Here is a 144179-nt window from a genome sequence, read left to right as displayed (position 1 = left end):
CCTCAGGAAAGTACATTTATCTGTTTTATGATGGTATCATGGTTTGTGAATAGTTTTCCAACCTTTTTAGTTCAAACTAAGTTTTGGAGCTTTTCTGACTATTAAGGCGTTTTCAGGCCGAGAGAACGCTTAAAAACGCACAGAACACAAGAATGCATTGGTTAACAGTGTTTTTCTAAATCTAGCACCTCAGGAAGGTACATTCATCTTTTTCATGATGGTATCATGGTTTGTGAATAGTTTTCCAACCTTTTTTGTTCAAACTAAGTTTTGGTGCAATCTTGACTATTAAGGCGTTTGCAGGCCGAGAGAAAGCTGAAAACGCACAGAACACAAGAATGCATTGGTTAACAGTGTTTTTCTAAATCTAGCACCTCAGGAAGGTACATTCATCTTTTTCATGATGGTATCATGGTTTGTGAATAGTTTTCCAACCTTTTTAGTTGAAACTAAGTTTTGGTGCAATCTTGACTATTAAGGCGTTTTCAGGCCGAGAGAACGCTTAAAAACGCACAGAACACAAGAATGCATTGGTTAACAGTGTTTTCCTAAAACTAGCACCTCAGGAAAGTACATTTATCTGTTTTATGATGGTATCATGGTTTGTGAATAGTTTTCCAACCTTTTTAGTTCAAACTAAGTTTTGGAGCTTTTCTGACTATTAAGGCGTTTTCAGGCCGAGAGAACGCTGAAAACGCACAGAACACAAGAATGCATTGGTTAACAGTGTTTTTCTAAATCTAGCACCTCAGGAAGGTACATTCATCTTTTTCATGATGGTATCATGGTTTGTGAATAGTTTTCCAACCTTTTTTGTTCAAACTAAGTTTTGGTGCAATCTTGACTATTAAGGCGTTTGCAGGCCGAGAGAACGCTGAAAACGCACCGAACACAAGAATGCATTGGTTCACAGTGTTTTTCTAAATCTAGCACCTCAGGAAGGTACATTCATCTTTTTCATGATGGTATCATGGTTTGTGAATAGTTTTCCAACCTTTTTTGTTCAAACTAAGTTTTGGTGCAATCTTGACTATTAAGGCGTTTGCAGGCCGAGAGAAAGCTGAAAACGCACAGAACACAAGAATGCATTGGTTAACAGTGTTTTTCTAAATCTAGCACCTCAGGAAGGTACATTCATCTTTTTCATGATGGTATCATGGTTTGTGAATAGTTTTCCAACCTTTTTTGTTCAAACTAAGTTTTGGTGCAATCTTGACTATTAAGGCATTTGCAGGCCGAGAGAAAGCTGAAAACGCACAGAACACAAGAATGCATTGGTTAACAGTGTTTTCCTAAAACTAGCACCTCAGGAAAGTACATTTATCTGTTTTATGATGGTATCATGGTTTGTGAATAGTTTTCCAACCTTTTTAGTTCAAACTAAGTTTTGGAGCTTTTCTGACTATTAAGGCGTTTTCAGGCCGAGAGAACGCTTAAAAACGCACAGAACACAAGAATGCATTGGTTAACAGTGTTTTCCTAAAACTAGCACCTCAGGAAAGTACATTTATCTGTTTTATGATGGTATCATGGTTTGTGAATAGTTTTCCAACCTTTTTAGTTCAAACTAAGTTTTGGAGCTTTTCTGACTATTAAGGCGTTTTCAGGCCGAGAGAACGCTGAAAACGCACAGAACACAAGAATGCATTGGTTAACAGTGTTTTTCTAAATCTAGCACCTCAGGAAGGTACATTCATCTTTTTCATGATGGTATCATGGTTTGTGAATAGTTTTCCAACCTTTTTTGTTCAAACTAAGTTTTGGTGCAATCTTGACTATTAAGGCGTTTGCAGGCCGAGAGAACGCTGAAAACGCACAGAACACAAGAATGCATTGGTTCACAGTGTTTTTCTAAATCTAGCACCTCAGGAAGGTACATTCATCTTTTTCATGATGGTATCATGGTTTGTGAATAGTTTTCCAACCTTTTTTGTTCAAACTAAGTTTTGGTGCAATCTTGACTATTAAGGCGTTTGCAGGCCGAGAGAAAGCTGAAAACGCACAGAACACAAGAATGCATTGGTTAACAGTGTTTTCCTAAAACTAGCACCTCAGGAAAGTACATGTATCTGTTTTATGATGGTATCATGGTTTGTGAATAGTTTTCCAACCTTTTTAGTTCAAACTAAGTTTTGGAGCTTTTCTGACTATTAAGGCGTTTTCAGGCCGAGAGAACGCTTAAAAACGCACAGAACACAAGAATGCATTGGTTAACAGTGTTTTTCTAAATCTAGCACCTCAGGAAGGTACATTCATCTTTTTCATGATGGTATCATGGTTTGTGAATAGTTTTCCAACCTTTTTAGTTGAAACTAAGTTTTGGTGCAATCTTGACTATTAAGGCGTTTTCAGGCCGAGAGAACGCTTAAAAACGCACAGAACACAAGAATGCATTGGTTAACAGTGTTTTCCTAAAACTAGCACCTCAGGAAAGTACATTTATCTGTTTTATGATGGTATCATGGTTTGTGAATAGTTTTCCAACCTTTTTAGTTCAAACTAAGTTTTGGAGCTTTTCTGACTATTAAGGCGTTTTCAGGCCGAGAGAACGCTGAAAACGCACAGAACACAAGAATGCATTGGTTAACAGTGTTTTTCTAAATCTAGCACCTCAGGAAGGTACATTCATCTTTTTCATGATGGTATCATGGTTTGTGAATAGTTTTCCAACCTTTTTTGTTCAAACTAAGTTTTGGTGCAATCTTGACTATTAAGGCGTTTGCAGGCCGAGAGAACGCTGAAAACGCACCGAACACAAGAATGCATTGGTTCACAGTGTTTTTCTAAATCTAGCACCTCAGGAAGGTACATTCATCTTTTTCATGATGGTATCATGGTTTGTGAATAGTTTTCCAACCTTTTTTGTTCAAACTAAGTTTTGGTGCAATCTTGACTATTAAGGCGTTTGCAGGCCGAGAGAAAGCTGAAAACGCACAGAACACAAGAATGCATTGGTTAACAGTGTTTTTCTAAATCTAGCACCTCAGGAAGGTACATTCATCTTTTTCATGATGGTATCATGGTTTGTGAATAGTTTTCCAACCTTTTTTGTTCAAACTAAGTTTTGGTGCAATCTTGACTATTAAGGCATTTGCAGGCCGAGAGAAAGCTGAAAACGCACAGAACACAAGAATGCATTGGTTAACAGTGTTTTCCTAAAACTAGCACCTCAGGAAAGTACATTTATCTGTTTTATGATGGTATCATGGTTTGTGAATAGTTTTCCAACCTTTTTAGTTCAAACTAAGTTTTGGAGCTTTTCTGACTATTAAGGCGTTTTCAGGCCGAGAGAACGCTTAAAAACGCACAGAACACAAGAATGCATTGGTTAACAGTGTTTTCCTAAAACTAGCACCTCAGGAAAGTACATTTATCTGTTTTATGATGGTATCATGGTTTGTGAATAGTTTTCCAACCTTTTTAGTTCAAACTAAGTTTTGGAGCTTTTCTGACTATTAAGGCGTTTTCAGGCCGAGAGAACGCTGAAAACGCACAGAACACAAGAATGCATTGGTTAACAGTGTTTTTCTAAATCTAGCACCTCAGGAAGGTACATTCATCTTTTTCATGATGGTATCATGGTTTGTGAATAGTTTTCCAACCTTTTTTGTTCAAACTAAGTTTTGGTGCAATCTTGACTATTAAGGCGTTTGCAGGCCGAGAGAACGCTGAAAACGCACAGAACACAAGAATGCATTGGTTCACAGTGTTTTTCTAAATCTAGCACCTCAGGAAGGTACATTCATCTTTTTCATGATGGTATCATGGTTTGTGAATAGTTTTCCAACCTTTTTTGTTCAAACTAAGTTTTGGTGCAATCTTGACTATTAAGGCGTTTGCAGGCCGAGAGAAAGCTGAAAACGCACAGAACACAAGAATGCATTGGTTAACAGTGTTTTCCTAAAACTAGCACCTCAGGAAAGTACATGTATCTGTTTTATGATGGTATCATGGTTTGTGAATAGTTTTCCAACCTTTTTAGTTCAAACTAAGTTTTGGAGCTTTTCTGACTATTAAGGCGTTTTCAGGCCGAGAGAACGCTGAAAACGCACAGAACACAAGAATGCATTGGTTAACAGTGTTTTTCTAAATCTAGCACCTCAGGAAGGTACATTCATCTTTTTCATGATGGTATCATGGTTTGTGAATAGTTTTCCAACCTTTTTTGTTCAAACTAAGTTTTGGTGCAATCTTGACTATTAAGGCGTTTGCAGGCCGAGAGAAAGCTGAAAACGCACAGAACACAAGAATGCATTGGTTAACAGTGTTTTCCTAAAACTAGCACCTCAGGAAAGTACATTTATCTGTTTTATGATGGTATCATGGTTTGTGAATAGTTTTCCAACCTTTTTAGTTCAAACTAAGTTTTGGAGCTTTTCTGACTATTAAGGCGTTTTCAGGCCGAGAGAACGCTGAAAACGCACAGAACACAAGAATGCATTGGTTAACAGTGTTTTTCTAAATCTAGCACCTCAGGAAGGTACATTCATCTTTTTCATGATGGTATCATGGTTTGTGAATAGTTTTCCAACCTTTTTTGTTCAAACTAAGTTTTGGTGCAATTTTGACTATTAAGGCGTTTGCAGGCCGAGAGAACGCTGAAAACGCACAGAACACAAGAATGCATTGGTTAACAGTGTTTACCTAAGACTACAACCTCAGGAAAGTACATTTATCTTTTTTATGATGGTTTCATGGTTTGTGAATAGTTTTCCAACCTTTTTTGTTCAAACTAAGTTTTGGTGCAATCTTGACTATTAAGGCATTTGCAGGCCGAGAGAAAGCTGAAAACGCACAGAACACAAGAATGCATTGGTTAACAGTGTTTTCCTAAAACTAGCACCTCAGGAAAGTACATTTATCTGTTTTATGATGGTATCATGGTTTGTGAATAGTTTTCCAACCTTTTTAGTTCAAACTAAGTTTTGGAGCTTTTCTGACTATTAAGGCGTTTTCAGGCCGAGAGAACGCTTAAAAACGCACAGAACACAAGAATGCATTGGTTAACAGTGTTTTTCTAAATCTAGCACCTCAGGAAGGTACATTCATCTTTTTCATGATGGTATCATGGTTTGTGAATAGTTTTCCAACCTTTTTTGTTCAAACTAAGTTTTGGTGCAATCTTGACTATTAAGGCGTTTGCAGGCCGAGAGAAAGCTGAAAACGCACAGAACACAAGAATGCATTGGTTAACAGTGTTTTCCTAAAACTAGCACCTCAGGAAAGTACATGTATCTGTTTTATGATGGTATCATGGTTTGTGAATAGTTTTCCAACCTTTTTAGTTCAAACTAAGTTTTGGAGCTTTTCTGACTATTAAGGCGTTTTCAGGCCGAGAGAACGCTGAAAACGCACAGAACACAAGAATGCATTGGTTAACAGTGTTTTTCTAAATCTAGCACCTCAGGAAGGTACATTCATCTTTTTCATGATGGTATCATGGTTTGTGAATAGTTTTCCAACCTTTTTTGTTCAAACTAAGTTTTGGTGCAATCTTGACTATTAAGGCGTTTGCAGGCCGAGAGAAAGCTGAAAACGCACAGAACACAAGAATGCATTGGTTAACAGTGTTTTCCTAAAACTAGCACCTCAGGAAAGTACATTTATCTGTTTTATGATGGTATCATGGTTTGTGAATAGTTTTCCAACCTTTTTAGTTCAAACTAAGTTTTGGAGCTTTTCTGACTATTAAGGCGTTTTCAGGCCGAGAGAACGCTGAAAACGCACAGAACACAAGAATGCATTGGTTAACAGTGTTTTTCTAAATCTAGCACCTCAGGAAAGTACATTTATCTGTTTTATGATGGTATCATGGTTTGTGAATAGTTTTCCAACCTTTTTAGTTCAAACTAAGTTTTGGAGCTTTTCTGACTATTAAGGCGTTTTCAGGCCGAGAGAACGCTTAAAAACACACAGAACACAAGAATGCATTGGTTAACAGTGTTTTTCTAAATCTAGCACCTCAGGAAGGTACATTCATCTTTTTCATGATGGTATCATGGTTTGTGAATAGTTTTCCAACCTTTTTTGTTCAAACTAAGTTTTGGTGCAATCTTGACTATTAAGGCGTTTGCAGGCCGAGAGAACGCTGAAAACGCACAGAACACAAGAATGCATTGGTTCACAGTGTTTTCCTAAAACTAGCACCTCAGGAAAGTACATTTATCTGTTTTATGATGGTATCATGGTTTGTGAATAGTTTTCCAACCTTTTTAGTTCAAACTAAGTTTTGGAGCTTTTCTGACTATTAAGGCGTTTTCAGGCCGAGAGAACGCTTAAAAACGCACAGAACATAAGAATGCATTGGTTAACAGTGTTTTTCTAAATCTAGCACCTCAGGAAGGTACATTCATCTTTTTCATGATGGTATCATGGTTTGTGAATAGTTTTCCAACCTTTTTTGTTCAAACTAAGTTTTGGTGCAATCTTGACTATTAAGGTTTTTGCAGGCCGAGAGAAAGCTGAAAACGCACAGAACACAAGAATGCATTGGTTAACAGTCTTTTCCTAAAACTAGCACCTCAGGAAAGTACATTTATCTGTTTTATGATGGTATCATGGTTTGTGAATAGTTTTCCAACCTTTTTTGTTCAAACTAAGTTTTGGTGCAATCTTGACTATTAAGGCGTTTGCAGGCCGAGAGAACGCTTAAAAACGCACAGAACACAAGAATGCATTGGTTAACAGTGTTTTCCTAAAACTAGCACCTCAGGAAAGTACATTTATCTGTTTTATGATGGTATCATGGTTTGTGAATAGTTTTCCAACCTTTTTAGTTCAAACTAAGTTTTGGAGCTTTTCTGACTATTAAGGCGTTTTCAGGCCGAGAGAACGCTGAAAACGCACAGAACACAAGAATGCATTGGTTAACAGTGTTTTTCTAAATCTAGCACCTCAGGAAGGTACATTCATCTTTTTCATGATGGTATCATGGTTTGTGAATAGTTTTCCAACCTTTTTTGTTCAAACTAAGTTTTGGTGCAATCTTGACTATTAAGGCGTTTGCAGGCCGAGAGAACGCTGAAAACGCACAGAACACAAGAATGCATTGGTTCACAGTGTTTTTCTAAATCTAGCACCTCAGGAAGGTACATTCATCTTTTTCATGATGGTATCATGGTTTGTGAATAGTTTTCCAACCTTTTTTGTTCAAACTAAGTTTTGGTGCAATCTTGACTATTAAGGCGTTTGCAGGCCGAGAGAAAGCTGAAAACGCACAGAACACAAGAATGCATTGGTTAACAGTGTTTTCCTAAAACTAGCACCTCAGGAAAGTACATTTATCTGTTTTATGATGGTATCATGGTTTGTGAATAGTTTTCCAACCTTTTTAGTTCAAACTAAGTTTTGGAGCTTTTCTGACTATTAAGGCGTTTTCAGGCCGAGAGAACGCTTAAAAACACACAGAACACAAGAATGCATTGGTTAACAGTGTTTTTCTAAATCTAGCACCTCAGGAAGGTACATTCATCTTTTTCATGATGGTATCATGGTTTGTGAATAGTTTTCCAACCTTTTTTGTTCAAACTAAGTTTTGGTGCAATCTTGACTATTAAGGCGTTTGCAGGCCGAGAGAAAGCTGAAAACGCACAGAACACAAGAATGCATTGGTTAACAGTGTTTTCCTAAAACTAGCACCTCAGGAAAGTACATTTATCTGTTTTATGATGGTATCATGGTTTGTGAATAGTTTTCCAACCTTTTTTGTTCAAACTAAGTTTTGGTGCAATTTTGACTATTAAGGCGTTTGCAGGCCAAGAGAACGCTGAAAACGCACAGAACACAAGAATGCATTGGTTAACAGTGTTTTCCTAAAACTAGCACCTCAGGAAAGTACATTTATCTGTTTTATGATGGTATCATGGTTTGTGAATAGTTTTCCAACCTTTTTAGTTCAAACTAAGTTTTGGAGCTTTTCTGACTATTAAGGCGTTTTCAGGCCGAGAGAACGCTTAAAAACGCACAGAACACAAGAATGCATTGGTTAACAGTGTTTTTCTAAATCTAGCACCTCAGGAAAGTACATTTATCTGTTTTATGATGGTATCATGGTTTGTGAATAGTTTTCCAACCTTTTTAGTTCAAACTAAGTTTTGGAGCTTTTCTGACTATTAAGGCGTTTTCAGGCCGAGAGAACGCTTAAAAACACACAGAACACAAGAATGCATTGGTTAACAGTGTTTTTCTAAATCTAGCACCTCAGGAAGGTACATTCATCTTTTTCATGATGGTATCATGGTTTGTGAATAGTTTTCCAACCTTTTTTGTTCAAACTAAGTTTTGGTGCAATCTTGACTATTAAGGCGTTTGCAGGCCGAGAGAACGCTGAAAACGCACAGAACACAAGAATGCATTGGTTCACAGTGTTTTCCTAAAACTAGCACCTCAGGAAAGTACATTTATCTGTTTTATGATGGTATCATGGTTTGTGAATAGTTTTCCAACCTTTTTAGTTCAAACTAAGTTTTGGAGCTTTTCTGACTATTAAGGCGTTTTCAGGCCGAGAGAACGCTTAAAAACGCACAGAACATAAGAATGCATTGGTTAACAGTGTTGTGGTGACTGCAATCCGGTAGAGTCACGTGAGGCTAAGTACGGGAGATTGCTGTGGACTCGTTCCAAACAGACGCTGATTCCTCCTATGAAGTTCATTGTTTTTTATTAAGTTAAAAACACATCCAAGCGGGCGAAGCGATACACGATGTGCGCCGATGCAATAAAGTGCGCTGTAGGATACGGTCAACAAAAAGTATCGTCTCCCGACTCACCCCCATGTCCATACAACCATCCCTCTGCCAGGGTGCCTACACTCATTCATAAACCACTGCACCCCTGCCCACGTGATTCTGCTGCTAATTACATTTCAAAATAAAGTACCAACACTCACACACAGGAAGTGGCGTTCGGCCGCTACATCCCAGCCCCTAATTATAACACTGTAGTAATTACAAAAAAGACACCATAAAACATACATCAAACAATTGTCCATGATTAATATTCCAATAAGGGGGTGTAGTCATCTTCTTTCACGAACGAGTCTAGTCTAGGCCAGAGGTTCAAGCACTTAGCCTGTCAAGGTGATCTTTACCACCACCTTTGTCATGTGAGTAGTAAGTCAGTCAAAAGTAATTGTCTCTTCAGACGTCTGCTTCCAGTAGCAAACAGACTTTGGTTATTGGCCTATCTAAACAATTGGTCTTAGTCTTGATAAGTAGCCTTCGTACTAGTCCTTTTCTGTCTGGAAAGGTTTGAATTACTTTTCCCATGACCCAGGAATTACGAGGTGCTGTTTCGTCCACTATGAGCACTATATCTCCAATCACGAAGTTGCGTTTCACGCCAGTCCACTTCTGGCGTTCCTGGAGCTGCGTCAAGTACTCCTGGACCCATCGCTTCCAGAACAGATCGGACATGTACTGGACTTGCTTCCAGCGGCGGCGAGTGTAGAGGTCGTCCTTCTGAAACTCCCCTGGTGGTAGAGATGGGGATGTTTTCAGCAGCAACAAATGATTGGGGGTCAATGCCTCCAAATCATTAGGGTCGGGAGAAGAGTTGGTGAGCGGACGACCGTTAATGATGGACTCTACCTCACAGAGAACGGTATGAAATCCGTCCTCATCAAGATTCTGTACCTTAAAGGTAGAATTGAGAACTTTACGTATGGATCTTATCAATCTTTCCCAAACTCCCCCATGATGTGAACCTGTAGGAGGATTAAAGTTCCACTTGATGCCTTTCTGTAGAAGAATGTCATTAATCTGAGCATGGTTCCAGACTTCAATAGCCTCCCTCAGCTCACGCTCTGCTCCAACGAAGTTTGTTCCATTATCCGAGCGTATTTCCTGGACTTGGCCGCGCCTTGCTACGAAACGTCGCAGTGCATTGATAAAAGCACTGGTATCCAAACAAGATGCTACTTCAATATGGATTGCTCGTATGGTCAAACAGGTGAATAAGACTCCATATCTCTTCACCATGCTCCTGCGGCTCTTGACTGCGAAAGGGCCAAAGAAGTCCACTCCTACCCTGGTGAATGGGGCTTCTTCTGGGCAGACTCTGTCAACGGGCAGATCTGCCATCTGTTGGCACCCCGGAGCGGCTTGCAACCTACGACAGACGACACACTTGGTCAGGAGTCTTCTTATAGCTGTAGTAGCACCTGGAATCCAATACTTCTGACGTAGTCTTGACAACACATAATTGCGTCCGCCATGGCCCACCTCTTCATGAATATGTTTGAGAAGAATATTGGAGATGTGGGAATCTTTGGCTAAGATGATGGGATGCCTACTTTCTTCGGGCATAGCTGCCCTACTTAGTCTTCCACCAACTCTCAAAATGCCATCCTCCAACACTGGCGAAAGCTTGTAAATGGAGCTGTTCTTCCTAACACTTGTGTCAGTCTGCAGGCTGATACGCTCATCAGAAAACCGCCTTCTCTGGCAAAACTTGATAATTTCAAATTCTGCCTTCGCTAGTTCTTCCACTGTGAGCAAACTGCTACAGGCCAGGGCTTTGATCACCTCCGCTTTATGCTCTGAGGAAAGGTGCTGTTGCTTACTCAAGTTCAGCTGCCTCGTTTTCTGGCTGAGGGACACGAGCAGATTCTTAAACCTGAGGATCCAAGCCACGGCCCTTTTCAGATGGGTCCAAGAGGAGAAGTGATTCATTAAGCGAGTGGTGGCGTCCACCTCTGACCCTTGCATGGCATTCACTGTAACGCTAACCTTGACCTCTGGATCATCTGGTAGGAGTTCACTTGAACGATCTGGATTCGCAGGCCAGTCCTGTTCGGGGTGTAGCAGATACTCTGGTCCTGACGGCCAGGTCTTATTCTTGAGGAACGCATCTACCTTCAACCCTCTGGAAGCCACATCTGCAGGATTGCTCGTGGTACTTACGTACCTCCATTGAGATGCCTGAGACGCTTTAAGGATTTCTGATACTCTATTGGCCACAAAGGTACGGAACCTTGATGTTTCATTCCTTATGTACTTTAGCACCGACGTGCTATCTGTCCAAAACAGTGATGGCTGAAGCCTCATATGTAATTCCCTTTTCCAAAACGTGTCCATGCGGCTTGCCATGGTAGCAGCCGTAAGCTCCATACGAGGTATCGAAACTGACTTCAATGGCGCTACCCTGGATTTTCCCATGACGAAGGCGCTGTGCACCAGGGACTGTGCGTTTTGCGAGAGCAGATAGGTCACAACACCATAACCGTCTTCACTTGCATCTGTAAAGTGATGCAATTGTGCTGCGATGACTTCTCCAAAGTCTAATGGTTTTAGGCACCTAGGGATCTGGAAGTCTTCCAACTGACTGAGTTCCTCCAACCATTGTGTCCATCCCTGTGCAGCGGAGGGTGGTATAGGCTCGTCCCAACCAAGTTCTTTTCTACACAGCTGTTGCAGGATGATCTTGGCAGTAAGGACGACGGGACTCAAAATTCCCAAAGGATCATAAATTGAACTTATGACAGAGAGGATACCCCTTCTTGTCAGAGGTTTTTGTTGCACCGTGATCTTAAACTTAAAGGTATCTGACTGAAGGCAAAATTGTACCCCCAATACCCTTTCCACGGGAAGTGTGTCCTGTTCCAAGTCCAAGTCCTTCATATCTTTTGCCCTTTGATCTTCTGGTATTGCTGTAATCACGGCATGTCGATTACTCGTCCATTTAGTCAACTTAAAGCCGCCTTTGGAACAGATGGACACCAGATCGTGCTGGAGTGCCACAGCTTCTTTCTCGGTGGCTGTGGCTACGAGGCAATCATCCACATAGAAACAATGTAAAACCTTCTCGATAGCTTCCCGGCTGAACTGCCCTTCATTGTCCTCGGCACATTTTCTAAGTGCAAAATTAGCACAACTTGGTGATGAAGTTGCACCAAAGAGATGCACCTTCATTCTGAAGTCCGCCAGTTCTTGTACAAAGTCACCATCGGGCCACCAGAGAAACCTCAGCAAATCCATGTCTTCGGCTGGTACTCTCACTTGATGGAACATGGACTCTATGTCTGCCAAGATTATCACTGGTTCCTTTCTGAATCTGGTCACGACGCCTATCAATGAGCTGGTGAGATCTGGTCCCTGCAGGAGCTGATCATTGAGAGACGTCATCTGGAAAGGTGCTCCGCAGTCGAACACCACCCGCATCGTCCCTTTTCGAGGGTGGTAGACACCATGGTGGGGGATATACCACAATCTCCCATCCTCACGAGCCAGTTCCTCCGTAGGTACTCGCTCAGCATATCCTTTGGAGACAAGATTGTCCATAAAGTCTGCATACTGCTGTCGGAAAGACACATCTCTCTTGAACCTCCTTTGAAGGTTTAGAGTGCGCTGCTCTGCGACTTTTCTGTTGTTTGGCATGTTTAATTTGCATTCTCTCAGGGGCAATGCGATCTGGTAATGTCCATTCACAAGGCTCGCTGAATTTCTAACCAGCTTCATGAATTTTTGGTCTTCCCTTGACAAAGCAGGTTGCTCCTCGTGGCTGCATTCTGGGAAATCAGTTTTGAACTGTTGCTGCCAGAGCTTATCCAAGTTTGAAACTGAAACTCTATTGACTGTGACAATGTCAAATGCGTCGCTGCTGTCTCCTACCAATGGTCCATTAACAGTCCACCCTAGAATTGTTTTGATGGCATAAGGTCCATCGTTCACGCTACGGATCACTTCTAATGGTTCCAAGGCCTTTGGCACGTTTGTTCCTATTAGCAGCTCGATTTCTGCGTCAATCTCTGGCAGATGAACATGTCGCAAGTGAGGCCATCTCTGAAGATCCTGTCGACGTGGAATATTTCCCTTATTGACGGGCATACTCTCCTGAGTGAAAGTACTTGGCAATTCGCAAAATATCTCACCATCCAGACCAGCCACCTCGAGACCTGTGACTAATTGGGTGTTCATGACCTTCTCTTGACCCATAGTACGTAAAAGGATACGAGTTTTCTTTCCTGTGAGATTAAGCCTATTCATTAAGTTCTCAGTGCAGAAAACGGCAGTGCTTCCTTGATCTAGGAAAGCATAAGTGAGCACTGTCTTATTACCTTTTCTAGACTTAACCTGTACTGGGACTATGGGAAGTTTACATTCTTCCTCACCAGCCCCAGTGAGGCCGTTGGACATTAAGGCCCTGCCCACTGCCGTGCCTGGCTCTTGTTCAGTTTCAGATTTTGCTTGCTTCTCCTTAAACTGAATATGAAGCATTGTGGGGTGCTTCATACAACACGCTTGGCATGTCAACCGTTTTTGACAATCTTTGCTGATATGTCCTGTACATAAACAGGCAAAGCAAACACCATTTTCTTTTAAGAATGTGATCTTTTCGGTGCGAGTCTTCTCTTCCAGGTGAGGGCATGACTCTAGAGTGTGTTCACCTTCGCAAAACAGACAATCTTTGATGGGTAAGGCAGTGTAGCGTTTCCATTCCCGTGTTCCAATATTCCTATTTTCCACCGTGGTCGCAGTTGTAGCGAAAATACTTCCTTTGGGTTTAGAGATGGTTCGATTCGTACTTTTACTTAATGCTGGCGCTGGGTCTTGGATATTCCCGAACACTGGGTGTGTTAGAATTCTAACTTGCCTTTCAACGAAATTAACAACGTCGCTGAATGTGGCCCTTTGGTTACGGCTCTCTTGTATCTCGCAGGCTACCGTTCTCCAGCAATCCCGAAGCTTGTATGGCAGTTTCTTTACTATTGTGAGCATATTAGCGGGCATATCCAGTTCATACATATACTGTACGCCATTCATCACGTTGCTACAGCTTCGAAGAAACAAACCGTAATCCTGTAATGCATTAACATCTTCAGATCTTATTGGGGCCCATGACAGAACTTGGTTCATATAAGCAGTGGCAATTATTTGCTCATTACCGAAGTGTTCCTGTAGCAAAGCCTTAGCCTGAGCATAACCCCTTTCAGGGTCAACATGCTGACAACTTCGTACAAGTTCCCTTGGGCGACCTCTAGTGAACTGTTCAAGGAAATACAGGCGATCACTGCAATTGCTCGACTTGCTTTCGACACCGTTCTCAAAAGCTCTTATAAAAGTGTGAAACTGTAATGGGTTGCCATCGAAAGCCTGCAGATCTCTTTTGGGTAGCGATGCCATTTGTTGTTGCTGTACCAGCAAGGTGGTTATTTCATTTTGCCTTTTCATAATTTCAATAACGTTGTTTTGACCACTTTGGCCTAAAGGACCTTCGTTGCTAAAAGTGGTTCCATGCTCGTGCATATGGTGCTGAGAAGTACAAAGTTGAACATGTGAACTTTGGGTGGCCATTCTGACCTTAGCTCTTGTGGCTGGATCGCTGATGCTATTTGTGACTTGCTCGTCCCTCTTAGGTACTGCCAACGTCTGAGGAACAAATGTAGCAGCATCGGCTCTCTGCTGCATTGACTGTGTTTGTGCTTCACCAAAGTAAGGATTCATGTTGTCGTATTGTCTTGCGCTGCCTTTAGAACCGGTCATGCTTGCTGCCCTTAGCACGCTCACTTTAGCCATGTGTGCAGCAATTTCCTCGTCCATCTTGAGTCTCTCTTTTCCTTTTCGTATCCTTTCCTCTTCCTCCTCCAGCGCATGTCTGTCCTTCAGAAGTCCTTGTCGTGCCATTAGTGCTGCCAGGTCAGCTTCAGCATTTATGCGAGCAGAAGAAATGCTTGATATAGATGACCTTTGAGAGCTTCTGGCCGTGGCTCTGCTGCCCACGTTGGATATGCTGTCAGATGGATTCACACAATCCTGTGGATCTCCCTGCATGGAAACTGCCTTTGCTGGTGCTTGTGGGGCGTGCATATCAGAGTCAGGCACATCTTTGTTTGAGCCATCAAAGTCGTTTCCATCCAAGTTCACAGTAGTTTCACTCAGCCATTGGGTAACATTGTCCTTGAAAACGTTGGTGTAACTCTCGATGCTTAAGAACCATTCCTTTTGTAAAATTTGTTCGCTTTCGGGTAGCAAAGGGATTAATGACTTATGTAGCTCAATGGCCGTGTCGTGGAGCTGAGTAAGGGTTTGTATTTGTTGTTGCACCTGATGTACATTTTCCTTTCTTTTCATAAGCTCTTTTATAGCAGGAATTAGCGCTTTGATTTTATCTACGAGCACCTTTCGCTCCTTTTGAAGTTTTTCAATTTTTATTGCCAAAGCCTTTGCAGTTAGTTTGACTTCTCGTTTTTCCATTGTTTCGGAAACATTATTCACATCGCGATCATGTGTTTCGCTCATTGTGCCTTCAAGTTCGACAGTTCAAGTTTCACAGTGCACCAACGAGTCAATAGCGTTCAATTAAATTCACGTTTCCAAAACGGGATTCAACATCCGATTCCGCACTGCCAAGCCAAACAATTCGACAGTCGATGTAGGCGAACGTCACCCGGAAAGACGGCGATCCCCAATGGACACCCGCAAACCGTCAAACTTTCCAAACGCAGCATGAATGAGAGTGGGGATTTTGCGTGCCTACCGTGGCTGTTCGCGTTGGGATGAATCCGTGGCTCGGTAAGGATCTCTGTCGCGATGTAATCCAGCTTTCTTCTTCGGATCCATAACCCCGGAATCCGACGGGAATCCGTGATAAAGACTGCGCGTTTGTTGTATGCAACTGATCACTTATTTGTTTACTTTTTTGTTGACAAATGTGGTGACTGCAATCCGGTAGAGTCACGTGAGGCTAAGTACGGGAGATTGCTGTGGACTCGTTCCAAACAGACGCTGATTCCTCCTATGAAGTTCATTGTTTTTTATTAAGTTAAAAACACATCCAAGCGGGCGAAGCGATACACGATGTGCGCCGATGCAATAAAGTGCGCTGTAGGATACGGTCAACAAAAAGTATCGTCTCCCGACTCACCCCCATGTCCATACAACCATCCCTCTGCCAGGGTGCCTACACTCATTCATAAACCACTGCACCCCTGCCCACGTGATTCTGCTGCTAATTACATTTCAAAATAAAGTACCAACACTCACACACAGGAAGTGGCGTTCGGCCGCTACAAGTGTTTTTCTAAATCTAGCACCTCAGGAAGGTACATTCATCTTTTTCATGATGGTATCATGGTTTGTGAATAGTTTTCCAACCTTTTTTGTTCAAACTAAGTTTTGGTGCAATCTTGACTATTAAGGTTTTTGCAGGCCGAGAGAAAGCTGAAAACGCACAGAACACAAGAATGCATTGGTTAACAGTCTTTTCCTAAAACTAGCACCTCAGGAAAGTACATTTATCTGTTTTATGATGGTATCATGGTTTGTGAATAGTTTTCCAACCTTTTTTGTTCAAACTAAGTTTTGGTGCAATCTTGACTATTAAGGCGTTTGCAGGCCGAGAGAACGCTTAAAAACGCACAGAACACAAGAATGCATTGGTTAACAGTGTTTTCCTAAAACTAGCACATCAGGAAAGTACATTTATCTGTTTTATGATGGTATCATGGTTTGTGAATAGTTTTCCAACCTTTTTTGTTCAAACTAAGTTTTGGTGCAATTTTGACTATTAAGGCGTTTGCAGGCCGAGAGAACGCTAAAAACGCACAGAACACAAGAATGCATTGGTTAACAGTGTTTACCTAAGACTACAACCTCAGGAAAGTACATTTATCTTTTTTATGATGGTTTCATGGTTTGTGAATAGTTTTCCAACCTTTTTTGTTCAAACTAAGTTTTGGTGCAATCTTGACTATTAAGGCGTTTGCAGGCCGAGAGAACGCTGAAAACGCACAGAACACAACAATGCATTGGTTCACAGTGTTTTTCTAAATCTAGCACCTCAGGAAGGTACAATTATAATTTTCATGATGGTATCATGGTTTGTGAATAGTTTTCCAACCTTTTTTGTTCAAACTAAGTTTTGGTGCAATCTTGACTATTAAGGCGTTTGCAGGCCGAGAGAACGCTGAAAACGCACAGAACACAAGAATGCATTGGTTCACAGTGTTTTTCTAAATCTAGCACCTCAGGAAGGTACATTCATCTTTTTCATGATGGTATCATGGTTTGTGAATAGTTTTCCAACCTTTTTTGTTCAAACTAAGTTTTGGTGCAATCTTGACTATTAAGGCGTTTGCAGGCCGAGAGAACGCTGAAAACGCACAGAACACAAGAATGCATTGGTTCACAGTGTTTTTCTAAATCTAGCACCTCAGGAAGGTACATTCATCTTTTTCATGATGGTATCATGGTTTGTGAATAGTTTTCCAACCTTTTTAGTTCAAACTAAGTTTTGGAGCTTTTCTGACTATTAAGGCGTTTTCAGGCCGAGAGAACGCTGAAAACGCACAGAACACAAGAATGCATTGGTTAACAGTGTTTTTCTAAATCTAGCACCTCAGGAAGGTACATTCATCTTTTTCATGATGGTATCATGGTTTGTGAATAGTTTTCCAACCTTTTTTGTTCAAACTAAGTTTTGGTGCAATCTTGACTATTAAGGCGTTTGCAGGCCGAGAGAACGCTGAAAACGCACAGAACACAAGAATGCATTGGTTCACAGTGTTTTTCTAAATCTAGCACCTCAGGAAGGTACATTCATCTTTTTCATGATGGTATCATGGTTTGTGAATAGTTTTCCAACCTTTTTAGTTCAAACTAAGTTTTGGAGCTTTTCTGACTATTAAGGCGTTTTCAGGCCGAGAGAACGCTTAAAAACGCACAGAACACAAGAATGCATTGGTTAACAGTGTTTTCCTAAATCTAGCACCTCAGGAAGGTACATTCATCTTTTTCATGATGGTATCATGGTTTGTGAATAGTTTTCCAACCTTTTTTGTTCAAACTAAGTTTTGGTGCAATCTTGACTATTAAGGCGTTTGCAGGCCGAGAGAAAGCTGAAAACGCACAGAACACAAGAATGCATTGGTTAACAGTGTTTTCCTAAAACTAGCACCTCAGGAAAGTACATTTATCTGTTTTATGATGGTATCATGGTTTGTGAATAGTTTTCCAACCTTTTTTGTTCAAACTAAGTTTTGGTGCAATTTTGACTATTAAGGCGTTTGCAGGCCAAGAGAACGCTGAAAACGCACAGAACACAAGAATGCATTGGTTAACAGTGTTTTCCTAAAACTAGCACCTCAGGAAAGTACATTTATCTGTTTTATGATGGTATCATGGTTTGTGAATAGTTTTCCAACCTTTTTAGTTCAAACTAAGTTTTGGAGCTTTTCTGACTATTAAGGCGTTTTCAGGCCGAGAGAACGCTTAAAAACGCACAGAACACAAGAATGCATTGGTTAACAGTGTTTTTCTAAATCTAGCACCTCAGGAAAGTACATTTATCTGTTTTATGATGGTATCATGGTTTGTGAATAGTTTTCCAACCTTTTTAGTTCAAACTAAGTTTTGGAGCTTTTCTGACTATTAAGGCGTTTTCAGGCCGAGAGAACGCTTAAAAACACACAGAACACAAGAATGCATTGGTTAACAGTGTTTTTCTAAATCTAGCACCTCAGGAAGGTACATTCATCTTTTTCATGATGGTATCATGGTTTGTGAATAGTTTTCCAACCTTTTTTGTTCAAACTAAGTTTTGGTGCAATCTTGACTATTAAGGCGTTTGCAGGCCGAGAGAACGCTGAAAACGCACAGAACACAAGAATGCATTGGTTCACAGTGTTTTCCTAAAACTAGCACCTCAGGAAAGTACATTTATCTGTTTTATGATGGTATCATGGTTTGTGAATAGTTTTCCAACCTTTTTAGTTCAAACTAAGTTTTGGAGCTTTTCTGACTATTAAGGCGTTTTCAGGCCGAGAGAACGCTTAAAAACGCACAGAACATAAGAATGCATTGGTTAACAGTGTTTTTCTAAATCTAGCACCTCAGGAAGGTACATTCATCTTTTTCATGATGGTATCATGGTTTGTGAATAGTTTTCCAACCTTTTTTGTTCAAACTAAGTTTTGGTGCAATCTTGACTATTAAGGTTTTTGCAGGCCGAGAGAAAGCTGAAAACGCACAGAACACAAGAATGCATTGGTTAACAGTCTTTTCCTAAAACTAGCACCTCAGGAAAGTACATTTATCTGTTTTATGATGGTATCATGGTTTGTGAATAGTTTTCCAACCTTTTTTGTTCAAACTAAGTTTTGGTGCAATCTTGACTATTAAGGCGTTTGCAGGCCGAGAGAACGCTTAAAAACGCACAGAACACAAGAATGCATTGGTTAACAGTGTTTTCCTAAAACTAGCACATCAGGAAAGTACATTTATCTGTTTTATGATGGTATCATGGTTTGTGAATAGTTTTCCAACCTTTTTTGTTCAAACTAAGTTTTGGTGCAATTTTGACTATTAAGGCGTTTGCAGGCCGAGAGAACGCTGAAAACGCACAGAACACAAGAATGCATTGGTTAACAGTGTTTACCTAAGACTACAACCTCAGGAAAGTACATTTATCTTTTTTATGATGGTTTCATGGTTTGTGAATAGTTTTCCAACCTTTTTTGTTCAAACTAAGTTTTGGTGCAATCTTGACTATTAAGGCGTTTGCAGGCCGAGAGAACGCTGAAAACGCACAGAACACAAGAATGCATTGGTTCACAGTGTTTTTCTAAATCTAGCACCTCAGGAAGGTACAATTATAATTTTCATGATGGTATCATGGTTTGTGAATAGTTTTCCAACCTTTTTTGTTCAAACTAAGTTTTGGTGCAATCTTGACTATTAAGGCGTTTGCAGGCCGAGAGAAAGCTGAAAACGCACAGAACACAAGAATGCATTGGTTAACAGTGTTTTCCTAAAACTAGCACCTCAGGAAAGTACATTTATCTGTTTTATGATGGTATCATGGTTTGTGAATAGTTTTCCAACCTTTTTTGTTCAAACTAAGTTTTGGTGCAATTTTGACTATTAAGGCGTTTGCAGGCCAAGAGAACGCTGAAAACGCACAGAACACAAGAATGCATTGGTTAACAGTGTTTTCCTAAAACTAGCACCTCAGGAAAGTACATTTATCTGTTTTATGATGGTATCATGGTTTGTGAATAGTTTTCCAACCTTTTTTGTTCAAACTAAGTTTTGGTGCAATTTTGACTATTAAGGCGTTTGCAGGCCAAGAGAACGCTGAAAACGCACAGAACACAAGAATGCATTGGTTAACAGTGTTTTCCTAAAACTAGCACCTCAGGAAAGTACATTTATCTGTTTTATGATGGTATCATGGTTTGTGAATAGTTTTCCAACCTTTTTAGTTCAAACTAAGTTTTGGAGCTTTTCTGACTATTAAGGCGTTTTCAGGCCGAGAGAACGCTTAAAAACGCACAGAACACAAGAATGCATTGGTTAACAGTGTTTTTCTAAATCTAGCACCTCAGGAAAGTACATTTATCTGTTTTATGATGGTATCATGGTTTGTGAATAGTTTTCCAACCTTTTTAGTTCAAACTAAGTTTTGGAGCTTTTCTGACTATTAAGGCGTTTTCAGGCCGAGAGAACGCTTAAAAACACACAGAACACAAGAATGCATTGGTTAACAGTGTTTTTCTAAATCTAGCACCTCAGGAAGGTACATTCATCTTTTTCATGATGGTATCATGGTTTGTGAATAGTTTTCCAACCTTTTTTGTTCAAACTAAGTTTTGGTGCAATCTTGACTATTAAGGCGTTTGCAGGCCGAGAGAACGCTGAAAACGCACAGAACACAAGAATGCATTGGTTCACAGTGTTTTCCTAAAACTAGCACCTCAGGAAAGTACATTTATCTGTTTTATGATGGTATCATGGTTTGTGAATAGTTTTCCAACCTTTTTAGTTCAAACTAAGTTTTGGAGCTTTTCTGACTATTAAGGCGTTTTCAGGCCGAGAGAACGCTTAAAAACGCACAGAACATAAGAATGCATTGGTTAACAGTGTTTTTCTAAATCTAGCACCTCAGGAAGGTACATTCATCTTTTTCATGATGGTATCATGGTTTGTGAATAGTTTTCCAACCTTTTTTGTTCAAACTAAGTTTTGGTGCAATCTTGACTATTAAGGTTTTTGCAGGCCGAGAGAAAGCTGAAAACGCACAGAACACAAGAATGCATTGGTTAACAGTCTTTTCCTAAAACTAGCACCTCAGGAAAGTACATTTATCTGTTTTATGATGGTATCATGGTTTGTGAATAGTTTTCCAACCTTTTTTGTTCAAACTAAGTTTTGGTGCAATCTTGACTATTAAGGCGTTTGCAGGCCGAGAGAACGCTTAAAAACGCACAGAACACAAGAATGCATTGGTTAACAGTGTTTTCCTAAAACTAGCACATCAGGAAAGTACATTTATCTGTTTTATGATGGTATCATGGTTTGTGAATAGTTTTCCAACCTTTTTTGTTCAAACTAAGTTTTGGTGCAATTTTGACTATTAAGGCGTTTGCAGGCCGAGAGAACGCTGAAAACGCACAGAACACAAGAATGCATTGGTTAACAGTGTTTACCTAAGACTACAACCTCAGGAAAGTACATTTATCTTTTTTATGATGGTTTCATGGTTTGTGAATAGTTTTCCAACCTTTTTTGTTCAAACTAAGTTTTGGTGCAATCTTGACTATTAAGGCGTTTGCAGGCCGAGAGAACGCTGAAAACGCACAGAACACAAGAATGCATTGGTTCACAGTGTTTTTCTAAATCTAGCACCTCAGGAAGGTACAATTATAATTTTCATGATGGTATCATGGTTTGTGAATAGTTTTCCAACCTTTTTTGTTCAAACTAAGTTTTGGTGCAATCTTGACTATTAAGGCGTTTGCAGGCCGAGAGAAAGCTGAAAACGCACAGAACACAAGAATGCATTGGTTAACAGTGTTTTCCTAAAACTAGCACCTCAGGAAAGTACATTTATCTGTTTTATGATGGTATCATGGTTTGTGAATAGTTTTCCAACCTTTTTTGTTCAAACTAAGTTTTGGTGCAATTTTGACTATTAAGGCGTTTGCAGGCCAAGAGAACGCTGAAAACGCACAGAACACAAGAATGCATTGGTTAACAGTGTTTTCCTAAAACTAGCACCTCAGGAAAGTACATTTATCTGTTTTATGATGGTATCATGGTTTGTGAATAGTTTTCCAACCTTTTTAGTTCAAACTAAGTTTTGGAGCTTTTCTGACTATTAAGGCGTTTTCAGGCCGAGAGAACGTTTAAAAACGCACAGAACACAAGAATGCATTGGTTAACAGTGTTTTTCTAAATCTAGCACCTCAGGAAAGTACATTTATCTGTTTTATGATGGTATCATGGTTTGTGAATAGTTTTCCAACCTTTTTAGTTCAAACTAAGTTTTGGAGCTTTTCTGACTATTAAGGCGTTTTCAGGCCGAGAGAACGCTTAAAAACACACAGAACACAAGAATGCATTGGTTAACAGTGTTTTTCTAAATCTAGCACCTCAGGAAGGTACATTCATCTTTTTCATGATGGTATCATGGTTTGTGAATAGTTTTCCAACCTTTTTTGTTCAAACTAAGTTTTGGTGCAATCTTGACTATTAAGGCGTTTGCAGGCCGAGAGAACGCTGAAAACGCACAGAACACAAGAATGCATTGGTTCACAGTGTTTTCCTAAAACTAGCACCTCAGGAAAGTACATTTATCTGTTTTATGATGGTATCATGGTTTGTGAATAGTTTTCCAACCTTTTTAGTTCAAACTAAGTTTTGGAGCTTTTCTGACTATTAAGGCGTTTTCAGGCCGAGAGAACGCTTAAAAACGCACAGAACATAAGAATGCATTGGTTAACAGTGTTTTTCTAAATCTAGCACCTCAGGAAGGTACATTCATCTTTTTCATGATGGTATCATGGTTTGTGAATAGTTTTCCAACCTTTTTTGTTCAAACTAAGTTTTGGTGCAATCTTGACTATTAAGGCGTTTGCAGGCCGAGAGAAAGCTGAAAACGCACAGAACACAAGAATGCATTGGTTAACAGTCTTTTCCTAAAACTAGCACCTCAGGAAAGTACATTTATCTGTTTTATGATGGTATCATGGTTTGTGAATAGTTTTCCAACCTTTTTTGTTCAAACTAAGTTTTGGTGCAATCTTGACTATTAAGGCGTTTGCAGGCCGAGAGAACGCTTAAAAACGCACAGAACACAAGAATGCATTGGTTAACAGTGTTTTCCTAAAACTAGCACATCAGGAAAGTACATTTATCTGTTTTATGATGGTATCATGGTTTGTGAATAGTTTTCCAACCTTTTTTGTTCAAACTAAGTTTTGGTGCAATTTTGACTATTAAGGCGTTTGCAGGCCGAGAGAACGCTGAAAACGCACAGAACACAAGAATGCATTGGTTAACAGTGTTTACCTAAGACTACAACCTCAGGAAAGTACATTTATCTTTTTTATGATGGTTTCATGGTTTGTGAATAGTTTTCCAACCTTTTTTGTTCAAACTAAGTTTTGGTGCAATCTTGACTATTAAGGCGTTTGCAGGCCGAGAGAACGCTGAAAACGCACAGAACACAAGAATGCATTGGTTCACAGTGTTTTTCTAAATCTAGCACCTCAGGAAGGTACAATTATAATTTTCATGATGGTATCATGGTTTGTGAATAGTTTTCCAACCTTTTTTGTTCAAACTAAGTTTTGGTGCAATCTTGACTATTAAGGCGTTTGCAGGCCGAGAGAACGCTGAAAACGCACAGAACACAAGAATGCATTGGTTCACAGTGTTTTTCTAAATCTAGCACCTCAGGAAGGTACATTCATCTTTTTCATGATGGTATCATGGTTTGTGAATAGTTTTCCAACCTTTTTTGTTCAAACTAAGTTTTGGTGCAATCTTGACTATTAAGGCGTTTGCAGGCCGAGAGAAAGCTGAAAACGCACAGAACACAAGAATGCATTGGTTAACAGTGTTTTCCTAAAACTAGCACCTCAGGAAAGTACATTTATCTGTTTTATGATGGTATCATGGTTTGTGAATAGTTTTCCAACCTTTTTAGTTCAAACTAAGTTTTGGAGCTTTTCTGACTATTAAGGCGTTTTCAGGCCGAGAGAACGCTGAAAACGCACAGAACACAAGAATGCATTGGTTAACAGTGTTTTTCTAAATCTAGCACCTCAGGAAGGTACAATTATAATTTTCATGATGGTATCATGGTTTGTGAATAGTTTTCCAACCCTTTTTGTTCAAACTAAGTTTTGGTGCAATCTTGACTATTAAGGCGTTTGCAGGCCGAGAGAACGCTGAAAACGCACAGAACACAAGAATGCATTGGTTCACAGTGTTTTTCTAAATCTAGCACCTCAGGAAGGTACATTCATCTTTTTCATGATGGTATCATGGTTTGTGAATAGTTTTTCAACCTTTTTAGTTCAAACTAAGTTTTGGAGCTTTTCTGACTATTAAGGCGTTTTCAGGCCGAGAGAACGCTTAAAAACACACAGAACACAAGAATGCATTGGTTAACAGTGTTTTTCTAAATCTAGCACCTCAGGAAGGTACATTCATCTTTTTCATGATGGTATCATGGTTTGTGAATAGTTTTCCAACCTTTTTTGTTCAAACTAAGTTTTGGTGCAATCTTGACTATTAAGGCGTTTGCAGGCCGAGAGAAAGCTGAAAACGCACAGAACACAAGAATGCATTGGTTAACAGTGTTTACCTAAAACTACCACCTCAGGAAAGTACATTTATCTGTTTTATGATGGTATCATGGTTTGTGAATAGTTTTCCAACCTTTTTAATTCAAACTAAGTTTTGGAGCTTTTCTGACTATTAAGGCGTTTTCAGGCCGAGAGAACGCTTAAAAACGCACAGAACACAAGAATGCATTGGTTAACAGTGTTTTCCTAAAACTAGCACCTCAGGAAAGTACATTTATCTGTTTTATGATGGTATCATGGTTTGTGAATAGTTTTCCAACCTTTTTTGTTCAAACTAAGTTTTGGTGCAATTTTGACTATTAAGGCGTTTGCAGGCCAAGAGAACGCTGAAAACGCACAGAACACAAGAATGCATTGGTTAACAGTGTTTTCCTAAAACTAGCACCTCAGGAAAGTACATTTATCTGTTTTATGATGGTATCATGGTTTGTGAATAGTTTTCCAACCTTTTTAGTTCAAACTAAGTTTTGGAGCTTTTCTGACTATTAAGGCGTTTTCAGGCCGAGAGAACGCTTAAAAACGCACAGAACACAAGAATGCATTGGTTAACAGTGTTTTTCTAAATCTAGCACCTCAGGAAAGTACATTTATCTGTTTTATGATGGTATCATGGTTTGTGAATAGTTTTCCAACCTTTTTAGTTCAAACTAAGTTTTGGAGCTTTTCTGACTATTAAGGCGTTTTCAGGCCGAGAGAACGCTTAAAAACACACAGAACACAAGAATGCATTGGTTAACAGTGTTTTTCTAAATCTAGCACCTCAGGAAGGTACATTCATCTTTTTCATGATGGTATCATGGTTTGTGAATAGTTTTCCAACCTTTTTTGTTCAAACTAAGTTTTGGTGCAATCTTGACTATTAAGGCGTTTGCAGGCCGAGAGAACGCTGAAAACGCACAGAACACAAGAATGCATTGGTTCACAGTGTTTTCCTAAAACTAGCACCTCAGGAAAGTACATTTATCTGTTTTATGATGGTATCATGGTTTGTGAATAGTTTTCCAACCTTTTTAGTTCAAACTAAGTTTTGGAGCTTTTCTGACTATTAAGGCGTTTTCAGGCCGAGAGAACGCTTAAAAACGCACAGAACATAAGAATGCATTGGTTAACAGTGTTTTTCTAAATCTAGCACCTCAGGAAGGTACATTCATCTTTTTCATGATGGTATCATGGTTTGTGAATAGTTTTCCAACCTTTTTTGTTCAAACTAAGTTTTGGTGCAATCTTGACTATTAAGGTTTTTGCAGGCCGAGAGAAAGCTGAAAACGCACAGAACACAAGAATGCATTGGTTAACAGTCTTTTCCTAAAACTAGCACCTCAGGAAAGTACATTTATCTGTTTTATGATGGTATCATGGTTTGTGAATAGTTTTCCAACCTTTTTTGTTCAAACTAAGTTTTGGTGCAATCTTGACTATTAAGGCGTTTGCAGGCCGAGAGAACGCTTAAAAACGCACAGAACACAAGAATGCATTGGTTAACAGTGTTTTCCTAAAACTAGCACATCAGGAAAGTACATTTATCTGTTTTATGATGGTATCATGGTTTGTGAATAGTTTTCCAACCTTTTTTGTTCAAACTAAGTTTTGGTGCAATTTTGACTATTAAGGCGTTTGCAGGCCGAGAGAACGCTGAAAACGCACAGAACACAAGAATGCATTGGTTAACAGTGTTTACCTAAGACTACAACCTCAGGAAAGTACATTTATCTTTTTTATGATGGTTTCATGGTTTGTGAATAGTTTTCCAACCTTTTTTGTTCAAACTAAGTTTTGGTGCAATCTTGACTATTAAGGCGTTTGCAGGCCGAGAGAACGCTGAAAACGCACAGAACACAAGAATGCATTGGTTCACAGTGTTTTTCTAAATCTAGCACCTCAGGAAGGTACAATTATAATTTTCATGATGGTATCATGGTTTGTGAATAGTTTTCCAACCTTTTTTGTTCAAACTAAGTTTTGGTGCAATCTTGACTATTAAGGCGTTTGCAGGCCGAGAGAAAGCTGAAAACGCACAGAACACAAGAATGCATTGGTTAACAGTGTTTTCCTAAAACTAGCACCTCAGGAAAGTACATTTATCTGTTTTATGATGGTATCATGGTTTGTGAATAGTTTTCCAACCTTTTTTGTTCAAACTAAGTTTTGGTGCAATTTTGACTATTAAGGCGTTTGCAGGCCAAGAGAACGCTGAAAACGCACAGAACACAAGAATGCATTGGTTAACAGTGTTTTCCTAAAACTAGCACCTCAGGAAAGTACATTTATCTGTTTTATGATGGTATCATGGTTTGTGAATAGTTTTCCAACCTTTTTAGTTCAAACTAAGTTTTGGAGCTTTTCTGACTATTAAGGCGTTTTCAGGCCGAGAGAACGTTTAAAAACGCACAGAACACAAGAATGCATTGGTTAACAGTGTTTTTCTAAATCTAGCACCTCAGGAAAGTACATTTATCTGTTTTATGATGGTATCATGGTTTGTGAATAGTTTTCCAACCTTTTTAGTTCAAACTAAGTTTTGGAGCTTTTCTGACTATTAAGGCGTTTTCAGGCCGAGAGAACGCTTAAAAACACACAGAACACAAGAATGCATTGGTTAACAGTGTTTTTCTAAATCTAGCACCTCAGGAAGGTACATTCATCTTTTTCATGATGGTATCATGGTTTGTGAATAGTTTTCCAACCTTTTTTGTTCAAACTAAGTTTTGGTGCAATCTTGACTATTAAGGCGTTTGCAGGCCGAGAGAACGCTGAAAACGCACAGAACACAAGAATGCATTGGTTCACAGTGTTTTCCTAAAACTAGCACCTCAGGAAAGTACATTTATCTGTTTTATGATGGTATCATGGTTTGTGAATAGTTTTCCAACCTTTTTAGTTCAAACTAAGTTTTGGAGCTTTTCTGACTATTAAGGCGTTTTCAGGCCGAGAGAACGCTTAAAAACGCACAGAACATAAGAATGCATTGGTTAACAGTGTTTTTCTAAATCTAGCACCTCAGGAAGGTACATTCATCTTTTTCATGATGGTATCATGGTTTGTGAATAGTTTTCCAACCTTTTTTGTTCAAACTAAGTTTTGGTGCAATCTTGACTATTAAGGCGTTTGCAGGCCGAGAGAAAGCTGAAAACGCACAGAACACAAGAATGCATTGGTTAACAGTCTTTTCCTAAAACTAGCACCTCAGGAAAGTACATTTATCTGTTTTATGATGGTATCATGGTTTGTGAATAGTTTTCCAACCTTTTTTGTTCAAACTAAGTTTTGGTGCAATCTTGACTATTAAGGCGTTTGCAGGCCGAGAGAACGCTTAAAAACGCACAGAACACAAGAATGCATTGGTTAACAGTGTTTTCCTAAAACTAGCACATCAGGAAAGTACATTTATCTGTTTTATGATGGTATCATGGTTTGTGAATAGTTTTCCAACCTTTTTTGTTCAAACTAAGTTTTGGTGCAATTTTGACTATTAAGGCGTTTGCAGGCCGAGAGAACGCTGAAAACGCACAGAACACAAGAATGCATTGGTTAACAGTGTTTACCTAAGACTACAACCTCAGGAAAGTACATTTATCTTTTTTATGATGGTTTCATGGTTTGTGAATAGTTTTCCAACCTTTTTTGTTCAAACTAAGTTTTGGTGCAATCTTGACTATTAAGGCGTTTGCAGGCCGAGAGAACGCTGAAAACGCACAGAACACAAGAATGCATTGGTTCACAGTGTTTTTCTAAATCTAGCACCTCAGGAAGGTACAATTATAATTTTCATGATGGTATCATGGTTTGTGAATAGTTTTCCAACCTTTTTTGTTCAAACTAAGTTTTGGTGCAATCTTGACTATTAAGGCGTTTGCAGGCCGAGAGAACGCTGAAAACGCACAGAACACAAGAATGCATTGGTTCACAGTGTTTTTCTAAATCTAGCACCTCAGGAAGGTACATTCATCTTTTTCATGATGGTATCATGGTTTGTGAATAGTTTTCCAACCTTTTTTGTTCAAACTAAGTTTTGGTGCAATCTTGACTATTAAGGCGTTTGCAGGCCGAGAGAAAGCTGAAAACGCACAGAACACAAGAATGCATTGGTTAACAGTGTTTTCCTAAAACTAGCACCTCAGGAAAGTACATTTATCTGTTTTATGATGGTATCATGGTTTGTGAATAGTTTTCCAACCTTTTTAGTTCAAACTAAGTTTTGGAGCTTTTCTGACTATTAAGGCGTTTTCAGGCCGAGAGAACGCTGAAAACGCACAGAACACAAGAATGCATTGGTTAACAGTGTTTTTCTAAATCTAGCACCTCAGGAAGGTACAATTATAATTTTCATGATGGTATCATGGTTTGTGAATAGTTTTCCAACCCTTTTTGTTCAAACTAAGTTTTGGTGCAATCTTGACTATTAAGGCGTTTGCAGGCCGAGAGAACGCTGAAAACGCACAGAACACAAGAATGCATTGGTTCACAGTGTTTTTCTAAATCTAGCACCTCAGGAAGGTACATTCATCTTTTTCATGATGGTATCATGGTTTGTGAATAGTTTTTCAACCTTTTTAGTTCAAACTAAGTTTTGGAGCTTTTCTGACTATTAAGGCGTTTTCAGGCCGAGAGAACGCTTAAAAACACACAGAACACAAGAATGCATTGGTTAACAGTGTTTTTCTAAATCTAGCACCTCAGGAAGGTACATTCATCTTTTTCATGATGGTATCATGGTTTGTGAATAGTTTTCCAACCTTTTTTGTTCAAACTAAGTTTTGGTGCAATCTTGACTATTAAGGCGTTTGCAGGCCGAGAGAAAGCTGAAAACGCACAGAACACAAGAATGCATTGGTTAACAGTGTTTACCTAAAACTACCACCTCAGGAAAGTACATTTATCTGTTTTATGATGGTATCATGGTTTGTGAATAGTTTTCCAACCTTTTTAATTCAAACTAAGTTTTGGAGCTTTTCTGACTATTAAGGCGTTTTCAGGCCGAGAGAACGCTTAAAAACGCACAGAACACAAGAATGCATTGGTTAACAGTGTTTACCTAAAACTACCACCTCAGGAAAGTACATTTATCTGTTTTATGATGGTATCATGGTTTGTGAATAGTTTTCCAACCTTTTTAGTTCAAACTAAGTTTTGGAGCTTTTCTGACTATTAAGGCGTTTTCAGGCCGAGAGAACGCTTAAAAACGCACAGAACACAAGAATGCATTGGTTAATAGTGTTTTTCTAAATCTAGCACCTCAGGAAGGTACATTTATCTGTTTTATGATGGTATCATGGTTTGTGAATAGTTTTCCAACCCTTTTTGTTCAAACTAAGTTTTGGTGCAATCTTGACTATTAAGGCGTTTGCAGGCCGAGAGAAAGCTGAAAACGCACAGAACACAAGAATGCATTGGTTAACAATGTTTTCCTAAAACTAGCACCTCAGGAAAGTACATTTATCTGTTTTATGATGGTATCATGGTTTGTGAATATTTTTCCAACCTTTTTGTTCAAACTAAGTTTTGCTGCAATCTTGACTATTAAGGCGTTTGCAGGCCGAGAGAAAGCTGAAAACGCACAGAACACAAGAATGCATTGGTTAACAGTGTTCACCTAAAACTACCACCTCAGGAAAGTACATTTATCTGTTTTATGATGGTATCATGGTTTGTGAATAGTTTTCCAACCTTTTTAGTTCAAACTAAGTTTTGGAGCTTTTCTGACTATTAAGGCGTTTTCAGGCCGAGAGAACGCTTAAAAACGCACAGAACACAAGAATGCATTGGTTAACAGTGTTTACCTAAAACTACCACCTCAGGAAAGTACATTTATCCTTTTTATGATGGTATCATGGTTTGTGAATAGTTTTCCAACCTTTTTTGTTCAAACTAAGTTTTGGTGCTTTCTTGACTATTAAGACGTTTTCAGGCCGAGAGAAGGCTTAAAAAACGCACAGAACACAAGAATGCATCGGTTAACAGTGTTTTCCTAAATCTAGCACTTTAGGAAAATACACGTATCTGTTTTATGATGGTATCATTGTTTGTGAATAGTTTTCCAACCTTTTTTGATCAAACTAAGTTTTACTGCTTTCTTCACTATTCAGGCCGAGAGAAGGCTGAAAAACGTACAGAACACAAAAATGCATTGGGTAAAAGTGTTCTCCTAAAACTATCGCCGGTCCCGCCAGCTCAAAAGGCCTGACTGAACGCAGCTGAGGGCGGCTGCCAGACCAGATTGAGGAAGAGCGGTTGGAGCGCGAGAAAGCGGGCCTAGGATAAGAATACAAAATACTGATACCACCGGTTGCACTTAACATAATCTTGTTGTTTAGTCTCATTAGGTTCAGGGGTGCTGTGAGTATTGTCCCTTTTGGTTATTTGTTGATTAAGTTTATGAGGACTTTGGTTTAACGTTTTGTTTTCTTAGATTGACAAAGATAATCTTCCTTTTGAGGATCCCTTTTGGTTGTATTCTGTTTTTGTGTTCCACAGCACCCGTGGCCCCATTCTCTTTTTTGTAAGCTCTGTTCATTGCCCAATTACAATAAATATCCTTTTAAATACCAATTCCATCTGGTTTTATGTTCATGTCCACCTAACCCTAGCTACCGGACGTAACAATTGTTTAAAAGTGTTTTCATCAAGCTAGAACCTCAGGAAAGTACATTTATCTGTTTAAGTTTTTATGCTTTCTTCACTATTAAAGCTTTTGCAGGCTGAGAGAAGGTTTAAAAACGCACAACATACAAGAATGCATTGTTTAACAGTGTTTTCATCAAGCTAGAACCTCAGGAAAGTACATTCATCTTTTTTATGATGGTATCATGATTTCTGAATAGTTTTCCAACCTGGTTTGTTCAAACTAAGTTTTTATACTTTCTTCACTATTAAAGCTTTTGCAGGCTGAGAGAAGGCTCAAAAACGCACAAAACAACTATACTATATATCCTGATGCGGGGAATGGGCTTGGATGTATTGTCTGTGCCGTTGCATAAGCTGAAGCTTGATTGTGGTTTTGTTCAGGGCGAGGTGGCTATGGGGGTACGTCCTGCATTGCGAATTCGAGGGATAGACATTATTCTGGGAAATTACCTGGCTGGTAACAGAGTATGGGCCGACGGTCCACCACCTCCTATAATAATGTTTTCTCCTTCTGTTCTCAAGATACCTGATGAGAATGCGCGGTCATTCCCGGCTGTCTTTACAGCTTTCGCTGTTACGCGGGCTATGTGCCATGGAGAGGCCAAACCTGAGGTTGAGCAGGCTAAAACAGATGATGGTGGTTACGGTATTTACTTATGGTAATTTGTCTGAGCACAAGATCCGGCTGCCTATCCATTGCGCACCATTACTGCAAGATCAGTTGTTAAAGCACCGACTCAGTTCATGTTCATTTTTGGAATTCCAAAAGTCATTCAAAGCGATCAGAGTTTCAATTTCTCCTCCCATTTGTTTACCCAAGTCTTGAAGCAGCTCCAGGTAAAACATAACCAAGCGTCTGCATACCATGCTCAGACCCAAGGGGCATTGGAGAGGTTTCATCAAACTCTAAAGTCTTTGCTCCGGGGCTATTGCGCAGAGCTAGAGCAGGACTGCGAGGAGGGGCTTCCTTGGTTGCTGTTGGCTGCTAGAGAGGTTGTGCAGGAGAGCACTGGGTTCAGCCCGAATGAGCTTGTGTTTGGGCATACAGTGGCCACTAACTTTGCTGCATAACCCTAACCCTATGAACCCCCCAAAAATGTAATCAGCTACATTAATGGATTCCGACATCGGTTGTACGTGGCTGGGGAGAAGGCTAGGGAGGGGTTAGCTTCTGCACAGACGAAAATGAAGCGCCTTTATGACTGCAATGCTGAGCTCCACCATTTCAGTCCTGGTGATCAGGTTCTTGCTTTGTTGCCGCTAGACTACATGCTCAGAAATAATTTTGCAGTACCTTCTTCATCCAGCTGGGCATCGTCCTGTCTCCTTGTCGATAAAGCAGATAAAAGACCTCGGTTTTGTACAGATTATGGTAAGGTAAATGGACTGTAGTTTCTTCAGGCAGTAGCGGAGTGTAAAGGTTGAGTTGACGCGTGTTCCTATTTGTTTGGTCACATATCTCACACCGCTTCGCTCAGTTTGTGAAAGCCAACTTTCTTTATTTATGCAATGTTCCCGAAATACAGCTTCCTTTCATCCGTGAGTATAACCGTACCACTATGCAAACGAGGATGTCACAATATTATCATATACACGTTCAAAAAACTGTGCGGCTTTGCTCCGCCACTGTCATTTACCAACCACCGCAAAACCCGTCATCACGTACAACTGGGTGACGTCAGTCCACAACCCGCGTGCATTTTTATACACAAACAAATGACCGGTGAAATTAGACTTACACATACACATCTGATTAACTGAACATGCAACTGCAACACAATACACATTTTGTCTCCTACAACACCGGCCCCTAATTGTTTTAACAATAAACATTGGCAACAATTAACTAACTTAAATAAACAGGAAGCCAGGTTACAAGAGTTGGATGCAGATAGACTCCTCAGTGAAGCTCAGTCTTTAGTGCTGTTTGCCTTCCAAAAATAGACACAGCTTTGTAATGGGCCAGTGCAAAAAACTAGTCTTTGTCTTTATGCAGACCTGACGAACATGTCCTTTGTGGTCTGGAAGTGCCTTAATGACCTTCCCCATGACCCAAGGGTTTCTTGGAGCAGAGTCATCCACTAGAAGAACAATATCTCCCAGAGGGAAATTCCTCGATGGTCTTAACCATCTTTGCTGCTCCTGAAGCTGTGGCAAATATTCCCTTGTCCAATGTTTCCAAAATAAATTGGCCATGTATTGGACATGTTTCCATCTTCGTTGAGTGTAGAGATCATCACGGTCGAATAGTCCAGGTGGTAATGCAGGTTTTCCCTTCAAGCAGCAAGAGATGGTTTGGCGTCAGGGCTTCCAAACTGTTTAGATCGTTAGATGCTCTTGTGATTGGTCGACTGTTGAGTATTGCCTCGACTTCACAAAGTACAGTCTGAAGACTTTCCTCGTCCAGAACTTGTTCCTTAACTGTCGAATTTAAAACCTTTCTCACTGATCTAATGAGGCTTTCCCATGCTCCCCCATGGTGATAGCCTGTCGGAGTCCATTTCATTCCACGTTGATGAAGATAACCTTCAATCTTCGAGTGATTCATTTCTTCAATGGCTGTTCTCACGTTCCGCTCCAACAAAGTTTGTCCCGTTATCTGAGCGGATCTCCATAATTTGTCCTCTCCTGGCAATGAATCGACGAATGGCGTTGATACATGAGTTTGTATCCAAGGAAGAAGCAACTTCAATGTGCACTGCCCGAATAGATAGGCAGGTAAAGATTACTCCATATCTCTTAACTAAGCTTCTTCCTCGTTTTGCATCGAATGGTCCAAAATAATCAACGCCAACTCTCGAAAAAGGAGGATCATCAGGAAGCACTAGATCTTGAGGAAGGTCTGCCATTTGTTGCTGTCCTGTGGATCCTTGCAGTCGACAACAGGTGACTCATTTTGATACAGTTTTCCTAATTGCTGTGATGGCGCCAGGAATCAATACCTTTGTCGCAATTTAGAAAGCATGTGGTTCCTTCCGGAGTGCCCTGTGTCCTCATGAATCTTGCACAAGAGTAAATCGTTGACGTGGTGGTCTTTTGGTAAGATGGCAGGCTGTTTAAGATCTTCTGGTAAAGCCGTTCGGCAGAGTCTTCCGCCAACACGCAATATTCCATCCTGCAGCACAGGGTTTAGCTTAAGCAGGTGGCTGCTTCCTTTTATGCTTTGTCCTTTGCTGATAGCTGAAATCTCTTCAGAGAAATTTGTTGTTGACGATTTCCAGCTCAGACTGTGCAAGATCCTCAACTGAGCAGGACGATCCTTTTAACCCTGCCTTAAACTTTTTCATGGCTGTGTTCACTTGTTGAACCTGCTGACTCTTAGCCAAATCTGATTGACTAAAGGCTGCATACAGCTGTCTTGTCCGTTGTGAGAAAGTCAACAGCAGGACTTTGAGTGTCACGGTGTGGTTCACGTCCTGTCTTATTTTGTAGTTTTCTGCTTCTTGTCTCCCTGGGTAACTTCACTTCCAGCCTTGTCCTGTCATCCCCTGTAATTGTCTGATTGTTTCCACCTGTGTCCAATCACCTGCACCTCCCTAGTGTATTTAAGCAGTGTGTCTCTTGTGTCACATGTCACGTCATTGTCTATCGTCCTGGACGTTCGTTAGTTCTTGCCTGCCGGTTTGCCTTGCCTCGGTTGGTGATTTGAGGGCCGTCTCGGATCCGGCCCTTGAGGGGGGGTTATTGGGGGGGGCTGAGCCGGCGACTCCGGAGGTGTTCCGTGTCCCCCAGCCTGAGCCGGCGACTCCGGAGGTGTTCCGTGTCCCCGAGCCACAGCCGGCGACGCCGGAGGTGTTCCGTGTCCCCCAGCCTGAGCCGGCGACTCCGGAGGTGTTCCGTGTCCCCGAGCCACCGCCGACTACTCCGGAGGTGTTCCGTGTCCCCCAGCCCTCGACTCCGGAGGTGTTCCGTGTTCCCCAGCCGGCCATTCCGGAGACGTTCCGTGCCCTGCAGTCGGCGCTCCGGAGCCGGCCAAATGACCATCCGCCGGGCCGACCCCCGGAGGCTCCCCGGCCGTTTGCCTGTCCGCCGGGCCGACCCCCAGAGGCTCCCCGGTCGTCTGGCCGCCCGCCGGCCCACCCGCCAGCCCACCCGCTGGCCCACCCGCCGGCCCACTCGCCAGAGTTTTCCGGGCGGTCCGACCAACGTCTCTGGTTTCCCTACCTCCCGCCCCTTGTCTGCTCTCTGCTAGTTTAGGGCCGTCTGGGATTCGGCCCTTGAAGGGGGGGGGGGGTACTGTCACAGTGTGGTTCACGTCCTGTCTTATTTTGTAGTTTTCTGCTTCTTGTCTCCCTGGGTAACTTCACTTCCTGCCTTGTCCTGTCATCCCCTGTAATTGTCTGATTGTTTCCACCTGTGTCCAATCACCTGCACCTCCCTAGTGTATTTAAGCAGTGTGTCTCTTGTGTCACTTGTCGCGTCATTGTCTATCGTCCTGGATGTTCGTTAGTTCTTGCCTGCCGGTTTTCCTCCTGCTCGTGTGTGTTTTTGCCCGTTGGCCTTTTGCTTTTGCCTTTTTTGATTAAAGTCTTTTTGTTTAAGACGTCTGCGTTTGAGTCCTGCCTTCCACCCACCCTGACATTGAGCTTTAGTAACCACGCAAATGTGTATCTTAGCTTTGTCCATGAAGAGAAATGGTTCATCAGTCGGCTGACTGTATGTCTTTCTTCATCCACCTTCACAAAGTTTGCGTTTACACTGTAAAATGTAATAAGTTGACTTTACTTCAAAAAAGTCAGGAAACCGATTGCCTCAAAATTTCTAAGTAAAGTCGCTCAATAATTTTAAGTTGTTAATACTGAAAATAAAATGAGTTTAGGCAACTCATGTAACTGCAGTAAACATTAGTATAGTTAACTTAAAATGATTAACTATGTTGACAATAAATAAGTCTGTTCAGACAACTTAAAGATCTGAGTTATATTAAGTAAGCAGTACTAATAAGAAAAAGTTAACTTTACTAATCCCTAATCCTAACTATTCCCTTTACTATGAAATAATCAGGAAAACGATTGCCTTAAAACTTTCAAGTAAGCTGAACTAGAAACTGTAAGCTTCGGAAACAAAGACAGAGCAGTTATAATGGAAGACAAAGTTTATTTCTAAGGAAGTTCCTCACACATTTTCTTAATCTAAAACGTTATTAAAAGTTAAAACAATAAAAAATGACATGTTTTGAAATGTGGACATTTTGCTCAAACTTTTAAAAATATCTTGACTTTGCAATAAAATAAACTGATTGCCTCTCTTTTTAGTGCTAATGGCATTTGAAAGATGCCACCACACCCACAGATTTAAAGTCTGTCCTATCCAATTTAACTGCAAGACTAAAGGCAATAATCAAATATGAATCAATGTTCTGTTTGTTGTTTGTTGTATTCAAATAATATAATGAACTAAACTTTTGCAAAAAACATGCAATTACCCACAATATGAAAATAGCATGCCTTGCATCATGAAAAGTTAGGACTATGGTTTGTAACAAACAAATGGACAATGTCTGGACAACATGAACAAAACATTTTCCATAGTAAAGAGTAAGGGTGAAGGTCTTGGGTCTAACGCAGCATGTCACAGACCATAAACATCATGAAGACAACCCCTCACTGCATTAGTAGGTTTTTGAGTGATTGTAGTTTGGGTTTGAGGGATTTTGGTCCAAGTGAGAGAAGCACTCTTTGAACAAACCCAATGATGTTCCTCGGTGTCTGAGGGTAGCAGGCACATGGGATGTGGCAGATTTTGATGGGAAATTTATCACCAGCATTAAAACCACAATTGCATGTCAAATTGCATTTCTATGGTAGAACAAATAAGTTATATGTTTATGCCTCACAGAAAAACAATGCTCCCCAAATTTCACTAATCGGAGCATTGAAGAGACACAGCTACTGTGATTGATTTAGATATTATTAGATAATCAAGTAAGAGAAGACACTTATTCAAAGTGAGTAGGGAAAGACAGTAGATACTAAAGGGCCCTGTATGGAATGCCGTTTTAGTCTAAATTAAATAAATGAATAAATACGTAAATACATGAAATATGCATTTGAAATACATCATGAAATAAATAAATGAGGCAATAAATATTAAATACGTACTTTTATTTCATAATGCCACTTTTCATTTCCAGAGTCTTTTATTTCATAATGCCGTTTTTCATTTCCAGAGACTTATTTCATAATGCCGTTTAACATTTCACGTTCTTATATGCAAATCAGGGGGCGTGGCTACATCTAACATTCAGAACAGACAACAGACCCGTGAGCAAAAGAAGGCTGGCTAAGGGACGTGAGTGTTGATATAATGGAAGACAGAAGATTGGAAGATTGACATAACTTAAATTATCATTGAAGCTGCTAATAAGCATTACACCTAGCAAGTTTGCTAGGTAGAACGGTGCCAGTAAACGGTAACATTTGATCATGTAACGTTAGCTGAAACTTACCTTCTGGACCGACCAGCGCTTTCTTCCCGCTTCCAGCAGCCGCCTCAAAGGAAATCACGTCTTCGGTGGTCAAGTGCGCATGCGTATTACAGCCGAGCCGAGTATCTCCGGGTTTTGGGGAAAGTTCTTCGACTAGGGTGGCCATTTCCGTCACGTCAAAAAGGAGGACACTTTGCATACACGGGGACACGCAAGCAGATATGTGTTTGGTATGATCCGGTTTTAAATTTTACTATGTTTTTCCACCAGATTATATAAAGGTGCATACACATACCACGTAGCTAATAAAAAATATACAAGATACAACTCATGACAACATGCCCTTCCAATTCAGATTACATAGGTCTAATAATATTTTTTATGCTAATTAACATGAACAGGACTGAGTTGTATGACATTCTGACCTTGAGTTCAGGCAGCTGGTCACAGGCTGGTAGAGGCTGGTAGGAGGCTGGGTATAGGCTGATAGAGAATCTGATGGTAGAAGGGAGGTCTGGCCTCTTGGGACTGTCACACAGTCTATTTGCGATACTTCAGCCCTTTCCTGGCTGCTTCCAAGAGTTTCTTGTTCGCAGGGAATTTCTTGTATATCTCTGTGCACTGGTCTGTCGAATTGATGCAAATCTGCAGCTCTGCCTTGACACTGTCCACTTCCAGTCGATTTCTCTCGTTTCTCCAGGCTGTGGTCATCATTGAAAATACACGCTCTGTATGTGCGTGGTGGAAGCTACATGGGATGGAGAAGATGTAGGCACTGACTTTGTGGGACATCTGCTGTGGAAAATAGTTTCAGATACCGCTCCTCGCTGTGGCAACATTCCATTTCGGCAGAACTGAGTGCAGCTTCCACCACGCCATATTCCTCATTGAGTTCATCTAGATCAATGTCTTTCAGATTGCAGGCCTGGACAGCATCAGAGTATTCTTCAAAAGACACAGTACTGGTCAGGCTAAGCTTTGACACTTTACTACGAAAGCTGTTCTCAGAGAAGTCATATCTTTCACTCACATATTTCTTGGCTCTTTCATGGAATGCAAGGAAGTGTCCCTGATTTGGGGTTGGGAGAGTTGGAAACCCTACTGTGGTACCAACTGCGCACGAGCACGTGTTACGGCGCATCAACACATGGCTCATTTGGATATTAAAATTAGCCATGTGTTGATAAGTCACTACACGAAAATGTAACCAATGAAATTACTAATTTTGACACACATTTTTAGCCAATACGTATTAAACTAACGAGGTAATGTGTCAAAAGGCGGACCTTTTTTGGGTGAGGCGGTTCATGGGGCTGGCGGGGTATTACAGGCGGTTCATCCCCGGCTTTGCGGACCTCACCAGCCCCTTGACCGACCTGGCCCGGAAAGGTGCGTCAGATCCGGTCCAGTGGTCAGAGCAGTGCCAGCAGGCGTTTGAGAAGGTAAAGCAGGCTCTCTGTGGGGAACCACTCCTTCATACTCCTAACTTCTCTCTCCCCTTTATTCTGCAGACCGACGCGTCGAACAGGGGGCTGGGGGCCGTTTTGTCCCAGGAGGTGGGGGGGGTGGACCGCCCCATGGTGTACATCGGCAGGAAGCTGTCCGAGAGGGAGGCCAGGTACAGCACAGTGGAAAAGGAGTGCCTGGCCATCCGGTGGACGGTCGACTCCCTACGCTACTACCTCCTGGGACGCTCATTCACCCTCTGTGAATGCCCCGCTCCAATGGCTCCACCGCGTGAAAGATGCCAACGCCCGGATCACTCGGTGGTATCTGGCTCTACAGCCTTTTAACTTCAAGGTGGTCCATAGGCCGGGGGCGCAGATGGCTGTGGCCGATTTCCTCTCCCGCTTCTGAATGAGGGGGGAGGGAGTAGGTTCGGCTGGATGACTCCCCGGCCTAAGTCGGGCGGTGGGGGTATGTGGTGGCGGGCGTGGTTTGGCTCGGCTGCAGAGGGGACTGAGAAGGGAGTGGTTCGGGGAACGGTGCCGGGGGAGGCATAATCAGCCTCAGCTGATATTAATCAGTGTGTGTTTGTTCTGCCTCTTAAGAAGGAGAGATCCGGCTAAAGCGGCAGTGCAGAGTCTGGCGGAGAAGCTGGAGCCGGACGAGTGTCAAATAAGAGTGTACAATAAAATCTGTCAAACGCTACCTCTATCCTCGTCCTTCCACGTTCCCCCAAAGGACCGCACGTTACAGAAGCATATGCCGAAAAGAACACCCTGCCTACAGTGAAGCATGGCGGTGGCTCAGTGATGCTCTGGGGCTGCTTTGCTGCCTCTGGCACTGGAAACCTGCAGCGTGTGGAGGGCACGATGGATTCAGTCAAATATCAGGAAATCTTAGTAAAAAACGGCATGCCGTCTGGGATGAAGCTGAAACTTGGGCGTCATTGGACCTTCCAACAGGACAATGATCCCAAGCATACCTCAAAGTCCACCAAGGCTTGGTTCAGAAGAAGAAATGGAAGACTCTAGATTGGCCATCACAGTCGCCTGACCTGAATCCCATTGAAAATCTCTGGTGGGATTTGAAGAAGGCGGTTGCAAAATGCACACCAAAGAATATTACTGAACTGGTGGCCATTGCCCATGAGGAATGGGATAAGATTCCTCAGGAACGCTGTCAGAAGCTGGTGTCTGGCTATGCATCACATTTGCAGTAGGTCATAACAGCAAAAGGGTGCTCTACTAAGTACTGAAGATGCTTGTCATGAAGGGGTTGAATAATTTTGAGACTGCAGTAAATTCATTAAAGTCATTAAAAGTAGCATTTTGTGTTGAATTTGGACAAAACCTTTGTAATATTAGTTTCATTAAACTACTTAAACAATTCTTGTGTAATTTGTTTATTGCAAACAGCTGAGAAATTGTATATTTTGCCAATAAACCTAATGTGCAATGGGTGGTTGAATAATTTTGATTGCAACTGTAGGTGAAGAAGTAGCGCCAAATATGTGCACCACCATTCTGTGTCCCACCAAGCCCTGTGTGAGGTCTCCCGCAGGCCACCACAGGAATCTGAAAAGGTCATACCAAAATAAGATATGAACCAAGGCCATGGACAGAATTCACTTTGATGACGCGTCTATGAGATTGACCACCGTCCCTTCTCAGGACACAGCTGCCAATTAAAAATGTTGTACCATCTTGCTCTTTGCACGTCAGGGTCAAATACAGACACTTGAGACACGGGTTTAGCACAAGACAATGTTATAACATAATTTTACGGTTACATATGCATCTCACTCTACCTGTATTTATTTTTTACCATTTGAATTGTTTTAGAAATTATCCTTATGTCTAAATGACCATTGTATTATTTGCTGTGGTTTATCATCCGTCATTTCAGCAGCAAGCACTGCTAAATTGTATACACAAAGGATACTGTGTGCACTTTTGGTTTGGTGTTCATATATTTCTGGTGTTCACTCAGTCCCTGCTGTAGTGTTCCCCACAGGTCTCATACATGATGCATGACGATGTACATCCTTTAAGTCTTCCTCCAGGGATGATACTTTCTTCCTTGTGTACCAGCTGAGATCTTGAGTTGTTTAATGGTTTGCAGTTAGTGCTGACGTCCTGTAAAATACAGTCAGTGTGTCAATTTTATAAGACAAGCAGCCAGTCACTAGCTGAGAAGAGAAAGCTCAACGGTGAGAACAGATAGGGGACTTCAGTATGCTACTATAGGTTATGATGGACTGGGTTTCCATATTTGGTTCATATCAAACATACATATTGTACTTTTAGTTGAGATTTTCTTCCACACAAGGTCTGGTATCAATTTCCAAGGTGACTGGAATGTTCATGTTTCCATTTCAAGCTCCTCTTTAAAACACAGCAGTGGTTAATAAGGAATAAATATGGCAATACGTCACTGCACTACACTCGTTCTGTAGGCTTTTATTTTGATTTAAATGGAACGGAAGTGTGTTAGTTATTCCTATGTGCTTGATGTTAAATCCCTTCCTGATCTCTTTTTCTGTGAAGCGAGGCGGGCAAGCACCAGAAGGCTCATCATGGCACCACTTGGACTAAAAGCCATTGTTGGAGAAAGTGAGTTTTTTTTATGCATCATAATGTTTGTATTGTGTATGTACGTGTTGACAAATAATCTACTGTGACTAAATGAGCATTGTTCAAAAATCATGTGAAGTATTTTAAGTCATATAGGGCTATCCCCATTACCAAACTCGAGATATAAGGGCTTCTTGCTTTGTGTGATGTTTCTAATTATTGACTAATGTAGGACAAAGCATATTTTTGACATCCTTTTTTAAATAACCTTCATGTTAGCAAGTTCAATGCATAAAACAGGCACTGATTCATCCAAGACATGCATTTTGCCAGTGGTTGTTTCTCCAGATTGTATTGTTAGAGACATAAATTAAAGGTATGAATATGTTCAAGGGTGTTTTTGTTGACTCAAAAATATGCTATTGTTCATTGACGTATATAGTATATGTACACAGAGTCTGTTGGTTTAAATCCTGTCTCCCTAATCTGTGTCTGAACGGATTAAGTGCTTTGACATCATTCTCAGAGGATTTTCAAAATAAAATATACAACCCCAAAAACAAAACATTGGAAGTCAGTTTTACATTTTAGTTTGAGTGTTTAATTAAATAGTCAGTCTTTTATTCATTCAGACACCCAAGTTAGTTAAATAATTGCCTCCTTATCCCTTACATTTTCATAAAGTGCAAAGAAAAGCAGACAAGAACAGGGAAGGAAAATAACAGAAAGATGGCAGTTGAATGTAAAATGGAAGCAAACCGAGGTCTCATACATGATGCATGACGAAGTCTTCCTGAAGAAGAATCAGATCTTATTATTATTAATATCGACAATATTACAATACACCATCTTACTGTTATCTTGTGGCCAAAATGTCCTGATTATGTGTTATATATTTTGGACAAGCTTTTTCAAATGAAATGTCATTGTGGCTCTCTGTTGAGCTGGGTCATGTTGACTTATTCTTTTAGGAAGTGTGCAATGTAATCATCTGTGTGTGCGTGTGTGTGTGTGTGTGTGTGTGTGTGAGAAGCAGGGACTCTCCTTTCCTGTGACATCACATCACTGAGACGGCACAGAAATAGCTGTGGGGAGCTGTTGAACAGATAAGAGGATTTAGAGGATTGGCAGATTAGTGGCAGTGATTGCAGTGGGCTTTTCCCTCCCAGCAGCAATCCCAGGACAGATGCTTTAACCCCCAGTGACAGAAACTGGGTTGATCCTTGTCAGGGCTGTGTTCGATTTGGTTTACACCTCAGGAACTGACATACCCAGATAATACTCCATACTCCAGATAATATTTGGTTTCTGGTTCAACCCAATGTTTATTATATGTCCGTGCGTATGGTATCGTTTAGTTGATTTGGGATCATGCTATTCTTGTTTCCCTTCTGTACGATTACACTCCAGCTGAGTAGATGTTCCCTGTCCTCGCTGGAAACGGATTTGCACAATCAGGCTGGCATGAGTTGTGTATGTTAACTGTTATTGTAAACTCATGAGGAGTTCTGTAATCAACTGTTTACGGCCTTGTTCTCCACATTTTATTTGAATGTCTTAATTGAACACAAATAAAAGTGTCCTTCTCTACAGAGATAATGAATAATGTCATCAAGAAGGCAAGAGAAAAGGGAAAATGGAAGGTAAGGCTCCTGTTATTCTGATAGATTCTTGAAAAAGGATACGAATACACCCACTTATCAAAATCAAATCCTCAAGCACCCTATTGTGTGTATTTATGTTATAGGTGCTGGTGGTGGACAAACTGAGTATGAAGATGATTTCCTCATGCTGCAAGATGACAGATATTATGTCAGAGGGAATCACCAGTAAGTACCATGCAGGTCCCATAAAATTGTTATGTCGACAAGATTTTCAGTTGAAACATTTCTCGATATACATATTTTGTTGAAGAATGGGCATTTATATATATATATATATAATGTAAAAAAAAAAAAGCATGACTATATTCATATGTCACATTTTCAAACATTTAAAGAGAAATGTAAATTCATGCAATAACTTCTCCAAGGATAATGTTTGGCAGTAACACAAAGTTGCTAAATAATATAATTGTTTCATCTAAATGTAAATGTTAAATATAAATGTCAATGTTAAAGGTAAAAATAAATGTTAAATATAAATGTAGATTCAGTCTACAAATGTTGTATTGAACATTACAGCCGCAACAAGACGAGTTTGCAAGTCTGAATGAATTCGCTCTCGTTATAGAGCAGGGGTGTCAAACTCCATCCGAGGAAAAAGATAAGCGATGCTGGTGACGTCATAGTTATAAAGTTTCAAACTGTTTTTTAAGTTATCCTTGAATTGAGTTAACCTTTTAAAATCCACTTGTCAGTTTAGGGGTGACTGAATCACATAGTTCCTATAACTGGCACAAGTTAAGACAAATGGTGAAGAATCTTTTTCAAATGACGTTTAACAAAGACATAATATTTCAAAACAATGTGTTAAATCAAGCAACCTTTACCGTTTCAGTGTTTTAAATATTTGCTAAAAATCAAGGACAGTCCCAGTCAGTCATGCAGAGAGGTTCCAATTTGCTACAAGTTGGAAAGTCTAGTCTAAGTCTAATTAAGCAGCCTTTGCTTAATTAGACTTAGACTAGACTTTCTTACCTAAACTAGAGTTATGATTATTGTTTTCCTTTGCTCTCCAGTTGTTGAAGACATAACCAAGCGCCGTGAGCCTCTGCCCAGCATGGAGGCCATCTACCTGATCACACCTTCAGATGAGGTAAATTATTATATGGAACAGTACATCCGGCCTCTCATTGATTCTCTTTATCCTACAGAATTAAAAAATGCATTCATAAGGATAATATTGTTCTTTGCTGTCTCAGTCTGTTGAGGGTCTGATTGATGACTTCAGAGACCCGCAGTCCCAGAGGTACAGAGGAGCTCATGTCTTCTTTACTGACAGTGAGTGAATCCATTCTGCCATGAAGAGTACATGTTTTCTGATTTGTTTTAGATGATGTTGACATGTCTTATTTAGCTGCTTTCTCACTAACCCCCATGTTATTCTGTGATATGCACCAGCGATCCCAGACACCTTGTTTAGACTGTTGACCAAATCCCGCGCCTCCAAAGCCATGAAGGCCTTGACTGAGATCCACATCGCATTTCTGCCCTATGAGTCTCAGGTAAAAAATTAGCTGATCGTAATGTCAATCATAGATTTGATGTGGTTTGGAAGGATTTCAATCAGTGTGTATGCTTGCAGAGAACCTTGCCTCTCTTTTGAATGGAGTTTGTTTTCATGGTAAGATGTAGTCTAGGATATTGCTATTGCACCATTTTAACCCTGTACTTGATAAGGGCATTTTGGAAGAGGATAGATACATTAAAACCATAATATCTCAATATTTTTAATCAATCAATCAAGGACAGGAGAGCTCAAAACAAAAAGTGACTTGCAATGCGTGTAGCAAATTCAATGTTATGACATTTCAAAGTTGCTGATGATTACATATTGCCGTGTGGGTTAATCTAAAAAGAAAAGGTCTAGAAGGCTAGATAAATGTAAGGGTGGAGAAACAGCATGGGCCATTTTCTCTCAAGCCCCTCAGCCAAATGATGTTGACATAGTTCCTAAAATATATGGGGAAATAGTGCATATCAGACCAGCAGTGGTTTGAATTAGAGGTTTCAGCCTTAAACAATTAATTTTATAAGGTGATGTAGTCAGTAACAGATTATGTATTTGTTTGTTTTCGAGTAAGTGTATGGACAAGAGTCGTGCTCCTGGCGGACTCATTCTTCATATATATTAAATATGTATATTGTATATGACTGTCGGTGAGTGTAGACTGCGGTCGTCCTCCAATCAGAAGATTGGTAGTTTGATCCCAGGCCCTGCTAAACCGCATGTTGGTGTGTCCTTGGGCAAGGCTATTAATTCCAACATTGTCTCTGTAGCTGTGACTACATTGTCTGAATACAAGTGGAAAGTTGGTACTGTGTAGGTAGCTCCTGTCAATAGGTTATGAATGGGTGGATGACAACTTAAAATTGACCAAAACTTACCAAAACTCTTCATCAAAGTATATTAATGCATACCTGTATCACAACCTACTCTTGGTTTTGTCAATTCAGGTTACGGTCTTCCCAGAGACACACCATAGATAAACAGTGTAACACCAATAATTTTAATGTTGGGTCCAGATTGAAGTTGAGATTGGATCTCATGTTGTCTTCTGTGTTCAGGTTTTCTCCCTGGACAAAGTGGATGCATTTCAGGACTTCTATAGCCCATTCAAGGCTGACGTGAAGGCCAACATGCTGGAGCGTTGTGCTGAGCAGATCGCCACCCTCTGTGCAACACTCAAAGAGTATCCTGGCGTCCGGTACAGAGGGTGAGACCAGCAAGCAGCCCTTTTCTGTTGTCCATTTTGTTTAACTGTGATGCCTTCATATGTTGCATTTGTGTAATCAAGTGTACAATTTAGTTTCTAAACAAAACATCTTCTATACTTACCTAATGTCCATAATACATTCATATATTTACTATAATATAATATAATACTATAATACTAATACCATCAGTATGAATCCAGATACAGTACATGCTCACTCAACAATTTCTATATTTTCAATTTCTAATTTCTGATTCAAAATGTAGTTCATTCAATACTGATTTCCAGTTGACTCTACCAACATTAAGCCTAAAAAACTGTGTGGGTGTTAAATTGATTTATTTCCCAGCAATTAGAATAATAATCACTATAGTTTCCTGACAGACATTTAATCTAAAAGTATCATGATAATAACAATCAGGGCGGGGCTTGCAATAACACAGGGGGAGGACAGACGAGGAGGGAGGAGTAGGTGTCTGAAACAAGGGACAAAACAGTGAGTGGTAAAAAGAAGATAAAAGAACAACAGACAGTTTTAACAAAACTACGAGGCCCTTAACGTGATAAATGAATACAATCACAATCATGATAAAAATAAAAAATAAGCTACTGGGAGAGAGTTTGAGATTTGTACAAATTTGTACAAACTAGAAAATGCATTTCCTGCAAAAAAGATGAAATTAATTTTTGATTTTTTGAAAATGCAGAAATGAGAAAAGCTGAAATGAATTGCAAAAATTGCAAAACAAATACAGAAGTTAATATTAAAACATAAAAGCTGAAATATTTTCTGAAAATACAGAAGTTGCAGGAGCTGAAATGAATTTTAAAAAGCTGCGGAAAATACAGAAAAGGTAGAAACTGAAATGAATTTGGAAATACAGAAATAACAAATGCTGAGAAGAATTTAAAAAAAATGTATTTTTTGTAGTAATATCAGTAGTAGTATTTAGTATTATGTGGTACTAGTACTTGTGGTACTGGTATTATCAGCTAATAACACTAATACTATTTGTCATAGTAGTATTTGGGGTAGCATTAGTTGTAGTATTAACAGAAGTATAATTACTAGTAGTACTTTTCTTATAGTAGTAAGAGTAGTAATGTCAGTCACGACTAGAATTAGTTGTTTTCAGTAGTACTACTAGTTGTAGTAATTTTAATAGCAGTAGAAATAGCCAGTGGTATCAGTAGTAGTCATAGTAGTATCATTTGTAGTAGTAATATCAGTAGTTATTGAAGTATTAATATCAGTATAAATACTAGTAGTACGTTTTATAATAGTAAGAGTAATACTCAGTAGTAATCAGTTGCAGTGTCACTATTAATGGTAGTAATAGTATTGCTTGTACTAATAGTAGTAGTATTAGTAGCAGTAGTAGTACGTCTTTTTAGTATTTAATACCATTTGAAATACTAGTAAGAGTAGTGTTAGTAATGGTAGTAGAAGTATCAGTTGTAGAAGTACTACTAGACGCTTTAGTAATATTACTAGTAGTTTTAGTAGAAGTAAGAGTCATTATTATTTATTATTATTATTAATACCAGTTGAATTACTAGTAGTACTAATAATATTAGTAGTGGATTAGTATTTAAAAGAGCAATAGGTATTCAATGAAACAGGCGTGGGGGTTGGGAGACAATGTTTTTCCTTAGTTATTAATTGATAGGCCTCGTCAGAAACATTACAGTAAGAATTCCCTCCATGGGGGGTTTTATTTTGAAATTATGGGATTGGGGGTTGGGGGGGACTAGAGAGATGGAGGGAGGATGAGAGAGAAAAGGAGATGAAGGAAAAGAAAGAAAGAGAAATTCTGAGAAAGGGAGAGGTAGGGGGAGAAAGTGAGAAAGATTTTTTTTTTTTTAAACACTTTATTTACACGTATTTATATCTTTTACACTAAGCAAATCAGCTAATCAGCTAAGCTAATCAAAGTGGTATTTTTTTCTTTTGTTTTTTCCTTTCCAAAAAAAATAAAACTATGTAATCACCTGATAAAAACTTGTGTAAATGCCAGCTCGCCAGTGTACGGTGGCCCTGAAGTGCAAAACACAACAGCAAATAGGAAAACACAATGACATTAACTTCTTATGGAAAGGGTAGGGCCTTGTAGCAGGAAGCAGGGGATGGACCCTTCTGATTGGACAGATTGAAGACTGTCTGTCTTTTAACTCCCGCCACACATACAATTCCTCACGCCAAGGAATCGGACTCTGGTCCCCGAGCCGTGTCGGCCATAGCGTCCCACGGCAACGAAATTATCGCTCCAATAGACCCCTTCAATGTTTGTAAACATTCGGTAGAACGGGTAGGTGCGCGCGCAGCCTGGGGTTAGAAAACATTGCGTGGTTAATGTTAATAGACTAGGGTTTGCGACAACTGGAATTGAGGAATGAACGGGAACAGTAGCGGTAACATCAAATTCAAACCATAAAAATATGGATCAACCGGACACTTTCTCAACGTATTTTAATGGTAAACAGTAGGAGATCGCTTGTCTTACATTAATAAGCTAACGCTCAGCAACGGAGTGAGGTTTCCTGACCCGTACTCACTGTCAGGGCAATGGGTGAAAGATCCAGCTAAATGGCCAAAGCTGCAGTGGCCTGACATCTATTTATACCTGATAGAAAAACCCAGTGTCTACACTAAAGAAAAAATAAAGGCGTACAAGTCTCTTGACGCATACCACTTTGTACTTTGCGGTCATGTCCAGGATATCGAATATCAAGAATTGTCTCATGACTTTTGTGTATTACGGACTGAGGTTTTGCCTAGCCAGTGGCAAGGACACAAAATTCAACTGTACAAAACCTGGGCTATCATTAACAAATCCAACAACTACATACTGACTGTGAACTGCAATTGTATGGCTGGGTACCTATTACCTCCATTTCATTGTTTAATATGTATGTTGTAAAAATGTAATTGACTAGAAACTACTGCTGCTGCTTACGTTACCTGGATGTAGTAGCAGCTAGCTATAATAGTTAGGCTATAGGGTTACATATTATTTCATGCTGTGTGTAGGCTATTCAAATTTCCCCTCTATGAATTGCATATGTGAATACGAACAAATAAGCATTATTAATTAAAGTTTTAAGGTGTTATCTATATCTATTGATTACATTAAATTCATTCACACATACAACCACAATGCGATTTACTGTTGTGCAGTGAAAGCGCTAATGTAACTTAAAGCTAGTCTACGAAGTCTGTAACGTTAGCATGACACACCCAGGTCACAATAATGCCAGGTATCAAATTTCACCCAACTATTAAATCAGTCTACAGAAAACAGTTGTTTACTTACTATGGCTAGAGTTAAGTCATGTTAAGTAACAGCTAAACAAATGTTGTCACAAAGTTGGCGCTATAGCCTGCGGCTAACTGCTAACAGCTGGCTGTGTCTGTAGTTAACATGACACAGGTCCATGACATAAAAAAAACCTATCAACAAGCATATCTTGATGTTATAGCCTAGTGTACAGAAAATTGTTCACACAATCCTGGCTTTCGAGTTTAATCTAACAGAAAGGGGTGACAAAGGATGACTTTACCTGATATGTGAACATAAGTGAACACTGCAAACGCGAGCTTCTTTGATTGTAGCATTGTCCCAGTCTGCCCGTTTAATGGCTTGCAGCCACAGACGTCGTCTATTTTTTTGAAAAGGATGAGATCCTGCAGGAATCCTAAAAATCCTGAGACCACAACTGGTGCGATTTGCACAGTCCACGACGCAACAAGTCGGCATTTTGAAGAGAAAATGTTTCGTTTACACACGATTGATGGAAGTTCACGGAACTTTCTGACCCCGACATGCGCACTACGCACTTCGAATTTTCCTGTGACGTCATCCGTGAAGGGGTCTATACTTAAAGGCCCTAAAGAAGGGCTTGTTGTAATTGTTAAAACACTCGAGCCTTAAGTGTGCCACGTTCACCTTAAATTGTTTAAACTCCACTGTGGGCCAGGTCCATTTTTTCTTTGTCTGTTGGACCACATAGTGGGGAGCCTGTTGCACAGTCCAGTTCTGTTTGTGACCTTCACACAGTTAAAATACCATGTCTTTTTGCCCACTTCATGCAAAGTCTGGGCGTGTTGTGGCTAGAAGGGGGACGGTGAGGTCCCCTAACCCCGGGCTCAGGTAGATTTCTGGAAAAGTCTTTGCAGGGTCCGGTTTCATCTTCTTCTGGCTATATTCCATGAGGAGGCTCCTCTCTTCCCCCGTCAGCCTCTGGCTCCACAGCTCCAGGAGACCCAAGACTTAAAAACACCCTGATAAAACGGAGGCAGCCCTTTTACATTTAAAATATTGGTATCCATCAAAAAACAGAGCAGTATCCAGCCCCAGGTTGTCTGTACGTCTGAGGATGCAACTGGCCACATCTCGCCACATTAAACCCTAAACATGTGAGGTATTTTTTCAAAAACTTTAACCTAAAAGTGGCCGTCCGGCTGGCCAAGTGGACGAGGCCCTGTCCTCCTTGCTCTCTGTCTAAACAACAGCACCCCTTGTGGCACCCAGTCTAGAACCTCCCAAAAGAAATCCACCATCTTTCTCTGTATGTGGGCTAGAAACCCAGAGGGACGGTCTAGACAGGTTAAGCAGTGCCACAATTGGGATGCTACTAAAACCAGGTAAAACCAAGCCCTCCAGGCTAGAGCGTATTCTGACGAGAAGGGGTTCCAGGGAGAGTGCATAGAGCATCCCGCACAGAGCACAACCCTGCCGGACCCCTCTAAAGGAGTATACAGACTACCGTTTGTCTTCAGCACACTCTCAACCTCACTGTACAACACTTTGATCTTAGCTATGAAACCAGCGCTGAACCCAAACTTTCCCATGACCTTCCACCTTTTATGTTTTGATATTTTTGATTACACACCAACACAGGAGCTTCTGTTTATTCATTAAACAGAAGTTGCATTAACTAAGAGAAACAACTACGAATTCAGTAAGAAATCTAAAACAAGGAATACATGGACAATAAAAAAGCATTTACAAAACAGCAGTTCAATGTTCTTTTAAGCAAATTTTGAAATATTTGACAGAGGAACAATTTTCCTAAAAAATGAACCTCTGCTTGTCATAAATTGTATGAATCTGTTGTTTCCGAAAAAAGGAGTAGACGAGATTTCCGACTTTTAGAGTAGTGGAACTTCAGTCTTCAACTGTAAATGTGTTTTCCAAGTTTAGTTTAGATTTACTTAAGAGTAGCATATTTATTCCCTCAAAAGCACCTCCGTTTTGACTGTGAACAACGGGTTGCTCATACAGATTCTTATGGAAATTATGATAAATTCAATGTCTTGAATGTCTTCAATGTCTGTTATTTCAGGGAATACAAAGACTGCGCAGTTCTCGCCCAGATGTTACAGGAGAAATTGGATGGCTACAAGGCTGATGACCCCACCATGGGAGAGGTATGGAAGACGATTTATTTATGGGAAGCACAATCTGGCATAACAAGCAAATTACATTGATATGTTCCCAGAAAGGTTCTACTCGTGTTATTATAAGTTCCTTTATTGTAGTCTGTAGTTAGCAAAATTACCAGACTTCAGTTGACTATGAAGCCTAATCCTAATTTAGCTATATTGAATGAGCTGCGTGTACAAAGTTCATACATCTATCTTTAAGAAATGTGTTTAGTTTCTGTTCTGCTGCATCTAGGGTCCAGACAAGTCTCGTACTCAGCTGCTCATTCTGGATCGTGGCTTTGATCCTGTGTCGCCTCTCCTGCATGAGCTCACGTTGCAGGCCATGTCCTACGACCTGCTGGGCATTGAGAATGACGTTTATAGGTAAAGATGTTACAAAAGAAGGCCTGTCAGCTGCTGGGAGTTGCCCAGCCAATTGGGATAATAATATTGTGATTGTAACTTGGTTTGAGGCATATATTTTAGTGATGTCCTTCCCCAACATCTCGTTCAACCTGAAAAATGATCCATTAATACTAATAACATGCGTTTAAAAAAAAAAAGAGCAATATGGTAAAATAGTACCTTACAAAGCAGACACAAACATTTAAATGGATCCACTGCACAACATAAGGATGATACAATTGTTCAGAGTTGATCTGCATATTTCTGTATTTACAAATAGAATAATCTTTCTCTCTTAAATACACTTGTTCAGACTTTTGCTTCTCTCTTGTCCTCTCACTCAGGTTCGAGACCAGTGGGATGGGAGAGACGAGAATGAAGGAAGTAGTTCTAGATGAGGATGATGACCTTTGGCTGACTCTGAGACACAAACACATTGCAGAAGTGTCAACGTGGGTGGCTTTGGCTTTCAAACATACAGACTACTGTCATGGACAAACAACATATGTTCTGTAACAGAAATTACACTGAGCATTTCCCATTTAATATCAATGTTGTCATTGTGACAATTTATGTTGTGTTTCTATCTCTGTCTCATTTGTCAGGGCGGTTACTCGATCACTGAAAGACTTCTCTGCTAGCAAAAAGATGAACACTGGGGAAAAGGTAGAGTAGTCACCGTTAGGACTGAGACTTTTATCTAAAGCAACTTACAATATGTGCATTCAATCAAGAGGTAACAGAACAAGAACAACAAGAATCAGGAAAGCATGGACACAAGGACAGGACAGCAAACACTCACTCCACACATGCATTCCTTATGGCTTAAAGTTCCAGATTGATTGACGGATGGAAATCAACTTTAACCTACTATATCATGCATGATATAGTAGGTTAAAGTTAGTTGATACTAGAACATATTTCCTATTTGGTTTGCCATGAAAACACAGATGACTAGATTTTAATTTAACTTTCTTTTTTATGTTTTGCATATGTTGTACAAATATGTCTACACATAGGCCTGGACTCTTCTGTCTTCATTTAACAAATATTTATTCTGGAGCTTTTCACTTCACTTACAATATCGTACTGTTCTTCATCAAACTCCTGTCCTCGTACTCACACTGCCGATGCTTGTCTTCTGATTTGCTCTTCTTCAGCTCAGACTGTATGCTTACACAGATTTCCAAAACTCCAGCTTCAGCCCTCCTCATCCCATTCAGGCTAATTTAGTGTGCTCATGAAACACTTGCTCTTAGTTATCACCTCTGCTTTTGGATGTTTTTGTAAGACAACCCTAGTCTTAGTTTGCCATTGACTGTTATGTTGTGAAAGCAACAACATTTTAGCAGAAGCAGAACAAAAACTCTGGGGAGAGAATTACAAAACTTTTTATCTGGCGTTTTATCCGAAGCAAAAATTGTAGTCAACCAAGGAAGAAGCTGACCCAGACTAACATGAATCATTAAGAAGAAGACGCCATTTTTATTGCCAAGTATTATTTTACACATGAAGGAATTTGTTTGTTGTAAGTAGACTGCTTGAAAAAAGCTAAAAATTATACTAAATCACAATCTTATTACAGTGTGTGGACAGTCTCCATGGATACACAGATTTATATATATGTACAATTGTGATGTACAACGACCTCTGGTGGCGTGTGTCTGAAAAACAGCCGAGTAGGAACTGCACTATGCGCCGCTGCTTGCTGAGGAAGACTACAAACCACCCATGTTCTTAAATGTAAAAATGCACATTGTGCTGATGACAATTGTCCCTATATTACAATGCATATTTTCGGTCCTCCTGGGCAAGGCCTTAAACAGGTAACGTTCACAGATTGTATTGGCTGCCTCACACACTGAATATATTCTCTGCGTCTTTCAGACCACAATGAAGGAACTGGCTCAGATGTTGAAGAAGATGCCTCAGTATCAGAAAGAGCTCAGTAAGGTAAGACCTGAAGGGTCACTGTGCATCTAAACAGTTACAGCATTTCATGTAACTATATATTTTCTATCTATATATTTCTTCATCTAAAACACAGAGACGTTTGGATGGAAATTAAACTGGCCAACCATGCAGTTAGTGTATCACTCATCGTGTTAGAAAGGCTGTGCCACCATGAACATCGTACATTTCTACACATATTTATGTGCATGTAGCTATAGTCACCAGTTAATCCAACAATAACAATAACAATAATACAATATATAAGCAAGTAAAGGACACTATATGCAAATCAAATGAAATAATCAGACTATAAAACGTGTTGTAGAAAGTGGAACTGTCAACTTTATGTTGTAGATTTCCCAGCTCCGGGGAAATGATCCCAGAAAAAAACCAGTTTATTTTCTATTGTTCGTATCTAATTGAGTTCAAAGTTCACCACAATTCACCAACCCCATCTCTCCTCTGTGACTTTTTCAGTTTTCTACACATCTGCACCTGGCTGAAGACTGTATGAATCGCTACCAGGGTACCGTTGACAAACTGTGCCGTGTAGAGCAGGTAAGTCACACAGATGACTTGGTTATAGAACTTAGACGTAGAGTTAGAGTTGGAGTTATAGTGTGGAAAGTGAAGGAAATCAATGTGATACTCCATCATAAACAACTGAAGGCAGTATTTATTATGGAGCTGATGGAAATCTGCTAATTTTTCTTTCTACAAGACCAAGCTTTTAGTAAGGACATGATTAGCCTGATGATTAGGCACAGTGTCATAATGACAACTTTGTACTTTGTAACTTTGCATTGCTAATAGTTGAGAACCATTAATTAGCTATGCTCTGAACCCACAGGTTCCAAAACGGAACTGCTATGAGCTAATAGAAATTGTTTTTAAAGATGCTAACCACACAAAATGTAGACATAAACTTTCTGAATCAGAATCACAATCAGGAGCCATTTATTGCCACATATGTTACACATAGAGGAATTTGACTTGGTGCATTGGTGCAATATAACAATAAAGATAAGATAGATAGATAAAGTAAAATTAGATAAAAATATACAAGCAAGAAACCACTGTGCAAATATTCTGGGGATGAAGTATCTGGGTCAATGAGAGACACAGACTTGGTTCAAGAGACCAACTGCTGACAGGAAAAAAATGTTTCTGTGGCGGGAGGTCTTGGTACTAATGGGCCGCAAACTTCTGCTAGAGGGAAGGGGTTCAGAGGGGTTGGAGGCAAATAATGGAGGGGCGGCAGATTGCGGCTCCTCCAGGACTGCAGCCTGGCCTTGTCCCCACTTGACTCTGTCACGGTGTGGTTTATTTCCTGTCTTATTTTGTAGTTTCTGCTTCTTGTCTCCCTGGGTACCTTCACTTCCTGCCTTGTCCTGTCATCCCCTGTGATTGTCTGATTGTTTCTACCTGTGTCCAATCACCTGCACCTCCCTAGTGTATTTAAGCCGTGTCTCTTGTCACTTGTCGCGTCATTGTCGAATGTCCTGGATGTGCCGGAGCTCTCCGGCAAGACGAATTGTGGAGGAATCTGCTTTCAACTATCATCATCAACTGTAAACCCTTTTACTCCCCCGTGAGTTCGCTTCATTCATCCTGGTCGGTGTTTACATTCCGCCGCCGGGCAATGTGCACGAGGCACAGCAGACACTCACCAACTAGATACGGCGTGTGGAGCAGACCAACCCAGACTCCTTTAGTTATTGTCCTCGGAGACTTTAACAAACGAAATCTCACCCTTGAACTTCCTATGTACAAACCGTTTATTAAATGCCCAACCCCGTCTCTCCCGCACCCTGAAGCATTGTGCTGACCAATTGTCTTCGGTGTTCACTGTCATCTTCCACACCTCCTTGGAGACATGCCACGTACCAGCCTGCTTCAAGGCATCCACCATCATCCCTGTTCCAAAGAAGCCCAGGATCACAGGACTCCCCAGGAACCTACGCCAAGATCCTGTTAGTTGACTTCAACTCTGCTTTCAACACAATCATCCTGTCTCTGCTGCAGGACAAACTCTCCCAGCTGTACGTGCCCAACCCCACCTGCAAGTGGATCACCGCCTGCGTTCTTTCCCCTCTGTTCTTCTCCCTGTACACAAATAGCTGCACTTCCAGTCACCAGGCCGTCAAGCTCCTGAAGTTTGCGGATGACACCACCCTCATTGGACTGATCTCTGGTGGGGATGAGTCCGCCTACAGGTGGGAGTCTGACCATCTGGTGTCGTGGTGCAGCCAGAACAACCTGGAGCTCAACGCTCTAAAGACAGTGGAGATGGTTGTGGATTTCAGGAAGAACAGAGTCCCCCCCCCCATCATCCTAGGTGATCCCCCGCCACCACTGTGGATTCCTTCCGTTTCCTGCTCCATCACCAAGAAGGCTCAGCAGAGGCTGTTTATCCTGAGGCAGCTGAAGAAATTCAACCTGCCAAAGATGATGATGGTGCACTTTTACATGGCCGACCATTCTTACCCTGGACAAAAACTGTTTGTGCCCCTTCCATCTGGCAGGAGGCTGAGGTCCATTGGGACTAACACCTCCCGCCACACGAACAGTTTCTTCCCGCCGGCAGTCTGGCTCATTAACTGAGCCAGTTCCCCTACTGACTGACATTCTACTGGTCACTTTCTGTACACTGGTACATTTTTAATTTTTAAATATTTTAAACTTTTATTCCATTATTTTGAAACTAACCCATAGCCTTATATTACTATGCCATAGCATTATGTTTTATTTTATTCCTCTTGCACTGTTGTCTCGTCGTACTGTCTGCTGTTATGCACCAACCGCCAAGTCAAATTCTTTGTATGGCTGACATATTATGGCAATAAATGTTTCCTGATTCCAGATAGCTTCCTGCTGATGCCCTTTTACTCAGAAAACCCCCAACCTGGATATCGTTCATATAGAATGTATGTGAAACTCATGTTCAGCTTTTCTCTCCTTTGCTCTGCATTGTTTTTAAGGATCTTGCAATGGGCTTAGATGCAGAGGGAGAGAAGATCAAGGACCCCATGAGGCTTATTGTACCCATTCTACTGGATGCCAATGTCAGTGTATCTGACAAGATACGCATTATCCTGCTCTACATCTTCCTTAAGAATGGTCAGATATCCACTGTCCAACATTATTGTATGACAAAACCAGAAAAGCACATATAAATATAAGCATTTATCCTTTGTCCTTTGTTTCTTTAATTCTGATCCATTCTCAGTTTTCCTTGTAACTGCATTATCATACTTGTAAGTGTGCATGCTCTCATACATATGTGTAAAGACTGGAAATGTGTTTTTGTGTCTGTATGTATGTGTCAGGTGTGACTGAGGAGAACCTGTGTAAGCTCCTTCAGCATGCAAACATCCCACCTGAGGACAGTGACATCATTTCCAACATGGCCCACATGGGCCTTCCCATTGTTTCTGAGGTGAGCTCTCCTGCCCCAGGACCTCAATATCTCATCCTGAACCACATTAAGACGATAAACTCCTTAACCTTTCCTTTCCTTTCGTTGGTTTTGTTGCGTGGAAATTGAAAAGCACATAAAGAATTTGTATATTTTAGAAAGATATCTTATGAACTGTTGAAATGGATTGATTTTTCATAGTTTTTATACGCTCAAAGGAAGAAGCTATATCAGACTTTGATAAAAGCATATTCAAAAAAACTAGTTTTGACTTGCAGTTCGCAAAACGAAAGATTCTTACTCAAGACTTTTGTTTACAACTTACTCATGGTTCCATATAACTATCTAACTAACTAACTAATGTTAGATAACTATCTGTTTTGTTGGTCGAATAAGTGGTAACACATCCAAGGTATTTCACTACTCTCAATGTAAATAGACATTTTCCAAAAACCGACCACAAAGCTCACCAAAGTAAATATACACTTTCACCACTATGTACAGAATGTTGCTTGATGTACATAAGTATATTCAGTTTGTAAAGCAATACTTATATGTTCACTGTGAAAGCTAATGAGTGATGAGCATTGTTTTATCACAGGGCACAACGAAAAAAGCTAAGAAGGCAGATCGCAAGGAGCGAATCAGTGAGCAGACCTACCAGCTCTCCAGGTGGACCCCTCTGATGAAGGATCTTATTGAGGTACCTTTTGGGCTATTAGGCTACCAAGTTTTATGCAGTAAGATTAAAATTAAGGATACGGTCAAATGTGAGTTTTGTTATTTGTAGAATTAATGATCTCCTTAGATGATTAGATTAGATTCAACTTCATTGTCATTGCACAGGGTACAAGTACTGAGGCAACGAAATGCAGTTTAACATCCAACCAGAAGTGCAAAATAGCAAAAAGTGCAGAGTATGTGCATATGTAAAGTGTAATAAGTGAATAAATAGATATGTACAGTAAGAAATAGTTATGCAATATGAACAGTAAGAAATGGATATGCAATAACAGTGCAAATGTTCAGTGGCTGGAGGAGGGTGTGTGGCAGTCAAGCCAAGGTGGAGGGGAGAAGTACAGTCACTGAGGGAGATGTGTGCCCCCACACACATTTGTGTGGAGGGCAGAGTTCAGTAGAGTGACAGCCGCAGGGATGAAGCTGTTCCTGAACCTGCTGGTCCGGGAACGGAGCACCCTGTAGCGCCTCCCAGAGGGGAGGAGGGCAAACAGTCTGTGGCTGGGGTGAGAGCTGTCCTTTTCGATGCTGCGTGCCCTCCGCAGACATCTCTTGCTCTGGACAGCCTCAATGGTGGGGAGTGAGGAACCGGTGATGTGTTGGGCAGTTTTCACCACCCTCTGCAGTGATTTACGGTCCGCGACAGAGCAGCTGCCATACCATACTGGGATGCATGGTATGGTACAACGGTAGAAATTCTCTAGAATCTGAGGAGACAGATGGGCCTTCTTCAGTCTCCTCAGGAAGAAGAGACGCTGGTGTGCTTTCTTTACCAGGGATGAGGTGTTGAGGGTCCAAGAGAGGTCCTCAGAGATGTGGACACCCAGGAACTTGAAGCTGGCGACACGCTCAACCTCCATCCCATTGATATGGATGGGGATGTGTGTGCCAGTTTTCTTCCTGAAGTCCACAATTAGCTCTTTGGTCTTCTTGGTGTTGAGAGCCAGGTTGTTGTCGGTGCACCATACCGCCAGGTGCTGGACCTTCTCTCTGTAGGCCGACTCATCGTTATCACTGATGAGGCCAATCACCGTTGTGTCATCTGCAAACTTCACAATGGTATTAGAACCGTGTACAGGTGTGCAGTCGTAGGTGAAGAGGGAGTAGAGGAGAGGACGTAGCACACAGCCCTGTGGCACGCCGGTGTTCAGGATGAGGGTTGAGGAGGTGTGGTTCTCTACCCTAACAGACTGGGGTCTGTTGGATAGGAAGTCCAGTATCCAGTTACAGAGGGAAGTGTTGATACCCAGGTGACTGAGTTTCGTGATTAGTTTGGAGGGGATGATAGTGTTGAAAGCTGAACTGAAGTCTATGAACAGCATCCTCACATAGCTGTTGTTATTGTCCAGGTGAGAAAGGGCGGAGTGTAATGCCGTGGAGATAGCATCCTCGGTACTCCTGTTCTTGCGGTAGGCGAATTGGAAGGGGTCCAGAGTGGGTGGTAAGCAGGTTTTGAGGTGAGCCAGGACCAGCCTCTCAAAGCACTTGATGATGGTTGGAGTAACCCTAATTCAAAAGGTTTATGATCGAAATGAAACCTCACCGTCCTCTCTGTTCCTCAGCATTCCAGCATTGTAATTCATTCAATGAATATAGCTTCATTGTGTGAACATAAAATAGCGTGCATAATATTGATATCACCTAATAGCTAATACACATTAATAATCACGTAAACACATCTTAACTGATCAGAGTTCATCACATTTGAACCGTTATGTCTAAATCAGTTTATATGATCCAAAATTAAAATATTTGCCTCGCGGGGCAGTCCTTATATCCTTTTGCTCATAACCTTTCCCTCAGCTTTAACGTTACATTGTGGCAGGGTGTACAGTATTTAAATGACTAAATTGTGTTTAATTCATACTGCAGTTATTAATCTAACATACTAATGTAATAACTAATAATAACAAATTGTATCATACAAACTACAATTCTAACACTAATCATTATCACACATAATTTCCTTTACAAATAGGCTGTTTAAACAGGTTTAATTTTTTTAATGACCTCTTATTATATAAATCTGGTCTTAAGCCTTGTTTTGTATAATAGACTGTTGGCAGAAATGGTAAAGAGATTGGGTGAGGAAGACCATATTGTCAGCTTTTGGCACTGGTAGTGGATTCTTACCTTGAAATGCCCATGAAGACCACATCCTGTAGTTTATTGATAATTAAAATGTAGCCAAGAACAATGACTTGAACACAAGTAATTAAGTCATGAGTGAATATTTTATTACAGACCTCCAACACTGTTGTTAATCCTGTAGTAGTATATTGGTGATAGCTGTATAAAATGAGTCAGTTTGTTTTTGGTGCAGAATAATACATCTTGTATGTTCCCGTGTAGGATGCCATTGAGGACAAACTTGATCCGAAGCAATACCCGTACATTTCGCAGCGACAAACATCTGCCAAAGCCACCGCTCCATCAAGGTCTGTTTTGTTTTAATTGTATTATGCACTACACACTAACATATTACTTCCATACGTGGCTTAAATAACTAAAATATAGATTGTGTTCATTTGAGCCATTTGTTTTCAGTCGTTTAGTATTTACTTTAAGGGGACTAAATGAGCTGCATTGAAAAAAAAAGGCAATTACTTTTTTTCAAAATATAAATTTTGCAGTAAATACTTATCTATACCCTTGTTTTTAATATTCCAGTGCTCGCTATGGTAACTGGCACAAGAATAGGGGCCCCACAGAGATGAAGACAGGGCCAAGGATCATACTTTTTATTATTGGAGGGATGACGTACAGCGAGATGCGCTGCGTCTATGAGGTCACCCAGGCCAATGGCAAGTGGGAGGCCCTGATTGGTGAGTTTTAGGGGCAGAATGTCCCCCAACTTTACTTAAGAGCAGTACATTTGCAGATAATCCTTAACATTTTATCATTTTCAGTTAAGTAACACATATAGTACAGAGTTGTTGTAGAATGTTATTCTTTCAAGATTTTAATTTCTTTCTAAATTACCGCTTCATTCGGATAAATTCTGAAGTGGGTTTCAGCTAGTCAAATGTTGACTTCAATTTTTTTTTCAGGCTATTCTCTGACTGAACCCTGATTCATCATAAAATATTTCCCAAAATATTTTACTGTGATGTAGCGGTCACAGGGGCATCATGAACAGGAGACAGAAGGACTAAAGCGCTGATTCAAACAAGACTTTAATAACGTCAGGCTATAAAATAACTAGCGGAAAATGGGGACCGAGATTACCAGGCAAACCAAACAGACTATCCGAAAAGACCCCAACATTGACTAACGAGACAAGGGACACTGACTGGATTTGAATTGTCCAAAAAAATGATACCTTACGTCTGTTCCTAACCACTATTCCTTGACTTCTGTGGAAAATGTCATGGGGAATTCAGGAAAAGAATGTTTAGGATCCGACAATCTGCAGCGGCGAAACTACAATTTTTTCAAAGATGGACTACAAAGAATCATGTTAGATCCCTTCAAGTGGTGGGAAAGTGCTGAGTCATGCAAACAATAAACAACCAATTTTAAAAAGATGAAGGAGTTATTCTAATGGATACTTATATGATTTGCGTTTCTTGGTCATTATCAACATTTCTTGTGAACGGCCAAATGATACGTCACTATTTAGATTTTGCCGCCGCAAGGAACAGTGGAACGGAATTATCTCCTTTCCTTATGTAAAGGATGGTCCTTGGTTCCCATGATAACGGAGCTAAATAAGGAAGCATTGAAGCTTAGTATCTGAAGCATTGAAGCTTAGTATCTAGAGAATTCAAACAGCTCTTATCATGGCTACCACTTCTGACTTCCGGGTCATTTCTCTCAGTTAAGAACCTTCCCAAGCTAATTCAACAATTCAAATCCAGTCATAGTCTAAATACACTGAGGAGGTGCAAGTGATTGGACACAGGAGGAAAAAGTCAAGAACAGAGGGGGGGGGGGGGACCATACCAGTTCAGGGCGTGAAGTTGACTCAGGAACATGAGAGGGAGGAAAATACTAAATACAGCCAGCTATAAAGCCATACCGTGATAGTATCAGTCATAGCAGTCATTTTATTCTTTTTAGAAGGATATTTGATCCAGTCTCTGGGTTTAATCTGAATGTTTCAATCTTGCTTATGTATCTTTTTGAGATTGTTTCATGTGCAGCTCATTCAGCACAGTTTGACGCTCTCATATGTTGTGAATGACTGCAGGCACAGGAAGCAGGTGACATACATAAGGAAGACATTGCAAAATCATCTGCAGCGAATATTTCATTAGGTTTTTAGTCATCATACGTCATAGTCATATTTAGCTGTATTTTGTAAAACTTCTGCTGAGTAATTTATGTCTCTAATGATTCAGGATTCAGACCTTGCTAAGGCTTTTCTCCCTTTAGGTTCCACCCATATTCTCACCACACCCAAATACCTGAAGGAACTTCAACACCCAGACTTCCTGGACCCCAACACCCCTCCAGAGGGCATACTGGGCCCAAATGAGCCACCTGCCGAATGAAAAGACATTTGAAAATGCAAGTCATGATGTGATTTATGAATCTCTGCGTTCCCTCAATACATTCTCCGGTGTACATAGTACCTTTGAACCACCTGCGGTAAATGGTATTTTGGTATAATGGTAAGGAAAAAGTCAGCACTCTCCTAATCAAGGGTTTAACCATGGTTGAGATATTGGGGGGGACGCTACGGTCGACGGGGGGACTTTTCATAGGGACTTTTCGTGTGGCTTATCTGCCGCCTGTCAGCTTGGTGCCCGCCGCGCTGCCCCACTGAGAGACACTCAAACTGTTCATAAAACGGAAACATATTTTCTGCTGTATATTGGGGGGGACACGACCCCCCCAAAGAATGCATGGTTACGTCCTTGCTCCTAATGGTGAACTTATGTAATAGTAGCACAGAGAAAAATGACAACCTGTAACGTGTGTGGGTGGGTAAAGGTAAATAATCTGAAATAGTTATATAGTTTTATATTATCCAAATCTCACATAATATTAACTATACTTTTGATTATCAGACGTGTAGTTCTTTTATCCAATACTTCACAGCAAACTGCTGTTAACACCAACGCTGTTGTTAGATACCCATTTATGGCTACAACATGTACTGTAATTAAACTCAATATTCATCTACATTTGTAGGAAACTAATCAGATGTTTTATTGATTTGGCAGGAGATTAGTAGTAGCTGTCGATTGTGTACATACTATAAAGAAGTGTATGGTGCCAGTAGTCGCAAAGAAAACTTACTTTCAAAACTGGGAAAATGTGATGACTGGTAATTCCAGGTTGAAACAATTTGGGTTTTTATTGTCATTATTTTGTCAATCTAATCATTTGTGACAACATTGCAATTACCAATAATAATTACATTGTATTGAATTAGGGACACAGTGTAGCAATTGTTCTGATGTTTTGATGTACAGACTCTGTACAGTACAGAGGGAAACCAATGTAGTACAATGAACAGTGTCAGCAAAAAACCTATCCAGGCCACATAAAATGAAGGTTTCCCAAAATCATCATTTTAATTGAATTGTGTGGATTTAGACTATTGTCTGAAGACGAACAGAAAGATCTGAAACTGAGTTTGTTTTTGTCAGAGTTTTGCGGATTTTTTGAATAGGTACATATAAAAATATTAACAAAGCGCAAAATTCCAAATACCGTTTTTCTGCAACAAAACTAACATAAGAGATTCCTCAGGATATTATTTATTGCAATATTAATTTATTAGCAATAAAAAAAAAGTGGTCATTAATTAATTAATTGCTAATCATCATGTACTTACAATGCTTCTTAGATACTGAACTAAAAAGTGATTGTGCATCATTTTGTGCCTTTTAGAATCAACTGAACCCTTCACCCCCTCTCGCTTTCTAAAGGGCCTCAAGATTTGGAGAGAGAAGCGTAAACCAAGAAATTACAGTGCTCCCTCGTCAGCCCTCAACAGCTATCAAGATCTTCTCCTTCATGTTTATTGCTTTGCATTTGTATTCACATTTGTTTAGAGGAGTTTATGGGATTATAAATGCATACTAGACAGTGACGATTATTCCACTTTTTCAGTGGAAAATGGTATTTTTCATGGAAACTTTTGCTCTACGTGTTTTATTTGTTCATGGTCTTTGTAACCTACCTAACTAGCTACACACAATCTTCTGTCATGTATTTAAAGTATGTGATATTGTAGGTAGAGATATCCTTATAGTAGCAAGCCTGCCACACTGAACAATACCTCAGTTTTATGACATTTCCAAGGTCAGAAAAACTTGACCTTGGAAATGCAATATAAAGCAGCTCTGATTCCGTAGCCCTCGCTAAGGAAAACGTTTTGAAAATTATTTCTTTGCATGTTTACTTTCTAGGCAATAATAATTGTATTGAACATAGAGGTTAACCCAGCAGGATTTTAGGCAGTTATATTTTAGATAGATTTACCTTGTGCCCTGTGTCTGTCTATAATGTAATGAGTTGATGTTGTGTAGTGATCATGATTAAAAATGTATGTTTGTTAAAATAGATATCAGTATAATACTGTAAAGTAAGATTTATATATCCACATACATGAATAATTATCGCGGCAGAATGTGTGCTATTTAATAAAGTGTCTTTTGTCGAACCATTCGTTTTTGTGGTTTTTAAATAAAAAAAAAACAGAAGGCAATCAATACAACCATTCGAAAAATGATATGTGGAGTATTCAGTTCAGTGCACATATGTATGTATATATATATATATATATATATATATATATATATATATATATATATATATATATATATATATATATATATATATATATATACTCCCTTCAGAAAACAGCACAAATAGGCTCTAACAAGGTGCACAAATCAGCAAGAAGACAAATATATTAGAGTCTCTAGTTTGAGAAATAGACGCTTTACAGGTCCTGAACTGGCAACTTCTTTAAATGGTACCCACAAAACGCGTGTCACTGTCTACAGTGAAGGGGCGACTCCGGGATGCTGGCCTCCTAGGCAGAGTGGCAAAGAAAAAGCCATATCTGAGACTGGCCAATAAAAAGAAAAGATTTATATGGGCAAAAGAACACAGACATTGGACAGAGTACGTTTAGAAAAAAGTGCTGTCTTTTATGGACAGACAAAAGTTTGAGGTGAGAAGAACATTTGTGAGACGTAGAATAGGTGAAAAGATGCTGCCTGACGCCATCTGTCAAGCACGGTGGAGGTAATGTGATGGTCTGCTTTGGTGTTGATAAAGTGGGAGATTTGTACAAGGTCAAAGGGTTTTTAAAAAAGAAGGTTATCACTCCATTTTGCAACGCCATGCCATAACCTGTGGACAGCGTTTGATTGGAGCCAATTTCCTCCTACAACAGGACAATGACCCAAAGCACACCTCCAAATTATGCAAGAACTACTTGGGGAAGAGGCAGGGTGCTGGTATTCTGTCTGTAACGGAGTGGCCAGCGCAGTCACCACATCTCAACCCCATTGAGCTGTGTGAGAACCCAAGAAATGCCCATCAAACCAATCCAACTTGTGGAAGGTGCTTCAGGAAGGGTGGGGTGAAATTTCTACAGATATCCTCAACAAATGAACAGCTTTGATGCCAAAGGTTTGAAAACTGCTGCCGATGGAGCATTCTTTGACGAAAGCAAAGTAAGAATCATTATTTCTAACCTTGTCAACGTCACTATAATTTCTATTCATTTTGCAACTCATTTGATAAATAAAAGTGTGGGCTGTTTTTTCAAAGAACTGGATCCACTAGGCAGACTGAACTTCAGTACCGAAGTTTATTTTAACACACAGGTTGATAAAGGTTGATACTGGGGAGGCTGGATGCTGGAGCTCCGGACGGGAACTGGCGAGGCAGGGAGAAGAGCTGGTCAAGGCGGAGGAGCAGGACACAGAGTAAAACTAGGGAAGAAGCAGACGGCTGGGATTTAAATCCTGGACAGCAATACCAGTACTAATTGTTAAGCAACAAAATACTATTCGAAAGAACAGCAGCCGGGAAGAAGATTACCACAAGAGTAACTGACGAACTGGCGAAGACTGGAAGATCAGACCGGGCTTAAATACTGGAGGCGAGTAGAGGCAATCAAGAAGATCAGCAGCAGGCAGGAATTGCTTGAAGATCTCAACTAGACCAGCTGACAACCTGGAAGGGGAGGGGGAAAAAACTCCACAGACAACCCCCCTCAACGGGAGCCTCCCGACCCCCTAGGCTTTTCAGGATGGTCTCTATAGAAGTCGTTGATCAGAGATGGATCTAGGATGAGAGAACGTGGTACCCAGGATCACTCCTCAGGACCGTAACCCTCCCAATCCACCAGGAACTGCAGATCCCTCCCACGACGCCGGACGTCCAACAGGCGGCGGACAGTGAAGGCAGGGTGGTCATCAATGAGGCGGGCGGGTTACGGGGGTGGGTAAGGGGGGCACAGGAGACTGACAGAGACTGGCTTGAGTTGAAAAACATGAAAAGTGGGACGTATTCTCATATTGTCAGGCATAGCTAGCTTAACAGCAGAGGGATTAATGACTTCTAGGATGGGAAATGGACCAATGTAGCGGGGTGAGAGCTTACGGGATTCTGTGAGGAGGGGAATGTCTCTAGTGGACAACCATACCAACGAAGGGCTGCTTCTAAGTCCTGGTTAGTCTTCCCTGTTTGGCCATTAGTCTGAGGGTGATAGCTCGAAGACAGGCTGGCCGTGGCTCCCATAGCCTTGCTGAAGGCCTTCCAAACCCTGAACACAAACTGGGGGCCCCGATCCGAAACATGTCTGTAGGGATTCCATGTAAACGCACAACATAATCAACTAGAAGCTCCGCCGTCCTCAAGGCAGTGGGCAGTTTGGGAAGAGCAACAAAATGGGCGGGTTTAGAAAAACGGTCCACAATGGTGAAAATCCCAGAGTTACCTCGAGAGGTGGGGAGTCCAGTAACGAAGTCCACAGCGATGTGTGACCAGGGTCTACCTGGGATGGGGATTTGGTGGAGCAGGCCAGAAGGTGCTCTGCGGGAAGCCTTGCTGCGAGCACAGGTGGTACAGGCAGCCACAAACTCCTGAGTATCCTGGTCCATTTGGGGCCAAAAAAAATGACGTTTGAGCAGCTCCAGGGTGCGTTTGTAACCGGGATGCCAAGAAAAAGGGGAAGTGTGTATCCAATGCAGCACCTGAGAGGTGACAGAATCGGGGACAAACAAGCGGTTAACTGGTCCATTACCTGGGTCAGGCTGCAGTCGTTGTGCATCCCGCACCACCTTCTCGATCCCCCATGAGAGCTGGGCAATGAAACATCCGGATGGGAGAATGGAGTCTGGAGTGGAGCTGTGGTCTTCGGAGGTTTACAGGCGAGAGAGAGCGTCCGGCTTGACGTTGCGAGAACCTGGTCGGTAGATGAGGGTAAAGTTGAAACAGCTGAAAAATAATGCCTACCTGGCTTGACGGGAGTTCAGCCTCTTGGCGGTTTGGAGGTAGGTTCTTGTGGTCAGTCCAAACCACAAAAGGCTTTTCAGCTCCTTCCAGCCAATGTCGCCACTCCTCCAGCGCCAATTAATAGCTAACAGCGCACGGTTCCCAACATCATAATTGCTCTCTGTGGGGGACAGACGACGAGAGAAAAAGGCACAGGGATGCAAACGGTTCTCGGGACCCACAAACTGTGACAGCACTGCCCCGACCCAAGCGTCAGAAGCATCTACCTCGACGATGAACTGCTTACTGGAGTCAGGCTGCACCAAAATGGGTGAATGGGTTGTTTGAGCTTACAAAAAGCATTGTGTGCCTCAGGGGACCAACAGAACCTCACATTAATAGAAGTGAGTCTAGTGAGTGGTGAGGCAACCTTACTGTAGTCTCGGATGAACCTAGCAAACCCCAGGAACCGGTGCAATTCCTTGCGAGACTTGGGGGCCGGCAACTTCTCCACTGCTTTAACCTTATTAGGGTCTGGTTTGACGCTCCCACTCACACACTGAATGATATAGCCCAGGAAAGACACAGTATCCACATGAAAATCACATTTCTCAGCCTTCACAAACAGTCGGTTTTCCAACAACCTGGTGAGAACCTGGCGGACAAATGTGTTCCGCAATAGACCGGAGAACGTCATTAATCAAGACCTGGAAAACAGCGGGAGCGTTAGTAAGGCCGAACGGCATAACCAGATCCTCAAAATGACCTAGAGGTGTATTAAATGCTGTTTTCCATTCGTCACCCTCCTTAATCGGAACAAGGTGGTAGGCATTGTGGAGGTACAGTTTGGTGAATAGCTTGGCACCTTCTAGGGAACACAGATTGGAACTGATCAGTGGTAGTGGGTAGTTATTCTTTACTGTAATCTTGTTTAATCCACGGAAATCAATGCAGGGGTGTAGGGTTGAGTCCTTTTTCTCAACAAAAAATAATCCCGCACCAAGAGGGGAGGTAGAAGGCTGGATTATCCCTGCAGTTAGAGACTCTGCAATATAATTCTCCATAGTTTTTCTCTCAGGGCGTGACAGATTATACAGTCTACTAGCGGGAAGAGGGGCTCAAGGCAGGAGGTCAATCGCACAATCATACGGACGGTGAGGAGGGAGTGAGAGAGCTCGGTCCTTGTTAAAAACCTCTTGGAGATCATGGTATACAAGGGGAACTAAGGTCAGATCAAAGGGGGTTACCTGATTGCTGTGTTGAGTGGCCTCGACCCTAGCAGTCTGAGCTGACTTGAGGCAGACTGAGTGACAGAGAGCTCCAACCCAGGATTTTACCGGTGGCCCAGTCAATATGCGGGTTGTGTGCCAGGGATGTCTCAGAACCACAGGGGTTTTGAGGGAGGTCAACAGGTGAAAGGAAAGTTTCTCATGATGATTGCCTGAAACCGTCAAATCCACTGTGATAATCAAAAGTTATTTTCATGGGCTTAGTTGGGGGTTCGCTGTCTTGTCTTGATTTAAGAGTTAGGTAAGGGGGGAAGCAGGATGTGCCAAGCAGGCAGACACGAGTCTGACAGGATGGGGAGTCAGTTTATGTCCTGGCTGAGGAATGCAAGGTCTGCGGGTAAACTAGCAGATTTACCAGCCAAAGAGACACACCAACACTATTCAACATACACACTCTGTTCGCTGATGTTTACGTTAAGTCAGGAGTCTGGACATTGGATGTGACCGGATCTTTAGATGCGGGAGGTGGGAGGTCCTCCTCTACGCCAGTTTAGGGCCAATAGAAATCTTTCCTTCTCTGTCTTTCAAGGGTTATAAAACATGATGTTCTTGCTGATGTTAGTTAGTTGTTCTTCCGGCCTGTGTGCTGCCTGAACTGCTCCTGCCTTTGCAAACGCAGCGCTGATACTTGACCTGTGATCTGAAATTTCCCAGAACGAGAGAAGTCGTTCGGCTGAATTTTTGACCCCGACCAGGCTCCAACTCTTGAACACGTATTCTTACAACTGGGGAAGTCTTGTGGGTTATGGCCATTGAGAGCGAGGGCAGGAATGGAGTTCTCCACTGTGCAACCCAGTTGTTGAGGCAGTTGAGTGTCCAGCAGGTTAGCCTGAGCTCCAGAGTCTATGAGAGCCAACAGAGACAGAGAAACCCTCCCCACGCAGAGAGAAATCTGCAGCAGCAGGCGAAACTGTGAGGGTGATTGATTTATGGCAGCTTGGCTCGTCAGTACCCCTACATCTACTGTCGAGCCCGGTCTTTTGGACGAGACGGGCAAGTGGGAATGAAATGACCGGGCTTACCACAGTACAGGCACTCCCAGGCCCGGATCCGACGGAGACATTCCTCCGGAGTGAGCCGGGCACGGCCCAGCTGAATGGGCTCCTCTGCCGAAAGTGCTGGGGAAAACTCTGTGCTGTCTGACTAGGCAGAAACACCGGTCAGGGGCGGACGGGTTGATGTAGAAAAGGAGACAAAACTGTGGGAACGAGTGAATCTTTCCTGCCGCCTCTCACGTAGAAGGTTATCTGTCAGGGATGTGGGTGGGGGAGGCAGGACTCAAACGCAGACTTCTCAGGAAACACAAGACTTTAATTGTCAAAAGGCAAAATCAAAAGGCCAAGGGGCAAAAACACACAGGAACCAGGGGGAAACAGCAGGCAGGAAACTACGGACATCCACGACGATAGACAAAGACATGCGTGGCCAAAGACAATGACGCGATCCGTGACACAAGAGACACACGGCTTAAATACACAAGGGAGGTGCAGGTGATTGGACACAGGTGGAAACTATTAGACGATCACAGGGGATGACGGGACAAGGCAGGAAGTGAAGTTACCCGGGGACACAAGTGGCAGAAAACTACAAAATACAGCAGGAAGTGAACCACACCGTGACAGTACCCCCCCCCCCCCTTAAGGGCCGAATTCCAGACGGCTCACACTAGAGTGGACAAGAGGTGGGGGGGAGGGAAACCAGAGACGTTGGTCGGACCACCCGGGAAACTCTGGCGGGCGGCCCGACGAGCGGAGAGCCTCTGGGGGTCGGCCCGGCGGGCGGTCACCAGGCCGGCTCCGGAGCGGCGACTGCAGGGCACGGAACGTCTCTGGAATGGGTGGCTCGGAGACACGGGAAACCTCCGGGGTCGTCGGTGGCTCGGGGGCACGGAACACCGGCGCGGTCGTCGGTGGCGGCTCGGGGACACTGAACACGTCCGCAGTAGTCAGCTGCGGCCCCAGCTCGGGGACACGGAACACCTCCGTGGTTGTCGTCGCCGCCTCGGGGACACGGAACACCTCCGTGGTTGACGTCGCCGGCTCGGGGACACGGAACACCTCCGCGGTTGTTAGGGTTTCGGAAAGCTCTCGAGGGAGGCCTCACTCCTTTGTTCTCGTCCCGGCCGGAAACGAGGACACGAATGAGTCAATTCGTTTAAATTCAAAAATCAAAAAGTATTTAATAACTAAACAACGTTATAAGGAATGCAATTACAAAGTGAAATACTAAGCTAACAGTAAAATATTTTGCAAAATAGAGAATCCTCTGAACAAGTCTAAAGCGACTTATCAAAGCGGCTGCAGGAGAAAGCGGGGAAACAGTCTTTTCCCCGCTTTGGTCCTTTGAAAACTCTTGAGGTGTGTCTTCTTGGGTGCATTTGAATGTCATTGGCTTCTTCTTCAAAGGGTCACCTCTTGGACTGTCCCCTTCACGTCGAGGTGTGAAGCTGCAGCTGTAACCTGAAACCTCACTGTACTATCTGTCCCTCACATTCCAATACACTCAATGTAGATTCAGTTGGCTTTATGCCCCAATGAGTGAATTTAACAAAGCATACATCGTTTAAGTCTTCATCTTTTAGCTAGTACACCTTCATTACATTACATTACATGTCATTTAGCGGACGCGTTTATCCAAAGCGACGTACAATAAGTGCATTCAACCATAGGGTACAAACTCAGGAGAACAAGAAACAAGAAAGTGCAATTTCCTCAAATAAGCCAATTTACAATTTGCTGTAGATGAGTGACGTTACAAGTACAATTTAAGTGCTACACTTTGTTAGTCTTTAGTCGAGGTAGAGTCTGAAGAGGTGTGTCTTTAGTTTGCGGCGGAAGATGTGAAGGCTCTCTGCGGTCCTGATGTCTTCAGAGAGCTCGTTCCACCATTTCGGCGCAAGGACAGCGAAGAGTCGAGATCTAGTCGAGTGTTTTGCTCTCAGTGAGGGAGGGACGAGTAGTTTTGCAGATGCAGAGCGGAGAGTGCGGGTTGGGATGTAGGGTTTGACCATGTCCTGGATGTAAGCTGGACCCGATCCATTCACAGCATGGTACGTGAGCACCAATGTTTTGAACTGGATGCGGGCGGCCACCGGTAGCCAGTGAAGAGAGCGGAGGAGTGGAGTAGTGTGGGAGAATTTCGGAAGGTTGAAGACCAGTCGAGCTGCTGCATTCTGAATGAGCTGCAGAGGTCGAATGGCGGTGGCAGGGAGACCTGCCAGGAGGGAGTTGCAGTAGTCCAGGCGGGAGATGACAAGAGCCTGAATCAGTACCTGCGCTGCCTTCTGAGTGAGAAGGGGACGTATTCTCCTGATGTTGTAGAGCGTGTATCTACAGGATCGCGTTGTCGCGGTGATGTTGGGAGTCAGGGAGAGTTGGCTGTCGAGTGTGGCGCCGAGGTTCTTAGCGGTCAAAGTGGGCATTAGTACGGAGTTCCCAAAGTTGACTGTCAGGTCCTGGGTAAGCGAATCTTTTCCGGGAAAGAGTTCAGTGTTGTCGGGGTTGATTTTAAGATGGTGGGCGGACATCCACTGAGAGATGTCAGTTAGACAGGCAGAGATCCGAGCCGCCACCTGGGTGTCCTAGTGAGGGAAGGAGAGAATTAGTTGGGTGTCATCGGCATAGCTGTGGTAAGAGAAGCCATGCGAGCGAATGACAGCGCCAAGAGAGTTGGTGTAAAGCGAAAACAGGAGGGGACCCAGCACGGAACCCTGAGGAACTCCAGTAGTAAGAGGACAAGGTTCCGACATAGATCCTCGCCAGGTTACCCAGGAGGTGCGGCCGTCGAGGTAGGACGGGAGAAGGGAGAGAGCAGAGCCTGTGACACCAAGTTCCTGAAGGGAGGAAATAAGGATCTGGTGGTTGACCGTGTCAAATGCAGCAGAGAGGTCCAGAAGGATGAGGACAGAGGAGAGAGAGGCGGCTCTAGCAGCGTGGAGTTGCTCTGAGACAGCAAGGAGAGCAGTCTCTGTGGAGTGGCCTGCCTTGAAACCTGACTGGTGGGGGTCAAGGAGGTTGTTACAGTGGAGATAAGAGGAGAGTTGATTAAAGATAGCACGTTCAAGGGTTTTGGACAAAAAGGGAAGAAGAGAGACCTGTCTGTAGTTGTTTTCTTCAGAAGGGTTGAGGGTGGGTTTCTTCAGGAGAGGGTTGACTCTTGCCTCCTTCAGAGAATTGGGAAAACAGCCAGAAGACAGAGCGTTGTTGATGAGACAGGTGAGGAACGGAAGAAGGTCAGGTGCGATAGATTGTAGAAGATGTGATGGAATGGGGTCAAGAGGGCAGGTGGTCGGACGGGCAGAGGTTACTAGGGTAAGAATTTGGTTAGGAGAGAGGGCGGTGAAAGAGGAAAGTGAGGGCGAAAGAGGTGAGGTCGGTGGGACGCGAGAAGTAGGAGGTGGGTTTGAGAAGGAGGAGCGTATGTCAGCTATTTTCTTGGTGAAGTAGTTGACAAAGTCTCCCGGAAGAAGGGTGGAGGGGGGAGGAGGGGTAGGGGGTTCGAGGAGATTGGAGAAGATCGAGAAGAGTTTTTTGGGGTTGGAGAATGAGGATTCAATTTTGGATTGGTAGAAAGAGCTTTTGGCAGCAGAGATAGAAGCAGAAAACGAGGAGAGGAGAGATTGAAATTCAAGCAGGTCGTCAGGTTGTTTATATTTACGCCATCTCCTTTCTGACGCTCGCATGGTGGCTCTCATGGCACGGACCGGTTGAGACAGCCACGGAGCCGGAGGGGATTTACCAGTCCGTCGTGTCGTAAGAGGGCAGAGAGAGTCTAGAGAGGAGGAAAGAGTTGAGAGGAGAGTCTCTGCAGCAGCGTTCGGATGCAAGAGTGAGAAGGAATCAGTTGAAGGAAGAGCTGATAGAACAGAGGATGCCAGCGAGGAGGGAGAGAGGGAGCGAATATTGCGACGAGCCGGTATAGAGTTAGTCAATGAGAGAGATTTGTTAGTTATAGAGAGTGGAAGGGAGTAAGAGATGAAGAAGTGATCAGACACATGAAGTGGGGTTACAGAGAGGTTAGTGGTAGAGCAGTTTCTAGTAAAGATGTAGTCAAGGTGATTGCCGGCTTTGTGAGTAGGAGGAGAGGGACTGAGTGACAGAGCGAAGGAAGAAAGTAGGTGTAAGAGGTCAGATGACTTCTCTGTCTGGATGTTGAAGTCACCCAGGAGGATGAGCGGAGGTCCATTTTCGGGGAAATTAGACATTACAACAACCCATCATTAATGATCACCGTTCATCGCACTTCATCATAAGATCTAAGACAGTTCATGTGGTCGAATTCTCAAGACATTTGCCTCAGTCGGCTGCCTTACATTAAGTTGTTCATTTATTACCTGACAGGAGAAAAAACTCCCAAAAAACCCTCTTTGGGGATAAAATTGGGAGAAATCCATAAAGGACGGCAATTAGCATCCGTCCCCAGGTTTTAACATCACATTGTGACAGAATGTTAAGGTGTACAGTGTTTATATGATTAACATGACTATACATTGTGTTTGATTGAAATTGCATTCACTTCATCTAATATGTTAATGTAATACCTAATATCTGACATCACACAAACTATAATTCTAAAACTAAACATTATTACACGTACTATAATTTCCTGACTAGGGGTGCACTTCTGGCTTAAATCCCTAACACGGTCGTCGTCGGCTCGGGGACACGGAACACCTCCGCGGTCGTCGCCGGCTCGGGGACACGGAACACCTCCGCGGTCGTCGGCTTGAGGATGCAGGAAGCCGGAGTTGCCAGCTGGAGGGAGCGCGAAGCCCCCGGAGTCGCTGTTGCAACCCCTGCCATGACCCCCCCTCAAGGGCCGGATCCCAGACGGCCCTCAAATCGCCAACGGGAGGGAGGGGCCTGGAGTCGGACCGCAAGGTCCATTACCCGCTCCCAGTGGGTCTTGCCCCCGGACGACAACGAAATGGCCTCCTCCTCTGGGGACCATGTGGTGTGGCAGATGCCTACTGAGGGCTCCAGAAGGGGAGACAGAGTAGTACAGGTACCCGGCTGGAACCCCCGGGAGGACCTTTCCCCCATTACGGGCGGCCCGCTGGAGACTGCGTGGACCGCCCATTGCCAGACGGGTTCCCCTGAACTCGTCCAGGGGAAAAAACTCTGCTGAGTCCTTCTTTGGTCGCGTCATTCTGTCAGGGATGTGGGTGGGGGAGGGTGATGGGAAGTGGCCACTTCAGGATCCACCAAAACGTGATTCTGCCCTATACCTCATCACACTCAGAGAGAGGGGACCGGCGACCAAAAGAGACCTGATTGGCTTCAACACGATCCGATGAGGAAGATTTTCACACGAATCGGGTAAGAAGTTGATATTCTGATTTTCAAACGGGGTTTCCTGAATTATAACGGGTGATAACAGATTACAAAGACGGGTATTTAGTACTTTGGGATTTTTTTTAAATTATTTTTTCTCTCTCTTCTTAGAAAATCCAAATTTCGGTTATTTGATTGGGCTTCTAATGATGATAACTTGTCTTTTTATCCGTTTATTTGAAAAATGTGTATAAAATTATAAGAGTAATTGTACAGTATTTCCGGTTCATCAGCATCCAACTTTTTAGACAGGGAGCAATGTGCGCATTTACGATTGTATTCAGACTAACTATCTGAAAATCGCATAATTGTGACCCTTGACCAAGGGGGAAGACAGGGGCAATTTGCGTCGCATAATTGTGACCCTTGACCAAGGGGGAAGGCAGGGGCAATTTGCGTTGCATTATTGTGACCCTTGACCAAAGGGGAAGACAGGGGCAATTGACAATTGTGACCCTTGACCGAAGGGGAAGATAGGAGGGATTTTGAGAGTTCACTGAAATCGCAAAATCTCAGCCCTTGACCTAACAGGAAGACAGGAACAATATCGGGGTTTTCGGACAGTAATCTGAGAACAGATATTTGCGCCCTTGACCTATATTTATTAACCAATAGTTCTGGTTGGGTTTTAACTTGTATTTTTCCTACGTAAAAGAAAATCAAGACTTATAGTGACGACTATATTTTAAGTAATAAAAAGTATACTTCATCACGCCTGAAAGATGGGTGGTGTACACGGTAAAGGTAAAAAGGAAATGGGTTCTCCGGAGGGACCCATTGTGGATCTGATGAGAAGGAAATATGGAGATCAATCTCTAGAGTTTTTGCCCGAGTGGTCAAAAGATTTTGGGTTCCCTGCAAATGGTTCTTTCAGTAGAATAAAACTGAACATGTTACGAACAGGCTTAGAGGGAAAAGAGAAGGGTATAAAAACTCAGAGGGTGATAAAAGGCAAAGACTTGGAGAACATTGAGAAACAAAGTAAATGGTTAAAATGGTGGGAGGATGAATGTGAATGTAGAGAAAGGAAACAAATGGCTAAAGAATTGACATGCGCAAAAACCACATTGGTTGAAAAACCAGATCCAAATGTTATTGAACAAAATGACCGATGTGCTTCTTCTCCCTTGTATTCGAGTCTCACAGGGGCTGGCGGCCCTCTCCTCAACACATGCCCACCACCGTACCCTGCTTCATCTGCAAACCAGCAACCTCCGTCTGCAGGAGCACATATCAAAGTTCACTACACCCGGCAGAGGGAGGAAAAGGAAGCGGCAGTGAAAGCAGCACAGGAACGACTCCTCGGCGAAGAGGAGGAAAAGAGACAGGCTGCTCTCCCCACTCGCTCTCGCTCTCCAGGAGCAACCGGAGGGGACACTTCTGCCATCAACAAACTGATTGCAGAGCAACCATCTACATCAGATGTTTTTTCCCCCTCTTTCGACCCTGAGGGAGTTCCCCCGGATGCAAAATCTGTGCTCCAAACCCCAATGATTCAAGTACCAGGACACTCAGGTCCCATACTTGTTTTCCGGCCTTGGACTGATACGGACATTAGAGCTGCAATGGCTCATCTCCCGCCGATACAGCACTCGGGAAGACTGTTTGCTGAAGCATTCATGGACTTCTGTAAGCAATTCCTGCCCAACTTTGCTGAAATTCGACGTGTTCTAATGAGTCACGTGGGTCCGACTCACTACCAGAAGCTCAACCAGCTGGTTGCAGGAGACACCAGTGCGGCCGATGTTGAATGGAGTTCAAATCAAAATAAGCCGTACAGAGACGCACTCACAGCTTTGAGCGACGGCATAAAGACATTGTTCCCTGACAAAGTGGATATGACTCCCATCAACAATACCAAGCAGGCAGCGGGTGAGTCCGTCCATGATTACTACCAAAGACTTCTCACAGTGTTTAATCTTAACAGTGGCATTCCACAACCCGCCGCGTTAGGAGACGCTCTGGGGACGTGGGAATCACACCTGAAGAATGCTTTCATGAATGGACTATTGCCCGACATAAAAATGAATGTGCAGCGTTCTGTGGCTGGAATGGAAGACTCGCGACCCGCGGATGTAAAGAAACATGCTGCGCATGCGCAATCCATGGACATAGAGAGAACTGACCACGAGGGGAAACGGCGGTCACGTCAGATTGAACTCGCCCAACTGACTATGCTCCAAGCTGTCACTCAACTTGCCAGAAACGACCGCCCACGGGATCCCAACCAACGGGGCGGATTCAGGGGGCGTGGTCGGGATATGACGAGGGGACGCTCCTCCTGGAACCAGGAGGGATCACAGCTGTCTCCACCCAATGACAATGATACGTGTTTCCGCTGTGGCGAACAGGGACATTGGCACAGAGAATGTCCACAAAATGCACCTCGTAGAGGATGGGGGCGTGGACTGGCCAGACGAGGAAGGGGTGGCAACGCACATTCCGATTGACGTGAGGCGGAGGGGGAGACGGCAACCATGCTGAGGCCTCACATGATAAGGGAAGTAAAACACACACACACCGCAGCCTGCAATGAAGAAACGCTTTCTGCACTAACTCCCTGCACTCACACTCACACACCGGAGCAACAACAAGCTCTCGTGGACATCACAGAGCAATTGAGAACACAACAAAAGCTTTCACTTAAACACACATATGCAAAGTTTTCAGGAAAATCATTTGAAAATATGCCCACCACTATGGCGCAAATTCAAGGGAAACTTTTATCGTTTTTGGTTGATTCGGGGGCTACACATTCTGTAATACAACAGAAGTATTTTCCAGGTCAGAAACTTAGTGGAAAACAGGTTTTCTCACAAGGAGCTTCAGGGATGACTATTGTAGAGAGATTTACGGCACCTATGACCAGTACACACACTGACTCAACTGACCCTGAACCAGACATCACAGTAAAACATTCCTTTTTGCTGTCCTCTTGCTGTCCCATTAATCTAATGGGCAGAGACCTCATGTGTTCTTTCGGCATTAGCCTCATCTCCACTCCTACAGGGTTGCAAGTGGTGAGATGCAGAGCCATTGACCAGATGGCAAAGACAGTTATAAGTGATCCAATGTTTGTGTACCAGTGGTGGCTTCCGGTTGACTCACAATCAGAATTGTCCCACCTGGCAGCATCACGCGTCCAGCCTGAGGCAGAGTGCATGGATGCTTCATATCTCCACTGCACAGCTCATGTGTCACATGGGCCAGATAAGCAATATGATGCATTATTTCTACAGGATCTGAATGATCAAATTGCATGTATGACATTGTTTTGGTCCACACTTAAATGTGCTGTTTCCGTTTCTCTCACCCCCTCTCAGCAGCACCTCTTTAATGTGGACTCTTCTTTCCCACACATCTCCTTGTCTAAAGCAGCAACAGACCAATGGAGAGATTTGGGACCCTTTGTCGCAGCGTGCGAGGCATTGGCAGATTGGGAAGCTACACCAGATCCACTTGTGATGCGCTCTCCGTCGACAGGCTTCTTTAAACAGCCATTCGCATTTTGCACACCTGCTCTCAGATCTGTTTATGTCATGGATGAAAATAACATATTTTCTGACACACACACTGATACATTTTTGACTAATGTCTCCTCTATTTCTCCTGCCCTCAGTTCTGTCCCAGACACCTTGTGGGCAGCGCATAAATATGACGTGGGACTCATCAAAAAATGTCAACCTGTGGTCATCACTCCTCGATCAGACTTCCGTCCCCACAAACATCAATACCCACTGCGCCAGGAGGCCATTGGCGGTATAACACCGGTGTTCAACTCCCTCTTAAAGGCCGGAGTCATTGTTCCATGTCCTGACTCGCCGGTAAGAACACCTATTTTTCCAGTTAAAAAGATCAGAGATGCAGGCAAACCAACTGAGTGGCGCTTCGTGCAGGACCTAAAAGCAGTTAATGCAGCCGTCCACGCACGAGCCCCAAATGTTCCCAACCCTTACACCATTATGGCACAGGTTCCACCTGATGCTCGATGGTTTTCCGTGGTTGACCTATCAAATGCTTTTTTCAGTGTCCCTGTGGACATTGACAGTCAGTTTTGGTTTGCGTTTAATTTCAATGGCAAGCCTTACACTTTCACACGGTTGTGTCAGGGCTACACAGAATCACCTACGATCTACAACGAGGCACTCAGGGAAAGTTTGGAGAGCCTCACTTTGTCTCCAGGAACAGCGCTTTTGCAGTATGTTGATGACTGTTTAATTGCAGCTCCAACACAAAAGCAGTGTGAACAGGACACACTCAAATTGCTTCAACACTTAGCAGCGGAAGGACACAAGGCCAGCCTATCCAAACTACAGTTTGTTTCACTGAACGTTCATTTCCTAGGCCATAACATTTCCGGTGAAGGGAAGACACTATCACCAAAACGCATCGCCTCAATTGTAACACTTCCAAAACCACAAACCAAGAAACAGATGATGTCATTTTTGGGAATGTGTTCCTACTGTAGGTCATTTATTCCAAATTACTCCCAACTCGAGCAACCTCTGTCCGCATTGATACATGGAAAAAATCTCAGCGCGCATGATAAAATTCAGTGGCTCCCTGCAGCCTCTCAAGCTTTCACGGACATGAAATGCACGTTACAAGTTCCTCCAACTTTGGGTCTTCCTGATCCTCACAAACCGTTCACACAAACCGTTGATGAACGTTCGGGATGTATGACATCAGTGCTCCTACAATCCCATGGCGACTACGACCAGTAGCTTATTTCTCTGCAAAACTCGATCCGGTAGCAGCAGGCTTACCACAGTGCCTTTGAGCTGTGGCAGCTGCTGAAAAGGCTCTTACAGCCTCTCGTGACATTGTAGGCTATGCTACGCTAACATTATTGGTTCCACATTCGGTTTCACTGATTCTTCTCGAACAGAAGTCGTCTCATTTATCTGCAGCACGTTACCTTCGATATCACACATGTCTCCTAGACATGCCGAATGTTACAGTAAAACGCTGCAATGTCGTCAATCCTGCATCTCTTCTCCCCACTCCGGAGGATGGAGAGGAGCATAATTGTTTGGCTGAGCTGGAAGCTCAGTGCACACCTCGACCAGACCTCGCAGACACACCTCTGCTCAACAGTGACATGGTAATGTATGTTGACGGATCTGCTTCACGGGATCCCCTGACTGGTTCTAATCTTGTGGGTTTCTCTGTTGTTTCAGACTCAACTGTTCTGTGTTCCGGCCCTCTTCCATGTCACCTCTCAGCCCAAGCAGCAGAATTAATCGCGCTAACAGAAGCTTGTAAACTAGCTAAGGATAAAACGACAACCATTCACACTGATTCCAGATACGCTTTTGGCGTGGTTCATGATTTCGGCGCGCTGTGGAGACACACAAATTTTCTCAAATCGGATGGCAAACCAGTGTTACACCACACACTGATAGCAGAACTATTGGATGCCATTTTGTTGCCCACAGCTATTGCCGTTTGTAAATGTGCAGCGCACACATCCGGCACAGGCGACATCGCAAAGGGGAATGAGCGAGCAGACTTAGCTGCAAAAGCGGCTGCTAGACGTCCTCTTCCCAAACCATCACGCCCAGTTCCTGCCATGTGTTCTCTTCCCTCCTCTCTTGCAGCAGTGCAGTCCCTCTCTACTTCAGATGAGAGACGTTTTTGGTCCTCCTCAGGCTCCAAATTCATAGACGGCATCTGGTATGGTCCGAATGGTAATCCATGCTTACCTAAACATTTCTTCCCTCACTATGCGAAATTGACTCATTTGTTAGACCATGTGTCAAAAGGGGGAATGTTAAGTATCATTGATGCAACATGGTTCACAAAAGGCTTTGCAGCTTACGCACAAAGGTTCTGCCAAGCGTGCATAACATGTGCAACTCACAATGTAGGTCGTTCAGTACAGGTGTCACATCATACAGCACATCCACCGCCTGCAAGACCATTTGAACATGTAATGATGGATTTTGTGGAACTCTCCCCATCGGAAGGTAAGAAACACTGTCTTGTAATGGTAGACATGTGGTCGAAATGGGTTGAGGTGTTTCCCTCCAGTAAGCAGACAGCCTCCACAGTGGCTAAAGCCTTGATTTCAGAGATCATTCCCCGCTGGGGAATCCCAAGCAAAATTTCTAGCGACAATGGTTCACATTTTGTCAACCAAGCAATCACAGAATTAAGTGCATACCTGGGTATTGACTTAAAAACACACTGCACATACCATCCAGCTAGTGGAGGAGCGGTAGAGAGAGAGAGAATGGAACATTGAAAACAAAACTGGCCAAATGTTGCACAGACACAGGTCTACCGTAGACAAAAGCACTGCCCTTGGTTCTGATGTACATGCGGATGAGGAAACGAACACGCAGCAACCTAAGCCCATTTGAAATCCTTTTCGCAGTTCCTCCCCATATAGGTGTGGAAGCTCCAGAATGACATGTTAACCTATTGCATTCGACTGTCTTCCACTTTGTCTGATGTAAGAAAACAGGTTGTAGCTGCACTTCCAAGAGAAGCAACGGGTCCACTACACCGTCTGCAACCAGGTGACTTTGTGGTGGTCAAGGACTTCAGGAGGAAAAGTTGGAAAGCTAAACGGTGGCAGGGTCCATTCCAGATTCTCCTGGTCACCCAAACAGCGGTCAAGGTAGCTGAAAGAGCAACTTGGGTCCACGCATCCCATTGCAAGAAGGTTCCAGATCCAGTACCAGCAGTGGGCTCAGGCGACCCTACCCCCACAACAAGTGTCAATCAACCGACACCACCGATCCAGTGACCACGGACGGGCAGTTGACCGACAGACACACAGTGCATTGTGATCTGTGTTGACTGTCTACAACGCGGGTGCCTCACAAGAAAGAAGGTTGGCAGACTCCACATCCCAACGTGTACCTGCGGACCAACACAAGAAGAAGAACACGGCCAGGACCCCTCCACATAGACACAGTAGTCGTTTGTGCCACGACAGTTTATTCATATTATTGCTTGCTTCAGTTTCATTGAATCTCAGCATCTTTTTGTGATTCCGTAGTCCGCTGCCTAAAAGAGTGGGTCTCTCTTATCATGGAACGACAGCGTTCATGGAACCCCCTCAGACGACTGGGGGGGACTCGTGTAACCATGTGTTTATTTGCAGGTGTCACTTTATTTGTGTTGATTCCATATTTTGTCCTCCACCAGAAACATTTAGACGACTTACTTGACCGACGCAACAACTCAACTCACTCTAACTCGACCATTCGCAACCGCACCAAGCGAGCACTGACCCGCCTAGACAACCGGTTCGAAAATGGGATGAACCCATTGAACAAATATTCTGCAAATATGTGGTGGCGCTATGCTCAACACGTAGCGACAAAAGAAAATGCTTCCGACTGTTACGTATGTTCTCCGCTACCCATCAGCACTAATCAACCACGGCTAGCCGTAGCCCCCCTGGGGAAGTCTGAAGGATGTTTCTGCGGGCTCTCGGTTAGTGGGTGGTATGTGCCCCCCATAGTCCTGTATATATCCAACGATAGCGACAAAGATTCTGGCCTTAAGGGTATTCGAGAGGAAATGACCGCCATGCGTTTAATGATTATGCAGAACCGCATGGTACTAGACCAATTGACCGCTGCCCAAGGAGGTGTTTGTGCTATCGTAGGAGAATATTGCTGTACGTTTATCCCTGAGAATGACAAAGACGAAGGCATAATCCATCAGGCGATACAAAACATGACAAAACTTCAGGAATCTATGACAAGAGACAAATCTCCCTCCCCAGATTGGCTCACACGGGTGTGGTATTCATGGAAAGGAACACTAATACAAGCAGCTACTATCCTCTGTGTTCTCTTCGCATTCGTAATTTGCGGTATCCCATTGATCCGTCATACGATTGCCCAACTCCTGGCGAAACAAATGGCTATGTACAGCCTGGGGTCACCTGATGACTCACCACCAAACTTGTTCCCTAGACGCGACTCTGACAATAACCCCAACAGTGACTCGGACTCCCTTGACGAGCTGAACACTTACGACCTCGACACATACGCATAGTGACATAGTGACACACTGTGTGTGCATTCCTGGTGTTCTAAATGTTCTCACAAAAACAGCTTTTATCCCTGCATTTATTAGTATGTAACGTAAATATGATTGATATAATGACCTTTCAACAATATTCTATATCTGAGGCGGTGGATATTGTGTGAAAGGGGATCCAGTTCTGGTATTGTGATTTAAACATGTTTTCATTTCTTTTTTATTTCAATACTGTACACATGACATCTGGGGTGTAACGCTCAAATCCTGTGAGAAGGTTTCCAGTCTTTATCTTCTCCTAACAGATTTCTTCCTATTTTCCCATTTCGGAGGGTTTTTTAGGGAGTTTTTGTTCTGTGGCAGGAAAAGTTTTGTGAGCGATGTCCAGATGTTCAATGTTTTGTGATATTTGATGTGGCAGATTATCAGATGGTAAATTTTTAGAGTAGTCATTCTAAATTGATTGCATAGTTTGTGATTATTATGTAATCAAAAGAGTGGAATGTAATGGTAAAATGATATGTGACCCTTTTAAATGCTTCATTTGTATAACCAGTTTATTAGTTGCAAGTGCTTAGGTCACAAAGGCCCTGACATACAAACTGATGTCTCCCACTTGGATTAGAGGTTTCCAGCGTCATAGCTGTAGAGATTGAACAAAGTGTTTGTTATGTCTATGACCACCTTTGTTTAAGCATGTTGGGAGAGCAAGGACACGGTCAAAGAACTGACGTGTCTTACATGGACAAGATGTTCCCAGTACCCTGGCTGTAGAGACTCAACAAGATGGTTAACGGTTTCTGTTGACGCCACCGATATCTAAATTTAGGTATAAGAACTGCCTCGATGTGTTGGGAAGAAAAGGAGGTTCTTGACAGTCTACTGACCACGTAGCTGTTGTGACCCTTTTTCCCTTGCAAGGAAATAAACGGAGAAAAGACATACTTGACTCAGAGCCTTTGATTCTTACTTAACGATTGTCTGTGCAAAATCTTCCACCACAGACATGCGTGGCCAAAGACAATGACGCGACCCGTGACACAAGAGACACACGGCTTAAATACACAAGGGAGGTGCAGGTGATTGGACACAGGTGGAAACTATTAGACGATCACAGGGGATGACGGGACAAGGCAGGAAGTGAAGTTACCCGGGGACACAAGTGGCAGAAAACTACAAAATACAACAGGAAGTGAACCACACCGTGACATTATCCAATCGGATGACTAGGGAGACAGTTAAGTCGGCAGGTTCATAATGAGCAGCTAGTTCATCCTTCAACTGATCGTTTAGCCCCTTCATGAATACTCCCCGTAAGGAAACATCATACCACCCTGAGTCAGCAGCCTGCGTCCAGAAATCCACAGAGCAACTGAACGATTCCCTTGCCGAAGGCTGAGGAGCCGACTAGAGGCATTACCACAGTGATTGGGGTGGTCGAACACCGCCTTTAAGCGAGCTTCAAAGTCTTTAAAAGTCTGTGAATAAATATCCAAATCAGAGATCATTGCTTCAGCCCAGACCAACGCTCTGCCTCGCAAAAGTCCCACTACATAATTAATCTTAGCTGCATCAGAGGAAAAGGAAAGCGACCGCTGACAAAAAATTAATCCACACAGGAGCAAAAATCCCCGACACTTTTCTAAATCCTGTTGGGATCTCCGATCCCCCCGAGTTGGTTGATGAAAAGGATCACAGCACGTTGATCAATTACACAAGCACATATTTCAGCGCTCGGTGTAATGGCGTCTCCGAGCAGTAAAAACACTGCTTTTTTACACATAAAGACCATCCTCAGTGCCAGTTACGAAAAGCTACAAATCAGGTTGAGATAAGAACCCAGGTGAAGATGAGGGTAACACACACCGTTCCTTTGTTCGAGCGCCTGTGAGAGCAAGTTAACTCCCTTCTTCAGACACAGGTGCAAACCTTAAATCTTTCTGTCTTTGCACATCACGGTCAAATACAGACACTTGAGACCGGGTTTAGCACAAGACAAATGTTACAACATGTTTTACCATTACATGCATCTCACAATCCCCAGAAAAGGTTCAGGATCACATAAGTCTTTGGGTTGGAGAGCTGCCTGTGATGGCGTGGCCTTCTCCTGGGTAGTTGCCACTGTCCGCAAAGAAGAGGCAAGATGGACCATCTGCTGGGAGAGAGCGGTGACGTGAGCCGAGAGATTCTGGTTACTATCAGCTAGCCAGCTCTTAACAGTTGTTCATGTGAGCCAAGTAAAGTCCCCTGGTGAGAAACAGCTTGCTGGAGTAAGTCCCCCTGGGCCCAAACTTTTGAATGGTAGTGTATACTTAAGCAATAAGGTACGAGAGGCTGTACAATAATGTAACTGCGCGTCGAACCTAACAACCGTTTTATAAATAAATAGTGAATAGCTGCTTTTCAGCACAAAATCTAACCTGTTACTTTGAGTGTGCAGTGATATGGAATGCTCGGGTCAATGTGAACAGCAACTATAGATTATCACTGAATAATGCACACCCAGTGACTTACTCTCAACCAAGGATATGGTTTCAGGATATGTTTTGGTCATTGTGAAGGACACTTTTTTTTAAGACTCAATAATGAGACACAATTCAATACTGTCATTTTATTTGGCCAAGATATGCTGATTGAGATATGCAAATACATGCAGAAATGATGTTTTAGTGTGTCACACAAATTCAGTCCGTTGTAGTAGAATTTCCCTTCCATGTGAACTCATCTGGGTGTCAGGATCCATGTCTGACCCATTGTGTGTTTTGCCTCCATTTCCCCCTAAGACTCTTTCATGTGTCGGTCACCCCCTGTTTTGTGTTTTTGTGTGGTTTTGTTTTGTTGGTGTGTTCCTGGTCCCACCTCCAGACGTCACCGATTCCCAAGAGGTGCACAGCTGCGACCAACTCATCACTTGCTGTATTCCAACCTTGGTTTTGCAGGCCTGGGTTGTCAGTCCGTTTTGTCTTTTTCCCAGAGTTCTTTACTCCAGCTGCCCCCGGGTTCAAGCCACAGGAGTCACACTGTGATCTGCCTGAGCCGGTGTCGGACCTCGGGCTCTACACTTTCTTCTGGTGCAAATAAAAGATGATGTTACCCGATACTGGCTCCTGTGGTCAGTGTTTGGGTCCTAATCACTGTTCTCCTGTGACACCGGGTAGCAGAACATTTTCTCTAATAATGTAACCTTAAATGGTGCACAAGCAGTTATCTTAATTTCTTTAATATCATAATTTGACTGAACCTTAATAAAAACTGTGTAGTAAAAACAGAAGCTGAACAGAATTGTGAAATCATATTCTTCATTCTTTTAGTGACATGACAAATATATAGCACTCTTCTTTTTACCTTATCTACACTTCAATCATCAGGTCTTTTTTTCTCAGATATCGGGATTCCAAAAAAAGTATTTCAGTTCAAGAAACATGAGTGGTGAGTTTATTCGACAGGTTGTAAACAATCCAGAAACTTAAGAAGATTGGCTAACACCTTATTTGGAGGTAGAAATTACGTTGACCATACCCCCAAGAAGTGCAGTGACAGATGTATATTATTGTTTTGGCTGAGGTCATTTTTTATGTTACCCTAATAAGAAATAGTGGCTCATCTTGCTTATTTTGAAAATAAGCAGAAAGAAATGACATGAAAGTTAAAATCCTTTCTGAAATTAGAATTTCAACATATTCAGAGTAGCCCTACCTTCCCAGATAGTGTCTCAAAAACATTGAATACAACACGCTTCAAAATTTGAATTATTTGATGTGATACAGTAACAGTACTAATACAGCCAGACATACAGTATACAACAATCCAGGGTTTCAAAACTTAGTGAAACAGAAGTAAACCGCATTTAATTCACATATGCGTGAGATGAGATGAGCGTATGGCAAATATGAATGTAATATCATTATCCAAATTAAAATCGCGCAAATACTAGTCAGTGAAATTATCATAAATATTTTTTCATTAATCCCTTTCAAATGAGGGTCATGATCATTGCATAACAACCAGGAATTCAATTTGGTCATTATCTTTGTTCTTGAATGCCTCAGCTATGATCTGGGCAGCAACCTTGTGTTCCCGACCTCTCAGGGAAATTCCATTGACCTCAAGGATGACCTGACCCACCTTCAACTGACCACAGTTATGAGCAGAGCCTCCTTTCTGTCAACAGGGAGATAAAGGAAAGGTAGGAGAAAAGGCAAACAATAATTTTAATATTTAGTAGGGTTGAAGCTTTATCAGGGTTTACTATACTTGAAAATATCATTCTGTGTTTTTGTTCTTGCCTGTTTACTGTAGTAGAAACATTAGAATAAACTGTGGTTGACGCCCCGCATCTTGACCAAGCCATAGGTACCTAATAGTTGCTGAAGTCACATAGGACACAGTAGTGTCTATGTAAGTTGCACTTAACTGTAGAGCCATGCACATTTGAAGACTTTTCAGAACTCACTCTTTGTTTTGCTTTTTACTTCTCTACATTTGACTGTATATCTTAATTACAAAGAGTTGGTTATCTACCATGCAGTTTGCCTACGTTGTCATAGGTGGCTGTGTTGGCAAGCAGCCTGCACTGCGAAAATAACTATATTCTTCAGTCATGTTTAGTCTTTTTAGTCTATTGGGATCGACTATTGGGATCTCTGGAAGGAAGAGGGCAATAAAACATTGCTGTAAGCATTAGCCAAGAGGCTAATTTTCATCTGTAGTCCCAAGGCAGATGTTACAAAGTCATCTTTAAAGCACAATATACCAATTGCTTTACAAAGTAATTCCGTTCTATGATTTAAAAAGCATGAAGAAACAGTAAAACAAGAGAGAAAAGTGATACATGTAGAGAAATCTAGGACAGCATTACACAAAAGTACTAATAAAACATGTTGGATTCCAGAACAACACATACAAGGCCAATGAATCATTGAATAGAAATAGAAAATTTGGACTATAGAATATGTTGCATTGTTAGACAGGAAAAACATATATATTAGAAGCACAACACATTAAAGCAGGCACAGTATGCCAAACTGTCATATATATATATATATATATATATATATATATATATATTATATATATATATTAATATAGTCAAACAACATGCATGCAGTAAGATACGGGTATATATATGACGGTTTGACTGGCCATTTCCAGACAGACAGCAGAAAGATTGAGGACAGTAAGGATCAGTTATGTTATAGGGCAGACAGAGCTGGGAACTCTCCAACCATTTCCGTAAATGAGTTTTAAATAAACATTATGTGTTTAGTTCTCAAATGGTCGGAGAAGAGGTCAAGTCGTATATAATCTTGAGATGAGACAGACATTCACATATTTAACATTTTAACTAAGGGTTAGTTTGTGGGCAAATGTGAGAAAGAATGAATTTTTGTCAAGGATTTTAATCGTATTGTATAATGTATAATTGGATAGAGTAATTAAAATGGGAAACAACAGGCATGCCTTAATTTGCATAGTTTTGTTTTAATTGCACTTTAAGAGATTAAATTTGACATTGTTTGAGACCTTTTTCACCCGGGACGTGAATATTATTTGAAATCAAAGTATCCATACATACCTGTATTCAGGTACAACCTGTAGCCTCTTCTCAGATAAAAAAAAACATCTATATGTATACGACCAAAGTTGGTTTTGATATAAAAACTTACATAACGTTTTGGAGTTGAGTTGTTAACAGCTTTGCCTCAAACATTGCTGCCTGAATTATGGAGTTAGTTTTCAATGTGAGTAAATTATAGTGTTACCTGCACACATTTGGATTTTGGTGTCAGGACATGCTGATGGCAGATCATTGCTATGTAAAGAAAATAACTGTCGATAGATCCTTGTGGGATACCTGTGATATGGTTGTATAGAAGCTATGACAAATCAATTCATACAGCATTAAAATGATAATGAAATATTGATAGTATTTACAAATCACAGTCCTTCTGTCAAAAATTATTATTCTTTATTTTAGTTTTCTTTAACGAGTTGGCAGATTTCATACTTGACATTTAGAAAGATAAGAAAGGGAACGATCTGAGTGGATGACTGAGATCAATCAGTTGTAGTAAGTTTGTGTGGGTGTGTTTACGGTGTCACATTACCATTGGCTCTTCGACAAGGCCGCCTAACAGAGCCACATGGGTTAATACATCCTTTCATTCGTTGATCCTTCCTCCTCTCAGAACAAACAAGAAAACGTATTTGCTTTATTTGCTGTAATATTTAATAATAAAAAAAGGTAACAGCAAAAAGCATCAGTGTTGGGCAGGCCAATGATAAAGAACAAACCCACTTTGTTGTGACACACACCAACTTCCAGTTGTTTTTTTACAACTATCCAGGAGCCACTTAAATACAGTCTTGTGGCCCAGACAGCAAGGCTGAGATCATAATACCTCCTATTACCCCTACAAATGAAAGGGTTTCATCAATAGGCAACATCAGCATTTTGTTTAGTTAGCGGAGTTCAGTTGGTCAGTTAGTACTCAACATATATGATATTTGCCTAAAGAATAACAGGGTTATTGTATTTACAGTGCATCCGGAAAGTATTCACAGCGCTTCACTTTTTCCACATTTTGTTATGTTACAGCCTTATTCCAAAATGGATAAAATTCATTATTTTCCTCAACATTCTACACACAACAACCCATAATGACAAAGTGAAAACAGTCTTTTGAAAATTTTTGCAAATCTGTTAAAAATAAAGAACGAAAACATAACATAACAATACTTTCCGGATGCACTGTATATCTATGAGTACAGGAAACTTCACATTCTTTTTGATGCCAAACACTTTTGATTTCCAGACATTCACTTTTTGGCCGAAAAGTGGTCGAGGACAAAATTGACCAGCGACTCCAATAAAACTGGACATACCAGCCTTCCACTGACAGCCTTTTTTCAGCCAGCATTCTCCTTCCCTTCTGTGCTATACGTAAAGTTTAGTATTACACGCTACCAGTTCCAGCTGTGAGATATTGGTACCGATGTCTATGCATAAGGCATTCGTAAGTCTATGTATTTTACTTTTGTATGTATTTTATTTCATTTTTTTTACTATCTGGACCTTGAGTCTGAAAAATAAGTTTGACTATACACTTTGCAAGTGTCACTGCACTGCATCTTGCTCAGCGCCGCCCTGGATGACTGAGATTGCCAACTTACAACATATCATGTCACCATGACAATAAAAATCAGATTTTTGAAGTTATATTTTTTTTATTATTCCCTAACAGGAAATGTTTTACCAGGGTAGGAAATTTATTTATAAAAGGCTAAAAAGAGAAATTAAGTTATATAAAATCAAGAATGAATATTTAATATGACTTTAAGCATTATATTCTCCCTCATCGGAGGGTTTTTCAATTTCAATTTTTCAAAGACTCAACATTGGAACAAAACAATGGCTTCAAACCATGAGGCAGCCAAACCCTATTGCATTACTTGCTCACCTGAATAGTGACTACGCGTGGCAATGGTTGACGCGTGTTTGCTCCACCCTCTATTGCAATTCCAAGAGTGTTGGCATTTTTCACCACTCGTACCAAGGTAGCTGTGGGAACTGGGACAGGTGAGCCAGTCTGCTGGGAGACAAACAGATTACCAGTCAGAGATAATATGAGAACGATTGAACCTGAATTACATTGTACCCTGAGGGGCAGGTGGGGAATTATAGGGGAGAGATATCACTACTAACTTGTTAGTGTGCATATTGTCTTGTTTGAAAACACTTTATTTTGTCCCTTTTCAAACCTGTATACATTAAACTAAAACATGCTTAGAATTTGTATGTAGATGGTTTGAGTCAGTCTGCTCGACCGAGTGAATGGATTAACAGGAAGGCTGTGCCAATATAATGTTTTTTCATCCGTTTGGAACATATCCACTACACCCTAAATTTAAAAAATGAAAAAGCTCAGGATAGGGTACATGTTTTCTGTCTTCATATCAGACTGCAACCCAATGCTTAATTTAATGTACATGTCCAAAGGACATTTTTCTTACACTGATGTCTATTTGTTTAAACCCACTGAAGTACCTGAAAACATTTTGTTAGGATTGCAGCAGTCAGAGTCTCATATCTCAGTCGCTTCTTTATTTCAGAATTTTATTGCAGATTGTTACCGTTTATGATGTTAATATTTCTTTAACTTGAATTTTTATGTATAAGATACTTTTAGGTTGGGGATTCCTGATAATTTCTAGTCCTACTTCAAAAGTTAATTCACAGATTCCCTCATACCCAACACATCAATCTTCACATCTGCATCCTCCTAAAATAGTGACTAGATAAGATTTAGGGGAACCAAATTATGGAATCATTTTTCCCACAAAAAAATGTCCCTATAAAATGTTTCAAAAAGTGCCTTAAAGAAATTGTCTCACTTAGCATTTCACTTAGGTTTTTTGGTTGTATATTTATGACAATGTGAATGCCTCACTTGTCTGGTCCCTGGGTGTTCCAGATTGCTTTGCTGGTTCTTGCTGGGTTGAGAGCTGCGGTCTTCTTTATTGAGGCCTCCTGCCTCAGCTATATCCACCCCGCTGTCCTCGCTCAGAGTTTGGCCACTGTCTGACAGCTCGGACAGGGTGGCAGCTGGAGGAGACAAGAGAAACAATCCCTGGATAAACCAATATGGGTAGGATCAGTTTTTGGATAATGGATATCTTTTATTCATTCATCTTATCTGAAGGGAGAACCTTTATTTGAGACTTATTTTGGAGACCGGCTTTTTATCTCATATCCCCCTGTATAATTTCTTGACATCGCTCCTAGCGGATTGGATCTCCTAGACCTTTTTCAATTTTGTTGAATTGACAACTGTTTTAAGTGAGAATATTTTTGATCAGTGGATTACTTCATAGGTGAGTTGTTTTATTTTTTTTTCAGTGGTCAGTTGATTGTACCTCCTGTTGTGGTTGTATCTTGAAAAGGTTTCCATTATTCAAATGAGAATAATCGTAGATCTACTGAGATATGTTGCATCAGTAAATTCCTTGCAGTTTTTTGAAGTAGTTTTGTAGGGCCGTCTGACAGGTTAAGTTGAGGCATACAAAAGATGCCTCAACTTAACTTGATTCCAGAAGATGTATTAATGCGGAAGGAGTCAACACCCACAGTCAAAAACAAACTCTCTCACGGACACAATTTTTGTATTATACCTCTTTGCTGTTGTCTGGAGTCTGCAGACAGCCGGTTCATGTTTGTTATGATGAAGTTCTTGGTGAGGACAGGTAAGCAGGTCCGGATAGGACTACAGGGTGCAGCAGCAGGTGACATGAGAGAGGGGCAGGGGGAGGGACATGGCGAAAGATGTGGTGATGCGTAAGGTGATTGCATGGGTGATGCTGCCCTGGAAGATGACACAGACTTTGACAAGTAGGAGGACTTCTCATAGGAGGTTGATCTGGAAGTGGGTTTCACAGATGCCTCTGGCTTAGGACAGCTAGCAGAATCCCTGTAATGCAAGAAGCCTGGGCAGGTGTTGTATCCTGAATTGGGTGGGCCACAGAGGGCAGCCTGGTGGTGGAAGTGATGAGCAAAGTGGGGATGGTTGTGGTGTTCAGAGAGTTGAAGGGAATTCTGGCAGGTGTTATGGAGTGCATTTGGCAAAACGTGGGGGTTTACACCAGAGCATGTGTGGTAGGCAGAGACTGGTGAGAACTGGTGGGAGGAAGGGATGGCCTTGAGCGACTTGTGGAGCAACTCTTGGAGCAGCCAGGTGGAGCCAGTAAATGGTGAGCTGGAACGGGGCTGGAACTGCTGAGATGAAGGCTTTGGGCCAAGCTCTTTCCTTTTAGACCTCTGAGCCTGGAGAAGAGCAGTACTGAAGATTGGAGAAGATTCATTTGAAGCCTGCATTTCATCCTGTCAATGCAAACAAGGCAACAGAATATATGAATTGACATTGATATATAATTATTTAGCCATATCCATTATGTTGGGCTCCCACCATAGCGTAAAACCAAGGTCAGTTCATTCCAGCATTTCTGCTGCAGGACATAACCCCCGCCCCCAGAAGGAATGTGCCTTCACACCTAGGTGTTATTTCTCTCTTGGTGAAACAGCCCTGAGATCTGAGCCAGAGACACCACAGGGGTGCCCCTGCAATGGACTGTGGGCTTCCCCTCTGCAAACTTTCTCTCTTTCTCTCTCAGTCTCTCTCTTCAACTTTCCAGACTGACTTCTGGTCAGCGTAAGGTTAAGACTGCAGTATCTCCTCAGATACATTTTGCCGAATCAACTTGCGTCAATGAGAGGTTGAAGACAGCCTCTCCTGAATCAAGCTTTCCGTACTAGCCTTTGCCAGCGCAACGTTAAAGACAGTCTCTTCAAATCTACTTTCCAAATCGGCTTGCGTCGATGACAGGATTAAGGATTTAGGCCCCTCAAACTTCTCCCCCAACAGTTCTCATGATCCCCGCAACACAGGACCAAAGGCACACCGAGTTAAGACTCGAAACACAGCAAACCCTATCAACGCACAGTAAGGCTAAGTCTGGGAAGCGCATGTGTCGTTATTTTTGTTCTTGTTTACTGTATTGATTAAAAAGGGAGTATGTGTATGTTTATGAACTGCGTGATGTTATAAAGTTAACCGCTATCGTGCCTCACTGTTCTGAAAAAGATCTGGTTTACATGGAGGTGTTCCTTCTTTGATTTCTAATTTACTAACCAATGCACCTGTCCCTCCACACACATATAGTTACGTACAGACAGGTTTAACAATGTGAGGAACACATGTGGTGTATAAACACAGCCTGCTAGTAACATGGCTTGCTATGTGGTCGGTAGCTTAGTGTCCAGGTAGCTCCCTTCCTGAGCTCTCCCCTCCTTATCTGACAGACACACACACCTCCCTCTCCACATGCATGAATGAATGTTTTAATTTGTTTAGATATTAGGATATCGTATGATAGCTTCTTTATTTCAAATGGTATTGATCTGATTAGTATTGTTGAAAGTTAAACCCTGTTATTACTTTAAGGAGCAGTTTTCTGTGATTTCTCTGTGCATATGTGTACTGTGGTGCTGGTTGGAAACATAGTCAGTATACAAACTCAACCCCTCAATTCCTTGCTCTTAATGAGTGATATCAATTATGAGACTTGACGTATAGTTTGGTTATTAGTCCCTTTTTAGGGTGGTGCCCATTATTAATTTTGTTAACAAAATTATGTCCGGTCATAGGGTTACAAGACCAGTGGGTTTTATTTATCAAGAAACCGTTTTGTAATGCACCCTGTATAATTATTGAACTATAGAATATTGCAGCGATTCCCAAAGTGTGGGAAGGTACTGCAGGTGGGCCGCGAGAGGTCATTTACAATAAATAAATGAAATATTCTTAATTTTCAATTTTGAAAAGTTTGAAATTAATATAAAAATATTTTTATTTTGGCCTTGTTGGCTCCTGAAGAAAAAAAAAAACGCAAAGTTGGATAGTGGTCTCGCTCTTTCCTGTTGCGTCTAAGACCTGGTCGTAACATTAGGGTTGAAAATGTCTGTATTTTACTTAAAACGATGTTTGATAAGATACAAAACGCACATCTTTTTCTCAGTTTAAGTATTATTTGAACAATTCTGGCAGCACATTAGTTATGTGAAACATTAATTGATGAATCACAAACAATTTAAACGAACAGATTAATAAAACAATAAGGCTCTCGCTCGAAACGGCTGCTCTTGTCCGCCTGTCGTTATTCAACAAAAGGCACCGCCAAACAAAACAATGTCAAATGGGGCGCCCCATTGTAGTATTACATTAATATATATGAGCTCCGGAGAAAATGGTATACAAAACATACATTGTCGGTCAATACATTTTTAATCGGTTAAATTCTTAAGGTCATTTAATCATCCCTAGTTTATGTTTTGATCAGAGTTGTGATTAAAGGTTTGGGTGGGCTGCAAAAGATATTCAGATTTCTAATTGGGCCGCGGCATTCTTGAGTTTGGGAACCGCTGGAATATTTTGCATTCCTTTGATTTGGACAGAGATGTGCTATTTATTTCCCCCTCCAATGAAATGAAATCCTAAAAAAAAGAATTGGAAGCATAACATCTTCAAACAATTACACAATGAGAATCTTCAGTACTGTAAATTCACCTTATTGTAATGCAATACCAAAACTACCAAAACTACCAAGACAACAAAATGCAGCTTAATGTGTGGAGAAATGTACTTGTGTAAAGAGGTCTATAAACAGTCAACCGCCACTTTAATAGGTACACCGGTTAATTTTCTTTTTAACGCACGTTACTATTTTCACAGTGATTGGGAGGATGAGTTATTTTTACTACAGTTAAAGACAAATGTGCGACAAATGTGCAACTGTTGCGACGGCAAAGCGACACAATGTGGATAGACACTTCAGTACGTGTCACCAAAGCTACGATGCTAACTGGCAGCCAAGTCAGCTTTTGAACTGACAGTGCACTGAGGAAAGAGAAGGCCTGTAACCTGAAAGCAGCTTTGGGCCAACAACAGTCTTTCTCCACGAGGCCAGTGCTAAAAATCCCAAGAGGCGACTGAAGTTTTGTTTAGCGCATTTTTTTATGGAGAACAAGAAAAGCTTTTTCGGACGGCGAGGTCTTGAAAGAAGCAATGATGATCGACGAGAAGAATGGTCCTGATGCCCGGGGACACTGAGTGGATATTTGACCTTGTATTTTAAACCTCCCTGGAAACTGATCAGAAGGCAAAGGTAAATCTGTTGCTGACAAGATATGTGCTGTTAATGCATTTAAAGCTAAGATGAACATGTTCTCTGTGCATTTACAGAAAAAAACTGCTGCACTTTCCCTTCATACAGTGTTACATGGCAATGCTTCTGCATCTGGGGCTTTTGACAAAGCTGTAGAAAAGTACTCTCAAGTCATGTAAAGACTGGCAAGAGTTTGAGAAGCCATGTTTGTCATTCATTTCACACACTTTCATGCAATGAATGCACAATTCATATGACATGCATTGCTGAGCAGCTATGTTCAACTTGGATACTGGACAGGCGGAGATTGAAATTGTAACACTGCAAAATAAACGCCACCTTAAAACCAGCAGTCTGCGGCAAACTTTTGGGGCCTTATGGACACAGAGAAGTGCGAGGGTATATGCACACATCTTTGTGAACCACATTACAGTAGGCTACATTGATGAACTGTATGCAATGACAGGCTTCCCACTAACAGACATTTACAGAAAGACTTAATGGTTTCATTGAAAACACCATGAACACAAACTATTGCACAAAAATGTGAAAAGGAATTGGTCCAAAAAATGTAAAAGATGTTAGGATTTGTTAAATGCTACAGATTTGATTATTAGTGATATATATGTAAACGAAATGTGATACCTCTGACTCTTGCTGAAACAGATTAACAGAAATAAATGTTGCATGTTTAAATATATGTTTTTCCTACTATCATTGTTGTGGAAATCATTGTTAATAAGTATTGAGTCAGACAATTAACATTCATATATATTCACATATAGTGTTTTTATTAAAAGAAACTTTATTAATCAGGAAGTTTGTATCAAACAAGTCGCCCGTCCTAAGTCTGTATCGCTAAAGTAGCTCTGAGTTTCAGAAATGTTGGTGAGCCCTGCTCTAATAGAATTACGGAGCCACAACCGGTGCTATGCATCTGTGGGCCACATCTGTCTGTTAGGGCCAGCTCCTACTTTGCAGTGAGATTTGTCCTTCTTATATCTAGCGTATTGTTTGTTTAACCAATGACCTGTAACTACATAGGTCCAACCATACTGATGCATATTTATTATAGACGTCCCCATTGAGAATTCCCTTTCGCCTGCTGTCTTTTAGAAGTACTGCAGGTCTTTGTACAGCAAGGCAAGTAGCCTAGTGGTGAGGTATTCTGTTTACGAAGCCATACTCTGCTTTGAATCCCACACCCGGCACTGATTTTCTTGTCTTTTTTTTGTCTGACCGCGTGTCCGGCTGACCGTGGCCCCCCCGACATCCAAGGGGAGGCTCAGGCCCGTTCATCGCTGCTTGCAGCTTTAATTAGAGCCCGAGCCAGCCATGGAGGGCGAAGGCCCTATTGTGTTTTGAAGAATTATTAGGGCCTGAGCCAACTGCAAGTCGGGGAAAGCACCATTTGTGTTTCGAATAATTACTAGGGCCTGAGCCGACTGAAAGTCAGGCAAAGCCCTATAGTGATTCGAAGAATTATTAGGGCCTGAGCCGACTGCAAGTCGGGCGAAGACTTATTATTTCGCCACTTTAATCGCACTTTTGAGGCCTTTCCCATACTCGAAAACACTTGAATTTTGGTGTGCGCATCGAAATTTCGATATGTTTGGGGTCACGCATTTGGGGTTTAAAAAGCATGCTTTCTTGCGCCCCCGGGAAGGGAGATTTTTGACTACTTTCACCGATTGACCTGAAATTTTGCACACAGGTGCTCATGGATAAGCTCTACAACAAAGTCAATCATGGTATGCAAATGCACCTTACTAGATTCTCCGCCATTTTGAATTTTGTGAAAAACACGTTTTTGCGAACTCCTACCAGACGCTGGGTCAGATTTTCGCGAATTTCTCAGGGAATGATTATTGTCTCAATGCCATCTGAGGTATTAAAAGCTTGTGGATATAGCATATTTTATCAAATTTATGCACCAATGAAGTTTAAACGGGGTGTGGCCTAATAGTTAAAGACCTATAACTTCAAAAGTAGTCATACGTTTTGCTCACCAAATGTCAGCAACAGATTTGATTAATAGTAATCAAATAGCGCCTTGTTTGACCTACATGTATGACGATTTTTGGACATAAGTAAAACAGGGACCATGCTCTAAAATCAACAGGAAGTCAGTTATACATTTTTTCTGTGAATATTCCCTCTATTTTCTGCACTTTATAGACAATATACTTTGACGAACTCCTCCCTGGGACTTTGTCATAGCCGCTTTTTCACAATTTTGAGGAAACAGTCCCACAGGCCTTGGTGACTTAAAGACTTTGTGTTTTGTGCTACGCTGTTGCTGTGGGAACCAGTTCTTCAAGGTGAAAACGGAAGTCCTTTTGAGGGACTAAATATGCTCCAATCTTTACTAAACTTGGAAAACACATTTACAGTTAAAGATGTAGTTACTTCATATGATTTCAATGCTTCCAAACAGCATTTTGGCTTGATAGTGCCCCCTACACGTATTCATAACCTCCCTCCTGGCAGGACTTCCTCCTACAGCTTTACGACCTCTGCAGCTCATCCAGAATGCAGCAGCTCGACTGGTCTTTAACCTGCCTAAATTCTCCCACACTACTCCACTCCTCCGTTCTCTTCACTGGCTACCAGTGGTTGTCCGTATCCACTTCAAAACATTGGTGCTCACGTACCATGCTGTGAATGGATCGGTTCCAGTCTACATCCAGGACATGGTCAAACCTTACATCCTAACCGGCAAACTCTGCTCTGCATCTGCCAAACGGCTTGTTCCTCCCCCACTGAGAGCAAAACACTCAACAAGATCACGACTCTTTGCTGTCCTGGCTCCTAAATGATGGAATGAGCTCTCTGATGACATCAGGACCGCAGAGAGTCTTCACATCATCTGCCGCAAACTAAAGGCACACCTTGTCAGACTATACCTTACCAATATACCTATAAAACACTAAACGAATTGTATCACTTAATCGTACTTATAATGGCTCTCATCTATAGAAAGTTGTAAATCGGCTTAAACTGCACTGTAAGTTGCTTTGGATAAAAGAGTCAGCTAAATGACATGTGATGTAATCATAAAGCAGCCCCAGCAACTGCTTTGATCCAGGTGCACTCAATGGGAGGCTACAGCTATGATCTAGCTGTGCAGATTTATCCTCCATATCAGCAGAGCAGGCTTGAAAATAATTAACCAAGTTGGTCAAATATATCACTATGACCAACATGATTGGACCTCTGTCCACATCCTCACTGGAGAGAAATTATCCCATTAAGGGGGTATGGGAAGGTGTCCTGTATCAATAGCTGTCAGGCTACAATGGCGGACCCAAATGCACGACTCAGGAAAGAGGGATAAGGGTAATCGGTTTATTGCTCCCAGAATAATGCAGGCAACGGTACAGGTCCAACAGGCAGGTAAACGTGGTCGTAGGTAGAGGCAATAGGTCGAGGTACACGGGAAGACAAACCAAGGGAACGCTGGAAAGTGAGTCGACATGGAGCTACAACAATCTGGCAGGGGACCGGTGAACACGAATGAGTCTATATGCACGGGGGAGGGGAAGACAACTAGACACAGGTGAGTAACATCAGAGTGGGGACCGGCAATCAACGGTGAGGAACAAATAAAGGCAGGAAGACAAGTGACGTGAATAGAGACGAACAGTAGATGCAAAATAAAACACGAAGTTCATGAAAACAGACGGAAAACACAATAAGAGCGGAGGCAGATGTTACAATATCGGTGTTATTGGTAGTATGGTGTGTGTGTGAGTGTGACAAAGCAAACATTTAAAATATGCAATTCTTCAGTCCAAATCGCTGCTTTTTTTTATTAAATATATTATTATAATATAGATTTTTTAAATAACATCACACATGGTTCATTTTCATCTAACACTAAATAACATTTTCGGTCAATACGGTTGATTTTTTTAAAGTTATATAATAAATAATCAATAAAAAATAATACAAAGTGTATGTACATAAACTATGTTTGAAACTGAGACACTCTTACACATACTAATGAAACACTCGTGCGCATCTCACTAGTGCATGTAAGAGCATCTCACTAGTGTGTATGAGTGAAATCTCACTGGTGGGTATAAGTGAAATCTCACTAGCATACGGAAGGCATCTCAGTTACACCGGAAGGCGGAAGCAAAGCGGGTTTTCAACAGCGAAAAGCGCCAATCTTACCCCCTTCCTTAATATGCTTTTAAGTCCGGACTCGCCCGTCTTTATGTAGGTCCACGTCTATAAATACTACCATATTTAAGTGACTGAATGTAATTTTAGGACTTTTTCAGACTGGAAGTTAGTTGTTTAAGCAACATTTCTGCGGTCGGTTTGTCAACATTCAGCCTTCGTAACAATTTGCTCCGAAGATGTCCGCAAAGCAGACAGTTGAATATTCATGTTCACATTCGAATAGTTGTTATAGAATATTCGTTGACAGCTCTACAGTTTAGCTTAGTGTAAACATGTGGGAATGACGTGGAAAGGCTTTGTATGACCATCCGATATTTTTTAATGAACGCAAGGTAGGTTGCTCATATGATGGCTTAATAATGTAACGTTAAGTAAAATAATTAGGGCTGTCATAATGAACGTGTTAATCAATGGGATTATTGCCATCTAAGGTTATTTATTAACTTCATCGAGAGCAACACTTTTTAACTTAACTTTTTAATACAATTAATGTAGTCCAGACACAACACGTCTGCGTGCCCGCAGTCAGTTAGACGGGAGAGATCGACATAGCAGTTGAAGATGGAGAGAGCTTTTTGCATTGGAAGTAAAACAAACAGAGGCGCGACAGACACTGGAGAACTGTGCAGAGGAATTCCTCCACGTGTCAAACAGAAGCAGTGAGTGGTAAACGGACCACATTCGTACTGATAGTGCCCGTAACATGTTGGTAGCTGCTTGGCCAAGCTACGCTAGCTGCTAGGCTACTTCTGTCAACGTCTACCCTGCAGAGAACCATCGCTGTGTCACTGACAGACAGTAGTTGAAACGTTTGGTGTTGCAATACAATACAAAACAATACAATAAAACTACAGCATCTAAAATACATGCTGTCTGAAGTGAATACTCGTTAATTTATAACATTTAGTCTTGAGAATAAAAACATACTTTTAATCGTGATTAATGAATTTAAAAATGTGAGATTTGTTAATTTTTTTTAACCTATTGATTGCCCTGATAATAATGCCAATGATATTCTCTTTTTAATGATGTCCTGCTTAATGCTGAGTGTTATGAATACTATATGAATGTTGGACACAATGAATCACCTTTATTTTAGCGCTGAGCTCAGCGGGCTGTATAATGGTAATGGGAAAGACTGCTGTGACTGTCACAGCTGTGAGTATAGCTTTATAGAATAAGGTTCTCCCAACGCTGAGTCGCCACCTGCAGCTTCCATTTCTGTATTATCAGGCTGCTGTTATATGTATATTGTGCTTCTCCAGTTGATTCAGAATGCTGCAGCATGTTCATTAACTAGAACTAAGAAAGGATTATACTACTTATATTATTAGTAGCTGCTCTGCACTGGCTCCCTGTTAAATCGAGAATAGTATTTAAGGTTCCTTCTCCTTATTATATTTTCGCATTGAGTCCCTGAATATACCCTCATTTTTTCAGAATATTTGAACTTCAGGGGGCGCTGCTCTCATTCGCTGAATATTTGCTTGTTCTTCCAATTTCCATAGAATTTTAGATTTACAAACTCCTCAGAGTTTTAACTCGATAGTGCCTCCCATTGGCAAAGGAAAATGCAAAAGTTAGGAGAAGTGTGATTAGCTCCCGTTCTCCCCCTTGACTGAATGGAGGTGATCCTACATATTTCAATGACTTTTGGCAGTTCTTTGCACAGCAAGGCAAGTAGCCTATTGGTGTGGTCTTCTGTTTATGAAGCCACAGACCCGTTCAAATCTCAGACCCCAGACCCAGCTGAGCCCTCTCCGTCCGTCGGGCAGCCCCCCGACATGCAGGGAGGCTGAGGCTGTTGGTCGCTGCTATAGCTTTAATTAGGGTCCTCGCTACGACTAGTCATAGAGGAACCTATTTCCTGGAATTATTATTATTTTCTCTAAGGAATGTTCCCTTTTTAAGGCCTTTATCATATTCAAAATTTGGCATGCATATCAGATCTGGTGGAAAATTGTATAATTTGGGGGTCTCTCATTTAGGTACAGAGAAATGTCTCCATAGCGCCCCGTATAGGACCACACTAGGCCAGATTTCCCCCCCGATGCCTGATTGACTTGAAATTTGGCACACATGTGCACTTGGACATGCTCTACAAAAAAGTAAATCGTGGTATGCAAATGCGCCTAACTAGATTTTTCGCCATTTTCACTGCAGTTGGGGCAGAAGCAATTGTTTGGACTCAATACACAAGGAACACCACTTGTAGGCCAGGGAATTCCATAAAAAAGTTCTAAACATAATGGGCAATGACTTTAATTTGAATATTTACTGACCTTCACTATACAATAGTCAGGAAGGTTGGACTCATGATGGAGAGGAAGATGTTCAAGACAAATATCAAAAAGTTTTGTCAGACTTCTATGGTCCAAACTGCTGCAGGAAAAAGAACACCCTGGCAAAATGTGATGTCTAAGAAGGGTTGCTCTGTGTCAAAGACTAGTGTCAGGAGGCAGAGACAGGGGAATGGGAAAAAACACACATGCACACTTTCAGTGATCTGTGGTTGTTGTGAATAGATATGAAATGATGCATTGCATGATACAAGCAAAGCTTAAACATCATGGGGACAGAACATAGACATTGTGGTCATGTCAAGACACGTCATTGCCTCAATCATGTTTTGATCATATAAACACCTGCTGCCAATTATGTACACACTATTACAATGGATGTCACAATTTCTGTAAAGTAGATGAGGGATCTACCGTAGAAGGGACAGCGTGATCTGCATCATGGACAACAGACGCCGAGTGGCTGAAATTGACATGAGGATTTGGCGCTCTCAGGCCCCCATGCCAGGTCTGGTTGGCCTCCCTCTCACGATGTGACACCAGCTTGTCGTATAACTCAAGGTCCTGGGGAGCCACCAGACTCCTCAACTCAAATAACATTGACAACTACAGGAGAGGATGAGAAAAACATCAGATAAGAGTTTGTATGAGGGAAAGACCGCACAGCTGCCAAGGTCAGGTATTGGTGACAACGTTACTACTTTTGTTATGATTCTTGCTTTACTACATCCACTGCTGTGGTTATTTATTATTAGTAACAATTTCTTAATTATTATTCTCTTACTATTCTTATTATTTAAATCCTTTCTGTCAAATGCATTTCTGTAATTCTTACATTTCTGTACACATGGCATCTTTTGCACTTCTGTCCATCCTGGTAGAGGGATCCTCCTCTGCTGCTCCCCCTAAGGTTTCTTCCTTTTTTTTCTCCCCGTTCAAGTTTCTTTTGGGGGGAGATTTTCCTGTGTCGATATTATGGTTTTGGGACAAAGGATGTCACATGTGTACAGATTGTAAAGCCCTCTGAGGCAAATTTGTGATTTTGGGCTGTAAAAAATAAACTTGAATTGATATTGAACTGAACTATACTTAACCAGTGAGACATCCAACATCTAAAACATACCTTCTTTTAATAATACCCCAACTTCTCAAACTTGGTCCAGAGGTGCAGGGAAGAGTATTTTTTTAAATATATGCAATCACCCATTTAATAAAAATTGAACATAGCAGCCAGATATTTAAATCTTTCTCCCTTCCTCTAGTTATATAAATAAATATAAACGCCATGTAGTGGATTTGTTTAAACGATCAATGGGTGCACAAGCTCAAAAAATGAAGCTCCTATTTCCTGAAATCTGCTGTACCTTTGCATGTGTATTAAATAGCTCAAAAAGAGCCATGGCCAGAGGTTGCACTTCTATGTGTCCCTCCTGGTACTCCTGTAGGTAGTAGGCCATCGTTTTCCTCTCTGGCTCTGTTAGCAGAATGTAGGCCTGTTGCTCCAGAGCCACCTGAGCCTCTGGCGGGTCTCCACCTCTGCATACTGCTGGCTGCAACAGAAATATCAAAAGACAAAAACACAAATAGAGGGAGACGATCACAATTAGATAAAATAAGATTATCTCACTCTTCAAGACCAGTAGCATGCAGATGGAAAGTATTCAGGTGTGTGAAGACTTTCCATCACCTGAAAACTGGAGGCAAGTCAGTCAGAATGTGTTTATTATGTGTTCATTATCCTTAAAACCAGCTCAACTTGGAAACCACTCTTCTCGCAGTTGGTAGTTGGTAGATAGATTGAATATTAGTCTGGTTGAAGTTTGCAAACTTCAACCAGACTGGGAAAGCTGTTAAAAAAAACAAATAAACGACTCATTAGATGATTTGTTTAAAAATCTACATGTTGCGCACTGATGTTGAGACATAAACGTGAAGACACGACAAAATTAATTTGACTGAAAAACTAAGGAGCCAAATCCATGCCGAACATTTCATAATTGGGAAAACAACTTTCAGTTTTGGTTTGAAGATTGAAAAGTACAACTATGTAAAAATAAGTGGACAAAAATATTTTTGGGTTGAATATAGTTTTGACTCGGTTCCTTAATTTTCTTTGAATAAAGTTGAATTTAAATAAAGTAATTCTTAACACATATTTTTTTATATTCATGTTTTCAGAAGTTTCAAATCTTTTTTTCACTTTCGGATCGTATTCTTAACATTCAGACTTTCACAGCCTGACATATCTCAGAGTCAATCCGAAGATTTCAACTGGGAGATATTGCACAAAACCAGGATACGGCATTATGCCAGAATATTCAAGTTAGCCTGGATGAATTTAGCTTTGACTTGGTTCCACGAAAGCAGGTTAAATTAAACCCAAGTAATCATGGAGATTTATTCTTTGCATCTAGCCTGCTCCAGACCAGGCTAACAGCCAGGCTAAGATTAATCCTGGAGTCTCATGTGTTAAATCAGCTGCCACACTAATCCGAAATAAACTTATTTAACAGTTGAGGGCGATATACAAGTCCTATTCACCTGTGTTTCTTCCTGGACCATGGCATGCCCATTTCTGAACGCCGTTTTGGATGAAGAAGCACTGATAGTGAGACATGCTTTCAGACGTGAGACGGTGTTTCAGGCCAGATCAGACTCACAGCGCTAAGCCATGCTCTCACCATCCCACAGATGGTATGGCACTGCGTTTCTTTGCCAGAACCGTAAATAAAAGGCCCTATTTGTAGTCAGGAGTGGGTGTTTGCCACTGAAGGTAACATGAATTATGGATTACAAAAAGGTTTAGATAAAATATGTGAGCAGGCATCTTGAAAGTAATTTCTACATACCATTTGCAAAGTTACCAGCCTGAAAAATGTTTTTATATTTTATCTTGACTTGTGGCCAGGATCCTTTTTACCCAGTCATGTTTGTTCTGTATGAACATTACTTGTAGAACCATATTTAGAATTAGACACAGCTCAGTCTCAGAGATTTGTGCAAATGGTTGTAAAACATGGTATGGTTGTATCTCGCATTGTGAATAAGTGTTTGAAATTAGGCCTAGTCTTAGCAAAGCAATTAAAACAGAATGTACAACTTTCCTAGTAAGTTTTCAATGATCCTGTATTTCTTTATTCTACTTTTGTGTGATAACCAACCGGAAGTCGTGAGAAGCCTCTCTTTTGTTCTTTTGCTTCACTCTATCAAAGTAAAACCTTCAATAATGACATTTGACAACCTGGGCTTTGTCTTAAATGTGTTTTAAATGACATGGACTTCAGAAAACTACCAAGTTCCTGCACAGTAAAACCAGCTGTGTACTTCGACCACTTCACTCTATTCGGGACATGTGCTACTGAACTTGGGTTTTTCATTTTTTGGGGAGTTTTTCTAATGCCGATATGAGGGTTTTGGGACAGAGGATGTCGCATGTGTACAAACTGTAAAGCCCTCTGGGGCAAATTTTTAATTTGTAATTAGTGCTGATATCAAAAAGTGGCAGGTGGTATGTTCCAATCTCAGAACGGCATGTACCGAGGTCAGGATTAGCATGCTGCGTCATGGGCCCACCTCAACCATATACAAATCCCACGTCAATTGAAGGGATCTAGCTTTTTCATCTTGACAGTTTCCTTCTTTGGCTAAATGCAAGGCTTTAGAAGATGAAGTTGACTATATGTGCTCATATAGCCTGAAACGGGTCATTTGGCCAATGTAGCCAGTCTGACTACGTAATGGTAAAATATAATCAGAGGTGTCAAAAGTATTCACATTCATTACTCAAGTAAAAGTATAGATACTAGGGTTTAAAACGACTTCTGTAGAAGTTGAAGTATCAACTCAAGGGTTTTACTTAAGTATCAAAGTATGCTCATCCATTGTACATGTGTTTTGTGGACCTGGAGAAGGCGTTTCCGATGGGGGTCGGCCTTCGCCAGGGCAGCGCCTTGTCACCAATCTTGTTTGTGGTTTTCATGGATAGGATATCAAGGCATAGTCGTGGGGAGGAGGGTCTACAGTTCGGGGGGCTGCGGATTTCTTCGCTGCTTTTTGCAGATGATGGGGTCCTGATGGCATCTTCTGTCTGTGACCTCCAACTCTCACTGGAGTGGTTTCGCAGCGGAGTGTGAAGCTGTTGGGATGACGATTAGCACCTCTAAATCTGAGGCCATGGTTCTCAGCAGCCGATGGATTGCCTACTCCAGGTAGGGAATGTGTCCTTACCCCAAGTGAAAGTATAGATATTTGCGTGAAAATGTAAGGAATAGAAGTAAAAAGTCGTCTGTAAAATAAATACTCAAAAGTAAAGTAAAGTACAGATACCCAAAATTTCTACTTAAGTGAGGTAACTAAGTATTTGTACTTTGTTACTTGACACCTCTGAACATATTGATACCATAATGTTGTATTAGATTAATGTCTAAGACCCTGTGCAGACGGACTCTAGTTTCATTTTTTACACCTACCCACTTTTTAAATCGCGTGCACATGAACCCAGTGAATCCGATTGACTCCGCTGTAGTACATCCCCCACGCCTGTTGTTGGCGCTTTAAGGTTGCTACAGACAACTGAAGAAGAAGACAGGAGCATGCGTATAAGACATGCGCGCCGTATACAAACGAAAACTCCACAGAAGAAGACGACGACGACGACTGGGTTGGATTGCATTCAATCACGTGATGCAATCACGTGGGGCAATCCGATTAGGTATGCGGATAGCGTGCAGACCAACACCAACAGCAATCGGATTTTGAGTTTACTCACTTTGGACCCCCGATTCGAGGGAGTGCGGATACAGTGTGCGGTTACAGTGCGTTCGTCTGCACGATAGGGCTATCCGGAGACGGGGTTCACCGGGTTCAGGCAAACTAGAGTCCGTCTGCACGGGGTCTAAAGCCAATCATGACTAATTCTGAGGAGGTTCCTCAAAAAAGGTGTGAATTTCTTCGGCCCCAGTCCTAAATCTTATCAAACATATGTTGTAAGCACCTTGGATTTTCCATCAGGTCTGGGACCTCTTTGCCTCCAACTCTTTAGCATAACAAATCCAAGGTGTCGGCGTGGCACAGGGGGTAGAGCGGGTGTGCTGGGAGCCGCAAGGTTGGTGGTTTGAGTCCCGGCTGCCCCATGTCTCAAGTCGAAGTGTGCAAGACACCTAACCCCTAAATGCTCCCCGGGCAAAATGTAAAAAAAAAAAATCCATGGGTTTAAAGTGGAATGTAAGTCGCTTTGGATAAAAGCGTCAGCTAAATGACCCGAATGTGTTAACCCTGTCAATGTATAAATATATCTGTGCTCTCAAACATTGAGAAGACGCTTGCCACTGCCTGTCGATGTATAGCTGTTGCAGACTTCTTCCTTGCAAGAAATAAACAGAAAATACAACTTAGAGACTTATTCACATGAGATTTTATAACCAATTCCCGATTGCATTATAAAATCTTTCACAACAATTTGGTGTCAGAAGTGGCATCGTTTGAAGCTCCATCAGGACTCCGAGGACGTCCAAGAAGAGGCCTCCTCTAAACTGGAGATTCCAAATGTTTTAAATGCATGGTAACAGATTACGAAGACGCAATTATAGAACTTCTTCAGCATGCACCGACACAGCCACGCCAGATGGACCAAAACTTACTAAAGTTGACTCCCCCAATTTTCTCTCGGGAGCAACATGAATTAGGACAAACTAGCAGCATATGTAACCTTGCTTACTTTCTTTTCCTGAATGTAGGTAACACAGTCAGATAAAGCGTTTTTAAACTGTTCAGTCAGGAGTAAGGAACATTTACAGTATTAACAAATATGTTAGACATACAAGGAATTTGACTTGGCGGTTGGTGCATAACATCAGACAAGGCAAGTAGTGCAATAGGAATTTAAATGAAAAATACGTCAAAAAATAAAAAACAGTAAACAGAAAGTGACAGTGAAAGTATGTGTAAGTGTATGTGCATGTGTGTGAAGGGAGTGACCGGTGGAATGTCAGAGTCAGTCAGTGGGGGACCCGAGCACTATTGATGAGCCTGACTGCCGCCGGGAAGAAACTGTGTGGCGGGAGGTCTTGGGCCTGATGGACCTCCTGCCAGATGGAAAGCGCAAAAACTAATTTTGTTCGAGGTGAAAGGGGTCGGTTACAATCTTTCTAGCTTGCCTCAAGGTCCTGGAGAGACAGCAGATTGCAGCCGATCCCCCTCTCTACAGAGCAGATGATACGCTGCAGCCTGCCCTTGTCCTTGGCTGTTGCTGCAGCATACCAGACGGTGATGGAGGAGCAGAGGATGGACTCGATTATGGCCGTGTAGAAGTGCACCATCATCATCATTGGCAGGTTGAATTTCTTCAGCTGCCTCAGGAAGAACAACCTCTGCTGAGCCTTCTTGGAGACGGAGCTGATGTTGAGCATCCACTTGAGGTCCTGGGTGATGATGGAGCCCTGAAACCGGAAGGAATCCGCAGCGGTGATGGGGGAAGGTGGGACTGTGTTCTTCCTAAAATCTACAACCATCTCTGCTGTGTTCAGAGCGCGGAGCTCCAGGTTGTTTTGGCTGCACCGTGTCACCAGATGGTCAGATTCCCACCTGCAGGCGGACTCATCCCCACCAGAGATCAGTCCAATGAGGGTGGTGTCATTTGCAAACTTCAGGAGCTTGACGGACTGATGGCTGGAGGTGCAGCTGTTGTGTACAGGGAGAAGAGCAGAGGGGATAGAACGCAGCCTTGAGGGGAACCGGTGCTGATGGTCCGAGAGGCTGAAACATGCTTCCTCAGCGTCATGTGTTGCTTCTTGTCAGACAGGAAGTCAGTGATCCACACAGGTGGAGTCGGGCACGTGCAGCTGAGAGACTTTGTCCTGCAGCAGAGACGGGATGATGGTGTTGAATGCAGAGGTGAAGTCCACAAACAAGATTCTGGCGTAGGATCCTGGAGAGTCCAGATGCTGCAAGGTGAAGGGCATGTTGACAGCATCGTCTACAGACCTGTTGGCTGTGTAGGCGAAAAGCAGGGAGTCCAAGGGGGGGGGGTCGGTGAGGGTTTTCAAGCATGCTTAATTCCTCAAGGTCCTCCATAGTATCTACCTTTGAAGCATCCGGAGCCAACTTCATGTGAGATTGCCTCTCTTTTTGGAGCAATCTGAACCGCTGGCGTTGAGCTTCCAGTATCATTTCATACATCCCAAGACCAGCACCTTGCTGGAAAAATACACGGCGGAATATTTTCCCTTCCTGTTACATTGGGACTATTCTCATACCTATTTAATCCAAACTCTTTGACTACTGCTCCACCCAAACCCTTTTTCTTTATTCTGGGTGTATTCCCTGTAATACCCAGACTGGGGTGTTTGGTCACAGCTTCTTTTCTGCTGTGTTGTGTTTTCTGTCATTCACCTTGCCTCTCGTTTCAGACACCTCCCTTCCTGTGTCCCGCTGCCCTCGGTGATTGCAAGAACCCCCTTATTGTTCCCACCTGTGTCTCGTTCTCCTGTGTATTTATACTCTGTCAAATGCTTGTTCTGTGCTAGTTCATCTCTATTGTTTTCATGAGCCCACCAGAGTTGTGAAAATCATTTATAATGTATAGATCAAATCACACAATTCAAGGGTCATAAAAAGAAATCAAATGAAGATGTGGCTTCATTTTTCATTTTATGAGTACACCAGTGTAGAATAATGCATGGCTTCCATTCTCACCTTTCCAAATACAGATGTACACTTGGCTGAGGAAGGTCTGCAACAAAAAGGAAAACAATGCTTAGCATGTTTGAGAAACAAATTCTATAAGAGATTATCTTATATGATGTTTTGTAGTCCCTAATTTAGTTTTAAATGAACAGAATTAATTGTTTCCGTGTAAATTTGATTTCTTGTCCTTAGATTCCAAATTCATCCATTAAATTTATTCATTCAAGAACCTGAATTACCATACATATCTGGAAATGTTTGACTATTGACCTTAAGATGGTCTGATTAAGATACAAGCAGTTGCTGTCCGCATCAAACTAGTGGGCATACTAACACGTTAGACCAGAGATCAAAAATGGATTTGTAGTAACTGACTATGTGGTTGTTTCTTGCAGGTTTGAGGTTTGTTCATGAAAAAACTTCATGAAAGTGTGTTATACTCTAATGATAATTAATTTAACTCAGTTGAAATTCAGGATTTAAAGTTTAGTTTGTTCATATACTAACTCATTCAACCCTTGTCAATACTTAACTAAACCAGTAACGTGATGGTGTGAATAAGAGGGTAGGCACTGGAAGCCAGATTGCCTGATTTGTTGTTTAGGCTAACACGTCAAAACCGTACGCACTTGCACGGTCGAAATGAAGAAATTTTCCTCGCTCAGACGCACATGCACACACTTGTAGTTATTACTTCGATCGACAAATAAATAAGACCACAAACAGCATCTGTTAAAGGCAATGTTAGCTTTCACAACAGATTGTCTTTATTGCTTAATTATTCCACATTGGCCAAATATGTTTGTCAGTCAGCATCAGTGTTAATTTCGTCGACGAAAACTTTGACGAAAATGTTTCGTTAACAAACCTTTTTTCCATGACTAAGACGAGACTACGACGTGACAAAAACGATCTTAAAAAATAAAAACTATGACTAAATCTATTCTAACTTTTGTTAACGAGACGAGACGAACATGTTGGTGGTTGACGAAGTCACAATACTTTTCCCCCCTAAATTGGCACGCAGCTGACAGACAACAGACAGGCAAAGTACGGCGGATATTAACGCGTCATGATGACGTCATCCACGAACCCTCATCACATCGGTGCAGCGGTGGTTCTTGTGCACCGACTACAGACCGCGACGACTATTTTACGCTTCGGCGAGTTTGAATGTGCGCTGGCTCAGCGGTCTCGGTTTAGCTGACTGTTAGCAGGCTGAAGCCGCGCTGCTTCAGAGAAACATGAAGACCCGTTTAACAGACTGTCGGACCTTTCTGTTCTGTTCTCTGGCGACGGGAGGCAGCGTTTCCTCGGCTGGATGAGACGGTCCGTTACAGGCTTCTCCAAACACGTCTAACGTAATAAACTCATTGCAGGTTCTGAAGCCTCACGCATTGACCGTGAGACACACGCAACTATAGTTCACACGTCACATCGTGAGAAGACACTGTTAAACCATCTCGGCCCCCGTACGCTCGTTACTAAGCAACGTAGACGCGTGAACACACGTGTGAAATAATGTATTGCACCGATTGTAGGACGTTAAGGGGTCTCTTTTGTTGGGACAAGCAATTTCACCGTGAAAACAATAAAGAACCATGAAGTTTCCGGTGGCCATGTCAAAAGCATTGCAAGTAATGCATGACAAAGACAAAGTGTTGCGTTTAGATCCCTGGTCCTCATGAAGTTGTTGCAAATTTGTTAAATTGCCTTGCAAATAAATGCTTTGCTATTTGTTAAAATCCAAATCCTTTCATGTAATGATTTTTCACATGTCATTTATATTAGCTCACAAACACCCGGGTCAAATTTTATAACCCATTGTGGCCCGCGAGTCAAAAAGTTTGCCGACCCTATAGACCTGTCCTAGGAGGGACATCTGATGGACAACCAAGTACTGCAAGCTAAACTATTATGCAGTTGTAGACACAACACAGGGGGTCCCTGGGCCTGAGAAGGGAAGAAAAGGAGTTTAATATGGCTCTTAAATGTGACTAAAACTAAGAAGGATTAAAATGACTAAATGTGACTAAAACTAATATGCATTTTTCGTCTAAAGACTAAGACTAAATCAAAAAAAGCTGCGAAAATTAACACTGGTCAGCATCAATGAAAACAGATCTGTGAGATCTCTTTGATATGTTTGATACGTAATGTAGATGATTACTGGTAAAGCGTAAAAATACATATACAAATTGATTAAATACAAATATTTAATAAACATTGTTATAAATAAACATATTCATATACAACTGCACGTCACTGAACTAAACACACTGTCCCAGATCTGTAAACCTCTTACGGCTGGCACATGCTGCGTCTGCGTCTTTACGCACCGTTGTTTCGACGCACTGGTTTCAATTCATGGTTCAAAAACGCTTGCGCCGCCAGAACAATAGGTGGAGTAACGTTTTATGTCAAATACGACCTAGAGAGTCTTTGCTTGTAGACGTCGTTGGTTAGTTATTTATCATAGATATTATTGCCCCGTGCATCGCCACTGCTGCTTTTCATCGCGGACACATTTGTCCCATATTTTCCTCCACAACTTTGTGCACCTCTCCACCGGCAAACCGACGTTTGCGGAGATCTCCCTCCATGAATCGGGAGGCCATCCGCACGTCCTTATAGTCCACCAATGACGGGTTGTATAAGTGGTCATATTTACGGATTTTTTCCGACAAAAACAATCTGATCCATTCTCTCTTAAACATTATTCATTTTAATAATTGTGGTATTATAAAAACGGAAATATAAAACTACGTAAAGGATGTAGTTAGCAGACCAATCGCAGCCTTGCGGGCTGCGGGAGGCTTACGTAGCTTTTAACGCAAGCCTAGAAAAATGGGTCGACGCACGCAAGGAGGTGTGAAAAGGCAGGCAAGGGACACGCAAGGGGGTCTTGCGTCTGCATCTCCTTGCGTCTCTCTGAAAACGCAGAAGCATAAGCTAGGCTTTAGGAAGACAAAGATGCACAGATTTGTTATTAATTACAATAGTGTCACTGATAATTACTGATTTTACATGGAAAATAGCCATATACAGCCTAAATTTGTATACTTTACTCACCTTGAACTGCAAGCACTGACACTCGCTTCGATGCCAGCATTGGCATTGGGGTTGGTGACAGAATTTGGGATAGCTGTAGCATTGGTTTCAGGCTGACTGCAGATCCATTTGGTTTCATCCACCACTTTGCGTGCATGAGGCAGACGACCAACATCCCTCACCTTCATCAGTAGCTGGTTTCTTGTTTTCAGGATTTTAACTGCCTCATCATGGGAGATGGTGAGAAAGCTCTGATTGTTGACTTCTATGATCTGGTCACCCACCTGAAACAGACCAATCTAATGAAAGAAGCAGTACATGCTTCTCTTTCCTTAGGGCTCCAGACTGGGACCAACATGGTTACACATGTAAAACAAAAATCTGAGCGTGTGAATTTTTTTTGCAAGTGCATTAATATAATAATTAATGCTATTGCAATGATAATCAAACTTTGTAGGAATGTGCACACATGTAAACTGAAAAAAAAAAGTTTCATTTGGCCATTTGGTCATGAAGAAGTGTCTCTATAGCGCCACCCCGATTGACTTGAAATTTGGCACACAGGTGCTCTTGGTTATGCTTACAAAAAAGTAAATTATGTCATTAAAATGAGCCTTATTGTATTTCCGCCAATTTGAATCTTGTCGAAAGCTCATTTTTTCCAACTCTTCCTAAAGGATGAGTCCAATTCTCACAAAATATTCTGTGGATCATTATTGGTTCAATGTTATCTGAAACCCTATAAGGCTTGTTGATGTCTCATTGTTTTGATAAGATATGGACCAATGGACCAATATGAACCATCTTCTTAGGGGTGTGGCCTAATGTGGCAAGACCCATAACTTCCAAATGACTTGGCCTGCCCTTACCAAATTTGCTGCATATGTCGACATTGCATCCTTAAACATAACCTAATTTTTTTATAATATTTGAAGACTAGGCGGCACTTTCATAAGTTGTGAATATCTACATTTTTAGCCTATTTTCTGCCCATTTTCATCATTCTTTATAAAGTTGTTGAAGACCGAACTAAACCAGATTCTTTTCAAACTTGGCCAGTGTGATCTCGAGACCTTTTGCCTTTGAAAAATACATAGAACTTGAAAAAAAGTTAAACTATGTGAGCATGGTGCTTTGGAAAATTACAAGTCACCATTTAAATTGTGGTTTAAACTCTAAATTATCTAATGTGCTCCAAATTTCTCATAGGTCATGACATTCTTATCCAATCTTAGTCAAAGCGCCACCTATTGGCAACAAGAAGTTACATTTTTTATTTTATACCCTGCTCCTCGCAAATTAATCAGATCCCTCTCAAAAAAATCATGATAATGTTTGCAAAGCGCCATTCCCGATGCCAGCACTGGCATTGGGGTTGGTGACAGAATTTGGGATAGCTGTAGCATTGGTTTCAGGCTGACTGCAGATCCATTTGGTTTCATCCACCACGCGGTTAATGATGACTGACTCGCGGATGCTTTGGCATGCGCAATTGTAGCCATCCGGCCAGTGTCCCGGCGTGCGCGGAGTATCGAGGACCCATCCATCGCTGCTCGCAGCTTCAATTTTATTTGTATACACTCGTTTTTGAGAGTTGCGGCGCAACAAAAGAAAACGTTTAAATCACTCAGTGCAACACGTAGAGGAAAACTTTCCCACTGTACCCAGAAAATGAATGAAATAAAAACAATGATGAAAAAGGGTGCTGATGTTGACAATGTTAATGAAAGTACAAATTAATTTTAAAAGACTGCTGGATGAATTTAAATGAATGAAGGTTCTGACTGGTATGAGCCAAAAATCGCTGATTATGAAATTATTCTGACCGAAGTTGATCAAATAAAAAAAGTTCAGCCTGACCAGAATCTTGTGGATGTTGAGGACAGTGCCTCACAGACTGGCTCAAGGAGTTTTAAAGGATCCAGAAGTTCCAAATCTTTATTCATGGTTTCAGCACACATGAAGATAGCTGCAGACAAAGCTGCTCTGCAGACTAGAGCTAAAGCTCTGAAAAAGAAACCAACTGGAAACAGACAAGCATCAGCTGGGTTTTAAAATGGAATCCCTAGATTTGCAAGCAGATATTGCTGCAGCTGATGCAAGGTTAAAAGCTCTAGATTTGAAAGAGATGAAGCATCAGAATCTGGAAAAGAAATGGAAGAACAAAGAAAGGCATTTGAATAAATAGGAAGTCTGCACGGATAGCAACCATAAAAGATGATGCACACAGACTGGAATGACAAAAGGTTCTGAGCAACCACCAAGGACGGCAAGGGTGACAACTAACCCTCACACGCGCAGAGCTGTTGTCACAGTTTAGGTGGAGTGTGGGGGATGTGGAGCTAATCAGTTCATTCTGTAAACCTGCTGGACACATTCACCTTGTCAGCCCAATCACTCTCACCTGTCTACCCTACTCACTCCCTTCAGTATTTAAACCCCTGTCACTCACTGCCAGATTGTTCTTCCATGCCAACTCTCCAGTGCTTTTTTTCAGACAAATCTCCTGTTGCTGACTCTGCCTGTCCCTCTTTAACCTGCCAGCCCAACTCCCGGCAAACCTACCCACCCTTTGTTTTACCGTTACTCTGCCTGCCGTTTCCAGAGCTTTGAATAAAAGGTCAAAAGGTTCCTGGAGTTGTGTGAGTGCATTTGGGTCCGAACACAAACCGTTACGGCTGTGGTTTCTGATGGACCACGCAGACAAGGCGAAGCTAGTAGCAGAAGTAAACTATAGAGCAGCGATTCCCAAAGTGTGGGCCGTGGCCCCCTGGTGGGCCGTGAAGGTACTGCAGGTGGGCCGCGAGAGGTCATTTACAATAAATAAATAAAGTTTTTTAATTTTTCAAAGTTTGAAATTAATATAAAAATATTTATGATGCGGTACATTAGTTATGTGAAACATTAGTTGATGAAGCACAAACAATTTAAACTAACAGATTAATAAAACGATAAGGCTCTCGCTCGAAACAGCTGCTCTTGTCCGCCTGTCGTTGTTCAACAAATGGGCCCCCTCTTGTAGTATTAAAGTAAATATACCGCATTTTCCGCACTCCAAGGCGCACTTAAAAGGCTTTAATTTTCTAAAAAAATGACAGTGCCTTATAATCCGGAGCGCCATATATATATATATATATATATATAGATCAACCGATTAATCCATATATATATATATATATATGGATCAATTGGTTAATTGGTTGATCCATACTGGTTGTACACGGCGCTCAAGGCGCTCTGCCAAACATGCCAAAGCTCGGTCTACGGCGGCGAGATGCTGAGCGGGCGCTCAAGCGCGTGGGATATGGAGCTTGTTTCAGGGCGCGTTGGAGAAACAAAGCTATCGTTCTCGACGAGCACTTCATGAGATTAAAGAGCGAGAGACGGCGTCCTTTTCTTTACAGTAGCTGAACCATCTTAACGGGGAAAATAAGTTATTCTAAAAGGAGCCAAAGATTTAAGGCGTGGATGGCAAGGGGGCAGCGGGGGTGGACGCACCTCGCAGCATCAATCAGACCCTGAAAGTGTAAGGATGATAAAAATGATGTATTATTGTTGCATTGAATGGGTTAATATACGGTAAAATATACTTAAAATGTTCATAAAAAGGTTAGTTAAAAGGCACTAATGGTCTGTAGAGCAGTGATTCATTGTTCGGTGGTTTAAGTTTCACTTTAAGTTTAGGTATCAGTGCAATCAGATTGATTGCTAATGCCTCATTCAGGGACGATCTGTGAGCGATTGCTAATGCCTCGTTTTGCCTACGAACGGAGCGTGTGGCGTACAGTCGTTCATTACAACTATGGCTGACACTGAGCTGCATCGTGTCCGTGTCGTATGTCATATTTCCTCTTTTACAGGTAAGAACGAGTGTTGTATTAGGGTTGATCAATGTATATATGTGTTTCAATACTGTAAGAAACATGCGGGAGTAGATGTTAATGATGGTAATCATCTAGCAGTCTAAACGTGAAGAAGTGTTCATCTAGTGTAGCGTGCATGCTAGCTGTGTAGCACGTGGCGTAGCCCATGGGCTGGGCTCAAAGCGGGACGTAATAGAACACCGCAAGTGCCGGTTTCTCTGTGTGTATTTGTTTTATATTATAAGGATAAGGTAAAAGTGTTAGTATCGTATAAGCTAAAGAGAGAGTGTTTAATGTGAAAAGGAAAGAGTCTTGTACTTTTTTTTTCAAGGTTATTTTCCCATGTTGTTTTACGATGTTGCAAACATATTTGATATTTTGGTAACTCACTTTAAAGGCTGGTTCAGGTCATTTGAGTAATATGGAGCCATAACTGATCGAATTGTATTTGTCTTAATTGTATAATCTCTTAAAAAGACATTACCGCAAAGGGAAAATAACATGTTTAAGTGCGATACTGAGTGTATAAATGTGTTATTATGCTTTTCATGTTCATTACAACCATGGCCGACACTGAGCTGCATCGTGTCCGTGTCGTATGTCATATTTCCTCTTTTACAGGGGCGTAACAAAAGCACCGTGTCCACCTTACTGTCAAAAAGAACAACAGCGAGCGTGTAGAAAACTTCTCCTCGCGAGCAACGAAGTTCACGTTTCGCAAGGGAGCAAATACCTCGCGGAGACAAACTTTTGCTCGCGCGAGACTGACTTTTGCTCGCGGATGTTTGATTTTGGTAAAATTCTTAAGGTCATTTAATCATTATGTTTTGATCAGAGTTGTGATTAAAGGTTTTCAGATTTCAAATTGGGCCGCGGCATTCTTGAGTTTGGGAACCGCTGCTTTAGAGCCTAGAGCTTGTGTTTGTGAGCATAGATCTCACGAACATTATAGAAAGACAGACAGACTTCGTTAGACCTGTTTGTGATACAGCAGAATGAATCTAAACTCCCACGACGGGGGGGTTGCCGATGTTTGACGGCAACCCTCTCACTTTCAGGCTACTCATGCTTCGGTGAGTTTGAGTGCGCGCTTCCTTAGTTTAGCTCAGCTGTCTCAGTTTAACTGTTATCAGAAATGACCGTATGAGAAAGGCTTTGCTGCGTGACAGTGAATTAACCCTGAACAAAGCTATTATAATCTGCCGCATATATGAAATGAGACTTAAACCTCAAGCAGGTACATGACCGGCCAGTCAAGATGAAGGTTGGTACGGGTGCAAAGTGCAATGTAATGTCAATAGACACTTTCCGACAGCTCGCTAATGGCAATCGACCAGTGGAACACAGTAAAGACATCAATCTAGTGGCCTATGGAGGCAGCAAGATCGAGACTGTAGGCTTGGCTAGACTGCCTTGTTGTCCAGATGGACAGCAACACACACTGCCCTTTTTCATAGTGGATAGAGACGTAGTGCTACTATTGGGATTTCATGCATGTGTGCACTTCGGAATTGTCACAATGGGCCCACAGCATTTCATTCCACCTTATTTTATTACTTGTGCACTGTTGTCTTGTCTGTCTACTGTCGCGCACTAATCGCCAAGACAAATTCCTTGTATGTTTGACATATTTTGGCTAATAAATGTTTCCTGATTCCTGATTCCTGACACGTTTATCAGGTCAGCACCGAGAGCAATGCCGAATTCACTGAATAGATCCGCGTACAATACAAAGATGTGTTCATTGACGAGCTTGGAAAACTCAGCATCACATACTCCATGACACTGGATCCAGCTGTGCATCCGGTAGTTCGTCCAGCACACCGTATCCCGGTGGCAATGCAAGCGCGGGTCAAAGCTGATCTCAACAGAATGCAGAACAAATCAGAAATCAGGAAACATTTATTGCCAAAATATGTCATACATACAAGGAATTTGACTTGGCGGTTGGTGCGTGACAGTAGACAAAAAGACAGCAGTGCACAAGTAATAAAATTAAATTAAAGCTGCAAGCAGCGATGAACGGGCCTTCGCCTCCCCTTGCATGTCGGGGGGGCAGCGCTCAGCCGGACCCGCGGTCAAAAAGACAAGAAAAATCAGTGATGGGTTTGGGAATTGAACGGGTCTGTGGCTTCATAAACAGAAGACGTGAAGACTCTCTGCGATCCTGATGTCATCAAAGAGCTCCTTCCATCATTTAGGAGCCCGGACAGCAAAGGGTCGTGATCTTGTTAAGTGTTTTGCTCTCAGTGGGGGAGGAACAAGCCATTTGGCAGATGCAGAGCGGCGTTTGCAGGTTAGGATGTAGGGTTTGACCATTTCCTGGATGTAGACTGGAATCGATCATTTCATAGCATGTTACGTTAAGTGGATGCGGGCAACCACTGGTAGCCAATGAAGAGCGCGGAGTAGTGTGGGAGAATTTAAGCAGGTTAAAGGCCAGTTGAGCTGCTGCATTCTGGGCTGCAGAGGTCGTAGAGCTGTAGGAGGGAGACCTGCCAGGAGATAGTTTATGAATAAGTGTAGGGGGCAGTATCAAGCCAAAATGCTGTTTGGAAGCATTGAAATCATATGAAGTAACTACATCTTTAACTGTAAATGTGTTTAGTAAAGATTGGAGCATATTTAGTCCCTCAAAAGGACTTCTGCTTTGACCTTGAAGAACAGGTTCCCACAGCAACAGCGTAACACAAAAGGTTTTTAATAACTTTTAATCACCATGGCATAGGGATGGTTTAGTCAACATTTGAAGTGGCTGTGACAAAGTTGCATAGAGGAGTTATAGCTTCTAGAAAGTGAGAAAAATGGAGCGAATATTCACACAAAAAATGACTGACTTCCTGTTCAATTTAGAGCATGGTCCCATTATACATATATCCAAAAATTGTCTTTAGTGTAGGTCAAACAGGGCGCAGGGGGCTACTTTATTGAAAACTGCCAGAGGGCGCTATGGAGGCGTGAGCATTTTTGAATCAAAACTCCACATCAGCTCTTTAATGTCATCACATAGGACGCTGACAGAAGTTTTCAAGAGTTTTTGAGTTTAGGCTAGGAGATACACATTAAAGTGTAAAACTTTTGCATTTAGCTAAGCCAATAGGTGGCGCTATAATTTTTTGAAAATCACTGCATGGGAATACTTTAAAGCGTTTAATAGCATCATGAATTAGAAATTTCGGCCAGAAATAAAAATGTTCCTTTGAGTTATAACATTTTACGTTTCGAAATCGACCAAAATGGACGCCAGGTCACGCCCTGGTAGTTTCACGAAAACTCTTCATTTTAATAACGTTTGACCATCCAGTTGTAAGGATCGATTTTCCCGAAAATGAAGTGGATCGGTTTAAACTCTCGGAGGAGTTCGTTCGTTTGTAAATCTAAAATGCGATGGAAATCACAAAAAACAAGCAATTTCAGAGAACGACTGCAGCGCCCCCTAAAGCTCAAATATTCCAAAAAAATCAGGGTATGCTCAGGGACTCAATGTGAACATGTCCTAGAGATTTGGTGAGGACAACCCAAATACTTTTGAAGTTATGGGTATTTCACGTTTAGGCCACACCCCCTACAACCTTTATTGGTCCATAACTTCGAAACCCAATGAGATATCAAAAAGCTTTTAATAACTTCTGGTGACAGGGAGCCAATGATTCCCTGAAATTTTCGTGAAAATCGGAGCCAGCGTCTAGGAGGAGTTCGCAAAAACGAAACGGAAAATTGTGCTAGGCGCATTTACATACCATAATTGACTTTTTTGTAGAGCATATCCAAGAGCACCTGTGTGCAAAATTGCAAGTCAATCGGTGAAAGTGGGCAAAAATTTCCCCAGAGGGTGCTAGAGAGCAATTTTTGTATCCCCAAATGCGCAACCCAAAGAATATCGAAATGTTTTGAATATGATGAAGGCCTAAAAAGTGCGATTAAAGTGGAGAAATAATAAGAAAAAGAATTCTTCGAAATCGTCGTGGCGCAGGGGGTAGAGCGGATGCACTGGGAACCGCAACGTTGGTGGTTCGAGCCCCGGCTGCTCCATGTCCCATGTTGAAGTGTCCCTGAGCAAGACACCTAATTGGTGACTTGGTATCAGAAACAACCGACGTAACGTGTGGAGTCCCCCAAGGTTCGATCTTAGGGCCGACTTTATTCAACATCTACATACTCCCACTAGGACAAATCATGCAAAAAAATAAAATTGGCCACTATTGCTACGCTAATGACACCCAAATCTATGTAGCGCTATCACCAAACGACTATCGCCCCATAGATCTTCTGTGCCAGTGCATTGAGCAAATCAAAGACTGGATGTGTCAAAATTTCCTACAACTAAATGAAGACAAAACTGAGATCATTGTATTTGGTGCTAAAAAAGAAAGGTTTAAAGTAACCCAACACCTTCACTCTCTGTCCCTGAAAACATCAAATAAAGCCAGAAACCTGGGGGTTATTATGGATTCAGATTTACACTTGAAGACTCACATCAAATCAGTAACAAAATCGGCCTACTACCACCTCAAAAATGTAGCACGACTTAGAGGGCTCATGTCAGCTCAAGACTTAGAAACACTTGTACATGCCTTTATAACTAGTAGGCTAGACTATTGTAATGGTCTCCTTGCAGGTCTTCCAAAAAAAAATGTCAGGCAGGTCCAGCTTGTTCAGAACGCTGCTGCTAGAGTTCTAACAAAGACCAAAAAATGTGAGCACATTACACCAATTCTTAAATCCTTACATTGGCTCCCAGTATGTCAGAGAATTAATTTCAAAATCCTACTGCTCACATATAAATCACTACATGGTTTAGGGCCAAAGTATATCACTGATATGCTTCCACTACATAAGCCTTCAATATCACTAAGATCTTCTGACACCAATCTGTTAGTGATTCCCAGAGTAAATACAAATCATGGGAAAGCGTCATTTAGTTACTACGCAACAAACAGCTGGAATAAACTTCCTGAAGATTTAAGACTTGCCCCAACTCTGACCACGTTTAAAACAAGACTGAAAACTTTTATGTTCAGCTTCGCCTTCTGCTAAATTTTACCTACTTTGCACTTTTAACCTCTGCCTTTAATTAAACAATTTAAATAAGATTTTAATTTATAATTTTATTTGCTGTTTTTAATTGTCTTTTAATTCCTGCATTTTATTTCACTTTATTGTATGAAATGTTATGACGTGAAGCACTTTGAGTCTGCCTTGTGTATGAAAAGCGCTATACAAATAAACTTGCCTTGCCTTGCCTAACCCCTAATTGCTCCCTGGGCAAAATGTAAAAAAGCCATGGGTTTAAAGTGGCTTTGGATAAAAGCGTCAGCTAAATGACCTGTAATGTAATGTAATGTAATGTAATGAAACACAATAGGGCTTTCGCCCGACTTGCAGTCAGTTCAGGCCCTAATAAAATGAAATGCTAATGCTATGTGTTAGTAGAATGAGGCTATGGGTTAGTTTAAAATAAGAGAATTTAAGTTAAAAATTAAAGTTAAAAGTTAAAAATATTTAAAGAAATTCAAAAATAAAGTGCACTAGCAAACAAGTGACAAAAGTGACAAGTGAAAAATGACAAAGTGACGTGTGTAGAATGAAAGAAAGTGACTGGTATAATGTCAGAGTCAGTCAGTGGGGGACCGGGCTCTGATGATGATGATGATGATTTGATGAGCCCAACTGCAGATGGGAAGAAACTGTTTGTGTGGCGGGTGGTCTTACTCCTGATGGAAGGGGCACAAACCGGTTTTGTCCGGGGTCAAAGGGGTCGGCTACGATCTTTTTAGCTCGCTTCAGAGACCTAGAAGTGAACAAGTCCTGCAGGGACGGCAGATTGCAGCCGATCACCCTCTCTGCAGAGCGGTGCAGCTACGCTGCAGCCTGCCCTTGGGCTTGGCTGTGGCTGCAGCGTACCAGACGGTGATGGAGGAGCAGAGGATGACTCGATGAAGTGCACCATCATAGTCTTTGGCAGGTTGAATTTCTTCAGCTGCCTCAGGAAGAACAACCTCTGCCGAGTTCTCTTCGTGATAGAGCTGATGTTCAGCTCCCACTTGAGGTCCTGGGTGATGATGATGGAGCCCAGGAAACGGATGGAGTTTGTCCTGCAGCAGAGACAGGATGATGGTGTTGAAGGCAGAGCTGAAGTCCACAAACAGGATCCTGGCGTAGGTTCCTGGGGAGTCCAGATGCTGGAGGATGTAGTGGAGGGCCATGTTGACAGCATCGTCCACAGACCTGTTGGCTCTGTAAGCGAACTGCAGGGGGTCCAGGAGGGGGTCAATGAGGGTCTTCAGGTGTTACAGGACTAGCCGTTCAAAAGACTTCATGACTACAGAGGTCAGGGCGATAATATGGAAGTAAATCTGTGTCATCGGATTTTGAAAGAAAAAGGTGATTGAATTTCTAGCACTGAATATTTATGCATTGAAATCATGTATCTGAATGTTTTTCAACGTGAAAATCAGGGCTGTAGTGGAGGGTAAATGCACGTAAACGCAGTTTACGCACCTCTAGAATTTTGGAAAAGCGTTTACGCACCTATAGATAGCGTTAACGCACCTCAAAGTTCCCTGCGCCTTGTATTCTTCCGTTGGAATAATCCGAAATAAACTCGGTATAATTTTAAAACAGCTAAGACTACGTTTCCTATTGTTGAACATATAAACGCCGTAGTCTGAATCATTTTCATCTGCGCTGTATTACGGTCTGTGACCATCCAATCAGTTCCTTGCGGCTGCAGCAGCGACACCAATCAGGATCCAGGAGGTGTGTAAACACATACACGTTGTGGATCAGCCCAGTGGTCCCCAACCTTTCTTACCTCACGGACCGGTTTCATGTCAGACAATATTTCGCGAACCAGTCGAGAAGGTCGGGGGGTAGTAGTCGCGCGCTCTGTGTTCGCAAAAATGTCAAGAAAAACGCCTGATGACGCGTAGATTAGAAAACAAGTCAGTTCTCAATGTGAAAAAAACCCTGCTGTATAGGCTATTTATGATGACATAGGTAGTACATGAGTGTTCCTTTAACTTATGTTGTCAGTGTAATTGACAGGCTGCTTAACTGGTTAACTCTTAAATTCAACATATTTTTTCAGGCAGTGAGAGGACAGGCAATGATGCCGAGAGCACAGGGAGAGGAGAAACACCAGGTCCAATAGAGAGAGGAGAAGCACAGAGGAGCCATGAACCCCAGAACGCGTGTTCTGGGGTTCATGGCTCCTCTGTCCGAAACACTGTATGCTTTGGTATTCTCATTGTTAACTTAAATACTACATTTTCTCACTTTTTCATGTATACACTGAGATTTCACACTTATTTGGCCATGGAAATTGTGTTTGAAGTCATGGAAAAGTCATGGAAATCCACTGGTCAAAATGTGTATTAACCCTGACAGGGCGGACAGGCCACAGGGCATCTGTAAAGCCATGGATGCTTTCTCCAAGCCTTGTGCTTTCTGTAAAGGAGATCATGTGATGGAGACATGTGAAATAATAACAAAGATTCCCCACAAGGAGAAAGTTGAGCTGCTAAAGAAACATGGACTCTGCTTTGCCTGCTTGGTCAAAGGTCATGCGAGTAAAGCATACAAGAAACGTCTCATGTGTTGTTCCTGTGAGAAGAAACACCCCATAAGCCAGTAGCTATGAGGGATTCAGACTCCCGGAGCAATTGCACCTTATGCCTGCCTCCTTTTGAACCTCAATCAGAGGCAGGGCTGAAGTGGCTGTCAGCAAAGAGTTTTTCTCCTTTCCATCGCAACAGCAAAACAGGTGAGAGAGCTGCAAACCCTCCCGGTGGGCAAAACATGATTGGCATAACTCTGATGGCTTGTTTGTCACCTGTGCTGCAGCCTCATGCACATTCATTTTGGTTCTTTGCATGAAATTATTTTGTAATTCTTGCTAAACAGCAAAACCGTAAATGGAATTCAATTACAAAAAAATATATAATAAAACATTTTGCAAAAAAAACCCTATAGTGTAGTCTGTAAATACTCAAACAGGTTTTGAGTATGGGTTTAAGTGTAATGGCTATGAACATCAGCCTCTATTTATGGTTTGGTAATTTGCCCTGGATCCCAGGGTTGTGCCCAGTTATTATTTTTATTTGTGAATTATGTTATTAACAATAATACTTGTATTGATGCCAATAATTTAGTTTTTATACATATAACAAAAACATGCTGCAAGTCGTACTCAATGCTATTAACAGCTTGGGTTAATGTACCTTTAGTGCACCAGCATCTGCAGCAGATCCAGGATCAACTCCAGTGATATAAATCCCCAGTCCATACTCCGCACCACCTCTGATCATTAGGCCCAGGGAGCGACCACTGTCCATATTTAGACTTGCCTGCAGGTGAAGATATGACATTCAGATCACTCAGTGTTGAGTGTAAACTCCACAATGTATGTATGTATGTTATAGAAATAGTGCACCAACGTGAAATAAGCAACAAGGCAAACTCCCGGGGAGTCGAGTGCGGCCCGCAGGATGACTTTGTGTCTTTCGGTAATTCTAACAATAGCAAACTGCATTTCTATAAAAGTAGCTGCTATTCCTAATCAGTCCACTGATGCCACACCCTGAGCACATGCATTCGATCAGGGGGATCAAGTCGTTCACCAAGGCAGTGCTGGTAAATCACTTGACAATGGAAAGAAAATCACGTCAGGTCACAACGCATGTGAGGTCAACTGCGTGAGCAAACCAAATCTTGCTTACTACAGGATGAATTTAGCTTCATTCAAGTGTAAGGTAATGACCAAGAATATATGTGATAACTTAGTTGTGACGGTTCCCTCCCTCCTGACAGACGGGCGTCTCGTTGTGTTTTTAATTTGTTTTGCGCACACAGTATGCAGTGTTGTTGTTATGTTTGGTTACCGCTACTGCTATTATTATTCAAGCAAACTGCCCAAGCGAGGGTGGTGGGCCGGGCCGGAACTTTTCCATTTTCTCTATGAATTCATTGATGTCCTGAATGGTATCCTAATAATAGTGTAGTAGCCTACATAGGATAACAATGAAATTAATATACGACATAATATGAATATATAAATATATATAAATAAAATGAGGCGGGTGACCAATAGCGACAGATCTGCCAACCAATCACGAGTGATTGAAAGTTGTGGTTTCATCCAATCATGAGCAAGGAAACTCAAGCCTGGTCTGCCCAGGTGTGGTTTTGCTGCCAAGCACGAGTGATTTTATTTGTTAGAAAGTTGTGGTTTCATCCAATAAGGAGTAAGGATATTCAAGCCCACTCGGCTCGGCCACCCGCGGTTTCGCTGCATTCATATGCTAATTAGGGCCATTCGCACCTCCGCCAGCTCTCCACATACGTCATGGTTCGTTTCCGACAATTTGTGGCACAGACAAACGCGACGTGCGCGGGTTGCGAATTGTCGGAAACTGTCAGAAATTAGGGACATTTCCGGGCGTTACGGGGACGAAAATCTCACTTTTCATGCAGTGGAAAGCACTGCTCAATCACAGATTTGCGTCGCTCCAGTCACATTGCGTCTGTGACTTTGCATGTGATCCTGTGGCGCGAAATGCTTGCATAGCGTTTGGTTTGGACGGCAGTGGTGGAATGGTAAGATTGAGATTAGGCTCCTCTGTAAACAGCACACCTTCAACGTTACCCAGGACATCGTTAGATGTATGACCTAGAAACGGATATAGTGGACTCAGAGGGTTTAAGCAAGTCCACAGGACGCCGACCTGTTTGAAAGTCCAGGGTGCACTGGTCAGGTCCCTATTCGGAGATGGAGACTCGGAAACTGGCACCCTGTGTCTCTGCTGTGTGTGGATTACGAGTTCCTGTCCGAAGTCGCGAAATAACGTGCGGAGGCTGGTTTAACTGCAATCTCTTTTGGGCCTGGCCCCGGCCCAGCCGAGACATGAAGACAGAGGACGTGCAGTAAAAGATTTGATGATAAATGCATATACACTAAGCCCAATTAAGTATATTTATTATTTTTAACACGTCCCTGGTTTTCATTCAGTAGGGGCCAATATTGACCCTGAAATAATATGTAAATTTCCTACCTTGATTAAGCTCTCTGATAACATCATGACCACAGAGAGCCTTTACATTTTCTGCCGCAAACTAAAGACTTACCTCTTCAGACTATACCTTGACTAAAAACACAAACTAATTGTAGTGACAGATTTTCTTGGCCACTCTGCAGGGTGCGGGAGAAGATCCTGTTCCTCACTCGCTCACACAAAGATTACAAGTCTTTTTGTTTTCTTTGGGTGAAGTTCCAGTTTATTAATTATATATTTTATAAAACACAACTCCATCTATATTCCGTTCTTGCTCTCGCTGTGCATCCTGGTAGCGTGGCTCATGCATCATTACCCCCACTAATTACACCTTTGCCCTCATATGTAGACTGTGTCACACTGCCACCCGTGGCCAACCTGAGATTAACGCATTGTTCTTACCGTCCTCTCCAACATGCTATGCCCTTGCCTCTGGTTGGCCTCCTGGCTGTCAGGTGGCGGTGAGACTCTCCGACCCACAGGATCCACCCAACTGTACAAGTGATTGGTGATGTAGCCTCCAGGGATCCGACCCATGGAACACAGTGAAATGGTCAGCTTATTGCATCCCTTCAGCACCTGCGTCACAAGAAGAGGGTTATGTTTTGTTATTAAAGTGTTACAAACACCAGACCAATCGCACCACACAGCGAATATTTGTATACTTGTGAGGCCAAAATGGAATAACCTTCATGGAAGATAATTGTGCCCTTGGACATCATACCAATGATGGCTGTGTCTTGACATATTAAGCCACAGCCCTTAGAGGTTCGTTGGCCCATACCTTATACAAACAATGAGATATCAACAAGCTTTTATTGATTTCTGATAATATTTGAGGAAGCAGCCGTTTCCCCTCAATTCTTTCTTTGACGCCCTCACAGTTCTTCTGAACTACGGCCTCTTGTCCAAGATGTATTCTCAGGTATTTAAAACCATCTGCCAGGCTCTGGGGTAGGACTGGGAGGCTGTCACGCCATTCGACGACAGCGAGGTCTTCACTCTTCCTCCAGTTCTCCCTCGCTGCCAATGCCCTACTAAACTCAATCAAACTAAATAACAATCTTGGTTGAAAGGTCTGCACTCCTCTGTCCCTTAATAAAAATAACAATGTAATCTGCATGGGCTGATAAAACCATGTCCCCCCTTGGCATGAAACTACAGGCCAGACTTTCATTTAAGACATCCAAAATGTCGTCCTCGAAGATGTCCCAGAAAGCCTGGTGGAACTTTCCCTCGGCGTATGCGGGCGTGGTGGTGCACAAGATGACACCGGGGACGAGGTGCAGTCTTAACTGGAGATGTTTGAGGCTATGGCGGGGCGTGTGGGTGGCCGGCAGACAAGTGGACAAGTGGGCGCCTGCTGCCGCTCCTAACCGGGGGGGCGCAGAAAGCAGCCCTGGGCCTGCCACCCGGGCCTAGGCACGTCTACGCCAACGTGAAGAAGGCCATCATGGACCGGCTTTCTCCCCCGAGGACCATATGAGGCGGTTTTGGGAGGCGAGGCTGGGGCCGGGGGACCGCCCTTTCGCGTTTGCCCAGGGACTCAGAGACGCGGCCAACAGGTGGCTGCAGCCGGAGGGCTCGGGAGGGGCGCCCGCGGTGGTGGAAAAGGTGGTGACGCAGCAGTTCCTGGAGGGTCTTCCGCCGCGGACCGCGGCATGGGTCCGGTACCACCGACCGGCAACGCTGGAAGCCGCCGTCACCCTCAGCGAGGACCACCTGGCAGTTCACCCCGGCGGGCAGGGTAGGGTGGTCGGGCAACCGCATCGACGCAGCCCGTTCCCGTGCCACGAAGGAGGTCCCCGCAGCCTCTCGCGGCTCGGCCCCCGCCGACCCCGCGGGCCCTAGCCCCTCAATGGGGTACTGATCCACCCGGCCTGACCGGCACTCTCCCCGACCAACAGAGGGCTCCTCAACCGCCAGGGCAGGAGTGTTGGAGGTGCGGGCAGTCCGGACACTACCGGCATGAGTGCCCACTAATGGAGGTGGGCTAAACAGTGCGGGTTGCCGGGCGTCCAGCACCCTCCCCCTGTCCAGGAGCGACGTACTGCGTTCCGGTAAGGATCCAGGGGGGTACACATCAGGCGATGGTGGATTCGGGCTGCACGTAGTCTATGATCCACCAGAGGCTTGTTCAAAGTGTGTGCATGCGGATATTCACGACATACCCAGTGGTGCTGATAGAGATTAGGATTGGGGGTAAAAAGCATATGATAAGGGTTGCGGTTAGCTCCCGTATGACGCACCCCCTGGTGGATTACGCAACCCGATATCCCGAGGCAGTGCCGTTGCGCAGCATCTCCGCCCGGAGTATTGCGCAGGTCATTTTTAGGTCATCTCCCGAGTCGGAATCCCGAAAGAGATTCTGACTGACCAGGGCACCTCGTTCATGTCACGCACCCTGCGGGAATTGCTGCGGGAATTACTGGGGGTTACGTCTGTTCGGCCCAGTGTGTACCATCCCCAGACTGACGGCCTGGTGGAACGGCTGAATAGGACGTTAAAATCCATGATTCGTAAGTTCATTCACGACGATGAACGTAATTGGGATAAATGGCTTGATCTGTTTGCAGTAGGGGAGGTTCCCCAGGCCTCCACGGGATTTTCTCCCTTCGAGCTGCTGTTTGGCAGGAGACCACGGGGGTGCTCGACCTGCTTAAGGAACACAGCAGGTGCAGGGGGTAGACCGCCCGGTCCTCTACATCAGCCGGAAGCTGTCGGAGAGAGAGGCCAGGTACAGTACGGTCGAGAAAGAGTGCCTGGCCATCCGCTGGGCGGTCGACTCCCTGCGGTATTACCTCCTGGAACGCCAGTTCACCCTCTGTTCGGGGTGCGGTTAGCTCAGCTGCAGGGGGGAGAGCGGGGGGGGGAGTGGTTCAGGGGACGGTGCCGGCAGGTGAGTAAGAAGCACAAGTGGAAGTGATCTGGACTGATTGTCTCCCTGTGAAATGCAGTGAGCAGGACCTGGAGCGAGACACACCCACACACACACTGGAGCAGACACTCGGGAGCGGAGCTGAACAGAGCAACACTGACGATTTACCCGAAACCTGCTCACTGCCACCAGAGAAATAAAAAGGCATATTGCTCACTAGACCCGTGTGTCCGTGCATCCTTAAACGGAACCCGACGGTGGTAGTGTTATCACGGCTACAGATACAAACTCAAAAGAACAAGAAATGAATTTCATTAAATAAGCTGATTTACAACTTGTAGATAAGAGCCATTATAAGTACAATTTAAGTGCAATTTAACTGCAATTTGTTAGTCTTTTTAGTCAAGGTATAGTCTGAAGAGGTGTGTGTTTAGTTTACGGCGGAAGATGTAAAGGCTCTCTGCGGTCATGATGTCATCGGAGAGCTCATTCCACCATTTCGGAGCGAGGACAGCAAAGCGCTGTGATCCTGTCACTCTCAGTGAGGGAGGAATAAGCAGTTTGGCAGATGCAGAGTGTGCGGGTTGGGATGTAGGGTTTGACCATGTCCTGGATGTAGACCGGACCCGATCCATCCACAGCATAGTACGTGAGTACCATTGTTTTGAATTGTATGTGGGCAGCCACTGGTAGCCATTGAAGAGAGGGGAGGAGTGGAGTAGTGTGGGAGAATTTCGGAAGGTGGAAGACCAGTTGAGCTGCTGCATTCTGGATGAGCTGCAGAGGTTGAATGGCGGTGTTAGGGAGACCTGCCAGGAGATGCAATAGTCAAGGCGGGAGATGACAACAGCCTGAATCAGTACCTGCGCTGAGTTGCCAAAGTTAACCATCAGGTCCTGTGTAGGAGTATCTTTTCCCGGAAAGAGAAGTAGTTCAGCCTTGTCGGGGGATTGATTTTCAGATGGTGAGCGGACATCCACTGAGATATGTCAGTTAGACAGGCAGAGATCTGTGCCGCCGCCACCAAGCGAGGGAAGGAGAGAATTAGTTTGGTGTCATCGGCATAGCTGTGAAGAAGCCATGTGTGCGAATGAGAGAGTTAGTGTAGAGAGGAGGAGGAGCAGTGCTGTAGTGGTAAAATTAGAGGTGGGTAAACTCTGAATTTTGTGATCATACAGACCTCGACGCGATGCGAAGCAACGCAACACAAAGCGTCGCGACTCTGTAAGGCTGTCCTGGCTATATTGCATTATGTTATGTCATATACAATCAATGACAATAACTAAATGTGTTAGTAGTTTATTCAATTTAAGAAAACAGTAAAGAAAAGTATGTCAACACAATACAACAAGACAATTGCAGATTAAGAACTATCTACATACGGAGTCTCCTTTTTACAGTAGTGCCCAGAGGGCCTCCTTGTCCTCCATGTCAGGTCCTGCTTTGCACAGAGGAGCCATGAACCCCAGAATGCGCGTTCTGGGGTTCATGGCTCCTCTGTGCTTCTCCTCTCTCTATTGGACCTGGTGTTTCTCATCTCCCTGTGCTCTCTGCATCATTGCCTGTCCTATCACTGCAAAAATTCACATTACTGTATTTTGAAAGATTTTGACAGTATCCCGGTATGCGGTATTATTATACGGTATTGCTTTTTTTTTTTGCTCACAGATGTACCTACAATTACATTGCTGACGTTGCAAGACTGGTGGAGGAAAACGGCGTCACAAAAAATAACAAAATAAATAAAGGGATTATGCAGCGTTTTATATACACACACACACACACACGGTGCATGTGTATATATAATATATATATATATATATATATATATACACACATATATATATATCTGTGTGTATATATACACATATGTGTGTGTATATATACACATATATATATATATATATATATATATATATATATAATCAGTATATATTTGAGTGAATGCTATTACTTAACGTTACATTTAAAACTGAACCCTTGCGCGCTGTAGGATCACCCGCCTGCATCCTGAATAAATTAAATCCTCGTCGGACTGCACTGCATGCAGGGATATGCTGGGCCGCAAAGGATAGATCAGATGTGTCCTCCAAATTGGCTCTTGGATTTTCCAAAACCAAAGACCCTCCTGTAACAGGTTGGTCCTCTGGGGGGGTCCTGGAATGACGGGCACGAGGCAGTCGGGTCCATTGTAAATGGTTTTTATTTGTGTTTCCACACACACGCACACACAACAACAACACCGGCTCCAGCCTCCTCGACTCGCCTCCCCGCTGTCGCCGGCTCTCTCCTACTTAACAGAAGTATATTAATTGCTGATTCACATCAGCTGAGGCCAATTGCCTCCCCCGGCACCGTTCCCTGAACCACTCCCTTCTCAGTCCCCCCCTGCAGCTGAGCCAAAACCACGCCCGCCACCACATACCCCCACCGCCCGACTTAGGCCGGGGAGCCATCCGGCCGAACCTACTCCCCCCCCTCGCCCTCGAGAGGGCGGGAGAGGAAGTCCGCCACGACCATCTGCGCCCCCGGCCTATGGACCACCTTGAAATTAAAAGGCTGTAGAGCCAGATACCACCGAGTGATCCGGGCGTTAGCATCTTTCATGCGGTGGAGCCATTGGAGCGGGGCGTGGTCCGAACAGAGGGTGAATGAGCGTCCCAGGAGGTAGTAGCGTAGGGAGTCGACCGCCCACCGGATGGCCAGGCACTCCTTCTCTACTGTGCTGTACCTGGCCTCCCTCTCGGACAGCTTCCTACTGATGTACACCACGGGGCGGTCCACCCCCCCCACCTCCTGGGACAAAACGGCCCCCAGCCCCCTGTTCGACGCGTCGGTCTGCAGAATAAAGGGGAGAGAGAAGTTAGGAGTATGAAGGAGTGGTTCCCCACAGAGAGCCTGTTTTACCTTCTCAAACACCTGCTGGCACTGCTCCGACCACTGGACCGGATCTGACGCACCTTTCCGGGTCAGGTCGGTCAAGGGGCTGGTGAGGTCCGCGAAGCCGGGGATGAACCGCCTGTAATACCCTGCCAGCCCCAAGAACCGCCTCACCTCTTTTTTGGTCTTGGGCCGCGGGCAGGCCGCAATAGCAGTCGTCTTGTCCACCTGAGGGCGCACCTGCCCGCCCCCCAAGTGGTACTCCAAATACCGTACCTCCACCCGTCCAACCGCACACTTCCCCGGGTTGGCGGTGAGCCCCGCCCGTCTCAGCGCCTCCAGCACCGCGCCCACCTGCCGCACATGCTCCGCCCAGGTGGTGCTGTGGATAATCACGTCGTCCAGGTAAGCGGCAGCATATGCCGCGTGCGGACGCAGCACCCGATCCATGAGACGCTGAAACGTGGCCGGGGCCCCAAACAGCCCGAAGGGAAGTGTGGTAAATTGGTACAAACCGTACGGGGTGGAGAATGCCGTTTTCTCCTTGGACTCTGGCGACAGAGGAATCTGCCAGTAGCCCTTTGTTAAATCCAGTGTCGTAAAGAAACGTGCAGTGCCTAGCCGGTCCAGGAGTTCGTCGACCCGGGGCATTGGGTAGGCATCGAACCGTGACACGTCATTCACCCTGCGATAGTCCACGCAGAACCGTACAGATCCATCCTTCTTAGCCACAAGGACGATGGGGCTGCACCAGGCACTGTTGGACTCTTCTATTACTCCCAACTCCAACATACTCGCCAATTCCCTCCGAACCACTTCTTTCTTGTGTTCGGGCAACCTGTAGGGTCGAGACCTCACTGTCACGCCCGGGGGCGTCTCGATACTGTGAACTATGAGGTCGGTCCGGCCTGGCAAGGGAGAGAACACATTAGCAAACCGCTCCGGCAACCTGGCAACGTCCGCCCTCTGGCTCTCGGAGAGATGAGCGTCTCGAGGGAGCGAGGTATGATTACCTGCTTTTGGAACCTCCGGCCCCAGCTCCTCCCCTTCCGATACCGCAGAGACCAGAGAGACGGACTCCACCCCCTTCCAGGCTTTCAGGAGGTTCAGGTGGTATATCTGTGTACCCCCGCCCCTGTCAGACCGCACCACCTCGTAGTCGACATCCCCCACCTGCCGTGTGACCTCGAAGGGCCCTTGCCACTTGGCTAGGAGTTTAGATTTGGAAGTAGGAAGCAAGTACCTTTTCTCCCAGTGTGAATCGTCGCAGCCTGGCCCCTCTGTCGTACAGCCGTTGTTGTCGCTCCTGGGCCTGCAGCAAATTCTCTCGTGACATGTGGCCCAGTGTGTGGAGTTTTGCTCGCAGGTCCAGGACGTACTGGATCTCATTCTTGCAGAGGCTCGGACCTTCCTCCCAGTTTTCTTTAATCAGGTCCAGCACCCCCCGCGGCGTCCTGCCAAACAAAAGTTCAAAGGGAGAAAATCCCGTGGAGGCCTGGGGGACCTCCCGCACTGCAAACAACAGAGGGTCAAGCCAGTGGTCCCAATTACGTTCATCGTCGCTAATAAATTTACGGATCATGGACTTCAGAGTCTTATTCATGCGTTCCACCAGCCCATCTGTCTGCGGGTGGTACACGCTCGTACGAATGGACTTAGTGCCCAGTAACCCGTAAAGTTCTCTCAGTGTGCGCGACATGAACGAGGTGCCCTGGTCAGTCAGAATCTCCTTAGGGATTCCAACTCGGGAGATGACCTGAAACAGAGCCTGCGCGACGCTCTTTGCAGAGATATTGCGCAACGGCACTGCCTCCGGATACCGCGTTGCGTAATCCACGAGAACTAACACAAAGCGATATCCGCGTGCGCTCCGGTGAAACGGCCCGATGAGGTCCATGCCGATCCGCTCGAACGGGACCTCCACCAACGGCAGAGGACGCAACGGCGCCCTCGGAATGGCCGGAGCGTTCACTAACTGACACTCCGGGCAGGACGCGCACCGGCGGCGCACGTCCCCCCGAATGCCTGGCCAATAAAATCGGGTCATTATCCGGTCTAGCGTTTTCTCGTATCCCATGTGACCAGCCATCGGGTTATAGTGAGCCGCCTAGAAGATAATTTCCCGGCAGCTTTTTGGCACCAGCAACTGTGTGTTTTCCTGCCCCGTCTGACTCTATACAGTCTTTCCCTAATCAATGAAAAGTGCGGAAATGACTGCGCTGCGTCAGGGCGCACCAGGTGACCATCAATACGTATCACTTGGTCGTAGGCTGAGCGTGGGGTATCGTCACGAGACTGTTCGAGTGGAAAATCTTCCATGGAGCGAAACTCTGGAGCCGGCGGAGTCTCTACAGGAGGCTCCGCGGGCTCCCCCTCCCCGTCTGCAGCGTCGGACGACCCCGCGTCACCGCTGAGCACAGCACACATCTTGCATAACCCTGTCGGTCGTGAACGCACCCCCGTAGCCCCGCCCATTAACTTACCAAACCCTGGCCAATCTGTACCTAAAATGACGGGGTGCGTCAGGTGGGAGCTAACCGCGACCTTCATTCTATGCTTTTTCCCCGCATATCTAATTTCCACCGATACCACAGGATACTCGTGAACATCCCCATGCACACACCTTATTCTCACCCGGTCTGCCTCCACCAATGCCCCCGGACGAACCAGGCTCTGATGAATCATAGACTGCGTGCAGCCCGAATCCACCATCGCCTGGCGTGTACCCCCCTGGATTCTTACCGGAACGCGGTACGTCGCTCCCGGACCGGGGGAGGGTGCCGGAACGCCGGCAACTCTGATCACCTGTCCCACCTCCCTCAGCGGGCACTCTCTCCGGAGGTGACCGAGCCGCCCGCACCTCCAACACTCCTGCCCCGGCGCTTGAGAACCTCTCTGTGGGTCGGGAAGGGTGCTCGAGTTCCCCGAGGTCGGTGGGTCGTGGGCAGGGGAAAAAGGCACCAGCCGCGGAGCCGGCCTGGGTCGCGGCGCAGCTCCTGGTCCGGCCAACGCTGGCGAATTCTCCCAGTCACTCTGCCCTTTGGGATGCACCGCCAGATGGTCCTCCGCCAGGGTGATGGCTGCCTCCAGGGTCGTCGGACGGTGGCACCGGACCCACGCCGCTGTCCTGGCCGGGAGCCCCTCCCCGAACTGCTCCAGCACCACTCGCGTCACCACCCCTTGGACCCCTCCAGCGCCGTCTGGCTGCAGCCACCTCGTGGCGGCATCTCTCAGCCGCTGGCCGAACGCGAACGGGCGGTCCCCGGCCCCAGCCTGGCTTCGCGGAATCGCCGGCGGTGGTCTTCCGGCAACAGCCCCAGTCTGTCCACCACGGCCTTTTTAACGGTGGCGTAGTCGCGCCGCGCCGCCGGTGGCAGCCCCATGGCCGCGATCTGCGCCTCCCCGGTCAGGAGAGGTAAAAGCCGGACCGGCCACTCCCCCACTGGCCAGCCGCACGCCTCCGCCGCCGCCTCGAAAGTCTCCAAGAACGACTGGATGTCGTCGTCCCCAGTCATTCGCTGCAGCGTGAGCCCGGCGAACGCAGCGGGCCCCTGCGTCAGCGGCGCGGCCGCGGGCTGCGCCGCCAGCTGTTCCAGCGCCCGGGCCTGTCTCTCCACCTGGGCTTGGAGCGCCCCCAGGAATTGCCGGTTAGCCACTGCCTACTCCTTCTGGACGGCCGCCAGCTCTCCGATCATCTGGCCGAGCGCCACAAGCGGCTGGGTCGGCATCCCCTGCCGGTGTCCGTCAGCCGTCATTTCCTCCCCCCAGCCAAGTTGGGTGCCACTGTAACAGGTTGGTCCTCTGGGGGGGTCCTGGAATGACGGGCACGAGGCAGTCGGGTCCATTGTAAAAATGGTTTTTATTTGTGTTTCCACACACACGCACACACAACAACAACACCGGCTCCAGCCTCCTCGACTCGCCTCCCTGCTGTTGCCGGCTCTCTCCTACTTAACAGAAGTATATTAATTGCTGATTCACATCAGCTGAGGCCAATTGCCTCCCCCGGCACCGTTCCCTGAACCACTCCCTTCTCAGTCCCCCCCTGCAGCTGAGCCAAAACCACCCCCGCCACCACACCTCCAAACAGACACAGCTCCTCTCTTGGGCAGGAGATGTGTTGGTGCATCTATGATCTCTCGCTGTTCCTCTTGTATCGCTCTTTTCCATGTTTTCATGTAGCAACTGAGTTACTTCTTGTGGTGAGCTGTACCCAACATGCAGTTCGGCGGGGTAATTTTTATAAATGTACAATTATTACTGTTACAAATTGTTTATGTGTCCCAAGCTGTCGTGGTGTTTTACCCTGTTGTAGGTCTTTCATTGTTGTTATAACATTATATAACCATGACTCAATCTCAACACAAGCCAAGTAGTTGCAACAGCTGCACTGCGCAATGAGGTCTAAAAATAAATTCTGCCACCTGCCGGATAGATAAAATAAAATTCATATCGTATACCAGCCCAGCCTAAAACCAAATGTTATAAAAAAAAATGTTATATATATATATATAATGTATGGGTATTTTTCCAAGTAGGCCACTGACTGGTTGATATGTGCGATGCATTGAGTGGGCCAGTCTGACAGTAACTTCTGGTGCACTTTTGTCCCCCAGTCTGCCCGATTCACTCCATCTGTTTCTGGACATTTGATTAGTACAGAGCATTGCACAGCCATGTAGAAGAATGAATAAAAACAAAGTCGCTGTACTGGAAGAAGCTACATTAGTCTTTCAGGGCAGCACTGAATGGCCCAGTCCGTAATGGCATGCTCTCTCTCTGCCTCAGGCATTCACTGACATTATTATTGTAGTGTAATGAACTCATGTTAATCTGCTTGCGTTTGAGATGTCCTTTCAATCCAATCCAATTTATTCATAAAGCACGGTTAAAACGAACACAAAGGTTCCCAAAGTGCTGTACAGTGAAATCAACACAATAAAACATAATAAATAAATCCTCCCCAGATAAAATATTTGTGCACATAAAATCAACAACCTACGTAGTATTAAAAGCCAAAGAAAAAAGGTGCGTTTTAAGAAGAGTTTTAAAATTAGACAGTGAGGAGGCCTGTCTGATGTGCAGCGGCAGTTCGTTCCATAGTTTTGGAATGCTCAGTCCCCTCTGAGCTTCAGCCTTGTTTTCGGAACCCTCAGGAGCAGCTGGTCAGCTGACCTGAGAGATCGGCTGAGTGTGTAAGGGTGCAGAAGTTCAGAGAGGTACGATGGGGCAAGACCATTTAGCGATTTGAAAGCAAATAAAATAATTTTAAAATAAATTCTAAAATGCACGGGTAACCAGTGGAGTGAAACTAAAATCGGTGAAATGTGCTCAAACTTCCTTGTGCCAGTTAAAAGGCGTGCAGCTGCATTTTGCACCAGTTGGAGACGTGCAATGGAGGACCCACTGATCCCCATATAAAGTGCGTTGCAGTAATCCAGCCGAATGGTCACAAAGGCGTGGATTACTGTTTCAAAGTGCTGTCTCCGTAAAAAAGGTTTTATTTTTGCCAGCTGCCTTAACTGGAAGAAGCTTGCTTTCACCACAGCTTTAATCTGGCTGTCAAACTTAAGATCCACATCCACTTTTATCCCTAGATCATTTACAATTGGTTTGGCATACTGTGCCAAGGAACCCAGGTCGCCTGAGCGGGTCACAGAGGTGCCACCACAGACCATCGCTTCAGTCTTTTTTTCATTAAAATTGTAAAGGTTTCGAGCCATCCAGGTTTTGACATCCTCTAAACAGTTTAACAGTGGCTTAAGGGAATATGAATCAGCCTTTTTAGGGGTACATAGATCTGGCTGTCATCAGCATAACAATGGAATGAGATGCCGTGCTTCCTGAGAATGGAACCAAGTGGGAGAAGGTACAAGAAAAAGAAAATAAAAGAGGACCCAGCACCGAACCCTGTGGGACCCCACATGGGAGAGGAGCAGTGGAGGACACAGAGTCATCAAGGCTGATACAAAATGTCCAATGAGACAGGTAGGACTTAAACCGTTCCAGCGCCGAGCCCCTGATGCCCACCCACTGCTTCAAACGATCAATCAGGATGTCATGGTCCACTGTATAAAATGCGCAGTTAAGTCCAAGAGCACAAGGATTACACAGTGACCGGCGTCAGTAGCTAAAAAGACATCGTTAAAAACTCTGCACGGTACGCTTTTAAAAGTTTTAAAACCAGATTGGAAAATTTCAGTGTTGCTGTATAGGCAAATGAGGGGGGTTAGCTAGCAGGCTAAAGAGTTAAGCGCCACCGGTTCAAGATGTGCTTTGGGATAAAGACCCGTTTAACAGCTCAGGTTCTGCAGATGGTCGGCCAACAGATATCTCTATGTGGACCTATGTGTGAAGTCGGCAGAGCTTTACACCCCTGCACCAGCTATATGAGCTACACTTTTTGTCTTTGTCTTAATCAGTTGCATATGTTTTCATACAACACACACTTATAAGAGCTAAAGATTTGGTGACTGTACATATACATTTGATATATTCTTGGTTTTTGTGTTTACAATGGTCAGTTGAAAGGATTGCAAATCTAGTTCTCCATAATGTAGCAAATTTTAGTCAACTTTAATAAGTAAACTCAATTTCCAAACAAACATTGTGGCTAATGAAATTGCTGAGTGGCTAACTTCGGAAAAGCACTAGCCACGTGAGCAAAATGTTAGTTAGTGCACTTAGTGCACTTTATGCTTAATATATTTCTTTTTAACTTTTTTAATATTTAAAATGTTTAACTTTATTCCCATGTTTTATACTAACCCATAGCCTTATTCTACTAACATTAACATTAGCATTTCATTTTACTTTATTTTATTACTTGTGCACTGTTGTCTTGTCTGTCTACTGTCGCGCACTAACCGCCAAGACAAATTCCTTGTATGTTTAGCATATTTTGGCAAATAAATGTTTCCTAATATCAAGCCCTGCACACATCCATTAAATCCTACCTTCACGGCTTCCTTGTGAGTAACATTGTCGAACATCACGTCGTTCACGGTTAGTATCTGGTCCCCGACCCGCAGTCCTTGTGCCTCGGCCGACGACCTCGGCTCCACAAGGGACACGTAGATTCCCACTCCGTGCTCCAACCCACCACGGATGCTGAAACCCAGACCCTCGTGGCTTCTGGAACGCGTCAGGGTAACTTTGCGCACTTCTGTAAACGGACCTTCGAGAAACTTCGGGGCCATGGATGGAGACATATCGATGGTAGCGCTGGAACCGTCCGCACAGCCGGATGAGGAGGGCTCCTCATGCATCGAACTGACATATTTATGCAGAGTTAAGTCACCCTCGTCTCCAAAACGCTCAACGTTGCCGTTTATGGGGAGCAGCTCCGTCTTCAGGTAGAGTCCCTCGGACGTGTACTGGTCGAACAGCAGCTGGTCGGACCTTGGGATGACCAGGCGCAGCATGGGCAGCATTTGACGTTTGCTGGAAGTGTTGAGAATCACTTCTAGAGTTCGAACCAGGTCAAAGACGTTGCGCTTGGCGTGGTACACATTGAGACAGTGAATAAACTGCTCTCTCTCCAGGTCGGTGAGCAGCAGGTTGAGATCGTTATGGAGCCTGCGGACGTTTGCCGACAGCGCGCGGGAGTCCGAGTTCACCGACGTGCTGGTCGAAACGCGCTCCAAATCAGCGCTCATCCTGCAACATCACAGGGAATCAGTGCATGTCAGAGTAGAGGGTGGACTGATCATCAGATAAGCGTCTGCCCAACTCAACCCTCAAAATAAAAAAGTGAAATAGCTCCTCGGTCAACGGTTAATTTCAACAGAAGACTGGTGATCGCTACTAACGGTGCTGGTGTGAGTCGCACTCGGTATGTCACCCCGAAACAAACTGTTGAGTCCGTTGTTCTTTAACTGAATAAATTACATGATTTCATGTCCTCTGGTCCTTTAATTATCGGTAACATCCCAAACCCGGTAGATGAAAATCCTTGAGGTATTTCTTAAACTTTGAAAAATATGTACAATCCAACCTCATGATAATGTTGCGCGTATAACGAGAGCATCTTCTCACACAACTGGCAGGCAGCGCTGAAGATGCCCTCAGACCCTCTGTGTAAAGGAAATGACGCATGTGTGTGCGTGTGTGTGTGTTGCTTAGAAACTGACATTACTCACCCTTATTTAAATGATTATTTTTGGCCTTGTCAGATGCCATACATCATTGTGTAAAAGCAGGAATAGCAGCAGTTTAAACCACAATAATAAGTACATTTTTAAAAGTGTATTGTAAAACAAAGTGGGTAGAATCCTGCAAACGTTAATATATTATATTTGGAGAATTTGAAAAGCTTAGGACTGCTTGCTTTAGTTTTATCTCCAAAAAGGGTTGGTTGGTCCATGGCAATGAAGATGACAGTAGGTATTTAAGTTTATCAATTTGCATTATAGAGGAAGCCTCCCTGAGACTCTTGTCATAAGAAGAACCAAAGACTATTTTTATGCTATTTTAAAACAGCTATTTATAGGAGCCCCAGGTTTTCTTGCTCCTCGTAATAGCCACAAATTCCTTCTGTCTGGCCCATCCGCGTGATGAGAGTAGAATAAAACACAGCTTGAAGAAATAGGGTTTCACACATGATGTAGCACAGCTGTGCCTCCTAAGGAAACACATACCAAATGTAGGTATTATAATTATTACTATTACATTGTTATTGTTTGATTCCGCAAGTTTGAGATCTTTTTTTTTTTTTACAAATTTAGATCATGACAGGCAGTAGTAGGAAAGCTGCACTGCACCACAGAAAAAATATGTATGTATATATATATAATGTATATACACACACACATATGTTTTTGCCATTTGACTTTTTTTCTGAAAATAGACCGGATTCTCTCCTAATGTCACAATGTGCTCGGACAGGACCCAGACCGGATCGGTGGGGTGAAACAAAAGATTTTATTCGGAAAGGTGGGTGTTTATGCCGTGCGTTGAAGGAGTGGAGGCCTCATAGGCCATTTGAATGGAGCTCTCATTTACGTTGTGCGACCACTTTTTTTTACACCTATATTTGTGAAAAACGCTTTATTCTGTAGTGTGGCAGATTGCAGGGAAAGGTGATGGAGGGGAGGCATCTTGCAACCAGATGGCTCCACCCTTGAGACTTATATAGACTTCCTGCCTAACGAGGAGAGGGTGGGAACAGTTTAGTGATGGAGGAGAACATAAGAGGGGGAACAAACGACCCAACGAAAAGATAGGGAGAAAAGAAACCAGACAAGACCATGGCAGTTTCGGAAAGTAAAGAAGATTTAACTTAAGTGTAAGATTAATTGGACCTGAACTGGCTGACTACCCCCCATGTACCAACTGTTTTGGAAGAGGCTTGTGGACTGAACTGGTAAAAACCGACGAGAACGGCTTATGAACTGTGATGTGGTATTGAGCCTACCCTCACTGTCAATTATCCATAGAGGGTTAGGCGCACCTGCAAGGTGCCGCAAGGCTGGTGTTCTTGAACGGTGACGTGTGTAATGGCAAAAATGTTACCCTTCAAAATGTTTCATTGAACGTACAAGGTTATAGATTGCAAGTGTGGGGATGGTGTGGCCATGAAGAAGAATTGAGCAGGAGTGACTCCCCTGAATGTGGAAACCCAACAAGTTTCGCCGTCGACCTTGCGTTTCCCGGCGCCGCCGTCGACCAGGACACGACAAATTCTTAACACTGAATAAATATTACTGCTCCATTTAATCTGCTGAAATGAATTCAGAATAGATTTATAACCGCACAAGTTTTCAATACTGCTAATTTTATTCTTATGAGGACAGCTGTATACCATCATGCACCAGGGGGAGTTACAACAATGACAAACCCTGGTTCACAGCAGAACTCAGAACACTACGCCTGCAGAAGGATGAGGCATTTAGGAGTGGGGACAAAGATCGGTACACAGAGTCAAAATACAAGTCTAGCAAGGCGGTGATAGATGCTAAACAACTGTACTCTGATAAACTCCAACAAAAGTTCCCAGCAAGTGACTCCGCTTTGGTTTAGAGAGGCCTCAAACACCTCACTAACTACAAGCCAAAAACCCCCCACTCCATGAATGACCTCCGCCTGGCAGACGAGCTGAACGAGTTCTACTGCAGATTCGAAAGATTCGAAAGACAATGTCCTGATCCCATCCCCCACAGCTCCACCAACCTGCTGCAGTCCCCCAGCCCTCCCTCCCCCAGCCCATCAGGTGCTCACGCCTCTACATCTATATCACCTTCCCCTCCCCCACCAGCAACGACCCTCTCTATTCTGGAGAGAGACGTTAACCGGCTCTTTAAAAGACAAAATCCCCGTAAGGCAGCCGGTCCGAACTCGTTTTCCCCTCACACCCTGAAGCATTGTGCTGATCAGCTGTCTACGGTGTTCACTGACATCTTCAACACCTTCCTGGAGACATGCCACGTACCAGCCTGCTTCAAGGCCTCTATGCTTAATATTTTTTAACTTTAATATTTTAAATTCTTAACTTTAACTTTACCCATAGCCTTATTCTACTAACCCATTGCATTAGCATTTCATTTTACTTTATAACTTGTGCACTGCTGTCTTGTCTATTGTTACAATGTCTACTGACACTCACCAACCGCCAAGACAAATTCCTTGTACGTTTGACATATTTTGCCAAATGTTTCCTGATTCCTGATTGATGTTTTGTCATTTTTTACTCACAACTTAGAACTGATGAACACTTTATTAAGAAGCTGGAAAGTGTCTTTCCCAATGGTCCAGAGTGCAGTGTTTCACCTCCGTCTCAAGCGTGTAAATTGTACTGTAGCCGCGATATCGCTACCGCCGTCTGGTTTTGTCAAGGACGCACGGACACAAGGGTCTACTGGGCAATATGTCTTTATTTTCTCGTTTGCAGTGAGCAGGTTTCATTCATTTCCCGTGTTGCTCTCCTCTGCTCCTCGGCCTCGCCCCTGAGCGTCTGCTCCAGTGTCTCTCGCTCCAGGTCCTGCTCACTGCTTTTCAAACGGGAGCAAATCAGTCCATATCACCTGTGCTTCTTACTCACCTGCCGGCACCGTCCCCTGAACCACTCCCCCGCTCTCCCCTCTGCAACTGAGCTAACCACACCCCGCCACCACATACCCCCACCGCCCGACTTAGGCCGGGGAGCCATCCGGCCGAACCGCCTCCCCTCTCCCCCTCCCTCCTGAGGGCGGGAGAGGAAGTCCGCCACGACCATCTGCGCCCCCGGCCTATGGACCACCTTGAAGTTAAAAGGGGTTACGACCCCCGGTTGGTCTAGGGGTGAGGGGACCATAAACATATGAGCAGAACCTGGACGGTTGTAAAAGGGTAGTGTTTATTGGCAACCAGAGGTAGACAAGCAGGTAACAACAAACAAAAGGAGGGTGGATGAGGGTGCTGTGAAAAGACAAACCAAGTTAAATAAAAGAGATCCCCAAAAGGAGAAAAAAAACTATGCCTGAATATACATTTAAACAACCAGTAGGCGCTTACCAAAAAACAAAGAGCACAGCACCCACTACACCTATGAAGCTAACAGGCACAAAACTACGTGT

General features: G+C 42.9%; 4 protein-coding genes across 12 annotated transcripts; 2 read left to right on the top strand and 2 right to left on the bottom strand.

Moving 5' to 3' along the window:
• Window positions 1–8642: 8642 nt before the first annotated feature.
• LOC144386412 (uncharacterized) lies at window positions 8643–16011 on the bottom strand. Its single transcript, XM_078087633.1, has one exon. The coding sequence runs from the start codon at window positions 15234–15236 to the stop codon at window positions 9138–9140; it is 6099 nt and encodes a 2032-aa protein (XP_077943759.1). The 5' UTR covers window positions 15237–16011; the 3' UTR covers window positions 8643–9137.
• Window positions 16012–41575: 25564 nt separating this feature from the next.
• stxbp1b (syntaxin binding protein 1b) lies at window positions 41576–64595 on the top strand. Of its 4 annotated transcripts, none has more exons than XM_040196418.2 (20): window positions 41576–41695; window positions 43250–43299; window positions 43404–43485; window positions 44337–44413; window positions 44520–44598; window positions 44719–44822; window positions 45886–46034; window positions 51381–51465; window positions 51716–51846; window positions 52212–52319; window positions 52473–52533; window positions 53755–53820; window positions 54298–54378; window positions 56802–56940; window positions 57150–57259; window positions 57840–57941; window positions 60329–60414; window positions 60647–60801; window positions 62354–62488; window positions 63859–64595. In XM_040196418.2, exons 1-19 carry the CDS (start codon window positions 41659–41661, stop codon window positions 62470–62472), a joined length of 1821 nt encoding a protein of 606 aa, XP_040052352.1. In that variant the 5' UTR covers window positions 41576–41658; the 3' UTR covers window positions 62473–62488; window positions 63859–64595. The 4 variants fall into 4 exon arrangements, with proteins under 4 accessions (XP_040052352.1, XP_040052351.1, XP_077943470.1 ...); XM_040196417.2 differs by having other exon boundaries at window positions 41602–41695; window positions 63821–64595; XM_078087344.1 differs by having other exon boundaries at window positions 41611–41695; window positions 42690–43299; window positions 63821–64595.
• A 10277-nt stretch (window positions 64596–74872) lies between these two features.
• Window positions 74873–83954, top strand: LOC144386367 (uncharacterized). Of its 5 annotated transcripts, none has more exons than XR_013452070.1 (3): window positions 74873–74993; window positions 76147–81402; window positions 81471–83954. XR_013452070.1 is itself a non-coding variant. In XM_078087342.1 (3 exons), exons 1-2 carry the CDS (start codon window positions 74968–74970, stop codon window positions 77456–77458), a joined length of 1338 nt encoding a protein of 445 aa, XP_077943468.1. In that variant the 5' UTR covers window positions 74873–74967; the 3' UTR covers window positions 77459–78832; window positions 81471–83954. The 5 variants fall into 5 exon arrangements, 1 of the variants encoding a protein (XP_077943468.1); XM_078087342.1 differs by having other exon boundaries at window positions 76147–78832; XR_013452071.1 differs by having other exon boundaries at window positions 74874–74993; window positions 76147–80977.
• A 1654-nt stretch (window positions 83955–85608) lies between these two features.
• whrnb (whirlin b) lies at window positions 85609–140690 on the bottom strand. Of its 2 annotated transcripts, none has more exons than XM_040196360.2 (11): window positions 139584–140690; window positions 127272–127448; window positions 125040–125165; window positions 112976–113238; window positions 109913–109949; window positions 103585–103770; window positions 102635–102826; window positions 92184–92889; window positions 91463–91617; window positions 90473–90604; window positions 85609–87173 (listed from the first exon to the last, which is right to left on the bottom strand). In XM_040196360.2, the coding sequence occupies exons 1-11, from the start codon at window positions 140283–140285 to the stop codon at window positions 87003–87005; spliced, it is 2847 nt and encodes a 948-aa protein (XP_040052294.2). In that variant the 5' UTR covers window positions 140286–140690; the 3' UTR covers window positions 85609–87002. The 2 variants fall into 2 exon arrangements, with proteins under 2 accessions (XP_040052294.2, XP_040052295.2); XM_040196361.2 differs by having other exon boundaries at window positions 90473–90601.
• Between the last annotated feature and the right edge of the window lie 3489 nt (window positions 140691–144179).

Source organism: Gasterosteus aculeatus, chromosome 13 (assembly GCF_964276395.1).
Source record: "Gasterosteus aculeatus chromosome 13, fGasAcu3.hap1.1, whole genome shotgun sequence".
Taxonomy (NCBI): Eukaryota; Metazoa; Chordata; class Actinopteri; order Perciformes; family Gasterosteidae; genus Gasterosteus; species Gasterosteus aculeatus.
This window is presented reverse-complemented; position numbering and strand designations above follow the sequence as displayed.

What these genes read in the sequence shown, in the direction of transcription:
- LOC144386412 (XM_078087633.1), bottom strand. Translation starts at nt 15,236, where the DNA reads ATGAGCGAAACACATGATCGCGATGTGAATAATGTTTCCGAAACAATG.
- stxbp1b (XM_040196418.2), top strand. Translation starts at nt 41,659, where the DNA reads ATGGCACCACTTGGACTAAAAGCCATTGTTGGAGAAA. An exon ending in ATCAGAAAGAGCTCAGTAAG is followed by an intron (nt 53,821 to 54,297) that starts GTAAGACCTGAA and finishes TGACTTTTTCAG; the next exon opens with TTTTCTACACATCTGCACCT. An exon ending in GCCTTCCCATTGTTTCTGAG is followed by an intron (nt 57,260 to 57,839) that starts GTGAGCTCTCCT and finishes GTTTTATCACAG; the next exon opens with GGCACAACGAAAAAAGCTAA.
- LOC144386367 (XM_078087342.1), top strand. Translation starts at nt 74,968, where the DNA reads ATGAGGAAGATTTTCACACGAATCGG. An exon ending in AAGATTTTCACACGAATCGG is followed by an intron (nt 74,994 to 76,146) that starts GTAAGAAGTTGA and finishes CTTGTATTCGAG; the next exon opens with TCTCACAGGGGCTGGCGGCC.
- whrnb (XM_040196360.2), bottom strand. Translation starts at nt 140,285, where the DNA reads ATGAGCGCTGATTTGGAGCGCGTTTCGACCAGCACGTCGGTGAACTCG. An exon ending in CAGATGCTGGTGCACTAAAG is followed by an intron (nt 113,239 to 125,039) that starts GTACATTAACCC and finishes GGTCTGTTTCAG; the next exon opens with GTGGGTGACCAGATCATAGA. An exon ending in CTCCAGACAACAGCAAAGAG is followed by an intron (nt 91,618 to 92,183) that starts GTATAATACAAA and finishes TGTCTCCTCCAG; the next exon opens with CTGCCACCCTGTCCGAGCTG.